The following is a 144,179-nucleotide window of genomic DNA, read 5'->3' as shown; positions in this document are numbered from 1 at the left end:
CAACCTGGAGCTGTGCGGGTCGGTGATTGCTAGCCAGGTGCACAGAATAGTCCGACATATGGAAGTCGTGCCTGCATATCGGCGGGAGTTTGAGAGAGAACCGCATCGGTTCATGGCGACTGTCGTTGGAGTCGTCGAAAGGATCACTCCCAAACCGGGAACCGGCCCTGTCGACGTTGCGTCCACAAATCGGTCCTTTTCAGGACCACCAAAAATTCATAGCTAGAACCCTGTGGTTGCTGCTGCTGTGCCTGCGCCTGAGAGAAAAGGAGGGATCATTCCATGATCAAATAACCCGATAAACACCGATATCCTTACCTGCGCCTGCTGCTCCTTTGCAACGGAACTCCAGAAATTGAACATGTCGTTAACATACTGTTCACTGACAGTCAGGGCAGTGTAGATTATATGTTGCCGATCGAGCTGGTTTTGGTATGGCAGACCGGCTCCCGGTGGAGCTGCGCGCGGCACATAAGTTGGGGCGTACGGTATACATATGTCCGGCTCCAACGCCCGGAGGTGGAGGTAGAGCTGCGCTCGGCACATACGTTGGGGTCGGACCTGTAGATGGCATCCATCCGGGCCATCCAATATTTTGGCTTTGAGGGCCGCAATGAAAATTAAAATTAAACATTTCTTCACAAACTTAACTTCACTTTTCGAAGATATTTCCAAGAATGGCATGAAAGACAGCGTCTCTCCGGGACACCGTTATGTGCACATATACATGATACGTTGCACACATTCAGGACAACGGCGGTACAAAAAACCAATACGTGAGTCTCAGATTTAAATGTATGTGTGCGCCGTAAAAAACTGCTGCGATCGGGAGTACTATAAGGAAAGAGACAGCAAAACAAAAGCACGAAAACCAGTGTTGTGTACTATTACTATTATTACAATTTTATAATTTTTTAAAATTATATGAAAACAATAATAAATTAATAGATAATAAATAAAAATGAAATAACCAAAAATAAAAATACATCGAATTCTTTACATGCCGACGGGGAATCGAACCCCGGTCTCTATTTTAATATTTTTAATAGAAAATATAGGAAAAATATATACATATAAAATAACAGAAAAAATACAAATTTTTACATCACGACAGGGATTTGAACCCAGCGCAACCACCGCCCCGGGAAGGCGCTTAGAGGTGGCAGTACTACCCACTGTACTGCCAAATTTATTACCAAATAGGTAGCTAAAAGTTAAACTTGTAAGAGGGATGAGGGAGTAAAGAAATTGTCAAGAAGAACAGTTAGGAATAGAGAAATTGGTATATATAGAGCTGAAATTTGCAATAATTCGTAACAGTTTGTACTGAGCTTACCGAGCAATAAAATCATGTTTTACTCCTTAATGGTGTCATTCCTGCGCGTAAGCGAGGAAAGGGTAATAAACGCAATCGGCCGTGTCACTCGAGAGGGGCATTCCCATGAAATGGGAGTTGGTGTGGTCAACATGATCTCCAACCTCCAGCATTATGGGAATGCTCCTTTCGTCGTGATTTACGACGAAATACATTTGAAGTGGGACGTGCGTGGCAACAAGTGGAAGGTGCTAGCGATAGCAGCCTTAAACTTGGATGGAATGAATTTCCATTTCCTCCGCCTGAAGCTGGTAATATTCATTAGAATGAATATTTTTTGGTATTCTAATCAATTAACTTATTTGCAGGCCCTCGTATCGCAGGAGGTGTTGGGTAGCCAAGCCATCGACTCCGGTTTGTCCTTCGTCCTCGCCAACATTCGTCGGCGAGGATATGGCCCGAGATTGATGTGCATCATATGCGATGGCTGCCCCGCCAATATACTCGCAAAGACAAACACCGCCCAGGAGTACTCTGTGCTCTAAGATGTCGTTCACCTGCGCAAACTATTCGCGGAGAAGTTTGAGGTGACGGACACGGTGCTGGAGCAGCTCTATCAGCTGAAATTCTCAGCCGAGCACTGGCAGGACACCGTGTATCCACCGGTCCAAACGTACACCTATGATCCCGACAATACCTTACGGACTCGGACTATCACGGAGCTGGCACAGGTTGAACGCCTTGTGGAACGGGTTGTTTCCTACCACGGGACGACACCGTTCACCACCTTGTCCCTGCTGAACAGAACAGCACCAACCTGGAGCTGTGCGGGTCGGTGATTGCTAGCCAGGTGCACAGAATAGTCCGACATATGGAAGTCGTGCCTGCATATCGGCGGGAGTTTGAGAGACAACCGCATCGGTTCATGGCGACTGTCGTTGGAGTCGTCGAAAGGATCACTCCCAAACCGGGAACCGGCCCTGTCGACGTTGCGTCCACAAATCGGTCCTTTTCAGGACCACCAAAAATTCATAGAGATGGAAATATTTTCATTTATTCACTGTGGACCACTTCTTTATCGTCAAAAATGAATTGTATTTGCTCGATTTTGATATTCCGCTTAGTATTACTAGCTAGCTTTGAACCCTAACACTGAACATATGATTTTATGCAATAGTCCAATCAATGTTCTACAAGATTGATCTATTTCAAATACTCCCTTTTATTGGATTCTTTAGAAAATAAGGTTTACACAAATAATGCCGGCTACCAAATTAATTTTGAAAGTGGTAACTACGGACTACGGTAACTAACGGTAACGTTAACGGCAGGAGATACGGACGCCCCCGTCTCTTCCGCCATCAACAACGGCGCCGACGATCCAGACGATCCTGATTATGAAGATATATTATTAAACATTATAATAGACTAGGTATGTATTTATGGTATGGGTATAGGTATGTATTTAAAACTCTCAGGTGCTGGGTGGAGCCGGACTCCACCAAACAAGTATGAATTTCGCGGGAACAGTCTCACCCCACCCCCTCCAATGGACAGAAACCCCCTCCTGTATATAGTGATGGGAGTTGGGTGGCGCCTCCGTATCAGTTGGAGTTTACCTGGCCAACTCCCATCACTAGAAATCGTCTTCTTCGTCTTCAAAATTTACAAATTTTTGAGAAATATGATTTTGAGGACATAATTTTGAGAGAGATGGGGAAGCGACAGATAGTAGCAGACATCGATGTTCTTAGATCCCACTAGGGGGGTTGAAAATTTTCGGCCACACTGGAAATATTCAGAAATGTTGCTAATTTTGGAAATGCGAAAATGTTCAAACAAAAAAATGTTTAGCGAAATAGGTCAAAAAAAAAAGCGAAATAGGATAGTCGTTCAATTGTTCAATTTAGAGATTCCATCGAATATTATTAGCTAGTTTATGAATCAATTTTCTACAAGAGAACATACTTTTAAGACCTTCCTTTAATTGTATTGTGTATAAAACAAGCATTAAATTAAATCCATTAGAATAAATTAAGTACATATATACGATTTGAGAGGGCGTATGGAAGTTTCAATACCCATTGTTCTTAAATGTACCTTTAAAAATTAAATTTAATAGATTGATAGTATAGATGGACAAGAGCAGTGTGAAAAAACGATGAAAAACGAACTTAGCCCACTTGAACCCTGTATATATTCTGTATGTGGTTATGAATTAGCGGACTGTATAATCTTTTAATATATTAAGCTTATTTATTTACATATATTGAGTATTTAAGATTGGCGGTTATGTTACACATGGAAGTTAACGTACCCAATTCTATTGAGCTCTTATATTGTAAACAATCTTTGGCTTTCTAAAACGAAAAAAAATTGATTTCTAAGATGTACAATCTCAATGGCTCCCGCCACAATCCCAATCTTTGACACTCGCCTAAATGGAAAAACAATGTTTGCCCACACCCGGCTTCTCATAAACAACCTCACCCCCGGCTTTCTGCAGATCCTGCACTTTGGGCATTTTACAGTTCTCTCTTTGGATGACGAAATCCAATACTCGGGATGGCGAAATCAATTGAGATGTTTATAGAAAAACTATTCCCGAAAGGGATCGACGATGCAAAGATCAAAAAGTTCAAGTCAGTATTGATCCAGAAGCGACACCGAAAAGTCGAACTAAAAACTAAGATCGCGCAAACCCTTTGTCCGGAATCCTTTGTGACCCTCAACTTCAATCTATATCTGTAAACTTAGAAATTAAATAAAAACTTTTTAAAAACGCAATCCGCTACCGCAGTTATTTAATTGGCGCCCAACGTGGGGCGACGTTGTATAAAAAGCACCGAATAAAAAAGTGTTGCGTCGTGCCGAAACCCGAAGGACAATTAATTAATGGAATAAATCCTTCAATACAAAAACGCGGAGTGACTGTGAGATATTAGATAAGAAAAAGTGAGATAAAAAGGAAACAAACCGGAGCTTAGGGTGTGCAAAAATAAATACAATATACAATACAAATACAAATACAAATACAATATAAAATACAAATAAATACAAAAGCTAATCAAGACAATTCAAAAATACAAAAAAACCAAAAAAACCAAAGTTTTTAAACAAAACCAACCAAACCAAAACACAAAGAAAGTGAAACTATCAGCTAAACCAAAGAAGGAAGACCCCCAGAAGACCCAGTTAAACAAAGAAATTTAAGAAGGAAGACCCGTTCGAAGACCTGTCAGCCAAATCAAGAAGGAAGACCCGTTCGAAGATCTGTCAGCCAAACTAAGAAGGAGGACCCCTACCGGATAGTTCGTGAGCAAAAGTTGTATTAATAAATATATAAGTTCAATTAGGTTATATTAGATTATAAAAACAAACATATAAGAAAAATTTAAGGTGGATCAACTAACTTTAGATTTTGAAAAACTAAAAATGATTAACTCACAAACAAGGACCGATCTCACTGCAGATCTGGTCAAACAATTGATAGAATTTCAAATTTCACAAGTACAGGAGCAAATTGTAAATTTAAAACAACAAATAGAAACTAAATCCGATCAGGTATCAGATTATCAGGGAGAAACAATAGACGAGACAATAAAAGATGACACCACATTAAAGGTAATAGAATCCCTACCAATTTTCAATGGTGGATTAAACCAATACGTAGGATGGAGGGAAGCTGCAGAAACTGCAGTGAAGTTATATAAGAAAGGAAGTAAGCAATATTATATTGCCTTAACAATTTTGAGAAACAAAATAACAGGACCAGCACATGACGCACTGACCAACCACGGGACAGTTTTAAATTTTGATGCCATACTTTCACGACTTGACTTTGTTTACAGTGACAAGAGACCAATTTACATAATAGAACAGGAGTTAAGCGTTCTCCGACAAGGGAACCTTTCAATAATAGATTTCTATAACGAGGTTAACAAGAAAATGACCTTGTTAATAAATAAGACAATAATGACTCACGGAAAGGACAGTGAAATCACGAAAGAATCAAATAAGAAAATTAGAGACAATGCCTTACGCATTTTTGTCACTGGCCTAAACGGCGGCATTGCAGAAATCCTATTTTCATTGAATCCCCCAGATTTACCGAATGCCTTGTCAAAGGTACAGGAATTGCAATCAAATAACATTCGGGCCCAATTTGCCTACCAATTCAGGGGCCCCAGAAATTCAGGGAATAATAACTACAATACATTAAGATTCAACCAACGACAACCAAGGACTAATAGTTCACCATTCGACCAAAAAAAGGATCTTCAGAGGAATAACATGTCATGGGTCAACCCTATTTCTTGGGTAATAGACAACAAAATCAGGCCCCAGAACCAATGGATGTAGACGAATCGATACAAATCAAGAACCGACAGAACAGCAATCAATTCAGGGGAAATAATAATAATAGAAATTATCGGGAGAATACTAACGGTTATTATAGGAGAAATAATAACAATTATAACTAAGCTCAGCATTTTAGGGCAAACGTAGTACCGAACAATCAGTCTAACGAAAATCAGGCGCAGAAACGAAAGCCAAACGAAATGTCGGAACAACCGGCTAATAAAGCAATGCGGATAAATAACATTGAGGAGGACCATTTTTTAGATCAGACCCCGAAGTAGGTCTGCCCTACTTAAAAAGAGTAGATAAAAAAATAAACAGAGAATTAAAAGTTTTGATAGATACGGGAGCAACTTCCTGCTGCGGACACCGCAACTCTACGGTTATACCCGATACTAAGTCAGTATAACTCTCCTCCGGCAGACGCCGCTAATATTAAACGACACGACAAAGAGTGCGTGCGAGAGAGACAGAAAATCAGTCTGAGCGTGACGTCGGGCGCTGCGTAGCCACTGAAAATTGATTTCTTGCTTTTGGCTACAAAAATGATCCGATCTGATCCAGATTCAGCAATCTGATAGATATGGTCATTATCTATGATTCTGCGTTTTTAGTTTTCTCGAATGTGCAATATTGTGGATGCAACAGATTTTCGTCTTTTGTTGGGGCGGAAGGGGGTGGGGCGAAATTCTGAGATATACGTTTTATAGTGAGATCTAACAGAAGTGCGGATACCAAATTTGGTTACTCTAGCCTTAATAGTCTCTGAGATTTGTGGATGCCCCAGATTTTCGTCCTTTGCGGGGGCGGAAGGGGGTGTGGCGAAATTTGAACACGAAACGGTCAAGGTCCGATATCACAGGAGTGTGGATACCAAATTTGGTTGCTCTGGCTCTAATAGGTTCTGAGATCCTTGAACTCATATTTTGCAATTGTCAAAACCGACCATGAAACCTGTGTGTTAGAGAGAGACAGAGCGAGAAAGAATGAAATTGTTTTCTTGATTCTGGCTATAATCATTATTCGATCTGGTTCAGATTTTGCACTGTAGAAGATATGGTCATCCTCACCGATTCTGCGTTTTTGGTTTTGTCGTATCTTTAAAAATGGGACTGCCTCAAATTTTCGTCCTTTGTGGGGGCGGAAGTGGGCGGGGCGAAGTTTTGAAATATTTTTGTAGCAGTGACATATCACAGAAGTCTGGATCCAAAACATCGTTGCTCTAGCTCTTATAGTCTTTGAGCACTAGGCGCTGAAGGGGACGGACGGACGGACGGACGGACGGACGGAGGGACGGACAGACGGACAGACAGACAGGGCTCAATCGACTCGGCTATTGATGCTGATCAAGAATATATATACTTTATGGGGTCGGAAACGATTCCTTCTGGACGTTACACACATCCACTTTTACCACAAATCTGATTTACCCCAATACTCATTTTGAGTATCGGGTATAAAAAGAATTATCAATTTATAAGAAAGTTGCTACAGTGAATGGGTTTTCAATAATTAAATATTTCCATAATATAACTATTTTCAACACAAAACAAGTGTTTTATGAAATAGATGGAATGGAGGCAGGTTTACTAATAGGATTTAACCTATTAAAGAAAATCGGAGCTGTTATTGATACAGGAAAGGGGACTTTAAGTTATAAAGACAATGAGGAGAAACTAATATATGACGAGGTCCTTTCTTTAAACAAATTAATCTTATAGAAGGAAAAACCATCCTTCCGTTGAAGGAATATATAATAAAAAAATATTTTGAAGAAGAAAAAGAAATGAAAAGTGATTCAGTAAAGGTAGAAGGAAGTTTATATAGCTTGGGATCAAAAAATCCTGAGCACGCCGACGAAGAATTATCCGTCAATAGTTGGGGATTCAAATATCCTGAACCCGCCGTCGTTGAATTATCCGACATCCAAAGTTTTAATAGTTTGGGATTAAAATATCCTGAGCACGCCGTCGTTGAATTATCCGACACTAAAAGTTCGAATAGTTTGGGATTAAAGAATCCTGAACACGCCGTCGTTGAATTATCCGACACTAAAAGTTCGAATAGTTTGGGATTAAAGAATCCTGAACACGCCGTCGTTGAATTATCCGACAATGAACGATTTAAAAGTTTGGGATGCAAAAATCCTGAACGCGCCGTCGTAGAAATATCCGACATACAAAGTTATGCAAATTCTGAATTGAAAAAAATGAAATTGTATAACACAATAACCTACAAAGAGGACAATTTAGAAAATCTCAGAGAGAAAATGGTATCTATCATCGAAGAAGACCATGCCAATATAAATTTACAGTTACCGTTCAGAACGGATATAAAAGGAGAGATTAACACTGAACATGATAGACCGGTATATGGCAAGCAGTATCCATACGCTTATTCGGTTAACGATTTCGTTAATAACGAAATAAGTAAAATGTTAGATGAAGGTATAATCAGACCTAGTAAAAGCCCATATAATTCACCGGTAATAGTAGTACCAAAGAAGGGAGTAAATGAGGACGGAACTCCTAAACATAGATTAGTAATAGACTTTAAGAAACTTAATGAAAACACCATACCGGATAGATACCCTATGCAAGATCCTTCAGTAATCCTTGCCAATTTAGGTAAGGCAAAGTATTTCTCGGCCATTGATTTGGAGTCAGGTTTCTATCAGATTTTAATGAGGGAATCAGATATTGAAAAAACATCTTTTTCCATAAATAACGGCAAATATGAATTTCTAAGAATGCCTATGGGATTGACGAACGCTCCCAGAATTTTCCAAAGGGCAATGGACGATATACTTAGAGAACAAGTTGGGAAAACATTTCACGTCTATATGGACGATATAATAATATTTTCAAAAACTATAGAACAACATTATAAAGATCTAATTCATATAATACAGATATTGCAAAACGCTAACATGAAAATTTCCCTAGAAAAGTCTAAATTCTTTCAATTGGAAACAAAATTTCTGGGATACATTGTTTCCCAAAATATCATTAAAACAGATCCAGACAAAATCTCCACAATACAAAACTATCCAATTCCTAAAAATATCAGAGAGCTACGTAGCTTCTTAGGACTAACAGGGTATTACAGAAAATTTGTCCGAAATTATGCTACAATTGCCAAACCATTAACAAAATATCTGAGTGGAGTAAATGGGAAAGTTTCACGAAGGGCATCCAAGAAAACATTAATACAGCTGGATGAACCAGCAATGGGAGCATTTAATATTTTAAAGGACAGTTTAATAGCACATATTGAATTAGTACAACCAGATTACAATAAAAAATTCACATTAACCACAGATGCATCGGACATAGCAATAGGTGCAGTTTTGTCGCAAGATGGGAATCCCATAACATTTATTTCTAAAACTTTAAGTAAAACCGAGCAATTATATGCTACTAATAAAAAGGAATTATTAGCTATTGTATGGGCATTAAAAAATTTGTGAAATTATTTATACGGAGTGAGTGGAATTGAAATACATACAGATCACCAACCTTTGTCCTTTGCAATGTCGCAAAAAAATCCAAATGTTGAAATGAAACGTTGGCATTACTTCATAGAAAGTTTCACACCAAAAATCATTTATAAACCAGGCTCAACTAACGTAGTAGCGGACGCTTTATCTCGGATTAAAATAAATCATATGACAGATAGTGATGTCGACCAGACAGATTCAGAATCAGACATAAATACTCAGCATTCAGCAGAGAGTAGTTTTGAAAACGTCATTCAAGAGACTAGCAAGCCTCTAAACCAATTTAAACAGCAGCTACTATTAGCGCAAGGGAGATTCACAGTTCATGAGTTAGTAAGAGTTTATGAAAATACCCGACATATGATTGAATTTGATACGGTAGACAATCTGCTAATCATTTTAAAAGAATTTATTCAGCCTCACTTAACCACAGGAATACACTGCACTTTAGAAGATTTATACCTTATCCAAAATAAGCTAAAGGAAAACTTCATAAATAAATTTCTCTTCACGAGAAAGTTCCTCCAAGATGTAGTAAATTCAGAAGATAAAGCTATAATTATAGAAGAAACACATTGCAGAGCCCATAGAGGACTAGACGAAAATTACAAACAAATAACTAAGCTGTATTATTGGCCAAACCTGCACAAAAAATTAATAGAATATATATAAAAATGGTGAGATCTGTAACAAAAACAAATATCACAGACACCCTGTAAAAATTCCAATTGGGGATGCTCCCATTCCAGCAAAAGAAGGAGATCAATTACACTTAGACATATACTATGCCCAAAACCTAACATTCATAACTTGTATAGATTCTTATTCCAAATACTTGGTGGTCAAGGAAATTCAAAGTAAATTAAACATTGAAAATAAGGTAATGGAAATTTTGCAACACTTTCCGTTAGCAACATCTTTAATGACTGACAACGAACCAATCTTTACTTCAGCACAATTTAGATCATTCATACAAAGAAGTAACTTAGCTATTTATTATGCTGATCCCAGACACAGCACCTCAAATGGTCAGGTAGAAAGGGTACATTCCACACTAACAGAAATAGCGCGGTGCATCAAGGATGAACTAAATCTAACAGATTATTCAGAAATAATAATAAGGGCGGCACTGAAATATAACCTGACGATACATTCAACGACCAATCAAATGCCATATGACATATTGTATAACAAAATAAAACACAAGCATAATCCAATATTACTTAAGGAAGCTCAGACCAAAATGCTTAAGCTGTTTAACAAAGATAGAAGAGAAAAAGATTATAAAATAGGAGAAGTAGTTTATGAAAAGAAATTCGGGGAAAGAAATAAACTTCAATCCCGATACAAAAAGCAGGTAGTTAAGGAAAATCGACCGAATAAAATTATAATCAACAATAGAAACAGAATTATACATAAAGATAACATCAAATATTAAATATTTTTTTCCAGAAAATGTATGCGAATATACTTATACTGACTTTTGTTATATTGACGACTTCGGAAGTAATTGACTATACGCATAGTGACTATCTATTGCTCAAAGACGACAGAGACGTATACACTTATGAAACATACGCTGAACTTTTCCATATTACTAATTTGAGTTTTTATAGAGAGATAATTGATAAAGAATCCAAATATGTCAACAAATCAATTAATTCAGACGATGAGTGGGAAATATCAATGGACTTAAGTCTATTAAAATTAATGATTTCAGAATTAGTTCCAAAACGGAATGAAAGGGGAATAAATGAATTAGGTACCATTTGGAAATGGATAGCAGGCAGCCCTGATCATGACGACTTTTTGAAAATACAAAATAAAGTAAATGAATTAACTGAAAATAATAATAAACAATTTGTAATAAATTTCAAATTTTTCAAAGAAATTGAAATGCTATCAAATTCATTAAAAAATGTCATCTTCAATGAAGAAACGATACTGAGAAAGCATCGTTTAAAATTAATAACTTTTGACCTACTAAATTTAGTTGATACCATAACCCTCTTAAAAGTAAACATTTTCAATACAAAAATTTTAAATAAAAACGAAATAGAGGACATTTATAAGCATGAAAAACATCCTGTTGAACTGTCTGATCTGCTGGACATTGCAACGGTTAAAATAATTCGAAATGCTGATTTAATAATCATTTACATAAAATATCCTCAAATTAAAGATATTTGCAAGTTTTACCATGCAAGAGCCATCTCACAAAATGATGGAATGTTAGTTATAAGTGAAAAGGTTTGTGAATGTAAGGAGAAATACTATTTAATGAATTATTTTAAAAGTGAAACTTTTAACAATTACGCACAAATAAATTTAAAGAAGACCTGTTTCACCAATTTACTTAATGGCTTTAAAGCCAACTGCACTAAAAAAAGGGAAAAAAACAAAGAAATAGACATCATTCAGGATGGTGCCATATTAGTTTCAGGCAAAAATATCGTAGACAATACTACTTTGTTAGGATCGTATCTCCTTATATTCAACAACACAATTGTAATAAATAATATAACCCACATAAATGATAAGGGTAAAATTCTAAGATATATATCGCATCATAGATATAGCGATTTTGAATTAGTTGATTATATACAATCGAATGATAAGCAATTTTCTTTTGATAATGTTAATATTTTAAATCCCCTTATAACATTAGGTAATACGGCCTTACCATTAACAACATTATTCTTAATCATTTTGGTATTGATAATGTTATTTTACTTCGGCTATAAATTAACCAAATTTGTACTTATTAAATCAATAAGAATACCGTCAGAAGAAATAGTGGAAAGCAACATTCAAATACTGTCAGAAGAAATTAGAGCTCTATCAGAACTTCAAAATGTATCGGGACGAAACATTTAAGAATGGGGGGAGTTAACGTACCCAATTCTATTGAGCTCTTATACGAGTTGTAAACAATCTTTGGCTTTCCAAAACGAAAACAATTTCAATCTTGGGCCTCCGCCTAATTGATTTCTAAGATGTACAATCTCAAGGGCTCCCGCCGCAATCCCAATCTTTGACACTCGCCTAAATGGAAAACCAATGTTTGCCCACACCCGGCTTCTCATAAACAATCTCAATCCCGGCTTTCTGCAGATCCTGCACTTTAGGCATTTTACAGTTCTCTCTTTGGATGACGAAATCCAATACTCGGGATGGCGAAATCAATTGAAATGTTTATAGAAAAACTATTCCCGAAAGGGATCAACGATGCAAAGATCAGAAAGTTCAAGTCAGTCTTGATCCAGAAGCGACACCGCAAAGTCGAGCTAAAAATTAAGATCGCGCAAACCCTTTGCCCGGAATCCTTTGTGACCCTCTACTTAAATCTATATCAGTGAAGTTAGAAGTAAAATAAAAACTTTTTAAAAACACAGTCCGCTACCGCAATTATTTAATTTGCATGTATATTAGTGCCGTCAAGTCATGGGAACATGCTGATGCTGCACTTGGGTCGCTCGAGGCATTCTTGAGTGAATCGTAATACGATCACCCAGAATGTCTGGGACTTTATTGTTACGTAAACACTGAAACAAAGTGTTACAGTGTGTATTCTTTAAGTACCGTCGGTACAGTGGGTATTCGAAATAATGAATACTTTATGTGAATGTGTATATTATATTTAATTTAATATGAGCATACTACATTTCCCTCCTTTTGAAAAATAACGTAATCTAATGAAGTTATTTTATTTTTAGCTTTTACTATATATGTAGTTATGTATTCTTAAAAAGAAAATTTATACATATAGTTAAATATGCGACACTTCAGTTTAAGTTTTAAAAAAGGTTTTATTCTTTCACTTAAACTTAGCGTACATTGGTTAGTTATTTCCCCGACGATGACTGAGGTCTGATGTCTTGAACGGAATTAACTTTGGTTGAATTCTCCGACGGTGTCGCGATTGACGTTTGTCTTGAACAGAACCGAGCTGGCTTCTTAGATGTAGACTATTTATATTATGATGCTCGGTTTGGGATTCGGATTTGGATTCGGAGGCGTTGGCTTCGACTTCGGCTTCGGAGATGGAGTACGTGACTCGATCGATATGTGGGAAAGGCGGCTTTTGATGAAAGGCTTCCGCTGCGTATGAGCGGTGTTGCATTACTTGGGGGTGACTAAGAATAGGGCCTCTGATTGGTCAGCTAGGATGGTGTGATTCTTGAGAATCGATTAGTAATTGATCTCTGAAGAGTGGCGTGATTCTGGTGCGGCTGGATTCTAGTGCGGCTGGATTCTAGTGCGGCATCATTGTTTTATGTTCAACTTCCAGTTTAGGGTGTTTGTTTACATTGCCTGCAATCGGCTACGCGTGGTCCATATATATTCTTGATCAGCATCAATAGCCGAGTCGATTGAGCCCTGTCTGTCTGTCCGTCTGTCCGTCCGTCCGTCCGTCCGTCCGTCCGTCCCCTTCAGCGCCTAGTGCTCAAAGACTATAAGAGCTAGAGCAACGATGTTTTGGATCCAGACTTCTGTGATATGTCACTGTTACAAAAATATTTCAAAACTTCGCCCCGCCCACTTCCGCCCCCACAAAGAACGAAAATCTGTGGCATCCACATTTTTAAAGATACGATAAAACCAAAAACGCAGAATCGGTGAGGATGACCATATCTTCTACAGTGCAAAATCTGAACCAGATCGTATAATGATTATAGCCAGAAGCAAGAAAACAATTTCATTCTTTCTCGCTCTGTCTCTCTCTAACACACAGGTTTCATGGTCGGTTTTGTCAATTGCAAAATATGAGTTCAAGGATCTCAGAACCTATAAGAGCCAGAGCAACCAAATTTGGTATCCACACTCCTGTGATATCGGACCTTGACCGTTTCGTGTCCAAATTTCGCCACACCCCCTTCCGCCCCCGCAAAGGACGAAAATCTGGGGCATCCACAAATCTCAGAGACTAGTAAAGCTAGAGTAACCAAATTTGATATCCGCACTTCTGTTAGATCTCACTATAAAACGTATATCTCAGAATATCGCCTCACCCCCTTCCGCCCCCACAAAAGACGAAAATCTGTTGCATCCACAATATTGCACATTCGAGAAAACCAAAAACGCAGAATCATAGATAATTACCATATCTATCAGATTGCTGAATCTGGATCAGATCGGATCATTTTTGTAGCCAAAAGCAAGAAATCAATTTTCAGTGGCTACGCAGCGCCCGACGTCACGCTCAGACTGATTTTCTGTCTCTCTCGCACGCACTCTTTGTCGTGTGTTTCAATATTAGCGGCGTCTGCCGCAGGAGAGCCAAAATGACTTAGTATCGGGTATAACTGTAGAGTTGCGGTGTCCGCAGCAACTCACAACGTTCCACCTTGTTTTTTTTTTTTTTTAGTCAATTATTAGGGTATTGAACTTGAATTAATATTGATTAAATTTAAAAGTTATTTGAATATAAATGCAGAATAATATATTTTTATGGTTTATATTTATGTATGGCCATACTAAAAATGATTAAGAATTGCAAATCTTTAACCTATCCTTATGGACTTTCTGAGTTTTGTCTTTATTATCGGAGATTATGACGTTATCTCTTTCTCCGATACTTTCTACTCTATATGGTCCTATATATTTAAAATCTAGCTTATGACCTGTTTCATTTTTCAATAGAACTTTATCTCCTACAGCTAAATTTAAATCTTTTAACTTTAAATCATATAGCTGTTTATTTTTAATTTTATGCTCCTCGAGCATAATCCTTGCTCGTTTATATGCTATTTCTAATCTATATTTACTCTCTTTAGAGTAATCATCTATGTTATATAGAGGTGCTATTCTATCTATAGTATTAAATTGAACTGGTAAGTTTGAAGTCTTACCGAAAACTAGCTCATATGGACAAAAATCATGTGCCATAGAGGGGGTTGTATTAAAACAATATACGAAGTATTGCAGCCATACATCCCAATCTGATTTGTCAGCTGAGATGTATGAGCGTATGAACTCGTTAAATGTTCTGTGGCTTCGCTCCACGGTTCCTACAGTCTGGTGGTGATGATGTACAGTAGAAGTTATGTTTTTATACCCGATACTCAAAATGAGTATTGGGGTATATTAGATTTGTGGTAAAAGTGGATGTGTGTAACGTCCAAAAGGAATCGTTTCCGACCCCATAAAGTATATATATTCTTGATCAGCATCAATAGCCGAGTCGATTGAGCCATGTCTGTCTGTCCGTATTTCCGTCTGTCCGTCTGTCCGTCACCTTCAGCGCCTAGTGACTATAAGAGCGAGAGCAACGATGTTTTGGATCCACACTTCTGTGATATGTCACTGCTACAAGAATATTTCAAAACTTTGCCCCGCCCACTTCCGCCCCCACAAAGAACGAAAATCTGTGGCATCCACAATTTCGACGATACGAGAAAACTAAAAACGCAGAATCGTAGAAGATGACTATATCTTCTAGAGTGCGAAATCTGAACCAGATCGTATAATTATTATAGCCAGAATCAAGAAAACAATTTCATTTTTTCTCGCCCTGTCTCTCTCTAACACACACGTAGCATAGCCGGCTTTGCTTAGAGTAAAACATTAGCGCCTAGATCTCAGAGACTATAAAAGCTAGAGCAACCAAATTTGGTATCCACACTCCTAATATATCGGACCGAGACGAGTTTGTTTCAAAATTTCGCCACACCCCCTTCCGCCCCCGCAAAGGATGAAAATCTGGGGATATTCACAAATCTCAGAGACTATTAAGGCTAGAGTAACCAAATTTGGTATCCGCACTGCTGTTAGATCTCACTATAAAACGTTTATCTCAAAATTTCGCCCCACCCCCTTCCGCCCCCACAAAGGACGAAAATCTGTTGCATCCACAATATTGAGGATACGAGAAAACTAAAAACGCAGAATCATAGATAATGATCATATATATCAGATTGCTGAATCTGGATAAGATCAGATCATTTTTATAGCCAAAAGGAACAAATCAATTTGCACTGGCTACGCAGCACCCGACGTCACGCTCAGACTGATTTTCTGTCTCTCTCGCACGCACTCCTTGTCGTGTCGTTTAATATTAGCGGCGTCTGCCGCAGGAGAGCCATACTGACTTAGTATCGGGTATAACTGTAGAGTTGCGGTGTACGCAGCAACTCACAACGTTCCCCCTCGTTTGTTTACCGGCTTGCGTTTCAAGCCTTTGGAAAAACTGACCTAAGTCAAGGGTTCCATTAGTATACAAATCGCTAACATCATATCTTGCAGTGATTTTTTTTCCATGCTTGAAAAAACATAAATTATTATTTACATGCAAGGTCACTACTTTACGTACTTCGTCATTGTTGATTACTTCATATACGTTGGGTTTTGAAGCTTTTGTTAGAGATTGCCTAGCCAATTCTATTTGTTCTTTTCCTTGCGCAGGATTTCTGTCTACTCTGTTGCCTGGTAGTGACTTTCAGGACTTTATTCATTGTTTGTATGTTTTTCAGGTCTGTGATGGTTATTCTTGATAACGCATCTGCTACATGATTGTCTTTACCCTTTAGATACTCGACTGTAAAGTCGTATTCTTCTAATTCGAGCCGCATGCGTGTGAGTTTTGAGCTGGGATTGACCATTGAAAATAGGTATGTTAGTGGTCTGTGATCCGTTTTTACTGTAAAGTGTTTACCATAGACATAGGGTCGAAAATGTGTAATTGCCCAATGAATTGCTGCTAATTCCTGTTCTGTAGTACTTTTGTTACTTTCACCTTTTGTGAATGAACGTGATGCATATGCTAATGGGAGTTGGAGTCCGTTATGGTTTTGAGTTAAAACCGCTCCACATGCTTGCTTACTAGCATCGGTGATTATGCAAAATTCTTTCTGAAAATCTGGGTACTGTAACAGAGTGGGTTCCATAAGTTTATCTTTTAAATATTGGAATGCATTTTGACATTCAGTTGACCACTCAAAGGGGACATTCTTTTTACATAATCTAGTTTTGTGCCGGGAATAGTCGGCGAAGTTTTTAATAAAACGTCTATAATAATTGCAAAATGCAATAAATCGTCTAGCGCTGTCCGCATCATGTGGGACTGGATAGTTTTTGATGACGTCAGTTTTCTTTTATCTGTGCATTTATGACCAAGAAAGGTCACTTCATGCATAAAAAATGAACATTTTTGTGGATGTAATTTTAGGTTGTGTTTCCTACATATTGTGAGGAACCGTGGTTCCCACAGGCCGAATTCGACCAAAGCATAGCCGGATAAAGGCGGTGGGACGGCCGGATAAAGGCTGGGTTCGACGGGACGACGAAGCCTCTCGAGTTCTTGGAGCAGGTCGAGTGGTCCGCCGAGACGTACGGTCTGGATCCGGATCTGATCCCAAGGGCAATGCCGGAGCTGCTAAAAGGGCGGGCGCTGATGTGGTTCGTGGCGAACAATCGACAGTGGAGAACGTGGAAAGAGTTCTCGTCGAGCTTCCAGGCTTACTTTCTGCCGCGGGGATACTTTGAGAAGTTGCTGCAGGAAGTGAGGATGCGGAAACACAAATGGGGCGAGCCATTCAAAGAGTATATGGTAGAGATGCAGACACTAATGCGACCCCTGAAATGTCCCCAAGAGGAGCAGACGGAGCTGATTCGTGAGAATAGCATGCCCGATCTGAGAGCGTATATGAGGCCGCACCGGTGCAAGGACCTCGACACCATGATGGAACTGGCAGACGAGTTCGAGGCGTTGGAGAGAGACCGCCTAGAGTTCCAACGGGAGAATCCAACCGTGAAAGCCCGGGCAGCGAATCCCTTCCACAAGCCAGCCGAGACGACGGCATGTCGGCGATGCAAGGACGGCCCGCTGGACGGAGCAGCACGGGAGGAGAGGGGAGCGCGTGTCATTATGCCGACACCGACCAACGGCAATATCGAGAACGGATATGTCAAGAATCCGGCCCAGGCGTGCCGAAGGTGTGGGAGCGCGGATCATTGGAGCCGGGAGGGCAACGGCCGACCTCTCACCTACTGCTGGAGATGCGGAAAAGTGGGCATCTCGGCATGGCAATGCTGCAGGAAGACGGGAAACGCCCCGCGACCCACGCCGCGGAGGGCCGTGCCAGGGGCGCAAGAAACGGTCCCTCAAGCCTAGTCGGCAGGCTGACCAGCGAGGAGGAACAGTTATCCGCAGTAGTGGAGGTCGCGGGCATGGAGCTGCAAGCCACGGTGGATACAGGAGCTACCAGCAGTTTCGTGAGCCGCGAGCTGGCGGACCGACTAAAGGGTGAAGGCCGGGAGGCGGCGGCAAGGAAAAGGGTGAGGTTGGCGGATGGCCATAGCCAGGAGGTCACGTGCCAGATTGAAACGAAGGTATGCTTTGGGAACAAGGAGATCCCAATGGTGCTACTCGTATTGCCGGGTGTGATTGATGAGTTAGTGTTGGGATGGGATTTTCTCCGCGCGGTCGGGGCAGTGGTGACCTGTGCAGGGCACAGGGTGGTGATCCCTGCCCAAGATCGGGAACGAGGAGACCAGAATGAATCTGATCTCTCAGCTTTATTTTACGTGGCGGTTCCTCAGGGAGGGATTTCAACCACGGCGTCTAATGTTTATTTGCAGCTTAGCCTCGATTAGTGCGATATATATACATATATCACGCCATCACGCACCACCGCTACATACGCAGGAACCTGGTACGATGCGCCAGTTAGCGCCCGTAAAGAGAAGCTATAGCTATGTACATAGCGACTCTTCCGGTACCAATTGAAAGTATCCTGGTCGGGCATACAATCCCCCTTGGTGAGGGGCGAGGTGTATCTAACACGTCTTCCGATCTATGGGTCTCGGCACCCGGTTGAGAGCGCAACTCCACGAGGAGCCTAGCGGCTCTCCCCGCGTAACGTTTGGGTATCAACCACAGCCACCACGATACTCCCACTAGGGGGCCGACCTCAATGTGCAGCCTTGGAACTGCACAACCCGTGGTACCGATCTTAAGGACTCAGCTCGATCCTCCCTTTTAGCCCCGACCGGCCTGGATAGGGAATCCACCCAGCCCGTGCGTCGCTTGCGCGTTCAGCAGCTGCTGTCGCCTGGAGAACGCCAGTCCGGCGAACCCGTCGAGAGTCCGCATTCTCTCCTGAGAAGCCGTCACATCGGAGAAGGTCCAGTCGCCATCCGTGTACTGCACTCCAAGTCCATCGAGGTCTCGCAAGTCTGCATAGAGGGGACAAGCACATAGGAAGTGCTGCCAATCCTCGCGTTCTGCGCCGCATAGACAGGCTTCTTCCATGCAGAAATGCATTGAGCGATCCGTGGCCGTGGGGATAAAAAACATTATCTCCACATATGCTTTGGGAACAAGGAGATCCCAATGGTGTTACTCGTATTGCCGGGGGTGATTGATGAATTGGTTTTAGGATGGGATTTTCTCCGCGCGGTCGGGGCAGTGGTGACCTGTGCAGGGCACAGGGTGGTGATCCCTGCCCAAGATCGGGAACGAGGAGACCAGGAGGAAAGACTGTCCGTGTCGAAGGCCGAATCTGGAGACACGGCTCCGGAGTCCGACAACGAAACGGACACGACCCTAAGAGTGGCCGCCAGAGGGGTGTCAGCGGGCATGAGGCAGAATGAGGGGGCGAGGGAAGAGCCAGTGGAGGAATTCTTAGCCCGAGAGTTAGAGGCATTTTCCAAGATCGAGGGGGTGTCTAATGTGGCGGTGCACACAATCACCATGAGTGACCCGCAACCGATTAAGCAAAGATATTACCCGAAGAACCCCAAAATGCAGGCCGAGATTAACCAGAAAGTGGACGAACTATAAGAAATGAGAGAAATAAGAGCCCCTACAGTTCGCCTATAGTGATGGTAAAGAAGAAAAATGGCAAATGGAGATTGTGCGTGGACTTTCGTCAAGTTAACGCGAGATCAGTAAAGGACGCGTACCCAATGCCCAGGATCGATTACATCCTCGATCAACTGCGGGAAGCGAAATTCATAAGTAGCCTAGATCTGAAGGATGGATATTGGCAGATCCCCCTGGCCGAGAGCAGCCGGCCGATCACGGCGTTCACGGTGCCCGGAAAGGGGCTATACCAATGGAAGGTGATGCCGTTTGGGTTACACTCCGCGTCGGCCTTTCAACGGGCGTTAGACCAAGTGATTGGGCCAGAAATGATGCCGCACGCATTCGCGTACCAGGATGACATAGTGGTCATCGGGCGAACAGAGGAAGAACACCGAAGAAACCTGAAAGAGGTGTTTCGACGGCTGCGCTTGGCGAACCTGCGGCTGAACGCAGACAAGTGCGAGTTCTTTAGAAAGAGCTGCGGTATCTAGGCCACAAGGTGACCGGCGAGGGGATATGTACAGACCCCGAGAAAGTCGCAGCCATAGCCGAATTGAAACCGCCGACAAATGTCAAGGAGCTGAGACAGTACTTGGGAGTGGCCTCATGGTACCGGAGGTTCGTGCCCGACTTCGCCACCCTCGTGCAGCCCCTGTCCGGGCTCCTCAAGAAGAAGACGGAATGGGTCTGGACACAAGAACGGCAAGAAGCGTTCGAGGAGGTGAAAAGACGACTAGTGGCGGACCCCGTGCTGGCGTGCCCCGACTTCTCGAAGAAGTTCATTCTGCAGACAGACGCCAGTGATTACGGGCTGGGTGCGATTCTCACGCAGGAGACGGAAAGGGGCGAACGGGTAATATCATATGCTAGCAGGACGCTGAATGGACCCGAAAGGAACTATTCGGCGACCGAGAAAGAATGTCTGGCCATTGTATGGGCCATCCGCCGGTTGAGGCCATACTTGGAAGGATATCGCTTCAAGGTGGTCACGGACCACATGGCTCTGAAATGGCTAAATAGCATAGAAAGTCCGTCGGGAAGAGTGGCGAGATGGGCATTAGAGCTACAGCAGTACGACTTTGAAGTCGCGTACAGGAAAGGACAGCTCAACGTGGTAGCCGACGCACTCTCCCGACAACCGGTGGAGGAGCGAGGCCGTCAGATAAGAAGTGAGGAAGGAACACAACCAGTAGGCGAGCCGCCCTGCAAGTGGTTAGAGGGCATGGTAGAAAAGATCAGAAAAGAATCCCCGAAGTACCACGACTATGTGGAGAAGGGGGGAAACTTGTACCGGCACATTCCTCACCGGGCAGGGAGCGAAGAAGTCGCCTCGTGGAAGGTATGTGTGCCGAAATATGCCCGAGAAAGGGTTTTAAAGGAAAGCCACGATAGCCCGGAAGCAGGCCACGCCGGCGGAAGCAGAACCGCGGCACGGGTGGCGGCAAGATATTACTGGCCAGGGATGTACAGGGACGTGAGGGCCTACGTGCGGAAGTGCGAACTATGTCTTCGCTTTAAGCCAAGTCAGCTACAAGCGGCAGGAGAAATGTTAACACAGGTGCCGGAAGAACCATGGGCAACGGTATGCGCGGACTTTGTGGGTCCTCTGCCGAGGTCGAAACATGGGAACTCGATGCTGTTGGTGCTGGTGGACCGATTCTCCAAGTGGACCGAGTTGGTGCCGCTGAGGAAGGCCACAGCAGAGGCACTAATAAAGGCCTGTCGAGAGCGCATAATAGCCCGTTTTGGCACGCCCAAAGTCTTCATTACGGACAATGGGGTGCAGTTTGCAAGCAGGGCATTTACAAGATTCCTGGAGCAGCTAGGAGTTCGCCACCAGTTTACGGCGCCATACACGCCGCAAGAGAATCCGACAGAGCGAACGAACAGAACGGCTGCCAAAGGCCCTATATGACGAGGAGACGGTAGACACGGGACAAGGCACAGAGACGCCGGATGAAAATGCGAAGAAATTAAAGGAGCTGTTTCAGTTGGTTCGACGCAACTTGGAAAGGGCCGCCCAGGATCAGGCCAGGCATTACAACCTGAGAAGAAGACCGTGGAGACCCAAAGTGGCAGAGGTCGTGTGGGCCAAACAGCACCACCTTTCCAATGCAGCGGAGGGATTCGCCGCGAAGCTGGCACCAAGGTACGAGGGGCCATACCAGATAGAGGACTTTATATCCCCGGATATCTGCAACCTAAGAAAGGAGGGCGACAGGAAGAAGAGAACGGCACACATACGAGATCTGAAACCCCAACCCGAGGAGCGAGAGACACAGGGGTGAAGGAGAATGGCTGTAATAGGTCGCCCTAAAGGGTCACGCAGGACCAGGAACGGTAGAGTGCCACGCAGGACACTGGGGAAGGGTGCCGCGCAGGACACGCACGAGACTCGTCAGCACGCAGGGTGATGGACTTGTGCACTTAGATTAAAAAAAAAACGAGGTGGAACGTTGTGAGTTGCTGCGGACACCGCAACTCTACAGTTATACCCGATACTAAGTCATTTTGGCTCTCCTGCGGCAGACGCCGCTAATATTGAACCACACGACAAAGAGTGCGTGCGAGAGAGACAGAAAATCAGTCTGAGCGTGACGTCGGGCGCTGCGTAGCCACTGAAAATTGATTTCTTGCTTTTGGCTACAAAAATGATCCGATCTGATCCAGATTCAGCAATCTGATAGATATGGTAATTATCTCTGATTCTGCGTTTTTGGTTTTCTCGAATGTGCAATATTGTGGATGCAACAGATTTTCGTCCTTTGCGGGGGCGGAATGGGGTGTGGCGAAATTTGGACACGAAACGGTCAAGGTCAAGGTACCAAATTTGGTTGCTCTGGCTCTTATAGGTTCTGAGATCCTTGAACTCATATTTTGCAATTGACAAAACCGACCATGAAACCTGTGTGTTAGAGAGAGACAGAGCGAAAAAGAATGAAATTGTTTTCTTGCTTCTGGCTATAATCATTATACGATCTGGTTCAGATTTTGCACTGTAGAAGATATGGTCATCCTCACCGATTTTGCGTTTTTGGTTTTATCGTATCTTTAAAAATGTGGATGCCACAGATTTTCGTTCTTTGTGGGGGCGGAAGTGGGCGGGGCGAAGTTTTGAAATATTTTTGTAGCAGTGACATATCACAGAAGTCTGGATCCAAAACATCGTTGCTCTAGCTTTTATAGTCTTTGAGCACTAGGCGCTGAAAGGGACGGACGGACGGACGGACGGACGGACGGACAGACGGACAGACAGACAGGGCTCAATCGACTCGGCTATTGATGCTGATCAAGAATATATATACTTTATGGGGTCGGAAACGATTCCTTCTGGACGTTACACACATCCACTTTTACCACAAATCTAATATACCCCAATACTCATTTTGAGTATCGGGTATAAAAAAAAGCGAACAGGAAGACTGTGGTTGGAGAAATCTGAAAAAAAAGCGAAAATTATTAAAAAGAAAGGAAAATAAAACGAGAAGAGGAAAAGCTCAGCAAACCTGAACAGGAAACGCGTCACCCAAAGCTGGGAGGCGAATCCAGGGTCGGGGAGGGTAATCTCAGACAGCGGATGACCAGGAAAACCCAGGGGCCAGGCTCACGCCTCAACGCGGACTCACGGGGCAACTACGAGCGTCAGGCCGGAACAACGGGTGCCGCTCATGCGTGGACTACCGGGCGAGGAGTCGGATGATCCTCGGGTCCGAGCCACTGTGTGAGGGAGACACCTGTCAAAAGAGTCCGGCCGGTGGCGCATAGGAGTTGCCCTGGGATGTGAACCCAAGCTTCCAGCTCGGGCGGAGGGTCGGAGGACCCATTGTTCACGAGCGGAATCGCGGCAAGCGGCCCGCATTGAGGGCAGAGGGCGAGCTGGAAAGGGAGAAAGGATGGAGTAAAAGTCATCCGGGTCGGGAGAACTCACCCAGGCCAAGGAGGGTCCGAGCAGCACGGGATGAAGAAGACAGGTCGGCGGTGGCATGTAAGAATAAATAGCAATTTTTATAACGATTAAAAGTAAATAATTAGCAATCCATCAATCCATTAAATAGCAATTAAAATAAACAAGAATAAAGGGCTAAATAAAAGTTGTGAATAAGCAAAAATAAAATGGGGGAATAAAAAGCAAAATAATCATGAACGGGAAGGGGGTGGGTCCATCAAAGATGGAAAAGTTTTATCCATGAGCCAACAGAGAAACGCGGCGAGAACACAACAGTATCCAAAAAAATGGGATAAGGCGAAATCGGATAGAGAGCGGAGAGCGCGACGGCACTCACACAACCAGGGGAAAGATGCCGTTAGAGAGCGCGGCCGGCAGAGAGACGAGGCTGAGGGCCATGAGTACAAACGCAACAACCGTTAGAACCAGGCGGGAGAGACCGAAACACGGAGCACCGGCACCGGTAGAGGGAACGATTGGCAATGCAACGCGTGTATATAGGCGGGTGGAAAACGGAACAGCGAACACTTGAAGGTAATTATCACCAGAAAGAACGCAAGAAAAGCAGCAAGAAAAAAAAATGGAGATGAAACGCGGGCTCAACCACGAGGATGGCAGGAAGAAGATGTATGATATGAGGGCCTTCCTGGAGGAGCAACAGGCTATCGTGGGAGAGGGGGGCTATCGCGCCGGTACTTCTCGTCAGCGACGGGCGTCTCTGCTCTCGCGTAGCGACGAGGAGGATTGGTGCGATGGCTCCCAGTTCCTTCAACTGCTGGCCTCGCCGTTGGTGTCACCGGCGCCATCGGGGCACGACTCGGTGTCGCCGACGGTGTCATCGGATGAGGAGGAGGAGGACGACGACGAGGTCATATGCACCGACGGCCCGCGCGCGCCAACCGCTCAGGAGAAGGCCAGATGGAGACGGCAGCAAAGGGCGGAGCCGGAGACGAGGAATGGAAGGCCGCTGACCCTGCGCGACAAAATCGAGGCGGTGAGGCGGAGGTTTCAGGAGGCGACGCCGGAGGAGAAGCGCCGGATGCACCAAGTGCTGGAGAGGGCGCGGGCGATCAGGCGGCGGAGGGACGAGCGGATGGAGGCGCGGCGGCGACAGGCGGAAAGAGCCGCCAGTACGGAGGAGCACGGCCAAGAGAGCGACGAGGCGCCGCCACCCCCACCATTCCGGGTGGTGCTGCCGCCGATGCAGCCCCGGACCGACGAGGCGGAGACCGAGGGAACGCCGCCCCAGGCCACGGGCAAGCAGGCTACGAACCCAGAGGCCGAGTGGCAGCGGCGGCTGCAGCAGGCCGAGGAGGAGGAAGGCGAGCTGTGGCAACCTACGCCACCGGCCGAGGATGACGAGGGCCCCGAGAGGCGGCAGCCGCAGGCCGAGGAGGAGCAGCACCAGCAGCACCAGCAGCAGCAGCACCAGCACCAGCAGCACCAGCAGCAGCAGCAACAGCAGCACCAGCAGCAGCAGCACCAGCAGCCGCATCACCAGCAGCAGGGGCAGGAGCAGTGGCAGCAGCAACCACAGTGGAGGGGACCGGAGGCGGCCGTAATGGGACCGTATGTATCGCAGGAGGTGCGGACCGCCGTGCGCCAGGGGATGGTGTGGCACCACCAGACCCTGCACATCACGTGGGCCTCGGGGCCCGCCCCGAGCGAAGCCCAGCCAGAGGCCGGCGCCCGGGTGTGGGAGGAGAGTCCACGCGGCAGCAACAACAGGGACCCGCGGAGGAGGGACCCCGGACCCGCCCCCACGACCTCAGTGGCAGCAATGGCGACGGCGGAGGCAGCCGTCGCCGTTTCCGCGGCCCGCGTCTCTGCTTCTGCCGCTGCCTCGGCCGTCGCCGTCTGGGCCGCCGTCGCCGTTTCCGCGGTCTGCGTCCCTGCTGCCGTCGTCGCCTCCACTGCCGTTCGCATCGCCGCCTCCGCCGTCGCCGTGGCTGCCGCTGCTTCGGCCACGCGGACCGTGGGTGTGGCCCGCACCGGAGAGGTCGACGGCGGCCGAGCGCCAGGCTCTGAAGCGGCAGGCCTCCTGCCCGGAGCCCTGTGCAGGACCGAAGCGACCGGCCCTGCAACGGCAGAGCTCGGCACCAGCAGCCACGGTCCACTGGACGGCGATCCCGCGGGAGGAGTGGCCGGCGGCGGTGGTCCGCGCGCAGACCCAGATTCGCCTCGTGGGTAGGAGGGTGAAGAAGCTGGTGAGCGAGCGGGGTACACGGTACCGCATTGCGATGTCGGCCACACGCACGGAGGTGTTCCCCGAGCAAAAGTAAGGAAAAAAAAGGGGAAAGGCAAAAAAAGAGCAAAAGGAAAAAAAAAGAAAAAAATCAAGGGCGAAACACGCGGGAAGAAAATGAATAAAGAGAGACGAAAAAGAGAAAAGTGGAATACTTACTGGGGAGAGATATCGAGTGGATCGCCTAAACGCCCCTACACCTTATCGATAGGCGGGGATTCGGCCCCAGCCAGAAAATTGCAAGGGCTGGCAGCGCCGCCCGAGCAAAGGCGCCAGAGGGCGCCAGGGCGCCCGTGATCCCAGATGCAGTAAGGAGCGCGCGTAAAATGGGGCCGTTTGAATGAGGAAAGCACACTCCGTCGCAAGGTCGCGGAAAACGGGAGTATTCCGCTGCGGGAAGAAAGAGGGGGTGTGAGGAACCGTGGTTCCCACAGGCCGAATTCGACCAAAGCATAGCCGGATAAAGGCGGTGGGACGGCCGGATAAAGGCTGATGGCTGGCTGGATAAGGCGAAGGTCAGCCCAGATACCCACGGATATCCGGGTGCGGCGAAGAGGCCAAGGGCCCCGAGAGGAGAAGTGTCCCGCTCTCGGAGCAAGAGAAACGCGAGAGGCAGAGGAGACGGCGGGATCGGGCCGGCAGCGATCCGACGCATGACCAAATATGGGCATGGGATCACGCCACCGGCCAGGCCCCGTTACGAAGGCCGTGGAAACCAGGAGACGGCGATGGAAAACTACCAACGCCGAGCCGGGGCCCGTCAGAGGCTATAAAAGGAGGCTGCGGCAACGATGCGGGTCTCTTTTTCCGTGGAGAAGTGATCGCGCGCGCACGTTGAAACCCCGCCGAAACGTAAAAGTAATACCCGGTACGGTTCGAAGAAGTGCAGTGAAGTGAATAGCAACAGGAAGACAGGCCCCGCCTGCCCCCAGAGTGAGTCTAAGTTAAGAGGTGATCCACAGTTGCCGGCGGAAGCTAAGAGGGGAGTGTGAGACGTAGAGTGCGGATTTGCGTGGCGGGCCAAAGCAATAGCGGAGGTCAAACTGCCCCAATCAATAGCCTCAACGCTGCCACACCCGACGAGAGCCCACGCGTGGTGGAGATCCATAGATAAGCTGAATTGTAGCATCTAGCCCTAAGTCCTAATATAAGCACGAATAAAGAGAGATTCGATTAAAGAAAAGGAAGGTCTTATCATTTGTCGTTGGTGGCAACAATAAAAATACGTTGCGACGAATCGGCCGACCGCTGAGCGAGCCCAGCAAACTCAAGCGAACCAAGAAGCAGGTCCGTTACAATATCTCAAAAATATCTGTTAAGTTTTTAAGCATATGTTTTTCGGAACAACCCATGACTATTAGATCGTCCATATACAGGAAGGCTTGCGAAGCTTCAAGTCCAGAGAATGCTAGAGTCATCATTCTTTGAAATGAATTCGGCGCTATTTTTAAACCAAATGGTAGTCGCGTGAAGCGATATGAGCCATTGCTCGTTGAAAAAGACGTTATATTTCGCGAACTTTCTTCTAGTTCGATTTGATGAAAACCTGACATTAAGTCAAGGCATGAGAAATACTTTGCTCTACCTAGTTGATCCAAAATGTCATCAATTCAAGGTAGTGGAAATTTGTCGGCCAGGAGTTTTTTGTTTATTTGACGATAGTCAACTACTAATCGCCATTTCTTTTGTTCTGAACCCGGAAGGGCTTTCTTTGGGACAAGTAGAAGTGGGCTGTTGTATTTTGATACGGATGGTTCGACAATATTGTCGTTGATTAATTTTCCTACTTGTTTTTTAATTTCCTCAACTTGGCTATGCGGGCTTCGATAGTTCTTTATATATATAGGTTCGTCATCCCTCAATCTCAATTTCTGTTTACAAAAATTATTTGTTGTGATTGATTCGGTTTCAAGCCCGAATACGTTACTAAAATTGGTGCATAGTTTAGTTAATTGCTTCTTGAATTGTACTGGGAAATGTTTGCTTAATTCAGCTATGACAGTTTTTTCTCGGATTTTTTGAGTTGTTTGAATTACCTTGTAATTCGAAAGTGATTCATATTGTATGTTATTTATATGTACTAATTGGTTGGTTCTGGTTGTATTCAGCAATCGGACAAATGTATTATTTTTTGAAGTTATTGTATTTTCTACATAAATACCAGGTTGAATTTCCTGGTTTGGGATTAATATGGTTTCTATATCGGACGTTAATTCTATTTTTCTGACAACTTGTGATCTTGCTGGTTGAAGAATTGTATTGTTACCAGAACTGTATGTTATTGGAACATAAATTTTAATTTTTATATTATTTGGTCGTATTATTCACCAATCCTCTGAAGGTTTTAAGTCTATTAGGCAGTTTAATTCTTTTATGAAATCAATGCCTATTATTCCATCACACGGAATTGCCAATTTCTGATTAACTAAATGGAAATTGTGTGGAATTATGTACTTATCTGTCTGTAGCTCTATTAGGGCAAGGCCTTGGGATGTTATTATACCTTCCCCTATTCCTTGAATATCTATTTTATTTTTTGTCTGAATGTCGTTAAAGACATCTGAATTTTCTTTTAATAGTGATATATTGGAACCTGTATCTATAAGGAATGTAAGTTGTTTTCCTGTTTTAGAATTGAGGAATGCCACGAATATATTGAGATTGAGGTTGATTGTGTGAACCGCTGGATTTTTTAATTTAGTGTATCTAAAGGATCTTGGGAGTTTCCCGAAGCTGTCTGGGTAATACGAACATTGTTCTGTCGTGTGTTTCCATTGCTATTGTATCTTTGGTTGTTATAGGTTCCACCGTTATTACGGTTATTTCCCCTATAGCCACCACGACCTCTATTGTTATTATAATTATTGTTGTTGTAAATATGGTTGTGGTTGTAACCACGACCATTTCCTCTACCACGATAGTTACCTCGAAAGTTACTACCGCGGTAGACTTGTCCTTGTCTGCTATTCGTTTATTCTTTTCAATAATAAAAAAAATTATTAAAAATTTTCTTTTTCATGAACACACATCTATATACCCTTTCTTTTTTTTATACTCTTTAAAATTGTATCAATATATTTTTTATATATATATATAGTTAAATATAAATATCCGCAACTCGAAATTTAGTTTTTAAAAAAGATTTTATTTTTAGTACTTAATTTTTTTATGTCACAAGATTGGTTGAATTCCCCGACTTAACTTTACGTCTGCTTGTCTCAAACGGAACTGATCTCTCTGCTGCTGGCTAGTTTCCATGAGCCCTTCTCTTGGAACTCCCGAATCTGGCTTCGGGCGTTGCTTTCCTCGGCTGCATCTTCGTGTCGGTGGCGTACGTGCCTGGATCGATATTTGGGGATGCGTCGGCTTTGATGAAAGGCATCCACTGCTGGCGATCGGTGTTGCATTACATGACGGAGCTAGGAATGTGATACTCCTTGGTTTTATGTCTAGCTTTGATTGGTCCTCATGAGTGGCGTGATTCTAAATAATCGATTTTTCGAGAGTGGCGTGATTCTAATGTTGATGAAACAATGTGGTCCATTGTTTATATTATGGGGGGCCCTAGCTTGGTAGAGAAATTCCTAGAGAAATTGGTATATATAGAGCTGAAATTTGCAATAATTCTTACCAGTTGTTACTGAGCTTACCGAGCAATAAAATCATGTTTCACTCCTTAATGGTGTCATTCCTGCGCGTAAGCGAGGAAAGGGTAATAAACGCAATCGGCCGTGTCACTCGAGAGGGGCATTCCCATGAAATGGGAGTTGGTGTGGTCAACATGATCTCCAACCTCCAGCATTATGGGAATGCTCCTTTCGTCGTGATTTACGACGAAATACATTTGAAGTGGGACGTGCGTGGCAACAAGTGGAAGGTGCTAGCGATAGCAGCCTTAAACTTGGATGGAATGAATTTCCATTTCCTCCGCCTGAAGCTGGAGTTTGTCCTTCGTCCTCGCCAACATTCGTCGGCGAGGATATGGCCCGAGATTGATGTGCATCATATGCGATGGCTGCCCCGCCAATATACTCGCAATATACTCGCCGCCCAGGAGTACTCTGTGCTCTGGGATGTCGTTCACCTGCGCAAACTATTCGCGGAGAAGTTCGAGGTGACGGACACGGTGCTGGAGCAGCTCTATCAGCTGAAATTCTCAGCCGAGCCCTGTCAGGACACCGTGTATCCACCGGTCCAAACGTACACCTATGATCCCGACAATACCTTACGGACTCGGACTATCACGGAGCTGGCACAGGTTGAACGCCTTGTGGAACGGGTTGTTTCCTACCACGGGACGACACCGTTCACCACCTTGTCGCTGCTGAACAGAACAGCACCAACCTGGAGCTGTGCGGGTCGGTGATTGCTAGCCAGGTGCACAGAATAGTCCGACATATGGAAGTCGTGCCTGCATATCGGCGGGAGTTTGAGAGACAACCGCATCGGTTCATGGCGACTGTCGTTGGAGTCGTTGAAAGGATCACTCCCAAACCGGGAACCGGCCCTGTCGACGTTGCGTCCACAAATCGGTCCTTTTCAGGACCACCAAAAATTCATAGAGATGGAAATATTTTCATTTATTCACAGTGGACCACTTCTTTATCGTCAAAAATGAATTGTATTTGCTCGATTTTGATATTCCGCTTAGTATTACTAGCTAGCTTTGAACCCTAACACTGAACATATGATTTTATGCAATAGTCCAATCAATGTTCTACAAGATTGATCTATTTCAAATACTCCCTTTTATTGGATTCTTTAGAAAATAAGGTTTAAACAAATAATGCCGGCTACCAAATTAATTTTGAAAGTGGTAACTACGGACTACGGTAACTAACGGTAACGTTAACGGCAGGAGATACGGACGCCCCTGTCTCTTCCGCCATCAACAACGGCGCCGACGATCCAGACGATCCTGATTATGAAGATATATTATTAAACATTATAATAGACTAGGTATGTATTTATGGTATGGGTATAGGTATGTATTTAAAACTCTCAGGTGCTGGGTGGAGCCGGACTCCACCAAACAAGTATGAATTTCGCGAGAACAGTCCACCCCACCCCCTCCAATGGACAGAAACCCCCTCCTGTATATAGTGATGGGAGTTGGGTGGCGCCTCCGTATCAGTTGGAGTTTACCTGGCCAACTCCCATCACTAGAAATCGTCTTCTTCGTCTTCAAAATTTACAAATTTTTGAGAAATATGATTTTGAGGACATAATTTTGAGAGAGAGGGGGAAGCGACAGATAGTAGCAGACATCGATGTTCTTAGATCCCACTAGGGGGGATGAAAATTTTCGGCCACACTGGAAATATTCAGAAATGTTGCTAATTTTGGAAATGCGAAAATGTTTAAACAAAAAAATGTTTAGCGAAATAGGTAAAAAAAAAAAAAGCGAAAGAGGATAGTCGTTCAATTGTTCAATTTAGAGATTCCATCGAATATTATTAGCTAGTTTATGAATCAATTTTCTACAAGAGAACCTACTTTTAAGACTTTCCTTTAATTGTATTGTGTATAAAACAAGCATTAAATTAAATCCATTAGAATAAATTAAGTACATATATACGATTTGAGAGGGCGTATGGAAGTTTCAATACCCATTGTTCTTAAATGTACCTTTAAAAATTAAATTTAATAGATTGATAGTATAGATGGACAAGAGCAGTGTGAAAAAACGATGAAAAACTAACTTAGCCCACTTGAACCCTGTATATATTCTGTATGTGGTTATGAATTAGCGGACTGTATAATCTTTTAATATATTAAGCTTATTTATTTACATATATTGAGTATTTAAGATTGGCGGTTATGTTACACATGTAAGTTAACGTACCCAATTCTATTGAGCTCTTATATTGTAAACAATCTTTGGCTTTCTAAAACGAAAAAAAATTGATTTCTAAGATGTACAATCTGAATGGCTCCCGCCACAATCCCAATCTTTGACACTCGCCTAAATGGAAAAACAATGTTTGCCCACACCCGGCTTCTCATAAACAATCTCACACCCGGCTTTCTGCAGATCCTGCACTTTGGGCATTTTACAGTTCTCTCTTTGGATGACGAAATCCAATACTCGAGATGGCGAAATCAATTGAGATGTTTATAGAAAAACTATTCCCGAAAGGGATCGACGATGCAAAGATCAAAAAGTTCAAGTCAGTCTTGATCCAGAAGCGACACCGAAAAGTCGAACTAAAAACTAAGATCGCGCAAACCCTTTGTCCGGAATCCTTTGTGACCCTCAACTTAAATCTATATCTGTAAACTTAGAAGTTAAATAAAAACTTTTTAAAAACGCAATCCGCTACCGCAGTTATTTAATTGGCGCCCAACGTGGGGCGACGTTGTATAAAAAGCACCGAATAAAAAAAGTGTTGCGTCGTGCCGAAACCCGAAGGACAATTAATTAATGGAATAAATCCTTCAATACAAAAACGCGGAGTGACTGTGAGATATTAGATAAGAAAAAGTGAGATAAAAAGGAAACAAACCGGAGCTTAGGGTGTGCAAAAATAAATACAAAACGAGGGGGAACGTTGTGAGTTGCTGCGGACACCGCAACTCTACGGTTATACCCGATACTAAGTCAGTATGGCTCTCCTCCGGCAGACGCCGCTAATATTAAACGACACGACAAAGAGTGCGTGCGAGAGAGACAGAAAATCAGTCTGAGCGTGACGTCGGGCGCTGCGTAGCCACTGAAAATTGATTTCTTGCTTTTGGCTACAAAAATGATCCGATCTGATCCAGATTCAGCAATCTGATAGATATGGTCATTATCTATGATTCTGCGTTTTTAGTTTTCTCGAATGTGCAATATTGTGGATGCAACAGATTTTCGTCCTTTGTGGGGGCGGAAGGGGGTGGGGCGAAATTTTGAGATACACGTTTTATAGTTAGATCTAACAGGAGTGCGGATACCAAATTTGGTTACTCTAGCCTTAATAGTCTCTGAGATTTTTGAATATCCCCAGATTTTCGTCCTTTGTGGGGGCGGAAGTGGGCGGGGCGAAGTTTTGAAATATTTTTGTAGCAGTGACATATCACAGAAGTCTGGTTCCAAAACATCGTTGCTCTAGCTCTTATAGTCTTTGAGCACTAGGCGCTGAAGGGGACGGACAGACGGACGGACGGACAGACGGACAGACGGACAGACAGACAGGGCTCAATCGACTCGGCTATTGATGCTGATCAAGAATATATATACTTTATGGGGTCGGAAACGATTCCTTCTGGACGTTACACACATCCACTTTTACCACAAATCTAATATACCCCAATACTCATTTTGAGTATCGGGTATAAAAAGCTAATCAAGACAATTTTAATCAAAAGTATAATTCTTTGTAATCTTTCTCTGATCTTACGGGAGTTAACCCTCCGATCTGTTTTATTGGTTCGTGTTTTCTGAATTTAACAATTGTGTTTGGGCTTTCATAAGCCAAAAGCCGTGGAGTGCGGAGCGCTGCCAGTGACGCCGGCAGCGGAGCGGCAGAACTATGTGTTCTTATCTCTTATATGTTAGTATGTATATGTGTGAATATACTCAGCGCTGTTGGCAGCGGGAGCGCGAGGGAAGATATATGTGTGTATGCATGTATATTAGTGCCGTCAAGTCATGGGAACATGCTGATGCTGCACTTGGGTCGCTCGAGGCATTCTTGAGTGAATCGTAATACGATCACCCAGCATGTATGGGACATTATTGTTACGTAAACACTGAAACAAAGTGTTACAGTGTCTATTCTTTAAGTACCGTCGGTACAGTGGGTATTCGAAATAATGAATACTTTATGTGAATGTGTATATTATATTTAATTTAATATGAGCATACTACATTTCCCTCCTTTTGAAAAATAACGTAATCTAATGAAGTTATTTTATTTTTAGCTTTTACTATATATGTAGTTATGTATTCTTAAAAAGAAAATTTATACATATAGTTAAATATGCGACACTTCAGTTTAAGTTTTAAAAAAGGTTTTATTCTTTCACTTAAACTTAGCGTACATTGGTTAGTTATTTCCCCGACGATGACTGAGGTCTGATGTCTTGAACGGAATTAACTTTGGTTGAATTCTCCGACGGTGTCGCGATTGACGTTTGTCTTGAACAGAACCGAGCTGGCTTCTTAGATGTAGACTATTTATATTATGATGCTCGGTTTGGGATTCGGATTTGGATTCGGAGGCGTTGGCTTCGACTTCGGCTTCGGAGATGGAGTACGTGACTCGATCGATATGTGGGAAAGGCGGCTTTTGATGAAAGGCTTCCGCTGCGTATGAGCGGTGTTGCATTACTTGGGGGTGACTAAGAATAGGGCCTCTGATTGGTCAGCTAGGATGGTGTGATTCTTGAGAATCGATTAGTAATTGATCTCTGAAGAGTGGCGTGATTCTGGTGCGGCTGGGTTCTAGTGCGGCTGGATTCTAGTGCGGCATCATTGTTTTATGTTCAACTTCCAGTTTAGGGTGTTTGTTTACATTGCCTGCAATCGGCTACGCGTGGTCCATTTCGAGCGTGAGATTGTTTATGAGGGTTCGAAGCTGAGGGTGTCGCATTGACTATAGTATTGTGGGTGCAGGGTAATAGACATAGACAAGGGTATGCGGAGCATGGACTATAGATATGTCACTATATATATATTATTTTTTTTTTATTTTTTTTTTTTTTTTTAGTCAATTATTAGGGTATTGAACTTAAATTAATATTGATAAAATTTAAAAGTTATTTGAATATAAATGCAGAATAATATATTTTTATGGTTTATATTTATGTATGGCCATACTAAAAATGATTAAGAATTGCAAATCTTTAACCTATCCTTATGGACTTTCTGAGTTTTGTTTTTATTATCGGAGATTATGACGTTATCTCTTTCTCCGATACTTTCTTTTCTGTATGGTCCTATATATTTAAAATCTAGCTTATGACCTGTTTCATTTTTCAATAGAACTTTATCTCCTACAGCTAAATTTAAATCTTTTAACTTTAAATCATATAGCTGTTTATTTTTAATTTTATGCTCCTCGAGCATAATCCTTGCTCGTTTATATGCTATTTCTAATCTATATTTACTCTCTTTAGAGTAATCATCTATGTTATATAGAGGTGCTATTCTATCTATAGTATTAAATTGAACTGGTAAGTTTGAAGTCTTACCGAAAACTAGCTCATATGGACAATAATCATGTGCCATAGAGGGGGTTGTATTAAAACAATATACGAAGTATTGCAGCCATACATCCCAATCTGATTTGTCAGCTGAGATGTATGAGCGTATGAACTCGTTAAATGTTCTGTGGCTTCGCTCCACGGTTCCTACAGTCTGGTGGTGATGATGTGCAGTAGAAGTTATGTTTTTATACCCGATACTCAAAATGAGTATTGGGGTATATTAGATTTGTGGTAAAAGTGGATGTGTGTAACGTCCAAAAGGAATCGTTTCCGACCCCATAAAGTATATATATTCTTGATCAGCATCAATAGCCGAGTCGATTGAGCCATGTCTGTCTGTCCGTATTTCCGTCTGTCCGTCCGTCCGTCTGTCCGTCTGTCCGTCACCTTCAGCGCCTAGTGCTCAAAGACTATAAGAGCGAGAGCAACGATGTTTTGGATCCACACTTCTGTGATATGTCACTGCTACAAGAATATTTCAAAACTTTGCCCCGCCCACTTCCGCCCCCACAAAGGACGAAAATCTGTGGCATCCACAATTTCGACGATACGAGAAAACTAAAAACGCAGAATCGTAGAAGATGACTATATCTTCTAGAGTGCAAAATCTGAACCAGATCGTATAATTATTATAGCCAGAATCAAGAAAACAATTTCATTTTTTCTCGCCCTGTCTCTCTCTAACACACACGTAGCATAGCCGGCTTTGCTTAGAGTAAAACATAAGCGCCTAGATCTCAGAGACTATAAAAACTAGAGCAACCAAATTTGGTATCCACACTCCTAATATATCGGACCGAGACGAGTTTGTTTCAAAATTTCGGCCCACCCCCTTCCGCCCCCACAAAGGACGAAAATCTGTTGCATCCACAATATTGAGGATACGAGAAAACTAAAAACGCAGAATCATAGATAATGATCATATATATCAGATTGCTGAATCTGGATAAGATCAGATCATTTTTATAGCCAAAAGGAACAAATCAATTTGCACTGGCTACGCAGCACCCGACGTCACGCTCAGACTGATTTTCTGTCTCTCTCGCACGCACTCCTTGTCGTGTCGTTTAATATTAGCGGCGTCTGCCGCAGGAGAGCCATACTGACTTAGTATCGGGTATAACTGTAGAGTTGCGGTGTACGCAGCAACTCACAACGTTCCCCCTCGTTTGTTTACCGGCTTGCGTTTCAAGCCTTTGGAAAAACTCACCTAAGTCAAGGGTTCCATTAGTATACAAATCGCTAACATCATATCTTGCAGTGATTTTTTTTCCATGCTTGAAAAAACATAAATTATTATTTACATGCAAGGTCACTACTTTACGTACTTCGTCATTGTTGATTACTTCATATACGTTGGGTTTTGAAGCTTTTGTTAGAGATTGCCTAGCCAATTCTATTTGTTCTTTTCCTTGCGCAGGATTTCTGTAACAGAGTGGGTTCCATAAGTTTATCTTTTAAATATTGGAATGCATTTTGACATTCAGTTGACCACTCAAAGGGGACATTCTTTTTACATAATCTAGTTATGTGCCGGGAATAGTCGGCGAAGTTTTTAATAAAACGTCTATAATAATTGCAAAATGCAATAAATCGTCTAGCGCTGTCCGCATCATGTGGGACTGGATAGTTTTTGATGACGTCAGTCTTCCTTTATCTGTGCATTTATGACCAAGAAAGGTCACTTCGTGCATAAAAAATGAACATTTTTGTGGATGTAATTTTAGGTTGTGTTTCCTACATATCTCAAAAATATCTGTTAAGTTTTTAAGCATATGTTTTTCGGAACAACCCATGACTATTAGATCGTCCATATACAGGAAGGCTTGCGAAGCTTCAAGTCCAGAGAATGCTATAGTCATCATTCTTTGAAATGAATTCGGCGCTATTTTTAAACCAAATGGTAGTCGCGTGAAGCGATATGAGCCATTGCTCGTTGAAAAAGACGTTATATTTCGCGAACTTTCTTCTAGTTCGATTTGATGAAAACCTGACATTAAGTCAAGGCATGAGAAATCCTTTGCTCTACCTAGTTGATCCAAAATGTCATCAATTCTAGGTAGTGGAAATTTGTCGGCCAGGAGTTTTTTGTTTATTTGACGATAGTCAACTACTAATCGCCATTTCTTTTGTTCTGAACCCGGAAGGGCTTTCTTTGGGACAAGTAGAAGTGGGCTGTTGTATTTTGATACGGATGGTTCGACAATATTGTCGTTGATTAATTTTCCTACTTGTTTTTTAATTTCCTCAACTTGGCTATGCGGGCTTCGATAGTTCTTTATATATATAGGTTCGTCATCCCTCAATCTCAATTTCTGTTTATAAAAATTATTTGTTGTGATTGATTCGGTTTCAAGCCCGAATACGTTACTAAAATTGGTGCATAGTTTAGTTAATTGCTTCTTGAATTGTACTGGGAAATGTTTGCTTAATTCAGCTATGACAGTTTTTTCTCGGATTTTTTGAGTTGTTTGAATTACCTTGTAATTCGAAAGTGATTCATATTGTATGTTATTTATATGTACTAATTGGTTGGTTCTGGTTGTATTCAGCAATCAGACAAATGTATTATTTTTTGAAGTTATTGTATTTGCTACATAAATACCAGGTTGAATTTCCTGGTTTGGGATTAATATGGTTTCTATATCGGACGTTAATTCTATTTTTCTGACAACTTGTGATCTTGCTGGTAGAAGAATTGTATTGTTACCAGAACTGTATGTTATTGGAACATAAATTTTAATTTGTATATTATTTGGTCGTATTATTAACCAATCCTCTGAAGGTTTTAAGTCTATTAGGCAGTTTAATTCTTTTATGAAATCAATGCCTATTATTCCATCACACGGAATTGCAAATTTCTGATTAACTAAATGGAATTTGTGTGGAATTATGTACTTATCTGTCTGTAGCTCTATTAGGGCAAGGCCTTGGGATGTTATTATACCTTCCCCTATTCCTTGAATATCTATTTTATTATACCCGATACTCAAAATGAGTATTGGGGTATATTAGATTTGTGGTAAAAGTGGATGTGTGTAACGTCCAGAAGGAATCGTTTCCGACCCCATAAAGTATATATATTCTTGATCAGCATCAATAGCCGAGTCGATTGAGCCATGTCTGTCTGTCCGTCTGTCCGTCCGTCCGTCTGTCCGTCTGTCCGTCTGTCCGTCCCTATTAGCGCCTAGTGCTCAAAGACTATAAGAGCTAGAGCAACGATGTTTTGGATCCAGACTTCTGTAATATGTCACTGCTACAAAAATATTTCAAAACTTCGCCCCGCCCACTTCCGCCCCCACAAAGGACGAAAATCTGTGGCATCTACAATTTTAAAGATATGAGAAAACCAAAAACGCAGAATCGTAGAGAATGATCATATCTTTTAGACTGCAGAATCTGAATTGGATCGTATTATTATTATAGCGAGCATCAAGAAAACAATTTAATTTTTTCTCGCCCTGTCTCTCTCAAACACACACGTAGCATAGGCGGCTTTGCTTAGAGTAAAACATTAGCGCCTAGATCTCAGAGACTACAAAAGCTAGAGCAACCAAATTTGGTATCCACACTCCTAATATATTGGACCGAGACGAGTTTGTTTCAAAATTTCGCCACACCCCCTTCCGCCCCCGCAAAGGACGAAAATCTAGGGATACTCACAAATCTCAAAGACTATTAACGCTAGAGTAACCAAATTTAGTATCCGCGTTCCTGTTAGATCTCACTATAAAACGTTTATCTCAAAATTTCGCCCCACCCCCTTCCGCCCCCACAAAGGACGAAAATCTGTTGCATCCACAATATTGCACATTCGAGAAAACTAAAAACGCAGAATCATAGATAACGACCATATCTATCAGATTGCTGAATCTGGATCAGATCGGATCATTTTTGTAGCCAAAAGCAAGAAATCAATTTACAGTGGCCGCGCAGCGCCCGACGTCACGCTCAGACTGATTTTCTGTCTCTCTCGCACGCACTCTTTGTCGTGTCGTTTAATATTAGCGGCGTCTGCCGAAGGAGAGCCATACTGACTTAGTATCGGGTATAACTGTAGAGTTGCGGTGTCCGCAGCAACTCACAACGTTCCCCCTCGTTTTTTGTTTGAATGTCGTTAAAGACATCTGAATTTTCTTTTAATAGTGATATATTGGAACCTGTATCTATAAGGAATGTAAGTTGTTTTCCTGTTTTAGAATTGAGGAATGCCACGAATATATTGAGATTGAGGTTGATTGTGTGAACCGCTGGATTTTTTAATTTAGTGTATCTAAAGGATCTTGGGAGTTTCCCGAAGCTGTCTGGGTAATACGAACATTGTTCTGTCGTGTGTTTCCATTGCTATTGTATCTTTGGTTGTTATAGGTTCCACCGTTATTACGGTTATTTCCCCTATAGCCACCACGACCTCTATTGTTATTATAATTATTGTTGTTGTAAATATGGTTGTGGTTGTAACCACGACCATTTCCTCTACCACGATAGTTACCTCGAAAGTTACTACCGCGGTAGACTTGTCCTTGTCTGCTATTCGTTTATTCTTTTCAATAATAAAAAAAATTATTAAAAATGTTCTTTTTCATGAACACACATCTATATACCCTTTCTTTTTTTTATACTCTTTAAAATTTTATCAATATATTTTTTATATATATATATAGTTAAATATCCGCAACTCGAAATTTAGTTTTTAAAAAAGATTTTATTTTTAGTCCTTAATTTCTTTATGTCACAAGATTGGTTGAATTCCCCGACTTAACTTTACGTCTGCTTGTCTCAAACGGAACTGATCTCTCTGCTGCTGGCTAGTTTCCATGAGCCCTTCTCTTGGAACTCCCGACTCTGGCTTCGGGCGTTGCTTTCCTCGGCTGCATCTTCGTGTCGGTGGCGTACGTGCCTGGATCGATATTTGGGGATGCGTCGGCTTTGATGAAAGGCATCCACTGCTGGCGATCGGTGTTGCATTACATGACGGAGCTAGGAATGTGATACTCCTTGGTTTTATGTCTAGCTTTGATTGGTCCTCATGAGTGGCGTGATTCTAAATAATCGATTTCTCGAGAGTGGCGTGATTCTAATGTTGATGAAACAATGTGGTCCATTGTTTATATTATGGGGGGCCCTAGCTTGGAGTATGGGAAGAAACAGTTATTGATTCTTGGGTCGGGTCCTGTTACTTGTGTGGATGGGGTGGATGAATTGTACATAAACATAATAAGTATGGGATGTGGGGAATTATGGATATGTCACTCCCCCAACGTTTGTTATTAGCCTGTCCCTAGGCGATTACCCTCGGGTATAGTGACGGGGTGTCAAGTGCGGTGGCTGAGGTTGGTTCCTCTTCTGCTTCTATTATAGGGTTAATACATTTAACCGTGACTCTTTTAGAAGTTTTCTTAAATTTAACAGCTACATAACTTAGTAGTACTAATATAATTATGACAAATGAAATTAGTAGACTTATTTGTAATAGGTTACTATATTTGGTGTATTGCATAATTATTTCATACGACAGTGGTTTTATTTTAGTTATGTTGTTGTTGACATAAACATTCTGGGCAAAATCTAACATTGTGTTTGATATTGTAAATTCATTTAATTGGATTGAACAGTTGTAGATTTTTATAATGGTATTTCCTTCCGCTATGATTTCTTGGTTTACACAATTCTGGTTTAGCGTTGTTTTTGGAAGATTCCATGTGATTAGTATATTGGGTTCAATAAAGTTTATTTGAAAGTTTTGAAAAGTTTTGGAATATGGACATTTAGTGGGAATTTGCATTAAAATTCCTTTTATACAATTTTCATTGGTTTTCAATCTAGTTTCTTTAACAAATACTTCTTCATTTTTTATGTAGTACTTGTCGTATGTCATATCTGTTAACATGTTATTTAATTCGTCTGGATACGGAACGATTTTATAGATTGGTACTTTTGTAATGTCTTTGGGAATATTGGAAATTATTAGAATTTCGTTGGTATCGGATTTTAGCCATGTGGAGGTTTTTATATTTAGTATTTTCTCAGAATTTATTTGTTCCAGGTAGTCTTGTTTTAATAATTTTGGATTAAATATACCGAGCCTAGTTAATTGCATACCTAGTTCTATATCTTCGATATATTCTGTGAAATGTTGTAGATTGAATATCAAAATTTCTATTTGTTGATTCCTATCTTTTTCTTCATTTAGTTTGTTTATAACGTTTATTCCGCTATTAACTGCATCTATTACCAAATTAAGTTCATTCATTTGAATGCTATGGCTGGCTAAATTTTCTATTTTTTGTTCCAAATCGACTTTATCTTCCTGATCTAGTGTTCCAAAGAGATATTTGTAGGCTATTCCTACTATATTGATTAGGCCTCTTTTATTTCTTTTGCTTATTTTTAGCCCTTTCATTTCTCTTTGCAATTTGTCTACTAGATATTTTATTTGGATTATGTCCTGGAATTTAGTGGCTTGCATTAATAAATTTTGGTATAGTTCTTCGGTTTTAGTTACATTAACAGTTAGATAATGGTATTCGTAATTGATAGGTATGTTAATCGATCCAGTTTTGAATATCATATATCCGTTTTGGGATTTTATAGGATTTATTTCTATGTTTTGGCCCTGTGCCATTACGATGGTAATTATGAGGAAGATGAGGATTTTAATTGTGTTGAAGTTCGCCGATTCCATTAACTTCCTCGGTTTCTCTGGAATTATTATATTTGCTTCTATTAGATTTCTTCTTTTTCTTGAATTTTGATTTATAATGAGTTATTTTCCTACCCCTATTCTTTTCTTCATAATGTTTTTCGTCTACCTGTCTAATTTCGCCCGTCCTTTTGAAAGGATTTGTTACCTTAGACTTAACTAGAGGTGATAGTTTATAGCGTGTATCTACTTCATACTCTATGCGGTTTTTATTTAATTGAGTGATTTTATTCACTTTATTTAGTTGGGTGTCATAATCAGGTGAGCCTGCATAAATGAATATATCAGCTGGTGTCCTATTTGTGGTATTATGTTTGGTTTTATGATTATAAGTATAAAGAATTAATTCAAACTTCGTGAATCTATCTTCTGGGTCATCCTCGCTAGATATTATTCTTAATTTTTCATTTACTGTTTTATGAAATCTTTCTACGTCAGATATTCCATTTTTGCTGGAAGTGATCTCTATTTTGACGTTTTCCGCATTCAGCCATGCTTGCAATGCTGTGCACATAAAAGCTGAATCTTTATCGGCTTTGATTTCAATTGGTTTTCCCATCTCGTTAAAAACTTTCATGATGGCTCTTTTTGCTTCTAACCAGTCACGACTTTTTACTTCTACAAGAGTGGCAAACTTCGAGTATACGTCAATACATGATAGGAACTGTTGGTTACCAACCATATAGAAATCTTTGACGTATTTCTCTACGATGTTCAGTATTTCCGGTGTAGTTTCGAATGCCAACTTCGTATTTCTATGCTCTGTTTTGGCAATATTACAAGTAGGACATTCGTTTATGATGTTTTGGATTAGTTTTTGATAATCCGGGTAATAGTATTTTCCCCTAAACCAATTGACGGTTTTCTCTATCCCTGGATGGAGTAAGCCTTTATGATTCTTTAATATGGTTGCTTTAAATTCAGCGTAATTCTGAATATCTAGGAGTTTCGTGCTTGATTTAATAGCTTTGGTTATATTGTTAGAATTAATGATTTCTAATTAGGCTTTTTGGTATGGAGGAAAATCTATTTCGTTATGGAAATATAATGCGCTCTTTTTGGTGCATAGATATTCCTTTATTATATCCTTCGCTAAGGTGTTAGTCATTTCCTTATACGTGATCTTGATGATTAGCTTGTGAAAATAACGAATTGTTTCTACCTTATCTTCATTGCCTTTTATTAGCTCAATTTGCCGATTGTAATAGTTAATTGGTCTTTCCGTGATAGCAATGTGATTTAGATTGTCTTCCTGTGCGCTATGTACAGTTGCACCAACGCTATTGGAAGCTTCTCCAAGGAGATTTTCATTAATCTTTACCCTTGATAAGGCATCAGCTACATGATTTTCTTTGCCTGGTAGATATTTCATTTTAAAATCAAACTCATTCAGTTTTATTTTCCACCTTTGTAATTTCATATTTGGCTCCTTGAGGTTGTTCAACCAAATCAAGGGCTTATGATCGCTTTGTATCTCGAATGTTCTACCGAACAGGTATGAACGGAAATACTTGGTTGCCCATACGATCGCTAATAATTCCTTTTCGATGGCTGAATAGTTTATTTCATGTTCATTTAGGGTTCTGCTAGCGTAGCAGATCGGTTTGTGTTCTTGTAACAAAACCGCTCCCAATGCTATGTTACTAGCGTCGGTTGTTACCGTGAACATTTTGTCAAAGTCTGGGAACGCAAGGATAGGGTCTGAGGTGATGAGTACTTTTAGTCTCTCAAATGCCTCGACGTACTTTTCTTCCTTGGGGTCTATGACAGCTCCTTTCTTTAGTTTGAGTGTTGTGGGTTTTGCTATGTTTGCAAAATTTTAAATAAATTTCCTGTAGTACCCGCACAGACCTAAGAATGACTTTATTTGTTTAGTCGTTTCTGGTATTGGAAATTTGACAATGGCAGAGATTTTGCCTGGATTTGGTACTATTCCTTCAGTAGTGACTACATGACCTAGGAATTCAGTTTCCTTTTTCATGAATTCACATTTATCCATTTGTAGCTTCAAGTTGGCGTCTCTCAACTTTCCAAATACTCTCCTTAGTGACAACAAGTGTTCTTCCAATGAAGTGGAAAATATAATGATGTCATCTAAGTATACAAAGCAATCTTTGAAGATTAACTCTTCTAGCAGATTGTTCATACATCTTTGGAAGGTAGCGGGGCAGTGGTTAGCCCAAAGGGCGTACGAGTGAACTCGTAATGTCCATGCTTAGTGGAGAACGCAGTTTTGGGGATTGAGCTAGGTTCCATGGGTATTTGATGGAAACCTTTTGCTAAATCGATTGTCGTAAAATACTGACATTTACCTAGTTTGTCTAGGATTTCATCCATTCGTGGAGTTGGGAATTTGTCCTTAACTGTTATTTCATTTAGACTTCTATAGTCTACTACCATTCGATATTTTTGCTTTCCTGATGCATCTATCTTCTTCGGAATCATAGATATGGGCGAGCAGTAATTCGACTTTCGAATTATTCCCTGCCTGATCATATCTTTGATTTGCTGGTTTACCTCCTGATCATGTATCTGGGCATATTTGTATGGTCGTCTGTAGACCGGGTCTTCATGTTGAGCTTTGATCTCGTGCTTGATTGTACTTGTGAAAGTCAAATTGTCACCTTCTCTGTACTGCACATCCTTAAACTCATATAAGACCTTCTTTAACTCTTCCCTCTCTTCGTCGTTTAAGTGTTCCAATCTTAATTGATTACATTCCCTTAATTCACTGTCTAGAGCGGAAGCGAAGTATTGATCTGCCTCTGGAGATGGGTCAAGGCACTTCGGTGCGATCTTCTCTTCTTTTGTAGAGGGATCAGTGCACTTCTGTGCAAACTTGCCGGCTTCAATAGCTTCTCCACTCTGAATGATTGGGTACGACCTAGCTCCTAGTGTAACAGTGTCATTTCTGTAATTGATGACGGCTTTACTTGCCATCAAGTATTCTCTTCCTAATAAAATATCATAATTTTCGGAAAAGTTATGTATGTAGAACTTTTGTTCGGACGGACATGTTTTGTTCGCATTCCTCATTATACTCTTAGTTAAACGGACAGGTCCATTGATGGTATGGACCGTAAGGTTATCGTCTTTTATCTCGGAATCTGTATAATTTTCTTTCATGATGTTGATCGATGATCCCGAGCCAGCGATACACCTTAATATTCTTTTATTAATGGTAATGTTTATATAGGGTCCTCCTCGGTTTCTTCCGAGGCGGCTTGATGAAAATTTACGTCCATCTTCGTTTGGCCACTCTGGCTCTCCCTCCCTCTTTTAGTAGGTTGGTTGGGTCCACTCCCACTAGCTTGGTTTTGAGATATTTGCTGATTGAATGGATTCTGAGCCCTACCTTGATTCAAGGAATTTTTGAACTCATTGTATAATCCAGGATTTTGGGAATTTTGATTTTGATTTGTTCGATTAGTCTGACCTGTTCCAGATGAACTCTGAGTTTGATTGTGATAGTTAGTAGTATTATAATTTGGATAATAGTTTCCAACATTCTTTCGATTTGATTGAGACGATTTCGATTGATCTTTATTTGTACCTGAATCTGTTGTACTAGCTTCGTACAATCCTTCTTCTTGTGCTGCCTTCTTAAGATTAGACAATGTGGTAATATCTTTTCTTGCTAAGGTCATGAACATTCTGTCAGGAAGTTTTCGAGTAATGACATCTTTAATTGTGTTGTTCAAAGCGTTTTTATAAATGACATTATTTTCTGGTATGTTTTCTAAGTTTAGCTTATTGTTTATTAATAATGCTTTTATCTCTAATTCTTCTATAAACTTACGAAGACTGCCGTTGAATCTGGTGGTGTATAGTTGTCGTAAGAGTTCTTCATATGGTGTGTGATTTTTGAACTCGTTGATCAGCGCCGTCTTCAGTTCGAGCCACGTGTTGGGTTGTATCATTTGCGATATGCGTTGTGCCTCTCCTGACAGTTGGATCTCGGTCGCTCCAAATAGGATCCTTTGTTGGCGAAGATCTTCAGTTGGATTTAATCCGCATACATATTCGATTCGTTTGATAAATGAGCTTAGCTGTCCAGATGAACCGTCATAGGCAGGTATTTGTCTGATCGACAGCAGTGCCTGGTTCGAGTGGATTTCGCTCAATGATAGTGGTGGTAACGCCATGTTGTTGGTGTTGATTGGGTTTTGTTTTGTTTTCAGTAGTTTTTAACTTTATTTTGGTTCACTTGTAAGTTTTTTGATTTTGTATTTGGTGTTTCACTGTTCTTGGTGGATCACTATCTCCGCTTACTTCAGTTCACTTAATTTTAGTTTTGCAAATCGTATGTGCTCGTAACACATAGGTTCTTTGGCGGATTTCACAATTTTATTAACGATTCCGGGATTACGTGATCACAGTAATTAGAAATTACACAAGCTGACCATTACCGAAATATAGGAGTTAATTTTAAACGAAATCCTACCGACTGCGCCAGTTAAATATCCGCAACTCGAAATTTAGTTTTTAAAAAAGATTTTATTTTTAGTACTTAATTTCTTTATGTCACAAGATTGGTTGAATTCCCCGACTTAACTTTACGTCAGCTTGTCTCAAACGGAACTGATCTCTCTGCTGCTGGCTAGTTTCCATGAGCCCTTCTCTTGGAACTCCCGACTCTGGCTTCGGGCGTTGCTTTCCTCGGCTGCATCTTCGTGTCGGTGGCGTACGTGCCTGGATCGATATTTGGGGATGCGTCGGCTTTGATGAAAGGCATCCACTGCTGGCGATCGGTGTTGCATTACATGACGGCGCTAGGAATGTGATACTCCTTGGTTTTATGTCTAGCTTTGATTGGTCCTCATGAGTGGCGTGATTCTAAATAATCGATTTTTCGAGAGTGGCGTGATTCTAATGTTGATGAAACAATGTGGTCCATTGTTTATATTATGGGGGGCCCTAGCTTGGAGTATGGGAAGAAACAGTTATTGATTCTTGAGTCGGGTCCTGTTACTTGTGTGGATGGGGTGGATGAATTGTACATAAACATAATGTGTATGGGATGTGGGGAATTATGGATATGTCACTATATATATATATTTTGTTTTAATATTTGACCAAAATGAAGGAAGGAAAAAAATGTTAAGGGACATGTGATCGATTTACAGGTTTTTCATTATATAATTCAACATCGATCACATGGTTTTAGTAATAGCCTAACAGAGGTTAGTATTTTCAAGTTGCACTTTAAGGGTGCTTCAACTTGAGTTAGAAAATTATAATTATTGGCAATATGAGGCATGGCATTTCTGCAGCTCATTTTCGTTACTTCGCTCTTTTATTGGCGAAGTTGTTTATTAATTTCCTTGATGCGCTCTTGGCAGCGTTGTCGGTCCTCTTCATTTGTGAAGGTTTTTTTCCAGGTCCCGCTCCAGATGTCGTTGTTGAAGCAGCCGTTTGATCCGGCCGCCCCTCTTTGTTTTCTTCCTTGGCCTTTTTTCGTGTCTTGCCCTGTACTCAGCTATTGTGAGTGGGCGTGGTCCATCGTTTGGATACACTTCTAAGGCCTCTTGTGCGTCCCTTTGCTCGGTAGGAGCAGCGTCGGCGAAGTCTCGTATATTTTCTGCTGCTGGTGTTTTCGTGTTACTGTCCATCGACGGGGCAAGGGGCGGTCCTATGCCACTCGCACTTTTATTATTGGCCCTTGCTGGTCTTCGCACAGGCTGTTTAATTTTCTTGGGTAGTGTATATTTCTGGCCGCATTGTAGTCCTCAAATTGAAGGGTATACATTATAATCCATTGGTTTGGCGAAGCGGCATTTTGGTTATCTGTTGTGGCATTTGGTTTGATTGTCACATTAACTGATTTGTTTCTGCTGTAATTCGGTTTGGTGTATAAATGCAGATATATTTAAAGATATATTCTTGTAATTTTTCTGTTTTTATACCCGATACTCAAAATGAGTATTGGGGTAAAAGTGGATGTGTGTAACGTCCAGAAGGAATCGTTTCCGACCCCATAAAGTATATATATTCTTGATCAGCATCAATAGCCGAGTCGATTGAGCCATGTCTGTCTGTCCGTCTGTCCGTCCGTCCGTCTGTCCGTCTGTCCGTCTGTCCGTCCCTATTAGCGCCTAGTGCTCAAAGACTATAAGAGCTAGAGCAACGATGTTTTGGATCCAGACTTCTGTGATATGTCACTGCTACAAAAATATTTCAAAACTTCGCCCCGCCCACTTCCGCCCCCACAAAGGACGAAAATCTGTGGCATCTACAATTTTAAAGATATGACAAAACCAAAAACGCAGAATCGTAGAGAATGACCATATCTTTTAGACTGCAGAATCTGAATTGGATCGTATTATTATTATAGCCAGCATCAAGAAAACAATTTGATTTTTTCTCGCCCTGTCTCTCTCTAACACACACGTAGCATAGGCGGCTTTGCTTAGAGTAAAACATTAGCGCCTAGATCTCAGAGACTACAAAAGCTAGAGCAACCAAATTTGGTATCCACACTCCTAATATATTGGACCGAGACGAGTTTGTTTCAAAATTTCGCCACACCCCCTTCCGCCCCCGCAAAGGACGAAAATCTGGGGATATTCACAAATCTCAAAGACTATTAACGCTAGAGTAACCAAATTTAGTATCCGCAGTCCTGTTAGATCTCACTATAAAACGTTTATCTCAAAATTTCGCCCCACCCCCTTTCGCCCCCACAAAGGACGAAAATCTGTTGCATCCACAATATTGCACATTCGAGAAAACTAAAAACGCAGAATCATAGATAACGACCATATCTATCAGATTGCTGAATCTGGATCAGATCGGATCATTTTTGTAGTCAAAAGCAAGAAATCAATTTGCAGTGGCCGCGCAACGCCCGACGTCACGCTCAGACTGATTTTCTGTCTCTCTCGCACGCACTCTTTGTCGTGTCGTTTAATATTAGCGGCGTCTGCCGGAGGAGAGCCATACTGACTTAGTATCGGGTATAACTGTAGAGTTGCGGTGTCCGCAGCAACTCACAACGTTCCCCCTCGTTTTTTTTATATTATTTTTTATTATTATTTTTTTTTTTGTCGACCATTTTTTTTAAAATTATTTTTAACACATTTTAGTACTTCTTAGCAATTTTGAGATCGATTTATCGCGTATCTCCTGTCACGGTCGCCATGTAATCAAAAGTATAATTCTTTGTAATCTTTCTCTGATCTTACGGGATTTAACCCTTCGATCTGTTTTATTGGTTCGTGTTTTCTGAATTTAACAATTGTGTTTGGGCTTTCATAAGCCAAAAGCCGCGGAGCTGCGCTGCCAGTGACGCCGGCAGCGAAGCGGCAGAACTATGTGTTCTTATCTCTTATATGTTAGTATGTATATGTGTGAATATGCTCAGCGCTGTTGGCATGTATATTAGTGCCGTCAAGTCATGGGAACATGCTGATGCTGCACTTGGGTCGCTCGAGGCATTCTTGAGTGAATCGTAATACGATCACCCAGAATGTCTGGGACTTTATTGTGTTACAGTGTGTATTCTTTAAGTACCGTCGGTACAGTGGGTATTCGAAATAATGAATACTTTATGTGAATGTGTATATTATATTTAATTTAATATGAGCATACTACACAATTCAAAAATACAAAAAAAAAAAAAAACAAAATCTTTAAACAAAACAAATCAAAACAAAACACAAAGAAAGTGAAACTACCAGCTAAACCAGAGAAGGAAGACCCCCAGAAGACCCAGTTAAACAACAAAGAAATTTACGAAGGAAGACCCGTTCGAAGAATTGTCAGCCAAACAAAGAAGGAAGATCCTAAGAAGGACGACCCCTACCGGATAGTTAGTGAGCGAAAGTTGTAGTACTAAATATATAAGTTCGATTGGTTTAAGCCCAGCGGTGGTGAAGAATATAAAAACAAACATATAAGAAAAATTTAAGGTGGATCAACTAACTTTAGAGTTTGGAAAACTAAAAATGATTAGCTCACAAACAAGGACCGATCTCACTGCAGATCTGGTCAAACAATTGATAGCACTTCAAATTTCACAAGTACAGGAGCAATAGTAAATTTGAAACAACAAATAGAATATAAATCCGATCAGGTATCAGATTATCAGGCAGAAACAGTAGATGAGACAATCAAAGATGACACCACATTTAAAGTAATAGAATCCCTACCAATTTTCAATGGTGGATTAAACCAATACGTAGGATGGAGGGAAGCTGCAGAAACTGCAGTGAAATTATATAAAAAAGGAAGTAACCAATATTATATTGCCTTAACAATTTTAAGAAACAAAATAACAGGACCAGCACATGACGCACTGACCAACCACGGGACAGTTGTAAATTTCGATCCGATACTTTCACGATTTGACTTTGTTTACAGTGGCAAGAGACCAATTTATATAATAGAACAGGAGCTAAGCGTTCTCCGACAAGGGAACCTTTCAATAATAGATTTCTATAACGAGGTTAACAAGAAAATTACCTTGTTAATAAATAAGACAATAATGATTCACGGAAAAGACAGTGAAATCACAAAATAATCAAATAAAACGAGGGGGAACGTTGTGAGTTTCTGCGGACACCGCCACTCTACAGTTATACCCGATACTAAGTCAGTATGGCTCTCCTCCGGCAGACGCCGCTAATATTAAACGACACGACAAAGAGTGCGTGCGAGAGAGACAGAAATTCAGTCTGAGCGTGACGTCGGGCGCTGCGCGGCCACTGCAAATTGATTTCTTGCTTTTGGCTACAAAAATGATCCGATCTGATCCAGATTCAGCAATCTGATAGATATGGTCATTATCTATGATTCTGCGTTTTTAGTTTTCTCGAATCTGCAATATTGTGGATGCAACAGATTTTCGTCCTTTGTGGGGGCGGAAGGGGGTGGGTCGAAATTCTGAGATATACGTTTTATAGTGAGATCTAACAGAAGTGCGGATATCAAATTTGGTTACTCTAGCCTTAATAGTCTCTGAGATTTGTGGATGCCCCAGATTTTCGTCCTTTGCGTGGGCGGACGGGGGTGTGGCGAAATTTGGACACGAAACGGTCAAGGTCCGATATCATAGGAGTGTGGATACCAAATTTGGTTGCTCTGGCTCTTATAGGTTCTGAGATCTAGGCGCTAATGTTTTACTCTAAGCAAAGCCGCCTATGCTACGTGTGTGTTAGAGAGAGGCAGGGCGAGAAAAAATCAAATTGTTTTCTTGATGCTGGCTATAATAATAATACGATCCAATTCAGATTCTGCAGTCTAAAAGATATGGTCATTCTTTACGATTCTCCGTTTTTGGTTTTGTCATATCTTTAAAATTGTAGATGCCACAGATTTTCGTCTTTTGTGGGGGCGGAAGTGGGCGGGGCGAAGTTTTGAAATATTTTTCTAGCAGTGACATATCACAGAAGTCTGGATCCAAAACATCGTTGCTCTAGCTCTTATAGTCTTTGAGCACTAGGCGCTAATAGGGACGGACAGACGGACAGACGGACGGACGGACAGACGGACAGACAGACATGGCTCAATCGACTCGGCTATTGATGCTGATCAAGAATATATATACTTTATGGGGTCGGAAACGATTCCTTCTGGACGTTACACACATCCACTTTAACCACAAATCTAATACACCCCAATACTCATTTTGAGTATCGGGTATAAAAATTAGAGACAATGCCTTACGCATTTTTGTCACTGGCCTAAACGGCGGTATTGCAGAAATCCTATTCTCATTGAATCCTCCAGATTTACCGAATGCCTTGGCAAAGGTACAGGAATTGCAATCAAATAACATACGGGCCCAATTTGCCTACCAATTCAGTGGCCCCAGAAATTCAGTGAAAAATAATTACAATACATTAAGATTCAACCAACGGCAACCAAGGATTAATAGTTCACCATTCGACCAAAAAAGGGATTTTCAAAGGAATAACATGTCATGGGGACAACCCTATTTCTTGGGTAATAGACAACAAAATCAGGCCCCAGAACCAATGGATGTAGACGAATCAATACAAATCCAGAACCGACAGAACAGCACTCAATACAGGGGTAATAATAATAATAATAATAATAGATATTCTCGGGAAAATACTAATGGTTATAATCGTAGAAATAATAACAATTATAACCAAGCTCAGCAATTTCGAGAAAACGTAGTACCGAATAATCAATCTAACGCAAATCAAGCGCAGAAACGAAAACCAAATGAAACGTCGGAACAACCGGCTAATAGGTTAGGTTGACCCGGACGGCCCTCAGAGGGGGCCCCACATAGGCCAGTATGGCCCTTAGTTGTCCGGATAGGGGGGGTGGGGGGGGGGGTATGAACCGTCGCGGCAGTGTTTAGTGGGTTTTGAAGTCCTCGAGGATCGAGGTATTTTTCGCATAGGCCAGTAGTTGCTGTGGCGTCCTCTTGGAGGCATCTTCCAGTGATGCCAGCACTGGGGCGCCCAGGTACTTCCTCCTTGCCCTTAAGAGAGCAGGACAGTTGCAGATGAGATGTTCCAGGGTTTCGGTTGCCCCAGGTTCGTCACATTTCCTACAACTGTCTCTGTTTGTGATGCCTAGCTTTGTTGCATGCGCCGCAGCCAGGCAATGGCCCGTTAATATTCCCACTAATAATCTGCAGTCCTTCCGTGGTAGGTGCAGCAGGTAGTGGCTGAGTTTGTCATTGCGTTCCTTGCACATGATTTTCGAGGTTCTGCAGGCGGTGGTACTCCTCCACCTACATTCGGTTTGTGATCCGGCCTGCTTTTCTAGATCGCTTTGCAGCGTTCTGAGGGAGACAGGCACGTTCTCGGTTCTCGTATTCGCCAGCCCGACGCCTTCCTTAGCTAGTACATCCGCCGTCTCGTTCCCTTCGATGCCCTGGTGGCTGGGAATCCAGTAGATCCGCACTGACTTTGTCGTGCTTAGGGTATCTAGTGCCTCCCTGCTCGCCAAGACATTTCTGGAACTGACTGCGGACGACTGCATGGATCTTATCGCCGCTTGGCTGTCGACGAATAGGTTGACCGCATCGTGTGCTCTTTCAGTGAGAAGAGCGACTTCCGCTGCTTTCCTGATGGCAAAAACCTCTGCCTGGAATATGCTACAATGGTCCGGTAGCTTATATGACAGCCTTATCTCAGGGTCTGTACAGTATAGGCCCGCTCCTACTCCTCCGTCCATCTTGGAGCCGTCCGTATATATATTGAGGTGCTCCGTTTGGTCTCTTCCGATTTTCCAGTCTTCAGGTCCCAAGGATGCAGTTGTTTTTACGTCGAGGCATGTTTGGGGGGTCATGTAATCAGTTGATCTATGCATTCCCCTTCCAATTGAACTATGCCCGTATTCTTGTGGCGACATATTTCCTGAAGCGATTAGTCAGACGGGCGTGGATGTCTAGGGGTTCGATTCCAAGTAGGGCTTCGAGTGCTTTTGTTGGGGTTGACCTCAGCGCCCCTGTAATACAGAGCAAAGCCTGTCGCTGAGTCCTTTCCATAAGCTTATGATACGTTTTCTTTCCAGTAGCTTGCCACCACACTAAGACTCCATACAGCAGAGTTGGTCGCACCACCGAGATGTAAATCCAATGCATCAGAGCCGGAGATAGGCCCCATGTGCTGCTGAGCATCTTCTTGGATGCATAAAGCGCAATGGTGGCCTTCTTCACCCTTTCCAATACATTGGGTTTCCATGCCAGTTTACTATCCAGTACTGTGCCCAGGTATTTGACTTGTGTTTTTGGGGTTAGCCTAGTTTGTTTGATCTTCGGGGGGGTCCATATCGGTACCTTGTACCTCTTGGTAAAGAGGATGAGGTCCGTCTTGTCCGCGTTGATACTGAGTCCTACTTCTTCCGCCCACTCGCGTATCTCCCTGAGTGTTCGTTGCATTAGTGAGCTGAGGGTCGATGGGCAAACACCCGTAATAAGTATGCTTATGTCGTCCGCATAAGCTGTTATTATTGGGGCCTTCCTTTCGTATCTCTTGATGAGGTCGTCGACCACCAGATTCCACAGGAGGGGCGACAGGACTCCACCCTGGGGTGTGCCTCTGTGTGCCTCTTTCACCATGGAAGCGGTGCCCCCCTCTGATTGCACCCGTCTGCAACCTAGGAGGTTCCTTATCCACAGGTTGATTGCTGGGTGTGTATTAGTTGCTACCAGGCAATTTGTTATTGCTTCCGTAGCCACGTTGTTGAATGCTCCGGAGATGTCCACGAATACTCCCAGTGCATACTTTTTATTGTGAAGGGCTTTCTTAATGGTAGCTACTAACGAATGTAGTGCGGTCTCCACCGATTTCCCTTTAGTATAGGCATGCTGGTTGGTTGACATCAGTCCCCCTACCTCATTTCTGATGTGTAAGTCCAGCAGCTTTTCTAGCGTTTTTAATATAAAGGAGGTAAGGCTTATCGGTCTATAGTCCTTGGGACTCGCATGGCTGCACTTTCCTGCCTTTGGGAGGAAGACAACTCTCGAGGTTCTCCATTGGATAGGGATATAGGCAGTACTTATACAAGCTGTGAATATTGCGGAGAGCCATGGGGTAATCGCCTCTTTGGTCACCTGCATCATGGCTGGGAATATCCCGTCAAGTCCTGGTGCTTTTGTGCCCGCAAAGGAGTGGTGCCCAGTGGATTCGCTTGGTGGTTAACAAATCTGTTGGGTGGTGTTGTTCCTCGGTTGCTAGGTCCTGGTGCTCTTTGGCATCAGCGACCTCGGTGCAACCAGGGAAATGTTCCTCCATTAGTGCTGTTAGGGCTTCGTCACTGCCCTCTGTCCACTGTCCGTCATCTAGCTTTAATTGGCTTTGTATGGTAGGCTGCTTAGAGAGCAGCTTCCGTAGCCGTGCGGTTTCTGGTACTTTCTCGATGTTGGAGCAGAAGGTCCTCCACGAGTTCCGTTGTGCTTTACGTATTTCCTTCTTGTAGCTCCTGAGTAGGAGTCTGTATTCCTCATAGACGATCCCTTCGTTCGCTTGTTTGGCGATCTTAAAGAATTCCTTGAGGTTGTCCCTTTGAAGAGAGAGATCCCGGCTCCACCAGAGTGGCTTGGACCTCTTCTTCGTCCTCGAGGGTTTGCACGATGTGTGGTAGGCGTCCAGCAACGCGTTGGATAGGGTCTCTAGAGACTTCTCTATGTCCTCCGCGGATTTCACTGTGCCCGGACTCGCGAGCTTCGAAGTAACTGTCTTTTTAAACTTTTCCCAGTTTGTATTCCGGGGGTTTCTATAGACTATTACCTTCGAAGAATGTTTGAAGTCGCACTTAAACTGAATGTACTTGTGATCTGAGAAGGAGGGTCTTTCAAGGACCCTCCAGCTAGATACCGTAGTACTGTTTCCCGTTGCTAGTGTTAGGTCTAGCACGTTGGATGAAGTCGGACCCACGAAGGTGTGCTCCTCCCCGACGTTTGCTATATATAGATTAGTATAAAGTATAAAGTCTAAGAGTGACTCACCTCTATCATTGATGTCGGTGCTTCCCCACACATTGTGGTGGGCATTGGCATCCGTCCCGATGACGAGTTGATAGTTTTTGGTGCCGGCTTCTGTCACCAGGCTCCTGAGTTCGTCGGGTGGTGCGGGTCTGTCGTGAGCCATGTAGCAGGAAGCCACCAGAAGGCGCTTTTCCTCGCTTTCCAGCATCACAACCGTCAGGTCATCCGTGCTGTAATGAGACATAAGGTAAGCATGGATTCCCTTTCGTACGAGTACGACGGTTCTGTTCCTGCTTACCGATGTTGCGTAGAACAGTTTGTGATTTGAGGACTTTAGTCCGGCCACTGAATTGCCTGTCGCAATCCAGGGCTCCTGGACTAGAGCTATGTCGGCGAGCCCTTGCTCCATGGCGATGAGGAGCTCCGCCGACGCTACCTTGCTTTTATGCAAGTTTAGCTGCAGCACACTCAGCATGGGTGGCTGGCTCACTTGCATCCGACGGGTTGACTACTAACGTCAGGTCACCGTCTTCCTCGTCTTCGTCCTCAAGCGCAAGACCCTGGGCGGCCTCCACGATGGACTCGAGACCTAAGTCCTTTTCCACCTCGCCTACCTGCAGGGTATGCGCGTCCTTGTCCTCAGGGTGGCGCTTTTTGAGGCGCAGGTAGACGCTACCCATGCCCCACGCCATCTTCCCGAACTTGGGATACAGCAGATCCTCTGCCTCCTTGTTTATTTGGAGGATCACACATTGGCCCCCCTCGTTGGGTAGTGGGCTACCAATGTGTAGGATCCTCCAATCGGTCGTTGGCACGTCCGCGTTTTGCCGCTGAAGGAGCTTCAGCGCTCGGTCTCCCTGGATTGTGATGGGGAAGAGTACCTTCGCCTTAGGCTTGGACGGGATAAGCTCCCGGTCCACAACCTCCAGCTTGGCCCCCTCCCACATCGCCTCCAGTTGGCAGACCGTACGCGTCAGCCACCTTAGGGTTGGATCGTCGTTGCACTTTAGGATCTTAACCCCATTTAGCCACCCAGCACCATCGAACGTGGGCATAGGGGCCGCGGGGTCTTCTTCCATGTGTGCAAACAGTGCGTCGACGAGACGCGCGTGCACAAGCTTCCACTGTGCCGCTGACATCTTGCCGTTTTCCTCGCTCCGGTCGATGAGTGCCACGATCAAATGTCGTTTGGTCACATCGCTGACCTTCGCGTTCGATTTCGATGGCTTCTTGGCCACTTTCGGTGGAGGGGCTGCACTCTTGGGCCCGCGTTGCCGCTTGCTCGCCGGAGTGTCTTTAATGGCACTCTCAGTCGAGCGTTGCCTCTTGGTGGCCATCATCTCCTCCACCTTATTGGCATATTCGCCATTCGACGCCCTCATCTGTGGCATCTGGGCGTAATGTAGTCGGCCCTCCTCTACTCGCTGCTCGGCCCAGGCTAGCTTGACCTTCTCCTCCTGGGAGATGTCTACTTTACCTTGCAGCCGGCTTTTGATATTGAGGGCCGCTTTGTATTGTGCTTTGGCCTTCATCCCCTCCTTGGAACGCTTCAGCCCTTCCCTACGCAGGGAGCTGGTGCCTGGTTCCGGTGAGCGGAGAAGGCTCTCTTCCTCCGTCCTGCTCATAGAGAGCACGCTCTCCAGATCCGTGTCTGTGTCGACTACGGCATCTGTGCGGCTCAACTTGCAGGCTGCGGAGTGAGTTGTTTTTGTTGTTGTTGTTGTGGCAGTAGCTTTACAACTGACTTGGCCTGCTCCCCCCAAGTCTAAGGTGTGACCGCTGGCGACACGCAGAGAGGATTGCTCATCCCCGTGCCCGCCGGTGGTAGCAGTCACGCTTCCCACCGACGTTTGGGTTGACATCCCAACCCGTGCTTTCTCCTTCTTCGCCTCCATATTTGGCCCAAGGGTCCATACTGGTTAATATTTTTCGGGGGGACCACCCCCTAGCGTTTTAGGCCTGACCGCCAGGCACCTCTAGCCATGGCCCTGGTTCGGTTCCCCCGACTTTGAATCGGGAAGACGCCGGACCATAGCCTTAGCTAGACACTGCATTACCCCGGACAGAGCAAGCGACAGTGCATTACCCTTGTCCCGGGTAATGCAGTGTCCATTGCCCAGCCGGCACCCTCGTGGAGGGTTCAGCTAGAGGATTTTCGCCAGCCAACCGGCTAATAAAGCAATGCGGATAAATAACATTGAAGAGGACCATTTTTTTGATCAGCCCCCGAAGTAGGTCTGCCCTACCTAAAAAGAGTAGATAAAAAATTAAACTGTAAACTTTTAATAGCACGGTTTTATTATATGTTCTTCTTTCTTGATCGTCGTATTCGAATGAATGTGTGTTGGCATATCGATACTTGTCGAGGACAAGTATCGATATATCGAGTACATTGGTATTTCTTATAATACTATCGATGAGTAAATCTTAAACTAATATTCAAATCTTATAAACTAATATTCATATTTTACATTCGGGCAACCTGACTACAGATCGCCCACGATCTACACACTAAGGCATACAGTTGGTTAAACATTTCTTATTCGGTATTGTCTTACTTAACATACTATTTCATCGATTAACAACATGAGACCATGGTTTTATCCTTACACTCTACCCAGGGTTTAAGCCTTGCTGGTTCTAGTATACTTCGGAATGGCATTTGCGTCAACTGACAGTCCTCAATGTCGACAACCTCATAACGATCATTATCCAATACTCTATTGATCCTGTACGGTCCTCGATACTTTGGTGCGAACTTCTTATTGATCCCCGGTGTTGTGTCCACATGCCGGACTGCTACATAGGCACCAGGTTCATACTTTAATGGGGCTCTATGTTTATGGGCATACATCTTCTCATTTCTTTTCTGCGACAACCGTATGTTCTCACTTGCTATTTCTCTTATAGTTTCCAACTCTCTAAGTTCTGACGCTAACTTCTCCTCTAGGTATTCGGTTAATTCATCTACAACGGGTCCTTTCTGGGGTATTCCAAATTACAATGTGCTAGGTGTCTTTTTCGTACCTTGCTCATCAACCTATACCAATCGGCTTGCTCAAGGGGCTCTGACAGTTTTCCTAACATAGGAGTAAGAACACGATTCACCCGCTCCACTTGGCCATTCGCCTGCGGTGCACCTGTAGCTCCTGCAGAAAACTAGAGAACTCTAACGAGGTGAAACAGGTCCCACGATCTGATATTATCCTAGTAGGGCGACTATAGAAATCAAAATATTTACTTAAGGCATCCTTCGCTTCCCGCGTGCTGGTACTATTAACCGGGAACAATTTGACAAACTTAGTGAATGCATCTATTACCACAAGGAGGTGTTTTCGCTTAGATCTAATACTCGGCAACGGACCCAAATGATCAACATGTAGGGTATGAAAAGGAACACACGACTTTGGGATACTATGGAGCGTTCTGTTAGGCATCCAGTGTAGTATACACGGTAGACAGTTTCTGATGAACCTTGCCACTTTACTTCTCATTGACGGAAACCAGTAGGTCCTCAAAAGGTCACTCACGCACTTCTCTGCGGCCAGATGTCCTAGTTTTTCGTGTGACCGCCTTATCAACTGCTCTTCCATACACATTGGTACATAGAAACATAGTTTGTTTTCACAACTCCTCTTGTAAACAATACCATCTATCATTTCAAAATCTACTTCAATTCCATCCTCTAGCATTTTTCGAATCCTAACTACTTCCTTGTCTCGCATCTGTTCTGTTTGCAATATCAAATCAACATCTTCTGGCGTTGCACCTACTACCCCAACTATCAATGATTTTAGTAATCTTTCCTCCTGAAACTCTAACTTGTCCCTCTCTACTGTATCCTCAACACATTTTTTCTCTTTATCTGAATTCCTACTACTAATGTACTTTACTCCCCCCACCACATCGTTAACGCTTCCTCTACATTGGCTCAAATCTCTAATTTCAATCTTCCATCCATCCTTTTCCCTATATTCACTATTCTCTATGTTATCTCTACAATCACCACCAAGGTTCTCTCTATCATCAGACTTCCACCTATTTCCCAATCTACTTCCTACTGCACTTGATTCTCCACACTGAATCGCAGGGTTCTGTACGGTTCTACTACGCTCTCTATTGATATTTAATTCTCTACACTTAATCACAGGGTTCTCTACGGTACCTCTATGCTCACTACCAGTGTTGACTCTACTTACACTATTCCTTGTATATTGCTTTCTACTCTCATCTTTTTCTAAATTAGACTTTTCTAAACCGTATTTGACTCTATAACCATCCTCTAACATATTCGTCACTTGATCTTGTCTGCTCAGCGCATCAACGTGCGCCATACTGGCCCCAGGTCTGTGCATAAAGGAGTAATCATAGTTCTCTAACTCTAGGGACCACCGTGCTATCTTAGGACTAATTGACTTTCTGGTTAACGTCTGTACTAACGAATTACAATCCGTTATTATTTTGAAGGACCTATGCTCCAAATATGCTCTAAAACGCCTCAATGCATAAATTATAGCCAATGTCTCTAGTTCGAAACTATGATAACGTGATTCTCTTTCTGTTGTTTTGCCGGAATAATAGGACACAGGGTGCATCTTCCCATCTTCCCATTAAGAGTTTCAAACGTCTTCACCTGTTCTCTATTCATGGGAAACGGACCACCTTCTTTTAACAACTGCACCAAGGGCTTAGCTGTCGTCGCAAATGACAACATGAAATGTCGAAAATACGAAAAGAATCCGAAGCATGAGTGCAGTGCTTTTACATTTTGAGGGACTGGGTATTTTTTCAAGGCCTCAATATGGGAATCACTAGGAACTATTCCCTTTTGATTAACTTTATACCCCAGGAAATCGATGTTTCGATTGACAAACCTATACTTTTTTAGATTTATCTCTAAATTTTGCTCGCTAAACCGAATGCATAGTCTTTTTAATATATCCATGTGTTCTTCAACTGTTTTAGTCGCTACTAATATATCATCCATGTACACTACAATGCTTTTGTTCCTAATAAAGTCTCTCAAGAGCTCCGAAATAAATCTTTGAAAAATAGCGGATCCATTTTTTAACCCAAAGGACATTCTCAAGTACTCATACTGTCCTTGCGGTGTCACAAACGATGTATACGGAACTGATTTTTCTTCTACGCCTATTTGATGATACCCACTTTTCAAATCTGTAATGGAAAAACAGCACTTGTTTTCTAAAAACTCAAGACAGTCCTCAATAAGGGGCAATGGGAAATTATCTTTAACAATTCGTTCGTTCAGACCACGGTAATCGACACACATTCGAAGTTCTCCTGATTTTTTTTTTACTAGGACCAACGGGGAAGCATAAGGAGACTCACTATGACGGATTACTTTCTTTTCTAACAGATCATCTACTATTTCAGCTACTTTCTCTCTCTCATGGTAGGATAAACGACGCGGAGTACAATGAAATGGTGTTGTTTCTGTTACACGAATCTGCATCTGATACTTTGGTGGTGCTTTAAAGTCAAATTCTTTGTGTAAATAGTATGTCTTAATAACTTCCCTACACTTTTCCGCAAGAGTGGGGCCAAATTCGAAACCTACGTTAATATGTTCCTCTTCATCAATCTCTCCCGACGCACAAAAGTTACTGAATTCGTCGCCTTGATTCATATTCTCGAGGACCATTTTGTCATTCCTTGAGTTTTCTTGTGTCTGATTTTTAAATGGATTAGAACGTTTGATTAGCTCGCTTCTTTCTGATTGATTACCATCTAACTTATCATATAGTCTTATGTTAATATTATTTTTACGTTCGGTGAATAAAGACGCGCAGGTTAAACTAATAGCTTTTTGCTTTAACGAACTTAATGATGTGTGTTGCTTCGCATTGATATTTTTCTTATGAACTAATTTTACTTCAATAACTTTAAGGGCATCGCGTCCCAACAATACCGGCAAAGGCAGCATGTTATCATCTACGATGTTTAATAAAACGATATATTTCTTTGTGCAAAATTCAATATGGCACTTATATTTTCCCCATATGGGAATTGGTTGTCCTCCTAGTCCATAGTATTTCCTAACTTCATTATAGGCTTCAACTATAGCCGACTTCGGTATCAAAGACTTATGAATAAAACTTACAGGGCTACCTGTATCAAATAGACTAAAAATACTGGACGCCTCTTTGTTCACCAAACTGAAGTCATAAAGTGATTAACTGGACAGCCGCTAAATCGTCGTTGTTTTTTTCTCCTGGTCGCTCCTCATCTTGAACTGCAGCTACCCTAGTGGCCATCTTTCGTTTCGGGCACTGCGAATATAGGTGGCTGGTACTCCAACAGTTAAAACATGCCCCATCCGGACTTTTTGGCTGACTGAAACCCTTCATAACGTGCCTAAATTGCCGACAGTTGTAGCAACGCATTGCGCCACCACCTTGCTGCTGCCCAACTGCCATACTCACATTTAGTTTTCCCTTTGTCATACCTTCGCTACGAATTGCTACGACGCCAGGAGCTCTTCTGACCTTATCATAGGTGACCATCTTGTCACGCAACTCGTTGAGTGTGCTGCAATATAGCATGGATGCTGCCATGCCCGTCTTGTCCTGCAGTCCCTCTACGATGAATTTGATCACATCGCTCGTGGCCATGTCTGCTTGCGACGCTATGCTGCACATTGCGACGAAATATTGCAATGCGCTTTCATTATTTGCAATTTTCCGTGCCTCCAGTCGCTTTCCAATGTCCCACGCTGTCACTTTCTGCTCAAAGACGTTGAGCAATTCTGCTCGCACCAATTGCCAAGTCAAAGGCGCCACATGGTCGATGTACGCCTTCGCCGATCCGCCTAGCAGCCGCTTCGCTAATATCCAGCATTTGGACTCGGATACACCATGGAAATTCATAATGTCCTCAAAGTTACTTATCCAACTGGTTACAGCCTGGTCGTCATCTCCAGAAAATGGACGCATCAACGCCTCAATGTGTGTCAAGTCGATGCAATCTCTCGGCGTTTTCAACTCCATAGCCTCTTTCTCCGTTTTCGATATGCTTAATTTGAGATCAGCTAAGCGCTTGCGAGAAACGTACAATTGTTCCAACTGCTGCAAACGGCGCGATTCTTCTTCGTATTCATCTGATCGCATGGTCAATTTCGAACAAGCGTTGTCTTGTCGCGGCATGAATGCTTCTCGAGCCTTCTGCACATTTTCACCATATTCTTCTGGCGCCGCTTTTACTGCGTGTTGTGCACTACGGTTGTCTCTATCTATCTCGCGCTCAACCGGGACTGCAAAAATGTCTGCCTGCATAGTCTCGTCTGCGCTTGGCGCCGTATTTCCTAGCTCATGCGTGTCTTCCATGATTTTTTTTACTGCTGTACGTAATTGGTGTATGTTGGCATCTTGATCAAAATATACGTTTTGCCTACGCAATATGTCGCTAAGTTCACTTTTGGTTTTCGCTCTTATGTCTGCATAGTTCATCACAGAGTTTTTTTTTGGTCAAACCCCACACCTGATATGTAAACTTTTAATAGCACGGTTTTATTATGTTCTTCTTTCTTGATCGTCGTATTCGAATGAATGTGTGTTGGCATATCGATACTTGTCGAGGACAAGTATCGATATATCGAGTACATTGGTATTTCTTATAATACTATCGATGAGTAAACCTTAAACTAATATTCGAATCTTATAAACTAATATTCATATCTTACAAAACAAAGAAGCAACTTCCTGTTATATAAAAAAGGGAATTTACGAAAATAAAAAAGAATTATTGTTCAAAGTGACCGCCACGATAATTAGATATTGATCTCTAACAACACTGCGCATGTGCCCTGCTGCATATCGATGTTCTCATATCGATGTTCTCATATCGATATTCTTCTTTCGGCGTCTGTCTCTTGCGTATGTTACTCGGAAGCACATATAATTCTGTATACTGATCTTCTGCTGTCTTACAAATAAAATAACTTTAACAGGTTATGGGCCCAGACACCAATTCACCCAGAAACAGTATAAAACAGAAACAGTGAGAACCAATAAACATTGTTTGGTGCTTAGTGAAAAGCAGTGCTAAAAAAATGGCATAGACTCATTAGTGTATGTGTGTACATAGAAAGGCAAAAGAACAAGTTGAACAAATTCAACGGAGATTCGCATTATGTTTTTTTGATTAGAATTTTGCAGCGAATCGGACCGTTGCCGTGGTTTAAAGTCCAAAATAAAGCAGTCCCAACGGATCAAGAAACACAAAAGCGAACGGAGACTCAAGTGTGTATACCAAAAAGTGCGTATGCCAAGCCGCACAAAACCGCGAGTGTGTTTACCCAAAAGTGTGTATGCCAAGGCATAGAAAATTGCGAGTGTAAATAGCAACTCGGAGGGATACTTAAAAGAAAACGAAAAAACAAAAGAAAGACACGGACAACAGTATTGTCGTCGTAGTTGCTTTGTGCATGAGACGATCGACAGTTACACATTTTGCACTGTGGGAAAATAAGTATCAAAAATGAGTGGAAATATGAATTTCAATATTGAGAAACTGGACGAAAACAATTATAGCACATGTGAAGTTTTGATGAGAAGTGTTCTCATACAAAATGATTTGTGGCCAATCTTCAGTGGTAAAATTGAGCTTAGTGAAAGTGCAACAAATGAGCAACGTGCAGCTTTTGAACTAAAGGATCAAAAGGCGTTGGCGTCAATTTTACTGTGTGTTAAATCGACCCAACTAAACAATATTAAAAATTGTGTATCGTCGTCACAGGCATGGCAAAAGCTAAATAAAATTCACAGGCCAAGCGGACCAGCAATGGTAGTGCTTTTAATTAAACAATTGTTGACGTTAAAAATGTCGGATGGTATAAGCGCACAGGAATATTTGCGGAAATTCCAGGTGGTACACGAGGCTTTAGCAGAGGTCAACATAAAGGTTGATGAAAAGATCTTATCAGTTGTGTTGCTAAATGGTTTGCCTAAATCGTATGAAAGTTTTGTTGTTGCGATTGAGACGCGAGATGATTTGCCGAGCTTGAGCATGCTAAAAATAAAAATTTCTGAAGAAGCGAATAGGCAGGAAGACAGCATTAGCAAGGAAATTACAAGTAGCGCGGAACTACACGTCAGTTATGACAACAACAATTTTAAGAAAAACTTTAAGAAGGGAAAAAAGTGTTTTAAGTGAGGAAAGGAAGGGCATTTTAAATCGGAATGCCGTTCTAAAGCAAGCAGGAAGGAGCAAACAAAAAGGGCGCAAACAGTAAAAGCGGGGAAAGATTGGGTACAATGCTTTGCGTAACCGAATATGCCAAAGTGGAACCAGAAAAATATGTATCAATCCTAAGTTTAGCTAAGCCAAATGACCAGATGTTAAATGCATGGTGCATAGACAGTGGCGCAACGGCGCATCTATGTTGTGACAAGGAACGCTTTGTGTCGTTCACGGAAGATAATCAAAAAGTATTTTTAGCCGGCGGTAAATCACTTATTGCTGAAGGGCATGGAACTGTTCAAGTAAAGTTCGGTGATAGATCCGTTACGCTGGAAAAGGTTATCTTGGTACCAGATTTGCAGTACAATTTTATATCGGTCACAAAACTATTAAAACATGGAAAAAAAGTTGTGTTTGAGAAAAATCAAGCGATGATTTTTGAAAACGGAAAAATAGTTATAAAGGCACATCTGGAAAATGGATTGTTTATGTTTCAGGACAATCAGGAGAAGTGTATGAACATTGTAAATGTTGAGGCATATGCATTCAAATGGCACAATATATTCGGCCACGTACATTTTGACGCATTAAAGGAAATGGTTAACAAGGAGATGGTAATAGGTCTCAAGGGCATATACAAGCCAAAACAAGTGTGTGCAACATGCGCAAAAAGTAAAATTTGCGTGCAACCATTTCAATCGAGCACAGACAGGTCAAAGGGCGTTCTAGACTTAATACATACTGATGTATGCGCTCCAATGCAAAAGCAGTCAATGGGAGGCAATCGATATTTCGCCACATTTATTGATGATTGTTCAAGATATGTATCAGTAAGTTTCCTAAAAACCAAAGATCAGGTTTTCGAGGCTTTTAAAGAATTTAAAAGTCAAGTTGAGTGCCAAACTGGGAGAAAAGTCAAGGTTTTACGAAGCGACAATGGCCGAGAATACATATCAAACGTTTTTGATAATTACCTAAACCAAAATGGAATAAAGCGAAACTTAACAGTGCCATATACACCTCAACAAAACGGAGTTGCAGAAAGGGCCAACAGAACATTGGTAGAAATGGCAAGAAGTATGCTGCTGCATGCTGGGTTAAGTGAATGCTATTGGGCAGAAGCGATTCGAACTGCCACGTATTTGCGAAATAGAGTGGCAAGCAGCTGCTTGAGCGGGGTGACAGTTTTTGAAATATGGACAGGTAGAAAGCCAGTGGTATCGCATTTAAGAGTTTTTGGCTCAGTGGCGATAGCTCTAGATAAAACAAAGAAATCAAAGTTCGCACAGAAAGGCTTAGAGTATATAATGGTGGGCTACTCGGATACAGCCAAAGCATACCGTTTGGTCAGTAAAGAAACCAGGAAACTCGTAGAGAGTAGGGATGTCATTTTTGTAGAACCTGAAGGGGGCAAACTAGATGCATCATGTTCCAATGACATGGCATCAATTGACGTTCAACAAAACCAGGACTCTGAACCCGAAATGGATAGCGACCAATTTAAAGATCCAGAAAATGAGCCAGAAAATCAGGAGGAGATTAGGTCTAGTAATGACATTCTTGTTATTCCAGAACCAATAAGACGGGCAAACCAGGACGACCAAGGAAGCAGTATCATATGCTCAATGCGATACTGGCAGCAGACGTACAAGTTCCACAAAACTACGCACAAGCTGAACGGTCTACTGAAGGCGAGATATGGAAAGCATCAATGAAGGACGAGTACGAATCTCTCGTGAAGAACGGCACGTGGTCGCTTACTAAATTGCCTAGCGGGAAAAAGTCCGGATGCAGATGGGTTAACGCAGCTAAGTCCAATCCGGATGGAAGCGTGAACAGGCTCAAATCACGTCTGGTGGCGAAAGGTTGTAGCCAACGCTACGGGATCGACTACAAGGAAACATTTGCACCAGTTGTACGCCACGCAACTATCAGGTTGATAATTGCACTTGCAGTCGAACATGGTCTCCACCTACATCAAATGGATGTTGTCACGGCGTATCTCAACGGCGAATTGGAAGATGAGGTTTTTATGAGACAACCTGAGGGCTTCATCAGCGAAGTTCACCCAAATCACGTTTTGAGGCTTCACAAAAGTATATATGGCCTAAAACAATCAGGAAGAGTGTGGAACTCTACGTTGGATGCAACGCTGAGACGCATTGTTTTTATACCGACTGTCAACGAACCCTGTCTGTATTGTAAGCCAGGTAAAAATATGTGTCTAATAGATGTCTACGTAGATGACATTATTTTGGCGTGTAAGGACCTAGATGATATATCTGATATCAAGATAAAGATCGCAGCAGAATTTGATGTGGTTGACATCAGGCCTATGCAATACTTTTTAGGTATTGAGGTGAAACGTGAAGGCAGTACGGGTGCGATTTCAATCAGCCAACGGAAGTATATTAGAGAGTTGCTCGAACAGTACAATTTGAAAGATTGTCGACAGACGTCCAAGTTAACGTACCCAATTCTATTGAGCTCTTATACGAGTTGTAAACAATCTTTGGCTTTCCAAAACGAAAACAATTTCAATCTTGGGCCTCCGCCTAATTGATTTCTAAGATGTACAATCGCAAGGGCTCCCGCCGCAATCCCAATCTTTGACACTCGCCTAAATGGAAAACCAATGTTTGCCCACACCCGGCTTCTCATAAACAATCTCACTCCTGGCTTTCTGCAGATCCTGCACTTTAGGCATTTTACAGTTCTCTCTTTGGATGACGAAATCTAATACTCGGGATGGCGAAATCAATTGAAATGTTTATAGAAAAACTATTCCCGAAAGGGATCAACGATGCAAAGATCAGAAAGTTCAAGTCAGTCTTGATCCAGAAGCGACACCGCAAAGTCGAGCTAAAAATTAAGATCGCGCAAACCCTTTGTGCGGAATCCTTTGTGGGTCACAAATCTATACTACTTAAATCTATATCAGTGAAGTTAGAAGTAAAATAAAAACTTTTTAAAAACACAATCCGCTACCGCAGTTATTTATTTGGCGCCCAACGTGGGGCGACGTTGTATAAAAAGCACCGAATATTAAAAGTGTTGCGTCGTGCCGAAACCCGAAGGACAATTAATTAATGGAATAAATCCTTCAGATATAAAAACGCGGAGTGACTGTGAGATATAAGATAAGAAAAAGTGAGATAAAAAGGAAACAAAACGGAGCTTAGGGTGTGCAAAAATAAATACAATATACAATACATATACAAATACAAATACAATACAAAATACAAATAAATACAAAAGCTAATCAAGACAATTCAAAAATACAAAAAAAACCAAAAAAACCAAAGTTTTGAAACAAAAACAACCAAACCAAAACACAAAGAAAGTGAAACTATCAGCTAAACCAAAGAAGGAAGACCCCCAGAAGACCCAGTTAAACAAAGAAATTTAAGAAGGAAGACCCGTTCGAAGACCTGTCAGCCAAATCAAGAAGGAAGACCCGTTCGAAGATCTGTCAGCCAAACTAAGAAGAACGACCCCTACCGGATAGTTCGTGAGCAAAAGTTGTATTAATAAATATATAAGTTCAATTAGGTTATATTAGATTATAAAAACAAACATATAAGAAAAATTTAAGGTGGATCAACTAACTTTAGATTTTGAAAAACTAAAAATGATTAACTCACAAACAAGGACCGATCTCACTGCAGATCTGGTCAAACAATTGATAGCACTTCAAATTTCACAAGTACAGGAGCAAATTGTAAATTTAAAACAACAAATAGAAACTAAATCCGATCAGGTATCAGATTATCAGGCAGAAACAATAGACGAGACAATAAAAGATGACACCACATTAAAGGTAATAGAATCCCTACCAATTTTCAATGGTGGATTAAACCAATACGTAGGATGGAGGGAAGCTGCAGAAACTGCAGTGAAGTTATATAAGAAAGGAAGTAAGCAATATTATATTGCCTTAACAATTTTGAGAAACAAAATAACAGGACCAGCACATGACGCACTGACCAACCACGGGACAGTTTTAAATTTTGATGCCATACTTTCACGACTTGACTTTGTTTACAGTGACAAGAGACCAATTTACATAATAGAACAGGAGTTAAGCGTTCTCCGACAAGGGAACCTTTCAATAATAGATTTCTATAACGAGGTTAACAAAAAAATGACCTTGTTAATAAATAAGACAATAATGACTCACGGAAAGGACAGTGAAATCACGAAAGAATCAAATAAGAAAATTAGAGACAATGCCTTACGCATTTTTGTCACTGGCCTAAACGGCGGCATTGCAGAAATCCTATTTTCATTGAATCCCCCAGATTTACCGAATGCCTTGGCAAAGGTACAGGAATTGCAATCAAATAACATTCGGGCCCTATTTGCCTACCAATTCAGTGGCCCCAGAAATTCAGGGAATAATAACTTCAATACATTAAGATTCAACCAACGACAACCAAGGACTAATAGTTCACCATTCGACCAAAAAAGGGATCTTCAGAGGAATAACATGTAATGGGGACAACCCTATTTCTTGGGTAATAGACAACAAAATCAGGCCCCAGAACCAATGGATGTAGACGAATCGATACAAATCAAGAACCGACAGAACAGCAATCAATTCAGGGGAAATAATAATAATAGAAATTATCGGGAGAATACTAACGGTTATTATAGGAGAAATAATAACAATTATAACCAAGCTCAGCATTTTAGGGCAAACGTAGTACCGAATAATCAGTCTAACGAAAATCAGGCGCAGAAACGAAAGCCAAACGAAGTGTCGGAACAACCGGCTAATAAAGCAATGCGGATAAATAACATTGAGGAGGACCATTTTTTAGATCAGCCCCCGAAGTAGGTCTGCCCTACTTAAAAAGAGAAGATAAAAAAATAAACAGAGAATTAAAAGTTTTGATAGATACGGGAGCAACTTCCTGTTATATAAAAAAGGGAATTTACGAAAATAAAAAAGAATTATCAATTTATAAGAAAGTTGCTACAGTGAATGGGTTTTCAATAATTAAATATTTCCATAATATAACTATTTTCAACACAAAACAAGTGTTTTATGAAATAGATGGAATGGAGGCAGATTTACTAATAGGATTTAACCTATTAAAGGAAATTTGGAGCTGTTATTGATACAGGAAAGGGGACTTTAAGTTATAAAGACAAAGAGGAGAAGCTAATATATGACGAGGTCCTTTCTTTAAACAAATTAACCTTTATAGAAGGAAAAACCATCCTTCCGTTGAAGGAATATATAATAAAAAAATATTTTGAAGAAGAAAAAGAAATGAAAAGTGATTCAGTAAAGGTAGAAGGAAGTTTATATAGCTTGGGATCAAAAAATCCTGAGCACGCCGACGAAGAATTATCCGTCAATAGTTTGGGATTCAAATATCCTGAACCCGCCGTCGTTGAATTATCCGACATCCAAAGTTTTAATAGTTTGGGATTAAAATATCCTGAACCCGCCGTCGTTGAATTATCCGACATCCAAAGTTCGAATAGTTTGGGATTAAAGAATCCTGAACACGCCGTCGTTGAATTATCCGACACTAAAAGTTCGAATAGTTTGGCATTAAAGAATCCTGAACACGCCGTCGTTGAATTATCCGACAATGAACGATTTAAAAGATTGGATGCAAAAATCCTGAACGCGCCGTCGTAGAAATATCCGACATACAAAGTTATGCAAATTCTGAATTGAAAAAAATGAAATTGTATAACACTATAACCTACAAAGAGGACAATTTAGAAAATCTCAGAGAGAAAATGGTATCTATCATCGAAGAAGACCATGCAAATATAAATTTACAGTTACCGTTCAGAACGGATATAAAAGGAGAGATTAACACTGAACATGATAGACCGGTATATGGCAAGCAGTATCCATACGCTTATTCGGTTAACGATTTCGTTAATAACGAAATAAGTAAAATGTTAGATGAAGGTATAATCAGACCTAGTAAAAGCCCATATAATTCACCGGTAATAGTAGTACCAAAGAAGGGAGTAAATGAGGACGGAACTCCTAAACATAGATTAGTAATAGACTTTAAGAAACTTAATGAAAACACCATACCGGATAGATACCCTATGCAAGATCCTTCAGTAATCCTTGCCAATTTAGGTAAGGCAAAGTATTTCTCGGCCATTGATTTGGAGTCAGGTTTCTATCAGATTTTAATGAGGGAATCAGATATTGAAAAAACATCTTTTTCCATAAATAACGGCAAATATGAATTTCTAAGAATGCCTATGGGATTGACGAACGCTCCCAGAATTTTCCAAAGGGCAATGGACGATATACTTAGAGAACAAGTTGGGAAAACTTGTCACGTCTATATGGACGATATAATAATATTTTCAAAAACTATAGAACAACATTATAAAGATCTAATTTATATAATACAGATATTGCAAAACGCTAATATGAAAATTTCCCTAGAAAAGTCTAAATTCTTTCAATTGGAAACCAAATTTCTGGGATACATTGTTTCCCAAAATATCATTAAAACAGATCCAGACAAAATCTCCACAATACAAAACTATCCAATTCCTAAAAATATCAGAGAGCTACGTAGCTTCTTAGGACTAACAGGGTATTACAGAAAATTTGTCCGAAATTATGCTACAATTGCCAAACCATTAACAAAATATCTGAGTGGAGTAAATGGGAAAGTTTCACGAAGCGCATCCGAGAAAACATTAATACAGCTGGATGAACCAGCCAGCAATGGGAGCATTTAATAATTTAAAGGACAGTTTAATAGCACATATTGAATTAGTACAACCAGATTACAATAAAAAATTCACATTAACCACAGATGCATCGGACATAGCAATAGGTGCAGTTTTGTCGCATGATGGGAATCCCATAACATTTATTTCTAAAACTTTAAGTAAAACCGAGCAATTATATGCTACTAATAAAAAGGAATTATTAGCTATTGTATGGGCATTAAAAAATTTGCGAAATTATTTATACGGAGTGAGTGGAATTGAAATACATACAGATCACCAACCTTTGTCCTTTGCAATGTCGCAAAAAAATCCAAATGTTGAAATGAAACGTTGGTATTACTTCATAGAAAGTTTCACACCAAAAATCATTTATAAGCCAGGCTCAACTAACGTAGTAGCTGACGCTTTATCTCGGATTAAAATAAATCATATGACAGATAGTGATGTCGACCAGACAGAATCAGAATCAGACATAAATACTCAGCATTCAGCAGAGAGTAGTTTTGAAAACGTCATTCAAGAGACTAGAAAGCCTCTAAACCAATTTAAACAGCAGCTACTATTAGCGCAAGGGAGATTCACAGTTCATGAGTTAGTAAGAGTTTATGAAAATACCCGACATATTATTGAATTTGATACGGTAGACAATCTGCTAATCATTTTAAAAGAATTTATTCAGCCTCACTTAACCACAGGAATACACTGCACTTTAGAAGATTTATACCTTATCCAAAATAAGCTAAAGGAAAACTTCATAAATAAATTTCTCTTCACGAGAAAGTTCCTCCAAGATGTAGTAAATTCAGAAGATAAAGCTATAATTATAGAAGAAACACATTGCAGAGCCCATAGAGGACTAGACGAAAATTACAAACAAATAACTAAGCTGTATTATTGGCCAAACCTGCACAAAAAATTAAAAGAATATATAAAAAATTGTGAGATCTGTAACAAAAACAAACATCACAGACACCCTGTAAAAATTCCAATTGGGGAAGCTCCCATTCCAGCAAAAGAAGGAGATCAATTACACTTAGACATATACTATGCCCAAAACCTAACATTCATAACTTGTATAGATTCTTATTCCAAATACTTGGTGGTCAAGGAAATTCAAAGTAAATTAAATATTGAAAATAAGGTAATGGAAATTTTGCAATACTTTCCGTTAGCAACATCTTTAATGACTGACAACTAACCAAGCTTTACTTCATCACAATTTAGATCATTCATACAAAGAAGTAACTTAACTATTTATTATGCTGATCCCAGACACAGCACCTCAAATGGTCAGGTAGAAAGGGTACATTCCACACTAACAGAAATAGCGCGGTGCACCAAGGATTAACTAAATCTAACAGATTATTCAGAAATAATAATAAGGGCGGCACTGAAATATAACCTGACGATACATTCAACGACCAATCAAATGCCATATGACATATTGTATAACAAAATAGAACACAAGCATAATCCAATATTACTTAAGGAAGCTCAGACCAAAATGCTTAAGCTACATAAAAAAGATAGAAGAGAAAAAGATTATAAAATAGGAGAAGTAGTTTATGAAAAGAAATTCGGGGAAAGAAATAAACTTCAATCCCGATACAAAAAGCAGGTAGTTAAGGAAAATCGACCGAATAAAATTATAATCAACAATAGAAACAGAATTATACATAAAGATAACATCAAATATTAAATATTTTTTTTCCAGAAAATGTATGCGAATATACTAATACTGACTTTTGTTATATTTGTAATAAATTCCAAATTTTTCAAAGAAATTGAATTGCTATCAAATTCATTAAAAAATGTCATCTTCAATGAAGAAACGATACTGAGAAAGCATCGTTTAAAATTAATAACTTTTGACCTACTAAATTTAGTTGATACCATAACCCTCTAAAAGGTAAACATTTTCAATACAAAAATTTTAAATAAAAACGAAATAGAGGACATTTATAAGCATGAAAAACGTCCTGTTGAACTGTCTGATCTGCTGGACATTGCAACGGTTAAAATAATTCGAAATGCTGATTTAATAATCATTTACATAAAATATCATCAAATTAAAGATATTTGCAAGTTTTACCATGCAAGAGCCATCTCACATAATGATGGAATGTTAGTTATAAGTGAAAAAGTTTGTGAATGTAAGGAGAAATACTATTTAATGAATAATTTTAAAGTGAAACTTTTAACAATTACGCGCAAATAAATTTAAAGAAGACCTGTTTCACCAATTTACTTAATGGCTTTAAAGCCAACTGCACTAAAAAAAGGGAAAAAAACAAAGAAATAGACATCATTCAGGATGGTGCCATATTAGTTTCAGGCAAAAATATCGTAGACAATACTACTTTGTTAGGATCGTATCTCCTTATATTCAACAACACAATTGTAATAAATAATATAACCCACATAAATGATAAGGGTAAAATTCTAAGATGTATATCGCATCATAGATATAGCGATTTTGAATTAGTTGATTATATACAATCGAATGATAAGCAATTTTCTTTTGATAATGTTAATATTTTAAATCCCCTTATAACATTAGGTAATACGGCCTTACCATTAACAACATTATTCTTAATCATTTTGATATTGATAATGTTATTTTACTTCGGCTATAAATTAACCAAATTTGTACTTATTAAATCAATAAGAATACCGTCAGAAGAAATAGTGGAAAGCAACATTCAAATACTTTCAAAAGAAATTAGAGCTCTATCAGAACTTCAAAATGTATCGGGACGAAACATTTAAGAATGGGGGAGTTAACGTACCCAATTCTATTGAGCTCTTATACGAGTTGTAAACAATCTTTGGCTTTCCAAAACGAAAACAATTTCAATCTTGGGCCTCCGCCTAAGTGATTTCTAAGATGTACAATCTCAATGGCTCCCGCCACAATCCCAATCTTTGACACTCGCCTAAATGGAAAACCAATGTTTGCACACACCCGGCTTCTCATAAACAATCTCACACCCGGCTTTCTGCAGATCCTGCACTTTAGGCATTTTACACTTCTCTCTTTGGATGACGAAATCCAACACTTTTGCCCACACCCGGCTTCTCATAAACAATCGCACACCCGGCTTTCTGCAGATCCTGCACTTTAGGCATTTTACAGTTCTCTCTTAGGATGACGAAATCCAATACTCGGGATGGCGAAATCAATTGAAATGTTTATAGAAAAACTTTTCCCGAAAGGGATCAACGATGCAAAGATCAGAAAGTTCAAGTCAGTCTTGATCCAGAAGCGACACCGCAAAGTCGAGCTAAAAATTAAGATCGCGCAAACCCTTTGTCCGGAATCCTTTGTGACCCTCTACTTAAATCTATATCAGTGAAGTTAGAAGTAAAATAAAAACTTTTTAAAAACACAATCCGCTACCGCAGTTATTTATTTTCTTGAAGCTGGTTACCAGGTGGCATGCAACAAAGAGGACTGCCGCAGGGTCGACATCACATCGTTCCAAAAGCTAATTGGAGAGTTATCTTATCTTGCTGTTATGACTCGTCCGGACATTGCGCATTCGGTGAACAAATTAGCACAACGTAACAAGGATCCTCATTCCGAGCATGAAGCGGCAGCCAAGCACATCCTTCGATATTTGGCAAAAACTATCGACTGGGAGATATGCTACACAAAGCAAGGAAAGGCAATTGAGTGTTTTGTTGATGCAGATTGGGCAAGTGATATGACGAACCGAAAGTCATTCACTGGCTATGTATGCATGTTGGCAGGAGGAGCGGTTTCTTGGGAGTCAAGAAAGCAATCGACGGTTGCCCTTAGTTCCACGGAGGCAGAGTACATAGCCTTATCATCTGCAGCAAAAGAGGCGATATACTTTCACAGCCTACTGATTGACTTGAAGCTGATGTCCAAGGAGTCAGCTATTCAGATGTACGGCGACAACATTGGAGCACAGCAGCTTGCTAGAAACCCCATTTTTCATGCACGTACAAAGCACATCGACGTCAAGATACATCATATTCGAGAGGTTCTCAAGAGAGGTGAAGACAACATTGCGTATCTGCCAACCGATGAGATGATAGCAGATGTCCTCACAAAGAACTTAGCCAAGGTAAAGCACCATAAATTTGTATTCGCATTTGGTTTAAAAGATCGTTTATAAGTGCTTGACATGTTTTTGAATATTATTTAAGTATATTTAAAGTTTGTAAACATGCGTTGTGTTGAGGAGGAGTGTTCAAAGTGACCGCCACGATAATTAGATATTGATCTCTAACAACACTGCGCATGTGCCCTGCTGCATATCGATGTTCTCATATCGATGTTCTCATATCGATATTCTTCTTTCGGCGTCTGTCTCTTGCGTATGTTACTCGGAAGCACATATAATTCTGTATACTGATCTTCTGCTGTCTTACAAATAAAATAACTTTAACAATTATCAATTTATAAGAAAGTTGCTACAGTAAATGGGTTTTCGATAATTAAATATTTCCATAATATAACTATTTTTAACACAAAACAAGTGTTTTACGAAATAGATGGAATGGAGGCTGAATAAATTAATTGAATCTGTTGATGTAGATTCACTTGATTCTGGTGATTGTCAATATGACAATCGTATGCTGAAAATGTTATGTATGTATGCTACCGGTTCATGTACCAGTAACAAATGGTCGCCGCAATCGGTACTTGAACAAATTGGGCTTCGGAGATGTGAATACGTCAGAGTTTTCTTTCGTACTGATTTTATTTGGTAAAATGCAAGGTTTATATACAATTTCTATGAGTATGATTGTTTACTTAGGATCTTAGGTATGTTTAATTAGCTCTGAGTATCATATTGCTAGGGAAATGTGTTATCTCTATTTAGGACTAAGCAATTACTACAAATCCAACAGTGGAATATTCCAAGGGTCATATTTATGACGGTCACAATGGTTATCATGCAGATGGTGTGTGATTTGACCACATGCAGGTCATCCAGAATGTGTTTTATGATAGTGCCGTAAATATCTTAACAGTGTATGTACACAAATGCATGCAGCTGTCCGTTGTATATTTATTTAGGTCAGTAGTGCATGTCACATATTTATATTTAGAGCATATTATCGTTTATTTCTTTAGGTGGCTGGGAAATCTTAACCTATTTATGGTTAGCTATTTGTCTAGGTCTAATCGTACAATTTTGTACTTTTCGTTGAAATCGTACATCCTCCCGGCCGTTGAACATAGTATGCTCAACCATCATCAATATTGATTGTGAACGGATGCCTTGGTGCGTTTTCTTCACTAGCTAATGAGCTAAGTGTATGTCTCTGCTGAGAAGGGATTCTTGTTGTGTACCACCTTTTAACCAGATGAATCATTACAATGATCATGATGAAGAGCAGTGCAATGTAGATGGCAATATGATGATGATCAATGGTTTCAAGATTGTGGGGTAACTTGAAACTTTTAGGTGGTAGCAGATTCGTTTCTATTTGATACAGCTCCTCGTAGTTCAGTTTTTCATTGTTCCTTGAAACCTTCTTTGTAGAACGTTCAGTTGATGTTTCGTTGAGATCACTATCTCCAAACCGAGCGTATGATAACTGCAGAGTAGTTTCCAATGTGCTCTGACTTGTGACAGTCATTAGCGAATTCCGAATGATGCATCCAGGTTCGGCGATCAATATTCCTGAGTGTTGTAGCTTAATATCCGAAATGCCATCTGCACATACCGCTGATAGCTTTAATGATGACTTTGTTGCAAAAATCCATCGATTTTTTTTATGCATGCTCAACCATAAAAATGATTTTTTTGTGTTGACTAGGTGACATGAAGAGTCCGTTTTGTTGTGAAACATTTGTAATTCACAACTTGTTTCGGCTGAGAACATTGTTTGTTTATTATAGCAAACAAAGTCATTGTTTGCTCTTTGATGACAGTTTTTGAATTCAGTCTCTGATAGTTCAACGAATTCGTCTTGGTGACTATTGATTGCCATATATGGTGTTTTTATTTCAAACATGCTTATCCCATTTTTATTTGGCACCGGAATCGCTGTCAATTTGTATATTTCCAGTTCGTTTACTGAGACTAATGGAAATGTAACCTTGATAATTGCATGATCCTCTATTATAGTGCCTTCTGCTTTCATCATCTGGTACACCATGAGCATATTGTCGGGAGTTACTGGAAGTGCTTGTCCTGGCCTTAAATGATCCCGTATCTGCTCCAGTTGTTCCTTAAGTTGTCGGGGGGATATTAGCATAGGGCTAATTGTATTGTGTCGGATATCTGTCAAGACATTGATGATCTCTGCTTGCATTCGTTGAAGATTTGCAGATAATAGAGTCAACTGAGTAGACAACGTAGTGTACCATTGAAAGGCGCTAAAATGATCAGCCCTTCCCTTTGACTCGGTGATGAAATCCTCAATTCGACTTAATCGTTTGGAATTTGAGATTTCATCCCGTTTTATCACATTGATTGTAGAGTCAATCAATGATGTTTGATTTTTAAGCAAGGTTAATAGGTGATCTTCGTTATCCTTAACCTTTGCTATAGTTTCCGACATTTCTCGGGCATATGTTGAATCTAATACGCCAAATAGACTGCTTGCGATGTTTCCAATGATGTCCAGCGGTGCCCTTTGCCTCCGTGTTCTTGCTATTAGTGTATTTTCAGCTTGCAGGTCCTCTTCTATATGTTTGAAGTGCTGATACATACTGGTGCATGCGTCTACTAGTTGAAGTTGTGTGCATAGATGTCCAATTTTTGTAGTCCCCATGGTGAATGTGTTCATATCTTTCCAATAGGGCTTTAAATTGTAATAGACAATGATGGTCCAATCAGATGTCGCATGTTGGCTGGTTCCTACTCTTTCAAAGTATATACCCGGTTTTGATCCAAACTGGGTTATGTTGATTGACTGTGCCATCGCTAACGGTACCAGCAACAACATTACAAACATTGTCATGGTTAACGACAATTTATTCGGCTGTGTCCTTTTCCTAGGCTGTCTGTCCTCGGATGATTCTTCGTTTTCTGATGGATCATCTATCGGATGTTTATGTGTGGGTTCCTCTTCGTTGAATAGTGGAGCTACATGTTGGATCTCTCGTTTGAAAATCCCCTTTGCCGTTTTTACTTCCACCACTCGTACAAAATTGTCCTTGCCATGAAACAATCGAATGATTCTTCCTAGTGGCCATTGTAATACTGGTGTATTGTCTTCCTTTAGTATTACTAATGTTCCTTCCTTAATGTTAGCCGAAGACTTCCTCCACTTTTGACGCTGTTGCAACTGCTGAAGATATTCATTGGACCATTATGTCCAGAATGAGTGCTTCAACTTTGACACTGCTTGCCATCGATTTCCTAGCGTCTTTGGCTGCTGGGATGGCTCACTGTCAGCTTGTGCGGTTAACGGCTCTCCTATCAGGAAATGCCCTGGCGTTAGTGCTGTTACGTCGTTTGGGTTGTCAGATATCGGTGTTAATGGTCGAGAGTTTAGTATGGTCTCTATTTCGACTATAACCGTTTCTAACTCCTCATAAGTTAGATTTGCCGTCGTCACATTTTTTACGGGGGGATGTTTGGCAGATTTTACTGCAGCTTCCCATAAGCCGCCGAAGTGTGGTGCGCGAGGAGGTATAAATTTAAACTGTACCCCTTTGTTGTTGCACTCTTGTACAATATGTTCTTTTGCCTTTTCCGAGAATATGGCTTCTTCTAATTCTTGAAGTTTGTTCCTGGCTCCTACGAAATTCGTAGCATTGTCGCAATGGAGCACTTGACATTTTCCTCGACGAGAGATGAACCGCCGAAGTGCCGCTAAAAATGCTTCTGTGGTGAGATCACTGACAAGCTCCAGATGTACTGGATTTTGAATGGTCCACAGTAGTCAACACCAGAATTGAGGAATGGCCGTGCTTGGGTGACTCGAAGAGGTGGCAGATTTCCCATGATTTGTTCTAGTAGCTTAGGCTTGGCTCTAGTGCATGTTTTTTCCTTTGAGTATCCAGTACTGTTGTCGTGATGCTGTCAGCAATGCCTGGGGGCCGCAATGCATGTTTTCCTTGTGTATCTTACCAAGGATCAACTTCACAATTGGATCGTTGTAGGGCACGATTTCAACGAAAGTACAAAATTGTACGATTAGACCTAGACAAATAGCTAACCATAAATAGGTTAAGATTTCCCAGCCACCTAAAGAAATAAACGATAATATGCTCTAAATATAAATATGTGACATGCACTACTGACCTAAATAAATATACAACGGACAGCTGCATGCATTTGTGTACATACACTGTTAAGATATTTACGGCACTATCATAAAACACATTCTGGATGACCTGCATGTGGTCAAATCACACACCATCTGCATGACCGTCATAAATATGACCCTTGGAATATTCCACTGTTGGATTTGTAGTAATTGCTTAGTCCTAAATAGAGATAACACATTTCCCTAGCAATATGATACTCAGAGCTAATTAAACATACCTAAGATCCTAAGTAAACAATCATACTCATAGAAATTGTATATAAACCTTGCATTTTAACAAATAAAATCAGTACGAAAGAAAACTCTGACGTATTCACATCTCCGAAGCCCAATTTGTTCAAGTACCGATTGCGGCGACCATTTGTTACTGGTACATGAACCGGTAGCATACATACATAACATTTTCAGCATACGATTGTCATATTGACAATCACCAGAATCAAGTGAATCTACATCAACAGATTCAATTAATTTATTCATTTGGTGACCCCGACGTGATGAATTGACATTCACCACAAAATCAAGTGAATCTACCTCAACAGATTCATTTGATTTACTCATTTGGTGACCCCCGACTTTTGGACACTTAACCGTTCATCTGGATTTTGTTCCCGATTTGGAACTTGGATTTAGTTGGAAAATCCTACATAATTGGTCAACTTGGCGACCAATTTACATACATACAACAACACTCACAGTTGTGATTTAAAACCTTCGGTGAAGGAAAACGTAATTGGAGTTATTTGGATCTAACTCAACCATCACAGTCAACTTGGCGACTAAGGTTGAATTGGAAATAAGAATTCCAGTGTCATAAATCTTTATTGAGATACTTTGACCATCTTCGTGGTTGTGAGTAGAGGCACAACCAGTCATAGTGACAAACAAATTACCTCCATCGGGTCAAAGTATTAAAATAAATAAAATAAAATGGCATCATCAAGCATTAATGTTATGCTAGACAGGCAGCTTGCCACAGGCGAAGAGATTCAGAGCCTGGTACGAAATTATAAAAAGGATTCTGCTGAAAGGAAGCAGAAACCAGAATATTTTAAATCCCGCATTGAGAACATATCAAAGCTCTGGGACGCATTTTCAATGGAGGAATGTAATATCAAAAAAATAACTCAAAACTCAAAAATTGAGCACAGTTATTTCTCTAACGAATATTTCAAACACACAAAAGAGTTGGTCGTCAGATATAAAGACGAATTTACAAAGCAGTTAGCTGCACTAGAAATGGATATAGATACAGGATCCATTACATCTATGGAGAGTGAGCCTGAAATAGAGCCCATGATCCGAGAACAAAAGGTGCTGCTTGAAAGTCTAGAGCGCATCATGAACAGAATGACGAATGAGACGCGAAAGGACTTCAAACCAATAATAATCAAATATTGGGATGAGATTAGAGCGATCCATATTCAAATTTATAAAAAATGCATTGATCCTGTGAAAATGGGATATAACATTAACAATTACATTGCAGCTGAAGATGCAGTATTAACAGTCCAAACAATGACTGAAGCAGACGCTGTTCAACAAATTATCGCTGCTCCACATTTGCATAATACATTACCCCTGCCTAAGGTTGCTATCCCTAAATTTGATGGTGACTACTTAAAATGGCAACAATTTCATGACATTTTTAAGCAAATGATTCATGAAGCATCGGTACCCGTCATTCAGAAGATGTGGTATTTAAAAACCAATGTTACGGGAGAAGCGGAAAATTTAATACGCCATCTTTCGCTAACAGAAAATAATTACACAACGGCATGGGACATGCTTCAAGAGCGTTTCAGCAACAAAAGAGTGCTTAGTAACGCATTAATTCAAAAATTATTGGATCAACCAAGCACTTCCAATGATGCAAAGTCCATTAAGGCTTTGCACGATAATGTAAAGGAAACATTATCAGCACTCAATAACATAAATATAGAGACAGCTGGATGGGATCCGATTCTTCTATGTATTTTGACAAAAAAGTTAGATCGTCAGACTCACACTTTGTATGAACAATCCATACAAAGTACAAAGAAATTACAGCCTTTGAGCGAATTAATGAAATTTCTCGAACAAAGGTTCCTTACCTTGGAAGCCATTGGATGGGAAAAAACAAGGAAACCCATCACATGTGCCTCAGCAGGAACTGAAAGTCAGTATGTCTGCTATTTTTGTGAAAAGCCAAATCACGCTATTTACAAATGCACGCAGTTTTTAAAAAAAACTGTCGCAGAGAGGTTAAATTGGGTTCAAAAGAACCAACTTTGCGTCAAGTGTTTCAAACGCGATCACCCTGCAAAGAATTGCCAAAGAAGAGATTGTGTTAAGTGCAATAAAGGACACAACACTCTACTACATTTGGAAATCAAGTCTGAAGCCAAAACTACGGCATCAGCAAATAGTAGTCAAAACACTTATGTATTACTAGCTACTGCTCTTGTTACAATAAAAGGCAACAATGGACAAATGGGTGAATTTAGAGCCCTACTTGATTCAGGCTCTCAAGTCAATGTGATTTCTGAAAGAGCATTGAAAATATTAGATCTGAAAGTCACAAAATCAGAACTACAAATAAATGGAATTGGCGGACGAACACAAACGTCAAAAGCAAGAGTCAATGTTATGCTTACTTCACAAGATAACAAGTTTAATACAAGACTAGAAGCAATAGTATTGACACACATAGTGGCAGATCAACCAGCACAGTCAATTGATACGTCTCGTTGGAAGCTTCCGAAAAATATCACTTTAGCGGATCCCAACTTTGACAAGACTGGAAGAATAGACATTCTATTGGGAGCAGAACATTACTTCGAAATCATGCAAGACAAGCATGTATCAATTGGAAAAGGATTGCCCAGGCTACAAGAAACGAAACTAGGCTGGATAGTGGCTGGCAAGCTAAGACAGGAGTCAATGAGCCAAAGCACGTATGCAGTTTTGACTGAGGAGGACAAGGTGGATCAGCAAATCTCCAAGTTTTGGGAATTGGATTCATTCCCGAGCAACACACCATGCTTATCCCCTCTAGAGAAGCGATGTGAGCAATATTTTTCTCAAAATATTCAGATGGCATGTGACAAGAAATTCATTGTCAGACTTCCATTTTTGGAAGATGCTTCTTCCCTAGGGGAGAGCCGTGTTTTGGCTACACGTCGACTTTTTTGCCTGGAAAAACGACTGTCACGAGATCCGGAAACCAAGGCAAGCTATGTGCAATTCATGAAAGAATATGAGGCACTTGGGCATATGAAGGAAATGCACACTAAGGAAATAGCACGATCACGTTATTTTATTCCACATCACTGTGTGATGAAACCTGACAGCTCTACAACAAAATTGAGAGTTGTCTTTGATGCTTCTGCTGTTACGTCGTCCGGCAAATCACTCAACGATTTGATGCATAAAGGTCCGACTGTGCAAAGTTCGATATTTTCAATATTGCTTCGATTCCGGATGCACAAATATGTATTTACGGCAGACATCGAAAAAATGTATCGTCAGATCTGGGTCAATCCTGAGGACCAGTACTATCAAACAATTGTATGGCGAAATGATCCATCAGAAGATCTGAGATATTACAGACTCAAAACTGTAACATACGGAACTAAGGCAGCTCCATATTTAGCCACAAAATGCCTACAATATCTTGCTCAAAAGGGAAAGAGAGAATACCCGGCTGGAGCTGATGCACTAGAAAAGGATTTCTATGTGGATGATTGCTTAACAGGAGCAGATTCCATACCAGAGGCCCTCCAGAAACAGAAGGAACTTAACCAACTCCTACAAAATTCTGGATTTAAGCTGAGAAAATGGTGCACAAACAACGTGCACATACTACAGAACATTCCGAAGGAAGACATGATTCCAAATGTACAACTGGAGGATACCACTTATGAAGACTGCAGCGTGAAGACCCTGGGAATAACGTGGATGCCTAAATCCGACCATTTCTGTGGAAAAACGGAGATTGCCACTAAGGAAACAATATCCAGAAGAGATGTCGTATCCGAAATTCTTAGGATCTTCGATCCGCTTGGATTGTTTTCACCTGTTGTGATGAAAGCAAAAATCTTTATGCAGCATCTCACAAAGGAAGGTTTTGAGTACAAAGAAGCGCTTCCAGTTCATCTCCAGGAGGAATGGAAAAGGTACAGGGAGGAGTTAAAATTATTAAACTCCATACAAGTACCACGTCATATATTCCAAGGACAAATTCCGATATCATCAGAGATACATACCTTTGTTGACGCATCGGATAAAGCATTTGGAGCTGCAGTATACATCCGAGCAATACATAAGGATAAGCGGGCAACGATTCAATTGCTATGTGCCAAATCACATTTAGCGCCCATCAATGCATTAACATTACCCCGTTTGGAACTAAAAGCGGCGGTGTTAGGTGCTCAATTGACAGCAAAAGTAAAGGAAGAGTTATCAATGGAAGATGCATCAACCTTCTTTTGGTCTGACTCAAGGATCGTATTATCATGGATTAACTGCTCGTCATCCATCCGAGACAAATTCGTAGCTACAAGAATAGCTACGATTCAAGAATTGACGATACAAAGACGGTGGAGGCATGTCTCATCCGAAAATAATGCAGCAGATGTACTCTCCAGAGGAATGACGGCGACGAAGTTCATAAAACATAGCATGTGGTTTTATGGACCACTAGTTTTACACGGCCCAACATCTACATGGCCACCACCATTTGTGGCTACAAAAGATGAGTTGATCAGTGCAAATCCCCAAAAGATTGGTCAGTCATCAATTATGACTATCACTCAGGAGGATGACCTAATCTACAAAATAAAGCACAACAACTCATACAACAAGCTATTGAGAATAGTAGCTTACATGATGCGTTTTCGAGGAAAGAAAACGCACACAAGCAAGACTGTCCAAGTCAATGAGATGAAAGAAGCTCAAAAAATTGTCATTCGTTACATACAACAGAATGACTTCAAAGAAGACATACGTCATTTAACAAAACATAAGGAAACACAAAAGGGAAGTTCGATTAACTCTCTAACACCATTCATGGATCAGGAGGGAATCTTACGAGTAGGTGGTCGACTGGAAGCGGCAAACATTTCATTTGACGCCAAACACCCAATGCTCCTGCCCTACAACGATCCAATTGTGAAGTTGATCCTTGGTAAGATACACAAGGAAAACATGCATTGCGGCCCCAGGCATTGCTGACAGCATCACGACAACAGTACTGGATACTCAAAGGAAAAAACATGGCCAGAAGTATTGTGCAGAACTGCGTGAAATGCACTAGAGCCAAGCCTAAGCTACTAGAACAAATCATGGGAAATCTGCCACCTCTTCGAGTCACCCAAGCACGGCCATTCCTCAATTCTGGTGTTGACTACTGTGGACCATTCAAAATCCACTATAAAATTCGAGGAAAGAAGCCTAATACAGCGTACATAGCTATATTTTGTTGTTTCGCGACTAAAGCAGTACATCTGGAGCTTGTCAGTGATCTCACCACAGAAGCATTTTTAGCGGCACTTCGGCGGTTCATCTCTCGTCGAGGAAAATGTCAAGTGCTCCATTGCGACAATGCTACGAATTTCGTAGGAGCCAGGAACAAACTTCAAGAATTAGAAGAAGCCATATTCTCGGAAAAGGCAAAAGAACATATTGTACAAGAGTGCAACAACAAAGGGGTACAGTTTAAATTTATACCTCCTCGCGCACCACACTTCGGCGGCTTATGGGAAGCTGCAGTAAAATCTGCCAAACATCTCCTCTTAAAAAATGTGACGACGGCAAATCTAACTTATGAGGAGTTAGAAACGTTTATAGTCGAAGTAGAGGCCATACTAAACTCTCGACCATTAACACCGATATCTGACAACCCAAACGACGTAACAGCACTAACGCCAGGGCATTTCCTGATAGGAGAGCCGTTAACCGCACAAGCTGACAGTGAGCCATCCCAGCAGCCAAAGACGCTAGGAAATCGATGGCAAGCAGTGTCAAAGTTGAAGCACTCATTCTGGACACAATGGTCCAATGAATATCTTCAGCAGTTGCAACAGCGTCAAAAGTGGAGGAAGTCTTCGGCTAACATTAAGGAAGGAACATTAGTAATACTAAAGGAAGACAATACACCAGTATTACAATGGCCACTAGGAAGAATCATTCGATTGTTTCATGGCAAGGACAATTTTGTACTTTCGTTGAAATCGTACAGAGGCAGATTTACTAATAGGATTTAACCTATTAAAGAAAATCGGAGCTGTTATTGATACAGGAAAGGGGACTTTAAGTTATAAAGACAATGAAGAGAAACTTATATATGATGAGGTTCTTTCTTTAAACAAATTAACCTTTATAGAAGGAAAAACCATCCTTCCATTGAAGGAATTTATAATAAAAAAATATTTTGAAGAAGAAAAAGAAATGAAAAGTGATTCAGTAAAGGTAGAAGGAAGTTTATATAGCTTGGGATCAAAAAATCCTGAGCACGCCGACGAAGAATTCTCCGTCAATAGTTTGGGATTCAAATATCCTGAACCCGCCGTCGTTGAATTATCCGACATCCAAAGTTTTAATAGTTTGGGATTCAAATATCCTGAACTCGCCGTCGTTGAATTATCCGACATCCAAAGTTTTAATAGTTTGGGATTAAAATATCCTGAGCACGCCGTCGTTGAATTATCCGACACTAAAAGTTTGAATAGTTTGGGATTAAAGAATCCTGAACACGCCGTCGTTGAGTTATCCGACATACAAAGTTATGCAAATTCTGAATTGAAAAAAATGAAATTGTATAACACAATAACTTACAAAGAAGACAATTTAGAAAACCTCAGAGAGAAAATGGTATCTATCATCGAAGAAGACCATGCCAAAATAGATTTACAGTTACCGTTCAGAACGGATATAAAAGGAGAGATTAACACTGAACATGATAGACCGGTATATGACAAACAGTATCCATACGCTTATTCGGTTAACGATTTCGTTAATAACGAAATAAGTAAAATGTTAGATGAAGGTATAATCAGACCTAGTAAAAGCCCATATAATTCACCGGTAATAGTAGTACCAAAGAAGGGAGTAAATGAGGACGGAACTCCAAAACATAGATTAGTAATAGACTTTAAGAAACTTAATGAAAACACCATACCGGATAGATACCCTATGCAAGATCCTTCAGTAATCCTTGCCAATTTAGGTAAGGCAAAGTATTTCTCGGCCATTGTTTAGAGTCAGGTTTCTATCAGATTTTAATGAGAGAATCAGATATTGAAAAAACATCTTTTTCCATAAATAACGGTAAATATGAATTTCTGAGAATGCCTATGGGATTGACGAACGCTCCCAGAATTTTCCAAAGGGCAATGGACGATATACTTAGAGAACAAGTTGGGAAAACTTGTCACGTCTATATGGACGATATAATAATATTTTCAAAAACTATAGAACAACATTATAAAGATCTAATTCATATAATACAGATATTGCAAAACGCTAACATGAAAATTTCCCTAGAAAAGTCTAAATTCTTTCAATTGGAAACCAAATTTCTGGGATACATTGTTTCCCAAAATATCATTAAAACAGATCCAGACAAAATCTCCACAATACAAAACTATCCAATTCCTAAAAATATCAGAGAGCTACGTAGCTTCTTAGGACTAACAGGGTATTACAGAAAATTTGTCCGAAATTATGCTACAATTGCCAAACCATTAACAAAATATCTGAGTGGAGTAAATGGGAAAGTTTCACGAAGCGCATCCAAGAAAACATTAATACAGCTGGATGAACCAGCCAGCAATGGGAGCATTTAATAATTTAAAGGACAGTTTAATAGCACATATTGAATTAGTACAACCAGATTACAATAAAAAATTCACATTAACCACAGATGCATGGACATAGCAATAGGTGCAGTTTTGTCACAAGATGGGAATCCCATAACATTTATTTCTAAAACTTTAAGTAAAACCGAGCAATTATATGCTACTAATAAAAAGGAATTATTAGCTATTGTATGGGCATTAAAAAATTTGCGAAATTATTTATACGGAGTGAGTGGAATTGAAATACATACAGATCACCAACCTTTGTCCTTTGCAATGTCGCAAAAAAATCCAAATGTTGAAATGAAACGTTGGTATTACTTCATAGAAAGTTTCACACCAAAAATCATTTATAAGCCAGGCTCAACTAACGTAGTAGCTGACGCTTTATCTCGGATTAAAATAAATCATATGACAGATAGTGATGTCGACCAGACAGAATCAGAATTAGACATAAATACTCAGCATTCAGCAGAGAGTAGTTTTGAAAACGTCATTCAAGAGACTAGCAAGCCTCTAAACCAATTTAAACAGCAGCTACTATTAGCGCAAGGGAGATTCACAGTTCATGAGTTAGTAAGAGTTTATGAAAATACCCGACATATTATTGAATTTAATACGGTAGACAATCTGCTAATCATTTTAAAAGAATTTATTCAGCCTCACTTAACCACAGGAATACACTGCACTTTTGAAGATTTATACCTTATCCAAAATAAGCTAAAGGAAAACTTCATAAATAAATTTCTCTTCACGAGAAAGTTTCTCCAAGATGTAGTAAATTCAGAAGATAAAGCTATAATTATAGAAGAAACACATTGCAGAGCCCATAGAGGACTAGACGAAAATTACAAACAAATAACTAAGCTGTATTATTGGCCAAACCTGCACAAAAAATTAAAAGAATATATAAAAAATTGTGAGATCTGTAACAAAAACAAATATCACAGACACCCTGTAAAAATTCCAATTGGGGAAGCTCCCATTCCAGCAAAAGAAGGAGACAAATTACACTTAGACATATACTATGCCCAAAACCTAACATTCATAACTTGTATAGATTCTTATTCCAAATACTTGGTGGTCAAGGAAATTCAAAGTAAATTAAACATTGAAAATAAGGTAATGGAAATTTTGCAACACTTTCCGTTAGCAACATCTTTAATGACTGACAACGAACCAAGCTTTACTTCAGCACAATTTAGATCATTCATACAAAGAAGTAACTTAACTATTTATTATGCTGATCCCAGACACAGCACCTCAAAATGTCAGGTAGAAAGGGTACATTCCACACTAACAGAAATAGCGAGGGGCACCAAGGATGAACTAAATCTAACAGCTTATTCAGAAATAATAATAAGGGCGGCACTGAAATATAACCTGACGATACATTCAACGACCAATCAAATGCCATATGACATATTGTATAACAAAATAGAGCACAAGCATAATCCAATATTACTTAAGGAAGCTCAGACCAAAATGCTTAAGCTACATAACAAAGATAGAAGAGAAAAAGATTATAAAATAGGAGAAGTAGTTTATGAAAAGAAATTCGGGGAAAGAAATAAACTTCAATCCCGATACAAAAAGCAGGTAGTTAAGGAAAATCGATCGAATAAAATTATAATCAACAATAGAAACAGAATTATACATAAAGATAACATCAAATATTAAATATTTTTTTTCCAGAAAATGTATGCGAATATACTAATACTGACTTTTGTTATATTGACGACTTCGGAAGTAATTGACTACACGCATAGTGACTATCTATTGCTCAAAGACGACAGAGACGTTTACACTTATGAAACATACGCTGAACTTTTCCATATTACTAATTTGAGTTTTTATAGAGAGATAATTGATAAAGAATCCAAATATGTCAACAAATCAATTAATTCAGACGATGAGTGGGAAATATCAATGGACTTAAATCTATTAATATTAATGATTTCAGAATTAGTTCCAAAACGGAATGAAAGGGGAATAAATGAATTAGGTACCATTTGGAAATGGATAGCAGGCAGCCCTGATCATGACGACTTTTTGAAAATACAAAATAAAGTAAATGAATTAACTGAAAATAATAATAAACAATTTGTAATAAATTCCAAATTTTTCAAAGAAATTGAATTGCTATCAAATTCATTAAAAAATGTCATCTTCAAACGATACTGAGAAAGCATCGTTTAAAATTAATAACTTTTGACCTACTAAATTTAGTTGATACCATAACCCTCTTAAAAGTAAACATTTTCAATACAAAAATTTTAAATAAAAACGAAATAGAGGACATTTATAAGCATGAAAAACATCCTGTTGAACTGTCTGATCTGCTGGACATTGCAACGGTTAAAATAATTCGAAATGCTGATTTAATAATCATTTCCATAAAATATCATCAAATTAAAGATATTTGCAAGTTTTACCATGCAAGAGCCATCTCACATAATGATGGAATGTTAGTTATAAGTGAAAAAGTTTGTGAATGTAAGGAGAAATACTATTTAATGAATAATTTTAAAGTGAAACTTTTAACAATTACGCACAAATAAATTTAAAGAAGACCTGTTTCACCAATTTACTTAATGGCTTTAAAGCCAACTGCACTAAAAAAAGGGAAAAAAACAAAGAAATAGACATCATTCAGGATGGTGCCATATTAGTTTCAGGCAAAAATATCGTAGACAATACTACTTTGTTAGGATCGTATCTCCTTATATTCAACAACACAATTGTAATAAATAATATAACCCACATAAATGATAAGGGTAAAATTCTAAAATGTATATCGCATCATAGATATAGCGATTTTGAATTAGTTGATTATATACAATCGAATGATAAGCAATTTTCTTTTGATAATGTTAATATTTTAAATCCCCTTATAACATTAGGTAATACGGCCTTACCATTAACAACATTATTCTTAATCATTTTGATATTGATAATGTTATTTTACTTCGGCTATAAATTAACCAAATTTGTACTTATTAAATCAATAAGAATACCGTCAGAAGAAATAGTGGAAAGCAACATTCAAATACTTTCAAAAGAAATTAGAGCTCTATCAGAACTTCAAAATGTATCGGGACGAAACATTTAAGAATGGGGGGAGTTAACGTACCCAATTCTATTGAGCTCTTATACGAGTTGTAAACAATCTTTGGCTTTCCAAAACGAAAACAATTTCAATCTTGGGCCTCCGCCTAAGTGATTTCTAAGATGTACAATCTCAATGGCTCCCGCCACAATCCCAATCTTTGACACTCGCCTAAATGGAAAACCAATGTTTGCACACACCCGGCTTCTCATAAACAATCTCACACCCGGCTTTCTGCAGATCCTGCACTTTAGGCATTTTACAGTTCTCTCTTTGGATGACGAAATCCAACACTTTTGCCCACTCCCGGCTTCTCATAAACAATCGCACACCCGGCTTTCTGCAGATCCTGCACTTTAGGCATTTTACAGTTCTCTCTTTGGATGACGAAATCCAATATTCGGGATGGCGAAATCAATTGAAATGTTTATAGAAAAACTTTTCCCGAAAGGGATCAACGATGCAAAGATCAGAAAGTTCAAGTCAGTCTTGATCCAGAAGCGACACCGCAAAGTCGAGCTAAAAATTAAGATCGCGCAAACCCTTTGTCCGGAATCCTTTGTGACCCTCTACTTAAATCTATATCAGTGAAGTTAGAAGTAAAATAAAAACTTTTTAAAAACACAATCCGCTACCGCAGTTATTTATTTTCTTGAAGTTGGTTACCAGGTGGCATGCAACAAAGAGGACTGCCGCAGGGTCGACATCACATCGTTCCAAAAGCTAATTGGAGAGTTATCTTATCTTGCTGTTATGACTCGTCCGGACATTGCGCATTCGGTGAACAAATTAGCACAACGTAACAAGGATCCTCATTCCGAGCATGAAGCGGCAGCCAAGCACATCCTTCGATATTTGGCAAAAACTATCGACTGGGAGATATGCTACACAAAGCAAGGAAAGGCAATTGAGTGTTTTGTTGATGCAGATTGGGCAAGTGATATGACGAACCGAAAGTCATTCACTGGCTATGTATGCATGTTGGCAGGAGGAGCGGTTTCTTGGGAGTCAAGAAAGCAATCGACGGTTGCCCTCAGTTCCACGGAGGCAGAGTACATAGCCTTATCATCTGCAGCAAAAGAGGCGATATACTTTCGCAGCCTACTGATTGACTTGAAGCTGATGTCCAAGGAGTCAGCTATTCAGATGTACGGCGACAACATTGGAGCACAGCAGCTTGCTAGAAACCCCATTTTTCATGCACGTACAAAGCACATCGACGTCAAGATACATCATATTCGAGAGGTTCTCAAGAGAGGTGAAGTCAACATTGCGTATCTGCCAACCGATGAGATGATAGCAGATGTCCTCACAAAGAACATAGCCAAGGTTAAGCACCATAAATTTGTATTCGCATTTGGTTTAAAAGATCGTTTATAAGTGCTTGACATGTTTTTGAATATTAGTTAAGTATATTTAAAGTTTGTAAACATGCGTTGTGTTGAGGAGGAGTGTTCAAAGTGACCGCCACGATAATTAGATATTGATCTCTAACAACACTGCGCATGTGCCCTGCTGCATATCGATGTTCTCATATCGATGTTCTCATATCGATATTCTTCTTTCGGCGTCTGTCTCTTGCGTATGTTACTCGGAAGCACATATAATTCTGTATACTGATCTTCTGCTGTCTTACAAATAAAATAACTTTAACAATTATCAATTTATAAGAAAGTTGCTACAGTAAATGGGTTTTCGATAATTAAATATTTCCATAATATAACTATTTTTAACACAAAACAAGTGTTTTACGAAATAGATGGAATGGAGGCAGATTTACTAATAGGATTTAACCTATTAAAGAAAATCGGAGCTGTTATTGATACAGGAAAGGGGACTTTAAGTTATAAAGACAATGAAGAGAAATTTATATATGATGAGGTTCTTTCTTTAAACAAATTAACCTTTATAGAAGGAAAAACCATCCTTCCATTGAAGGAATTTATAATAAAAAAATATTTTGAAGAAGAAAAAGAAATGAAAAGTGATTCAGTAAAGGTAGAAGGAAGTTTATATAGCTTGGGATCAAAAAATCCTGAGCACGCCGACGAAGAATTATCCGTCAATAGTTTGGGATTCAAATATCCTGAACCCGCCGGCGTTGAATTATCCGACATCCAAAGTTTTAATAGTTTGGGATTCAAATATCCTGAACTCGCCGTCGTTGAATTATCCGACATCCAAAGTTTTAATAGTTTGGGATTAAAATATCCTGAGCACGCCGTCGTTGAATTATCCGACACTAAAAGTTTGAATAGTTTGGGATTAAAGAATCCTGAACACGCCGTCGTTGAATTATCCGACATACAAAGTTATGCAAATTCTGAATTGAAAAAAATGAAATTGTATAACACAATAACTTACAAAGAAGACAATTTAGAAAACCTCAGAGAGAAAATGGTATCTATCATCGAAGAAGACCATGCCAAAATAGATTTACAGTTACCGTTCAGAACGGATATAAAAGGAGAGATTAACACTGAACATGATAGACCGGTATATGACAAACAGTATCCATACGCTTATTCGGTTAACGATTTCGTTAATAACGAAATAAGTAAAATGTTAGATGAAGGTATAATCAGACCTAGTAAAAGCCCATATAATTCACCGGTAATAGTAGTACCAAAGAAGGGAGTAAATGAGGACGGAACTCCAAAACATAGATTAGTAATAGACTTTAAGAAACTTAATGAAAACACCATACCGGATAGATACCCTATGCAAGTTCAGTAATCCTTGCCAATTTAGGTAAGGCAAAGTATTTCTCGGCCATTGTTTAGAGTCAGGTTTCTATCAGATTTTAATGAGAGAATCAGATATTGAAAAAACATCTTTTTCCATAAATAACGGTAAATATGAATTTCTGAGAATGACTATGGGATTGACGAACGCTCCCAGAATTTTCCAAAGGGCAATGGACGATATACTTAGAGAACAAGTTGGGAAAACTTGTCACGTCTATATGGACGATATAATAATATTTTCAAAAACTATAGAACAACATTATAAAGATCTAATTCATATAATACAGATATTGCAAAACGCTAACATAAAAATTTCGCTAGAAAAGTCTAAATTCTTTCAATTGGAAACCAAATTTCTGGGATACATTGTTTCCCAAAATATCATTAAAACAGATCCAGACAAAATCTCCACAATACAAAACTATCCAATTCCTAAAAATATCAGAGAGCTACGTAGCTTCTTAGGACTAACAGGGTATTACAGAAAATTTGTCCGAAATTATGCTACAATTGCCAAACCATTAACAAAATATCTGAGTGGAGTAAATGGGAAAGTTTCACGAAGGGCATTCAAGAAAACATTAATACAGCTGGATGAACCAGCAATGGGAGCATTTAATAATTTAAAGGACAGTTTAATAGCACATATTGAATTAGTACAACCAGATTACAATAAAAAATTCACATTAACCACAGATGCATCGGACATAGCAATAGGTGCAGTTTTGTCACAAGATGGGAATCCCATAACATTTATTTCTAAAACTTTAAGTAAAACCGAGCAATTATATGCTACTAATAAAAAGAAATTATTAGTTATTGTATGGGCATTAAAAAATTTGCGAAATTATTTATACGGAGTGAGTGGAATTGAAATACATACAGATCACCAACTTTTGTCCTTTGCAATGTCGCAAAAAAATCCAAATGTTGAAATGAAACGTTGGTATTACTTCATAGAAAGTTTCACACCAAAAATCATTTATAAGCCAGGCTCAACTAACGTAGTAGCTGACGCTTTATCTCGGATTAAAATAAATCATATGACAGATAGTGATATCGACCAGACAGAATCAGAATCAGACATAAATACTCAGCATTCAGCAGAGAGTAGTTTTGAAAACGTCATTCAAGAGACTCTAAACCAATTTAAACAGCAGCTACTATTAGCGCAAGGGAGATTCACAGTTCATGAGTTAGTAAGAGTTTATGAAAATACCCGACATATTATTGAATTTAATACGGTAGACAATCTGCTAATCATTTTAAAAGAATTTATTCAGCCTCACTTAACCACAGGAATACACTGCACTTTTGAAGATTTATACCTTATCCAAAATAAGCTAAAGGAAAACTTCATAAATAAATTTCTCTTCACGAGAAAGTTTCTCCAAGATGTAGTAAATTCAGAAGATAAAGCTATAATTATAGAAGAAACACATTGCAGAGCCCATAGAGGACTAGAACGAAAATTACAAACAAATAACTAAGCTGTATTATTGGCCAAACCTGCACAAAAAATTAAAAGAATATATAAAAAATTGTGAGATCTGTAACAAAAACAAATATCACAGACACCCTGTAAAAATTCCAATTGGGGAAGCTCCCATTCCAGCAAAAGAAGGAGATCAATTACACTTAGACATATACTATGCCCAAAACCTAACATTCATAACTTGTATAGATTCTTATTCCAAATACTTGGTGGTCAAGGAAATTCAAAGTAAATTAAATATTGAAAATAAGGTAATGGAAATTTTGCAACACTTTCCGTTAGCAACATCTTTAATGACTGACAACGAACCAAGCTTTACTTCAGCACAATTTAGATCATTCATACAAAGAAGTAACTTAACTATTTATTATGCTGATCCCAGACACAGCACCTCAAATGGTCAGGTAGAAAGGGTACATTCCACACTAACAGAAATAGCGCGGTGCACCAAGGATGAACTAAATCTAACAGATTATTCAGAAATAATAATAAGGGCGGCACTGAAATATAACCTGACGATACATTCAACGACCAATCAAATGCCATATGACATATTGTATAACAAAATAGAACACAAGCATAATCCAATATTACTTAAGGAAGCTCAGACCAAAATGCTTAAGCTACATAACAAAGATAGAAGAGAAAAAGATTATAAAATAGGAGAAGTAGTTTATGAAAAGAAATTCGGGGAAAGAAATAAACTTCAATCCCGATACAAAAAGCAGGTAGTTAAGGAAAATCAACAGAATAAAATTATAATCAACAATAGAAACAGAATAATACATAAAGATAACATCAAATATTAAATATTTTTTTTCCAGAAAATGTATGCGAATATACTAATACTGACTTTTGTTATATTGAAGACTTCGGAAGTAATTGACTATACGCATAGTGACTATCTATTGCTCAAAGACGACAGAGACGTTTACACTTATGAAACATACGCTGAACTTTTCCATATTACTAATTTGAGTTTTTATAGAGAGATAATTGATAAAGAATCCAAATATGTCAACAAATCAATTAATTCAGACGATGAGTGGGAAATATCAATGGACTTAAGTCTATTAATATTAATGATTTCAGAATTAGTTCCAAAACGGAATGAAAGGGGAATAAATGAATTAGGTACCATTTGGAAATGGATAGCAGGCAGCCCTGATCATGACGACTTTTTGAAAATACAAAATAAAGTAAATGAATTAACTGAAAATAATAATAAACAATTTGTAATAAATTCCAAATTTTTCAAAGAAATTGAATTGCTATCAAATTCATTAAAAAATGTCATCTTCAATGAAGAAACGATACTGAGAAAGCATCGTTTAAAATTAATAACTTTTGACCTACTAAATTTAGTTGATACCATAACCCTCTTAAAAGTAAACATTTTCAATACAAAAATTTTAAATAAAAACGAAATAGAGGACATTTATAAGCATGAAAAACATCCTGTTGAACTGTCTGATCTGCTGGACATTGCAACGGTTAAAATAATTCGAAATGCAGATTTAATAATCATTTCCATAAAATATCATCAAATTAAAGATATTTGCAAGTTTTACCATGCAAGAGCCATCTCACATAATGATGGAATGTTAGTTATAAGTGAAAAAGTTTGTGAATGTAAGGAGAAATACTATTTAATGAATAATTTTAAAGTGAAACTTTTAACAATTACGCACAAATAAATTTAAAGAAGACCTGTTTCACCAATTTACTTAATGGCTTTAAAGCCAACTGCACTAAAAAAAGGGAAAAAAACAAAGAAATAGACATCATTCAGGATGGTGCCATATTAGTTTCAGGCAAAAATATCGTAGACAATACTACTTTGTTAGGATCGTATCTCCTTATATTCAACAACACAATTGTAATAAATAATATAACCCACATAAATGATAAGGGTAAAATTCTAAGATGTATATCGCATCATAGATATAGCGATTTTGAATTAGTTGATTATATACAATCGAATGATAAGCAATTTTCTTTTGATAATGTTAATATTTTAAATCCCCTTATAACATTAGGTAATACGGCCTTACCATTAACAACATTATTCTTAATCATTTTGATATTGATAATGTTATTTTACTTCGGCTATAAATTACCCAAATTTCCCCTTATTAAATCAATAAGAATACCGTCAGAAGAAATAGTGGAAAGCAACATTCAAATACTTTCAAAAGAAATTAGAGCTCTATCAGAACTTCAAAATGTATCGGGACGAAACATTTAAGAATGGGGGAGTTAACGTACCCAATTCTATTGAGCTCTTATACGAGTTGTAAACAATCTTTTGCTTTCCAAAACGAAAACAATTTCAATCTTGGGCCTCCGCCTAAGTGATTTCTAAGATGTACAATCTCAATGGCTCCCGCCACAATCCCAATCTTTGACACTCGCCTAAATGGAAAACCAATGTTTGCACACACCCGGCTTCTCATAAACAATCTCACACCCGGCTTTCTGCAGATCCTGCACTTTAGGCATTTTACAGTTCTCTCTTTGGATGACGAAATCCAACACTTTTGCCCACACCCGGCTTCTCATAAACAATCGCACACCCGGCTTTCTGCAGATCCTGCACTTTAGGCATTTTACAGTTCTCTCTTTGGATGACGAAATCCAATACTCGGGATGGCGAAATCAATTAAAATGTTTATAGAAAAACTTTTCCCGAAAGGGATCAACGATGCAAAGATCAGAAAGTTCAAGTCAGTCTTGATCCAGAAGCGACACCGCAAAGTCGAGCTAAAAATTAAGATCGCGCAAACCCTTTGTCCGGAATCCTTTGTGACCCTCTACTTAAATCTATATCAGTGAAGTTAGAAGTAAAATAAAGACTTTTTAAAAACACAATCCGCTACCGCAGTTATTTATTTTCCACGCCTCTTGAAGCTGGTTACCAGGTGGCACGCAACAAAGAGGACTGCCGCAGGGTCGACATCACATCGTTCCAAAAGCTAATTGGAGAGTTATCTTATCTTGCTGTTATGACTCGTCCGGACATTGCGCATTCGGTGAACAAATTAGCACAACGTAACAAGGATCCTCATTCCGAGCATGAAGCGGCAGCCAAGCACATCCTTCGATATTTGGCAAAAACTATCGACTGGGAGATATGCTACACAAAGCAAGGAAAGGCAATTGAGGGTTTTGTTGATGCAGATTGGGCAAGTGATATGACGAACCGAAAGTCATTCACTGGCTATGTATGCATGTTGGCAGGAGGAGCGGTTTCTTGGGAGTCAAGAAAGCAATCGACGGTTGCCCTCAGTTCCACGGAGGCAGAGTACATAGCCTTATCATCTGCAGCAAAAGAGGCGATATACTTTCGCAGCCTACTGATTGACTTGAAGCTGATGTCCAAGGAGTCAGCTATTCAGATGTACGGCGACAACATTGGAGCACAGCAGCTTGCTAGAAACCCCATTTTTCATGCACGTACAAAGCACATCGACGTCAAGATACATCATATTCGAGAGGTTCTCAAGAGAGGTGAAGTCAACATTGCGTATCTGCCAACCTATGAGATGATAGCAGATGTCCTCACAAAGAACTTAGCCTAGGTTAAGCACCATAAATTTGTATTCGCATTTGGTTTAAAAGATCGTTTATAAGTGCTTAACATGTTTTTGAATATTAGTTAAGTATATTTAAAGTTTGTAAACATGCGTTGTGTTGAGGAGGAGTGTTCAAAGTGACCGCCACGATAATTAGATATTGATCTCTAACAACACTGCGCATGTGCCCTGCTGCATATCGATGTTCTCATATCGATGTTCTCATATCGATATTCTTCTTTCGGCGTCTGTCTCTTGCGTATGTTACTCGGAAGCTCATATAATTCTGTATACTGATCTCCTGCTGTCTTACAAATAAAATAACTTTAACAATTATCAATTTATAAGAAAGTTGCTACAGTAAATGGGTTTTCGATAATTAAATATTTCCATAATATAACTATTTTTAACACAAAACAAGTGTTTTACGAAATAGATGGAATGGAGGCAGATTTACTAATAGGATTTAACCTATTAAAGAAAATCGGAGCTGTTATTGATACAGGAAAGGGGACTTTAAGTTATAAAGACAATGAAGAGAAACTTATATATGATGAGGTTCTTTCTTTAAACCATTTAACCTTTATAGAAGGAAAAACCATCCTTCCATTGAAGGAATTTATAATAAGAAATATTTTGAAGAAGAAAAAGAAATGAAAAGTGATTCAGTAAAGGTAGAAGGAAGTTTATATAGCTTGGGATCAAAAAATCCTGAGCACGCCGACGAAGAATTATCCGTCAATAGTTTGGGATTCAAATATCCTGAACCCGCCGTCGTTGAATTATCCGACATCCAAAGTTTTAATAGTTTGGGATTCAAATATCCTGAACTCGCCGTCGTTGAATTATCCGACATCCAAAGTTTTAATAGTTTGGGATTAAAATATCCTGAGCACGCCGTCGTTGAATTATCCGACACTAAAAGTTTGAATAGTTTGGGATTAAAGAATCCTGAACACGCCGTCGTTGAATTATCCGACAATGAACGATTTAAAAGTTTGGGATGCAAAAATCCTGAACGCGCCGTCGTAGAAATATCCGACATACAAAGTTATGCAAATTCTGAATTGAAAAAAATGAAATTGTATAACACAATAACTTACAAAGAAGACAATTTAGAAAACCTCAGAGAGAAAATGGTATCTATCATCGAAGAAGACCATGCCAAAATAGATTTACAGTTACCGTTCAGAACGGATATAAAAGGAGAGATTAACACTGAACATGATAGACCGGTATATGACAAACAGTATCCATACGCTTATTCGGTTAACGATTTCGTTAATAACGAAATAAGTAAAATGTTAGATGAAGGTATAATCAGACCTAGTAAAAGCCCATATAACTCACCGGTAATAGTAGTACCAAAGAAGGGAGTAAATGAGGACGGAACTCCAAAACATAGATTAGTAATAGACTTTAAGAAACTTAATGAAAACACCATACCGGATAGATACCCTATGCAAGATCCTTCAGTAATCCTTGCCAATTTAGGTAAGGCAAAGTATTTCTCGGCCATTGTTTAGAGTCAGGTTTCTATCAGATTTTAATGAGAGAATCAGATATTGAAAAAACATCTTTTTCCATAAATAACGGTAAATATGAATTTCTGAGAATGCCTATGGGATTGACGAACGCTCCCAGAATTTTCCAAAGGGCAATGGACGATATACTTAGAGAACAAGTTGGGAAAACTTGTCACGTCTATATGGACGATATAATAATATTTTCAAAAACTATAGAACAACATTATAAAGATCTAATTCATATAATACAGATATTGCAAAACGCTAACATGAAAATTTCCCTAGAAAAGTCTAAATTCTTCCAATTGGAAACCAAATTTCTGGGATACATTGTTTCCCAAAATATCATTAAAACAGATCCAGACAAAATCTCCACAATACAAAACTATCCAATTCCTAAAAATATCAGAGAGCTACGTAGCTTCTTAGGACTAACAGGGAATTACAGAAAATTTGTCCGAAATTATGCTACAATTGCCAAACCATTACCAAAATATCTGAGTGGAGTAAATGGGAAAGTTTCACGAAGGGCATTCAAGAAAACATTAATACAGCTGGATGAACCAGCAATGGGAGCATTTAATAATTTAAAGGACAGTTTAATAGCACATATTGAATTAGTACAACCAGATTACAATAAAAAATTCACATTAACCACAGATGCATCGGACATAGCAATAGGTGCAGTTTTGTCACAAGATGGGAATCCCATAACATTTATTTCTAAAACTTTAAGTAAAACCGAGCAATTATATGCTACTAATAAAAAGGAATTATTAGCTATTGTATGGGCATTAAAAAATTTGCGAAATTATTTATACGGAGTGAGTGGAATTGAAATACATACAGATCACCAACTTTTGTCCTTTGCAATGTCGCAAAAAAATCCAAATGTTGAAATGAAACGTTGGTATTACTTCATAGAAAGTTTCACACCAAAAATCATTTATAAGCCAGGCTCAACTAACGTAGTAGCTGACGCTTTATCTCGGATTAAAATAAATCATATGACAGATAGTGATGTCGACCAGACAGAATCAGAATCAGACATAAATACTCAGCATTCAGCAGAGAGTAGTTTTGAAAACGTCATTCAAGAGACTAGCAAGCCTCTAAACCAATTTAAACAGCAGCTACTATTAGCGCAAGGGAGATTCACAGTTCATGAGTTAGTAAGAGTTTATGAAAATACCCGACATATTATTGAATTTAATACGGTAGACAATCTGCTAATCATTTTAAAAGAATTTATTCAGCCTCACTTAACCACAGGAATACACTGCACTTTAGAAGATTTATACCTTATCCAAAATAAGCTAAAGGAAAACTTCATAAATAAATTTCTGTTCACGAGAAAGTTCCTCCAAGATGTAGTAAATTCAGAAGATAAAGCTATAATTATAGAAGAAACACATTGCAGAGCCCATAGAGGACTAGACGAAAATTACAAACAAATAACTAAGTTGTATTATTGGCCAAACCTACACAAAAAATTAAAAGAATATATAAAAAATTGTGAGATCTGTAACAAAAACAAATATCACAGACACCCTGTAAAAATTCCAATTGGGGAAGCTCCCATTCCAGCAAAAGAAGGAGATCAATTACACTTAGACATATACTATGCCCAAAACCTAACATTCATATCTTGTTTAGATTCTTATTCCAAATACTTGGTGGTCAAGGAAATCCAAAGTAAATTAAACATTGAAAATAAGGTAATGGAAATTTTGCAACACTTTCCGTTAGCAACATCATTAATGACTGACAACGAACCAAGCTTTACTTCAGCACAATTTAGATCATTCATACAAAGAAGTAACTTAAATATTTATTATGCTGATCCCAGACACAGTACCTCAAATGGTCAGGTAGAAAGGGTACATTCTACACTAACAGAAATAGCGCGGTGCATCAAGGATGAACTAAATCTAACAGATTATTCAGAAATAATAATAAGGGCGGCACTGAAATATAACCTGACGATACATTCAACTACCAATCAAATGCCATATGACATATTGTATAACAAAATAGAGCACAAGCATAATCCAATATTACTTAAGGAAGCTCAGACCAAAATGCTTAAGCTACATAACAAAGATAGAAGAGAAAAAGATTATAAAATAGGAGAAGTAGTTTATGAAAAGAAATTCGGGGAAAGAAATAAACTTCAATCCCGATACAAAAAGCAGGTAGTTAAGGAAAATCGATCGAATAAAATTATAATCAACAAAAGAAACAGAATTATACATAAAGATAACATCAAATATTAAATATTTTTTTTCCAGAAAATGTATGCGAATATACTAATACTGACTTTTGTTATATTGACGACTTCGGAAGTAATTGACTATACGCATAGTGACTATCTATTGCTCAAAGACGACAGAGACGTTTACACTTATGAAACATACGCTGAACTTTTCCATATTACTAATTTGAGTTTTTATATAGAGAGATAATTGATAAAGAATCCAAATATGTCAACAAATCAATTAATTCAGACGATGAGTGGGAAATATCAATGGACTTAAATCTATTAATATTAATGATTTCAGAATTAGTTCCAAAACGGAATGAAAGGGGAATAAATGAATTAGGTACCATTTGGAAATGGATAGCAGGCAGCCCTGATCATGACGACTTTTTGAAAATACAAAATAAAGTAAATGAATTAACTGAAAATAATAATAAACAATTTGTAATAAATTCCAAATTTTTCAAAGAAATTGAATTGCTATCAAATTCATTAAAAAATGTCATCTTCAATGAAGAAACGATACTGAGAAAGCATCGTTTAAAATTAATAACTTTTGACCTACTAAATTTAGTTGATACCATAACCCTCTTAAAAGTAAACATTTTCAATACAAAAATTTTAAATAAAAACGAAATAGAGGACATTTATAAGCATGAAAAACATCCTGTTGAACTGTCTGATCTGCTGGACATTGCAACGGTTAAAATAATTCGAAATGCTGATTTAATAATCATTTCCATAAAATATCATCAAATTAAAGATATTTGCAAGTTTTACCATGCAAGAGCCATCTCACATCATGATGGAATGTTAGTTATAAGTGAAAAAGTTTGTGAATGTAAGGAGAAATACTATTTAATGAATAATTTTAAAGTGAAACTTTTAACAATTACGCGCAAATAAATTTAAAGAAGACCTGTTTCACCAATTTACTTAATGGCTTTAAAGCCAACTGCACTAAAAAAAGGGAAAAAAACAAAGAAATAGACATCATTCAGGATGGTGCCATATTAGTTTCAGGCAAAAATATCGTAGACAATACTACTTTGTTAGGATCGTATCTCCTTATATTCAACAACACAATTGTAATAAATAATATAACCCACATAAATGATAAGGGTAAAATTCTAAAATACATATCGCATCATAGATATAGCGATTTTGAATTAGTTGATTTTGTACAATCGAATGATAAACAATTTTCTATTGATAATGTTAATATTTTAAATCCCCTTATAACATTAGGTAATACGGCCTTACCACTAACAACATTATTTTTAATCATTTTGTTATACCCGATACTCAAAATGAGTATTGGGGTATATTAGATTTGTGGTAAAAGTGGATGTGTGTAACGTCCAGAAGGAATCGTTTCCGACCCCATAAAGTATATATATTCTTGATCAGCATCAATAGCCGAGTCGATTGAGCCATGTCTGTCTGTCCGTCTGTCCGTCCTCTTCAGCGCCTAGTGCTCAAAGACTATAAGAGCTAGAGCAACGCTGTTTTGAACCCAGACTTCTGTGATATGTCACTGCTACAAAAATATTTCAAAACTTCGCCCCGCCCACTTCCGCCCCCACAAAGGACGAAAATCTGTGGCATCCACAATTTTAAAGATATGAGAAAACCAAAAACGCAGAATCGTAAAGAATGACCATATCTTTTAGACTGCAGAATTTGAATTGGATCGTATTATTATTTTAGCCAGCATCAAGAAAACAATTTCATTTTTTCTCGCCCTGTCTCTCTCTAACACACACGTAGCATAGGCGGCTTTGCTTAGAGTAAAACATTAGCGCCTAGATCTCAGAGACTACAAAAGCTAGAGCAACCAAATTTGGTATCCACACTCCTAATATATCGGACCGAGACAAGTTTGTTTCAAAATTTCGCCACACCCCCTTCCGCCCCCGCAAAGGACGAAAATCTGGGGATATTCAAAACTCTCAGAGACTATTAAGGCTAGAGTAACCAAATTTGGTATCCGCACTCCTGTTAGATCTAACTATAAAACGTGTATCTAAAAATTTCGCCCCACCCCCTTCCGCCCCCACAAAGGACGAAAATCTGTTGCATCCACAATATTGCACATTCGAGAAAACTAAAAACGCAGAATCATAGATAATGACCATATCTATCAGATTGCTGAATCTGGATCAGATCAGATCATTTTTATAGCCAATAGGAACAAATCAATTTGCAGTGGCTACGCAGCGCCCGACGTCACGCTCAGACTGATTTAATATTAGCGGCGTCTGCCGGAGGAGAGCCATACTGACTTAGTATCGGGTATAACTGTAGAGTTGCGGTGTCCGCAGCAACTCACGACGTTCCCCCTCGTTGATATTGATAATGTTATTTTACTTCGGCTATAAATTAACCAAATTTGTACTTAATAAATCAATAAGAATACCGACAGAAGAAATAGTGGAAAGCAGCATTCAAATACTATCAGAAGAAATTAAAAAGCTCTATCAGAACTTCAAAATGTATCAGGACGAAACATTTAAGAATGGGGGGAGTTAACGTACCCAATTCTATTGAGCTCCTATATTGTAAACAATCTTTGGGCCTCCGCCTAATTGATTTCTAAGATGTACAATCTCAATGGCTCCCGCCACAATCCCAATCTTTGACACTCGCCTAAATGGAAAAACAATGTTTGCCCACACCCGGCTTCTCATAAACAATCTCACACCCGGCTTTCTGCAGATCCTGCACTTTGGGCATTTTACAGTTCTCTCTTTGGATGACGAAATCCAATACTCGGGATGGCGAAATCAATTGAGATGTTTAGAGAAAAACTATACCCGAAAGGGATCGACGATGCAAAGATCAAAAAGTTCAAGTCAGTCTTGATCCAGAAGCGACACCGAAAAGTCGAACTAAAAACTAAGATCGCGCAAACCCTTTGTCCGGAATCCTTTGTGACCCTCAACTTAAATCTATATCTGTAAACTTAGAAGTTAAATAACAACTTTTTAAAAACGCAATCCGCTACCGCAGGTAATTAATTTGTATATGAATAGCGGGGGTTGTCTATGATGCGGCGGTGAAAGCTAAAAGTAAAACTTGTAATATAGTTTTACAAGAGGGATGAAGGAGTAAAGAAATTGTCAAGAAGAACAGTTAGGAATAGAGAAATTGGTATATATAGAGCTGAAATTTGCAAGAATTCTTATCAGTTGCTACTGAGATTACCGAGCAGTAACATCATGTTTCACTCCTTAATGGTTCCATTCCTGCGCTTAAGCGAGGAAAGGGTAATAAATGCAATCGCCCGTGTCACTCGAGAGGGGCATTTCCATGAAATGGGAGTTGGTGTGGTCAACTTGATCTCCAACCTCCAGCATTATGGGAATGTTCCTTTCGTCGTGATTTACGACGAAATACATCTGAAGTGGGACGTGCGTGGCAACAAGTGGAAGGTGCTAGCGATAGCAGCCTTCAACTTGGATGGAAGGAATTTCCATTTCCTCCGCCTGAAGCTGGTAATATTCATTAGAATGAATATTTTTATACCCGATACTCAAAATGAGTATTGGGGTATATTAGATGTGTGGATGTGGATGTGTGTAACGTCCAGAAGGAATCGTTTCCGACCCCATAAAGTACATATATTCTTGATCAGCATCAATAGCCGAGTCGATTGAGCCATGTCTGTCTGTCCGTCTGTCCGTCCCCTTCAGCGCCTAGTGCTCAAAGACTATAAGAGCTAGAGCAACGACATTATATATCCAGACTTCTGTGATATGTCACTGCTACAAGAATATTTCAAAACTTTGCCCCGCCCACTTCAACCCCCACAAAGAGCGAAAATCTGTGGCATTATTATAATTATTATAGCCAGAATCAAGAAAACATTTTCATTCTTTCTCGCTCTGTCTCTCTCTAACACACAGGTTTCATGGTCGGTTTTGCCAATTGCAAAATATTAGTTCAAGGATCTCAGAACCTATAAGAGCCAGAGCAACCAAATTTGGTATCCACACTCCTGTGATATCGGACCTTGACCATTTTGTGTCAAAATTTCGCCACACCCCCTTCCGCCCCTGCAAAGGACGAAAATCTGAGGCATCCACAAATCTCAAAGACTATTAAGGCTAGAGTAACCAAATTTGGTACACACACTCCTTTAAGATGTCACTATAAAACGTATATCTCAAAATTTTTGCCCCACCCCCTTCCGCCCCCACAAAGAACGAAAATCTGTTGCATCCACAATATTGCAGATTCGAGAAAACTGAAAACACAGAATCATAGATAATGACCATATCTATCAGAGTGCTGAATCTGGATTAGATCAGATCATTTTTATAGCCAAAAGGAACAAATCAATCTAAACAGGCTACGCAGCGCCCGACGTCACGCTCAGACTGATTTTCTGTCTCTCTCGCACGCACTCTTTGTCGTGTCGTTTAATATTAGCGGCGTCTGCCGGAGGAGAGCCATACTGACTTAGTATCGGGTATAACTGTAGAGTTGCGGTCTCCGCAGCAACTCACAACGTTCCCCCTCGTTTAGTATAAAATCACGCATACGTCACGTGGTTCGATGTAAATGCTGAGTGCTTTACATTTGATGCAAATTTGAAATGGTTTCATGAATATGGAATTTATAATTCATTTATGGGGGCGCCTACGGCATAGCTCAAAGTGTTCTCTGTATAAGGCACAAGCCCCTAAATTGGTGCGTCTGATAACCCATATATGTAAGGCCTTCTCAATTGGTTTCCACCCAAAAAATGGGGTAAACATAGAACTGAACAATGAATACCTTTGAGGAAATACCAAAAGGAATGAATAATTTCAAAGTGATCGGTTACTCATATTTATGTTACTGTATTTACTTTTTCTTTAATCTCTAATTGTTCATACAAAGGGCAGACTTGTTCCGAAGAACGAATGATATTTTCAGTTGAAGATAAATCCATTCAGAGGAGGGTTATGTTATATCTGGGATAATTGTGGTTGCCATTGGTAACGGCACACATATTGCCTTGCACCCAGCCTCATGACTGGCCCACTCATGGCCCCCTCCCCCCTTTACCTCCTACATACCGCCCCGTGGTTCCGTAACAGCGTGATTTCTCGGGCGAATGAGGCAATGAACCGCTGCAGCTTATTTGCCCGCTAGCACAAACCACATGCGCAAGATACAATCCACAGAGAGAAGCGGGTAAATACTGCATGTGCCCCAAAGGGCCGCTCCAATGGAGACGAAATGGAAAAGACTATGTAAATGTTAAGTAAACGTAATTAAAAATGCATGAAAATGCTCGGGAAAATCCACAAGCAGCAACAACAAAGCAGGGAATGTGTCAACAGCGATAACAGAATGCAGAACGAAACCGAAACTGAAACCAAAGCGAGCAAAAGCCAAGAATTTCCCGAGAAAACAAACCGACAATTTAAACAAAATAAAAGCCCTAGATACTAGATTCATAAAAGGAATGCCAGTCGCTCCAAAACCTGTAGCTTTTTTATGATGGGAGAGCGGAGACACAGTGCCATTTCTCTCTGTTTCTATTACTTTTAGAATGGTATCTGAAATATGTTCGCGCTGTATCGATACCAGATTTATCTGCTATTAAATCAATCCCTTCTCTGCCACAAAGCAACAACAACACAGCCTCTACAGTTTCCGTATTCCAGCTAGATACATACGAGTATATGCCAGTGTACAGATTTATTTATCCATTTTTTCCATTTATCGAAATGGAAACTGAGTCAACTGCTTCAACTTGAGTTAGAAAACGAGGTGGAACGTTGTGAGTTGCTGCGGACACCGCAACTCTACAGTTATACCCGATACTAAGTCAGTATGGCTCTCCTGCGGCAGACGCCGCTAATATTGAACCACACGACAAAGAGTGCGTGCGAGAGAGACAGAAAATCAGTCTGAGCGTCGGGCGCTGCGTAGCCACTGAAAATTGATTTATTGCTTTTGGCTACAAAAATGATCCGATCTGATCCAGATTCAGCAATCTGATAGATATGGTCATTATCTATGATTCTGCGTTTTTAGTTTTCTCGAATGTGCAATATTGTGGATGCAACAGATTTTCGTCTTTTGTGGGGGCGGAAGAGGGGGGGCGAAATTCTGAGATATACGTTTTATAGTAAGATCTAACAGAAGTGCGGATACCAAATTTGGTTACTCTAGCCTTAATAGTCTCTGAGATTTATGGATGCCCCAGATTTTCGTCCTTTGCGGGGGCGGAAGGGGGTGTGGCGAAATTTGGACACGAAACGGTCAAGGTCCGATATCACAGGAGTGTGGATACCAAATTTGGTTGCTCTGGCTCTTATAGGTTCTGAGATCCTTGAACTCATATTTTGCAATTGACAAAACCGACCATGAAACCTGTGTGTTAGAGTGAGACAGAGCGAGAAAGAAATTGTTTTCTTGATTCTGGCTATAATCATTATACGATCTGGTTCAGATTTTGCACTGTTGAATATATGGTCAGCCTCACCGATTCTGCGTTTTTGGTTTTATCGTATCTTTAAAAATGTGGATGCCACAGATTTTCGTCCTTTGTGGGGGCGGAAGTGGGCGGGGCCAGGTTTTGAAATATTTTTGTAGCAGTGACATATCACAGAAGTCTGGATCCAAAACATCGTTGCTCTAGCTCTTATAGTCTTTGAGCACTAGGCGCTGAAGGGGACGGACGGACGGACGGACGGACAGACGGACAGACAGACAGGGCTCAATCGACTCGGCTATTGATGCTGATCAAGAATATATATACTTTATGGGGTCGGAAACGATTCCTTCTGGACGTTACACACATCCACTTTTACCACAAATCTAATATACCCCAATACTCATTTTGAGTATCGGGTATAATTATAATTAGTTACATTAACAGTTAGATAATGGTATTCGTAATTGATAGGTATGTTAATCGATCCAGTTTTGAATATCATATATCCGTTTTGGGATTTTATAGGATTTATTTCTATGTTTTGGCCCTGTGCCATTACGATGGTAATTATGAGGAAGATGAGGATTTTAATTGTGTTGAAGTTCGCCGATTCCATTAACTTCCTCGGTTTCTCTGGAATTATTATATTTGTTTCTATTAGATTTCTTCTTTTTCTTGAATTTTGATTTATAATGAGTTATTTTCCTACCCCTATTCTTTTCTTCATAATGTTTTTCGTCTACCTGTCTAATTTCGCCCGTCCTTTTGAAAGGATTTGTTACCTTAGACTTAACTAGAGGTGATAGTTTATAGCGTGTATCTACTTCATACTCTATGCGGTTTTTATTTAATTGAGTGATTTTATTCACTTTATTTAGTTGGGTGTCATAATCAGGTGAGCCTGCATAAATGAATATATCAGCTGGTGTCCTATTTGTGGTATTATGTTTGGTTTTATGATTATAAGTATAAAGAATTAATTCAAACTTCGTGAATCTATCTTCTGGGTCATCCTCGCTAGATATTATTCTTAATTTTTCATTTACTGTTTTATGAAATCTTTCTACGTCAGATATTCCATTTTTGCTGGAAGTGATCTCTATTTTGACGTTTTCCGCATTCAGCCATGCTTGCAATGCTGTGCACATAAAAGCTGAATCTTTATCGGCTTTGATTTCAATTGGTTTTCCCATCTCGTTAAAAACTTTCATGATGGCTCTTTTTGCTTTTAACCAGTCACGACTTTTTACTTCTACAAGAGTGGCAAACTTCGAGTATACGTCAATACATGATAGGAACTGTTGGTTACCAACCATATAGAAATCTTTGACGTATTTCTCTACGATGTTCAGTATTTCCGGTGTAGTTTCGAATGCCAACTTCGTATTTCTATGCTCTGTTTTGGCAATATTACAAGTAGGACATTCGTTTATGATGTTTTGGATTAGTTTTTGATAATCCGGGTAATAGTATTTTCCCCTAAACCAATTGACGGTTTTCTCTATCCCTGGATGGAGTAAGCCTTTATGATTCTTTAATATGGTTGCTTTAAATTCAGCGTAATTCTGAATATCTAGGAGTTTCGTGCTTGATTTAATGGCTTTGGTTATATTGTTAGAATTAATGATTTCTAATTAGTCTTTTTGGTATGGAGGAAAATCTATTTCGTTATGGAAATATAATGCGCTCTTTTTGGTGCATAGATATTCCTTTATTATATCCTTCGCTAAGGTGTTAGTCATTTCCTTATACGTGATCTTGATGATTAGCTTGTGAAAATAACGAATTGTTTCTACCTTATCTTCATTGCCTTTTATTAGCTCAATTTGCCGATTGTAATAGTTAATTGGTCTTTCCGTGATAGCAATGTGATTTAGATTGTCTTCCTGTGCGCTATGTACAGTTGCACCAACGCTATTGGAAGCTTCTCCAAGGAGATTTTCATTAATCTTTACCCTTGATAAGGCATCAGCTACATGATTTTCTTTGCCTGGTAGATATTTCATTTTAAAATCAAACTCATTCAGTTTTATTTTCCACCTTTGTAATTTCATATTTGGCTCCTTGAGGTTGTTCAACCAAATCAAGGGCTTATGATCGCTTTGTATCTCGAATGTTCTACCGAACAGGTATGAACGGAAATACTTGGTTGCCCATACGATCGCTAATAATTCCTTTTCGATGGCTGAATAGTTTATTTCATGTTCATTTAGGGTTCTGCTAGCGTAGCAGATCGGTTTGTGTTCTTGTAACAAAACCGCTCCCAATGCTATGTTACTAGCGTCGGTTGTTACCGTGAACATTTTGTCAAAGTCTGGGAACGCAAGGATAGGGTCTGAGGTGATGAGTACTTTTAGTCTCTCAAATGCCTCGACGTACTTTTCTTCCTTGGGGTCTATGACAGCTCCTTTCTTTAGTTTGTGTGTCATGGGTTTTGCTATGTTTGCAAAATTAGAAATGAATTTCCTGTAGTACCCGCACAGACCTAAGAATGACTTTATTTGTTTAGTCGTTTCTGGTATTGGAAATTTGACAATGGCAGAGATTTTGCCTGGATTTGGTACTATTCCTTCAGTAGTGACTACATGACCTAGGAATTCAGTTTCCTTTTTCATGAATTCACATTTATCCATTTGTAGCTTCAAGTTGGCGTCTCTCAACTTTCCAAATACTCTCCTTAGTGACAACAAGTGTTCTTCCAATGAAGTGGAAAATATAATGATGTCATCTAAGTATACAAAGCAATCTTTGAAGATTAACTCTTCTAGCAGATTGTTCATACATCTTTGGAAGGTAGCGGGGCAGTGGTTAGCCCAAAGGGCGTACGAGTGAACTCGTAATGTCCATGCTTAGTGGAGAACGCAGTTTTGGGGATTGAGCTAGGTTCCATGGGTATTTCATGGAAACCTTTTGCTAAATCGATTGTCGTAAAATACTGACATTTACATAGTTTGTCTAGGATTTCATCCATTCGTGGAGTTGGGAATTTGTCCTTAACTGTTATTTCATTTAGACTTCTATAGTCTACTACCATTCGATATTTTTGCTTTCCTGAAGCATCTATCTTCTTCGGAATCATAGATATGGGCGAGCAGTAATTCGACTTTCGAATTATTCCCTGCCTGATCATATCTTTGATTTGCTGGTTTACCTCCTGATCATGTATCTGGGCATATTTGTATGGTCGTCTGTAGACCGGGTCTTCATGTTGAGTTTTGATCTCGTGCTTGATTGTACTTGTGAAAGTCAAATTGTCACCTTCTCTGTACTGCACATCCTTAAACTCATATAAGACCTTCTTTAACTCTTCCCTCTCTTCGTCGTTTAAGTGTTCCAATCTTAATTGATTACATTCCCTTAATTCACTGTCTAGAGCGGAAGCGAAGTATTGATCTGCCTCTGGAGATGGGTCAAGGCACTTCGGTGCGATCTTCTCTTCTTTTGTAGAGGGATCAGTGCACTTCTGTGCAAACTTGACGGCTTCAATAGCTTCTCCACTCTGAATGATTGGGTACGACCTATCTCCTAGTGTAACAGTGTCATTTCTGTAATTGATGACGGCTTTACTTGCCATCAAGTATTCTCTTCCTAATAAAATATCATAATTTTCGGAAAAGTTATGTATGTAGAACTTTTGTTCGGACGGACATGTTTTGTTCGCATTCCTCATTATACTCTTAGTTAAACGGACAGGTCCATTGATGGTATGGACCGTAAGGTTATCGTCTTTTATCTCGGAATCTGTATAATTTTCTTTCATGATGTTGATCGATGATCCCGAGTCAGCGATACACCTTAATATTCTTTTATTAATGGTAATGTTTATATAGGGTCCTCCTCGGTTTCTTCCGAGGCGGCTTGATGAAAATTTACGTCCATCTTATTTTGGCCACTCTGGCTCTCCCTCCCTCTTTTAGTAGGTTGGTTGGGTCCACTCCCACTAGCTTGGTTTTGAGATATTTGCTGATTGAATGGATTCTGAGCCCTACCTTGATTCAAGGAATTTTTGATCTCATTGTATAATCCAGGATTTTGGGAATTTTGATTTTGATTTGTTCGATTAGTCTGACCTGTTCCAGATGAACTCTGAGTTTGATTGTGATAGTTAGTAGTATTATAATTTGGATAATAGTTTCCAACATTCTTTCGATTTGATTGAGACGATTTCGATTGATCTTTATTTGTACCTGAATCGATTGTACTAGCTTCGTACAATCCTTCTCCTTGTGCTGCCTTCTTAAGATTAGACAATATGGTAATATCTTTTCTTGCTAAGGTCATGAACATTCTGTCAGGAAGTTTTCGAGTAATGACATCTTTAATTGTGTTGTTCAAAGCGTTTTTATAAATGACATTATTTTCTGGTATGTTTTCTAAGTTTAGCTTATTGTTTATTAATAATGCTTTTATCTCTAATTCTTCTATAAACTTACGAAGACTGCCGTTGAATCTGGTGGTGTATAGTTGTCGTAAGAGTTCTTCATATGGTGTGTGATTTTTGAACTCGTTGATCAGCGCCGTCTTCAGTTCGAGCCACGTGTTGGGTTGTATCATTTGCGATATGCGTTGTGCCTCTCCTGACAGTTGGATCTCGGTCGCTCCAAATAGGATCCTTTGTTGACGAAGATCTTCAGTTGGATTTAATCCGCATACATATTCGATTCGTTTGATAAATGAGCTTAGCTGTCCAGATGAACCGTCATAGGCAGGTATTTGTCTGATCGACAGCAGTGCCTGGTTCGAGTGGATTTCGCTCAATGATAGTGGTGGTAACGCCATGTTGTTGGTGTTGATTGGGTTTTGTTTTGTTTTCAGTAGTTTTTAACTTTATTTTGGTTCACTTGTAAGTTTTTTGATTTTGTATTTGGTGTTTCACTGTTCTTGGTGGATCACTATCTCCGCTTACTTCAGTTCACTTAATTTTAGTTTTGCAAATCGTATGTGCTCGTAACACATAGGTTCTTTGGCGGATTTCACAATTTTATTAACGATTCCGGGATTACGTGATCACAGTAATTAGAAATTACACAAGCTGACCATTACCGAAATATAGGAGTTAATTTTAAACGAAATCCTACCGACTGCGCCAGTTAAATATCCGCAACTCGAAATTTAGTTTTTAAAAAAGATTTTATTTTTAGTACTTAATTTCTTTATGTCACAAGATTGGTTGAATTCCCCGACTTAACTTTACGTCAGCTTGTCTCAAACGGAACTGATCTCTCTGCTGCTGGCTAGTTTCCATGAGCCCTTCTCTTGGAACTCCCGACTCTGGCTTCGGGCGTTGCTTTCCTCGGCTGCATCTTCGTGTCGGTGGCGTACGTGCCTGGATCGATATTTGGGGATGCGTCGGCTTTGATGAAAGGCATCCACTGCTGGCGATCGGTGTTGCATTACATGACGGCGCTAGGAATGTGATACTCCTTGGTTTTATGTCTAGCTTTGATTGGTCCTCATGAGTGGCGTGATTCTAAATAATCGATTTTTCGAGAGTGGCGTGATTCTAATGTTGATGAAACAATGTGGTCCATTGTTTATATTATGGGGGGCCCTAGCTTGGAGTATGGGAAGAAACAGTTATTGATTCTTGAGTCGGGTCCTGTTACTTGTGTGGATGGGGTGGATGAATTGTACATAAACATAATGTGTATGGGATGTGGGGAATTATGGATATGTCACTATATATATATATTTTGTTTTAATATTTGACCAAAATGAAGGAAGGAAAAAAATGTTAAGGGACATGTGATCGATTTACAGGTTTTTCATTATATAATTCAACATCGATCACATGGTTTTAGTAATAGCCTAACAGAGGTTAGTATTTTCAAGTTGCACTTTAAGGGTGCTTCAACTTGAGTTAGAAAATTATAATTATTGGCAATATGAGGCATGGCATTTCTGCAGCTCATTTTCGTTACTTCGCTCTTTTATTGGCGAAGTTGTTTATTAATTTCCTTGATGCGCTCTTGGCAGCGTTGTCGGTCCTCTTCATTTGTGAAGGTTTTTTTCCAGGTCCCGCTCCAGATGTCGTTGTTGAAGCAGCCGTTTGATCCGGCCGCCACTCTTTGTTTTCTTCCTTGGCCTTTTTTCGTGTCTTGCCCTGTACTCAGCTATTGTGAGTGGGCGTGGTCCATCGTTTGGATACACTTCTAAGGCCTCTTGTGCGTCCCTTTGCTCGGTAGGAGCAGCGTCGGCGAAGTCTCGTATATTTTCTGCTGCTGGTGTTTTCGTGTTACTGTCCATCGACGGTGCAAGGGGCGGTCCTATGCCACTCGCACTTTTATTATTGGCCCTTGCTGGTCTTCGCACAGGCTGTTTAATTTTCTTGGGTAGTGTATATTTCTGGCCGCATTGTAGTCCTCAAATTGAAGGGTATACATTATAATCCATTGGTTTGGCGAAGCGGCATTTTGGTTATCTGTTGTGGCATTTGGTTTGATTGTCACATTAACTGATTTGTTTCTGCTGTAATTCGGTTTGGTGTATAAATGCAGATATATTTAAAGATATATTCTTGTCATTTTTATATATTTTTTTTTATATTTAGTTATTATTTTTATAACTTTTATTATTATTATTTTTTATACCCGATACTCAAAATGAGTATTGGGGTATATTAGATTTGTGGTAAAAGTGGATGTGTGTAACGTCCAGAAGGAATCGTTTCCGACCCCATAAAGTATATATATTCTTGATCAGCATCAATAGCCGAGTCGATTGAGCCCTGTCTGTCTGTCCGTCCGTCCGTCTGTCCGTCCCCTTCAGCGCCTAGTGCTCAAAGACTATAAGAGCTAGAGCAACGATGTGTTGGATCCAGACTTCTGTGATATGTCACTGCTACAAAAATATTTCAAAACTTCGCCCCGCCCACTTCCGCCCCCACAAAGGACGAAAAACTGTGGCATCCACAATTTTAAAGATATGAGAAAACCAAAAACGTAGAGTTGTAGAAGATGACCATATCTTTAAGACTGCGGAATCTGAATTGGATCGTATTATTATTATAGCCAGCATCAAGAAAACAATTTCATTTTTTCTCGCCCTGTCCCTCTCTAACACACACGTAGCATAGGCGGCTTTGCTTAGAGTAAAACATTAGCGCCTAGATCTCAGAGACTACAAAAGCTAGAGCAACCAAATTTGGTATCCACACTCCTAATATATCGGACCGAGACGAGTTTGTTTCAAAATTTCGCCACACCCCCTTCCGCCCCCGCAAAGGACGAAAATCTGGGGATATTCAAAAATCTCAGAGACTATTAAGGCTAGAGTAACCAAATTTGGTATCCGCACTCCTGTTAGATCTTACTATAAAACGTGTATCTCAAAATTTCGCCCCACCCCCTTCCGCCCACACAAAGGACGAAAATCTGTTGCATCCACAATATTGCACATTCAAGAAAACTAAAAACGCAGAATCATAGATAATGACCATATCTATCAGATTGCTGAATCTGGATCAGATCAGATCATGTTTATAGCCAATAGGAACAAATCAATTTGCAGTGGCTACGCTGCGCCCGACGTCACGCTCAGACTGATTTTCTGTCTCTCTCGCACGCACTCTTTGTCGTGTCGTTTAATATTAGCGGCGTCTGCCGAAGGAGAGCCATACTGACTTAGTATCGGGTATAACCGTAGAGTTGCGGTGTCCGCAGCAACTCACAACGTTCCCCCTCGTTTTTTTTTTTGTCGACCATTTTTTTTAAAATTATTTTTAACACATTTTAGTATTACTTAGCAATTTTGAGATCGATTTATCGCGTTTCTCCTGTCACGGTCGCCATGTAATCAAAAGTATAATTCTTTGTAATCTTTCTCTGATCTTACGGGAGTTAACCCTTCGATCTGTTTTATTGGTTCGTGTTTTCTGAATTTAACAATTGTGTTTGGGCTTTCATAAGCCAAAAGCCGTGGAGTGCGGAGCGCTGCCAGTGACGCCGGCAGCGGAGCGGCAGAACTATGTGTTCTTATCTCTTATATGTTAGTATATATATGTGTGAATATGCTCAGCGCTGTTGGCAGCGAGAGCGCGAGGGAAGATATATGTGTGTATGCATGTATATTAGTGCCATCAAGTCATGGGAACATGCTGACGCTGCACTTGGGTCGCTCGAGGCATTCTTGAGTGAATCGTAATACGATCACCCAGAATGTCTGGGACTTTATTGTTACGTAAACACTGAAACAAAGTGTTACAGTGTGTATTCTTTAAGTACCGTAGGTACAGTGGGTATTCGAAATAATGAATACTTTATGTGAATGTGTATATTATATTTAATTTAATATGAGCATACTACACAATTCAAAAATACAAAAAAAAAAAACAAAATCTTTAAACAAAACAAATCAAAACAAAACACAAAGAAAGTGAAACTACCAGCTAATCCAGAGAAGGAAGACCCCCAGAAGACCCAGTTAAACAACAAAGAAATTTACGAAGGAAGACCCGTTCGAAGAATTGTCAGCCGAACAAAGAAGGAAGAGCCTAAGAAGGACGACTCCTACCGGATAGTTAGTGAGCGAAAGTTGTAGTACTAAATATATAAGTTCGATTAGGTTTAAGCCCAGCGGTGGTCAAGAATATAAAAACAAACATATAAGAAAAATTTAAGGTGGATCAACTAACTTTAGAGTTTGGAAAACTAACGAGGGGGAACGTTGTGAGTTGCTGCGGACACCGCAAATCTACAGTTATACCCGATACTTAGTCAGTATGGCTCTCCTCCGGCAGACGCAGCTAATATTAAACGACACGACAAAGAGTGCGTGCGAGAGAGACAGAAAATCAGTCTGAGCGTGACGTCGGGCGCTGCGTAGCCAGTGCAAATTGATTTGTTCCTTTTGGGTATAAAAATGATCCGATCTGATCCAGATTCAGCAGTCTGATAGATATGGTCATTATCTATGATTCTGCGTTTTTAGTTTTCTTGAATCTGCAATATTGTGGATGCAACAGATTTTCGTCCTTTGTGGGGGCGGAAGGGGGTGGGGCGAAATTCTGAGATATACGTTTAATAGTGAGATCTAACAGAAGTGCGGATACCAAATTTGGTTACTCTAGCCTTAATAGTCTTTGAGATTTGTGGATGCCCCAGATTTTCGTCCTTTGCGTGGGCGAAAGGGGGTGTGGCGAAAATAGGACACAAAACGGTCAAGGTCCGATATCACAGGAATGTGGATACCAAATTTGGTTGCTCTGGCTCTTATAGGTTCTGAGATCCTTGAACTCATATTTTGCAATTGGCAAAGCCGACCATGAAACCTGTGTGTTAGAGAGAGACAGAGCGAGAAAGAATGAAATTGTTTTCTTGATTCTAGCTATAATAATTATACGATCTGGCTGAGATATTACATTCTAAAACATATAGTCATCCTCTACGATTCTGCGTTTTTGGTTTTATCGTATCTTTAAAAATGTGGATGCCACAGATTTTCGTCCTTTGTGTGGGCGGAAGTGGGCGGGGCGAAGTTTTGAAATATTTTTGTAGCAGTGACATATCACAGAGGTCTGGATCCAAAACATCGTTGCTCTAGCTCTTATAGTCTTTGAGCACTAGGCGCTGAAGGGGACGGACAGACGGACAGACGGACGGACGGACAGACGGACAGACGGACAGACAGACATGGCTCAATCGACTCGGCTATTGATGCTGATCAAGAATATATATACTTTATGGGGTCGGAAACGATTCCTTCTGGACGTTACACACATCCACTTTTACCACAAATCTAATATACCCCAATACTCATTTTGAGTATCGGGTATAACGAGGGGGAACGTTGTGAGTTGCTGCGGACACCGCAACTCTACGGTTATACCCGATACTATGGTCTCCTCCGGCAGACGCCGCTAATATTAAACGACACGACAAAGAGTGCGTGCGAGAGAGACAGAAAATCAGTCTGAGCGTGACGTCGGGCGCTGCGTAGCCACTGCAAATTGATTTGTTCCTATTGGCTATAGAAATGATCTGATCTGATCCAGATTCAGCAATCTGATAGATATGGTCATTATCTATGCTTCTGCGTTTTTAGTTTTCTCGAATGTGCAATATTGTGGATGCAACAGATTTTCGTCCTTTGTGTGGGCGGAAGGGGGTGGGGCGAAATTTTGAGATACACGTTTTATAGTAAGATCTCTAGGCGCTAATGTTTTACTCTAAGCAAAGCCGACTATGCTACGTGTGTGTTAGAGAGAGACAGGGCGAGAAAAAATGAAATTGTTTTCTTGATGCTGGCTATAATAATAATACGATCCAATTCAGATTCTGCAGTCTAAAAGATATGGTCATTCTCTACGATTCTGCGTTTTTGGTTTTCGTGTATTTTTAAAATTGTGGATGCCACAGATTTTCGTCCTTTGTGGGGGCGGAAGTGGGCGGGGCAAAGTTTTGAAATATTCTTGTAGCAGTGACATATCACAGAAGTCTGGATACAAAACATCGTTGCTCTCGCTCTTATAGTCTTTGAGCACTAGGCGCTGAAGGGGACGGACAGACGGACAGACGGACGGATGGACAGACGGACATACAGACATGGCCCAATCGACTCGGCTATTGATGCTGATCAAGAATATATATACTCTATGGGGTCGGAAACGATTCCTTCTGGACGTTACACACATCCACTTTTACCACAAATCTAATATACCCCAATACTCATTTTGAGTATCGGGTATAAAAAATTAGAGACAATGGCTTACGCATTTTTGTCACTGGCCTAAACGACGGTATTGCAGAATTCCTATTCTCATTGAATCCTCCAGATTTACCGAATGCCTTGGCAAAGGTACAGGAATTGCAATCAAATAACATACGGGCCCAATTTGCCTACCAATTCAGTGGCCCCAGAAATTTAGTGAAAAACGAGGTGGAACGTTGTGAGTTGCTGCGGACACCGCAACTCTACAGTTATACCCGATACTAAGTCAGTATGGCTCTCCTGCGGCAGACGCCGCTAATATTGAACCACACGACAAAGAGTGCGTGCGAGAGAGACAGAAAATCAGTCTGAGCGTGACGTCGGGCGCTGCGTAGCCACTGAAAATTGATTTCTTGCTTTTGGCTACAAAAATGATCCGATCTGATCCAGATTCAGCAATCTGATAGATATGGTCATTATCTATGATTCTGTGTTTTTAGTTTTCTCGAATGTGCAATATTGTGGATGCAACAGATTTTCGTCTTTTGTGGGGGCCGAAGGGGGTGGGGCGAAATTCTGAGATATACGTTTTATAGTGAGATCTAACAGAAGTGCGGATACCAAATTTGGTTACTCTAGCCTTAATAGTCTCTGAGATTTGTGGATGCCCCAGACTTTCGTCCTTTGCGGGGGCGGAAGGGGGTGTGGCGAAATTTGGACACGAAACGGTCAAGGTCCGATATCACAGGAGTGTGGATACCAAATTTGGTTGCTCTGGCTCTTATAGGTTCTGAGATCCTTGAACTCATATTTTGCAATTGACAAAACCGACCATGAAACCTGTGTGTTAGAGAGAGACAGAGCGAGAAAGAATGAAATTGTTTTCTTGATTCTGGCTATAATCATTATACGATCTGGTTCAGATTTTGCACTGTAGAAGATATAGTCATCCTCACCGATTCTGCGTTTTTGGTTTTATCGTATCTTTAAAAATGTGGATGCCACAGACTTTCGTCCTTTGTGGGGGCGGAAGTGGGCGGGGCGAAGTTTTGAAATATTTTTGTAGCAGTGACATATCACAGAAGTCTGGATCCAAAACATCGTTGCTCTAGCTCTTATAGTCTTTGAGCACTAGGCGCTGAAGGGGACGGACGGACGGACGGACGGACGGACGGACGGACGGACGGACGGACAGACGGACAGACAGACAGGGCTCAATCGACTCGGCTATTGATGCTGATCAAGAATATATATACTTTATGGGGTCGGAAACGATTCCTTCTGGACGTTACACACATCCACTTTTACCACAAATCTAATATACCCCAATACTCATTTTGAGTATCGGGTATAACGAGGGGGAACGTTGTGAGTTGCTGCGGACACCGCAACTCTACGGTTATACCCGATACTATGGTCTCCTCCGGCAGACGCCGCTAATATTAAACGACACGACAAAGAGTGCGTGCGAGAGAGACAGAAAATCAGTCTGAGCGTGACGTCGGGCGCTGCGTAGCCACTGCAAATTGATTTGTTCCTATTGGCTATAGAAATGATCTGATCTGATCCAGATTCAGCAATCTGATAGATATGGTCATTATCTATGCTTCTGCGTTTTTAGTTTTCTCGAATGTGCAATATTGTGGATGCAACAGATTTTCGTCCTTTGTGTGGGCGGAAGGGGGGGGGGCGAAATTTTGAGATACACGTTTTATAGTAAGATCTAACAGGAGTGCGGATACCAAATTTGGTTACTCTAGCCTTAATAGTCTCTGAGATTTTTGAATATCTCCAGATTTTCGTCCTTTGCGGGGGCGGAAGGGGGTGTGGCGAAATTTTGAAACAAACTCGTCTCGGTCCGATATATTAGGAGTGTGGATACCAAATTTGGTTGCTCTAGCTTTAATAGTCTCTGAGATCTAGGCGCTAATGTTTTACTCTAAGCAAAGCCGACTATGCTACGTGTGTGTTAGAGAGAGACAGGGCGAGAAAAAATGAAATTGTTTTCTTGATGCTGGCTATAATAATAATACGATCCAATTCAGATTCTGCAGTCTAAAAGATATGGTCATTCTCTACGATTCTGCGTTTTTGGTTTTCGTGTATTTTTAAAATTGGGGATGCCACAGATTTTCGTCCTTTGTGGGGGCGGAAGTGGGCGGGGCAAAGTTTTGAAATATTCTTGTAGCAGTGACATATCACAGAAGTCTGGATACAAAACATCGTTGCTCTCGCTCTTATAGTCTTTGAGCACTAGGCGCTGAAGGGGACGGACAGACGGACAGACGGACGGATGGACAGACGGACATACAGACATGGCCCAATCGACTCGGCTATTGATGCTGATCAAGAATATATATACTCTATGGGGTCGGAAACGATTCCTTCTGGACGTTACACACATCCACTTTTACCACAAATCTAATATACCCCAATACTCATTTTGAGTATCGGGTATAAAAAATTAGAGACAATGGCTTACGCATTTTTGTCACTGGCCTAAACGACGGTATTGCAGAATTCCTATTCTCATTGAATCCTCCAGATTTACCGAATGCCTTGGCAAAGGTACAGGAATTGCAATCAAATAACATACGGGCCCAATTTGCCTACCAATTCAGTGGCCCCAGAAATTTAGTGAAAAACGAGGTGGAACGTTGTGAGTTGCTGCGGACACCGCAACTCTACAGTTATACCCGATACTAAGTCAGTATGGCTCTCCTGCGGCAGACGCCGCTAATATTGAACCACACGACAAAGAGTGCGTGCGAGAGAGACAGAAAATCAGTCTGAGCGTGACGTCGGGCGCTGCGTAGCCACTGCAAATTGATTTGTTCCTATTGGCTATAGAAATGATCTGATCTGATCCAGATTCAGCAATCTGATAGATATGGTCATTATCTATGATTCTGCGTTTTTAGTTTTCTCGAATGTGCAATATTGTGGATGCAACAGATTTTCGTCTTTTGTGGGGGCGGAAGGGGGTGGGGCGAAATTTTGAGATACACGTTTTATAGTTAGATCTAACAGGAGTGCGGATACCAAATTTGGTTACTCTAGCCTTAATAGTCTCTGAGATTTTTGAATATCTCCAGATTTTCGTCCTTTGCGGGGGCGGAAGGGGGTGTGGCGAAATTTTGAAACAAACTCGTCTCGGTCCGATATATTAGGAGTGTGGATACCAAATTTGGTTGCTCTAGCTTTTGTAGTCTCTGAGATCCAGGCGCTAATGTTTTACTCTAAGCAAAGCCGCCTATGCTACGTGTGTGTTAGAGAGAGACAGGGCGAGAAAAAATGAAATTGTTTTCTTGATGCTGGCTATAATAATAATACGATCCAATTCAGATGCTGCAGTCTTAAAGATATGGTCATTCTCTACAATTCTACGTTTTTGGTTTTCTCATATCTTTAAAATTGTGGATGCCACAGACTTTCGTCCTTTGTGGGGGCGGAAGTGGGCGGGGCGAAGTTTTGAAATATTTTTGTAGCAGTGACATATCACAGAAGTCTGGATCCAAAACATCGTTGCTCCAGCTCTTATAGTCTTTGAGCACTAGGCGCTGAAGGGGACGGACAGACGGACGGACGGACAGACGGACAGACGGACAGACAGACAGACAGACAGTTAGGGCCCAATCGACTCGGCTATTGATGCTGATCAAGAATATATATACTTTATGGGGTCGGAAACGATTCCTTTTGGACGTTACACACATCCACTTTTACCACAAATCTAATATACCCCAATACTCATTTTGAGTATCGGGTATAAATATTAAGGAAATGCTTTCCAATTTTATAGAAAATGTATGCGAATTATACTTATACTGACTTTTGTTATATTGACGGCTTCGGAAGTAATTGACTATACGCATAGTGACTATCTATTGCTCAAAGACGACAGAGACGTTTACACTTATGAAACATACGCCGAACTTTTCCATATTACTAATTTGAGTTTTTATAGAGAGATAATTGATATAGAATCCAAATATGTCAACAAATCAATTAATTCAGACGATGAGTGGGAAATATCAATGGACTTAAGTCTAATAAAATTAATGATTTCAGAATTAGTTCCAAAACGGAATGAAAGGGGAATTAATGAATTCGGTACCATTTGGAAATGGATAGCAGGCAGCCCTGATCATGACGACTTTTTGAAAATACAAAATAAAGTAAATGAATTAACTGAAAATAATAATAAATGTTAAAGTTATTTTATTTGTAAGACAGCAGAAGATTAGTATACAGAATTATATGTGCTTCCGAGTAACATACGCAAGAGACAGACGCCGAAAGAAGAATATCGATATGAGAACATCGATATGCAGCAGGGCACATGCGCAGTGTTGTTAGAGATCAATATCTAATTATCGTGGCGGTCACTTTGAACACTCCTCCTCAACACAACGCATGTTTACAAACTTTAAATATACTTAACTAATATTCAATAACATGTCAAGCACTTATAAACGATCTTTTAAACCAAATGCGAATACAAATTTATTGTGCTTAACCTTGGCTAAGTTCTTTGTGAGGACATCTGCTATCATCTCATCGGTTGGCAGATACGCAATGTTGACTTCACCTCTCTTGAGAACCTCTCGAATATGATGTATCTTGACGTCGATGTGCTTTGTACGTGCATGAAACATGGGGTTTCTAGCAAGCTGCTGTGCTCCAATGTTGTCGCCGTACATCTGAATAGCTGACTTCTTGGACATCAGCTTCAAGTCAATCAGTAGGCTGCGAAAGTATATCGCCTCTTTTGCTGCAGATGATAAGGCTATGTACTCTGCCTCCGTGGAAGAAACCGCTCCTCCTGCCAACATGCATACATAGCCAGTGAATGACTTTCGGTTCGTCATATCACTTGCCCAATCTGCATCAACAAAACACTCAATTGCCTTTCCTTGCTTTGTGTAGCATATCTCCCAGTCGATAGTTTTTGCCAAATATCGAAGGATGTGCTTGGCTGCCGCTTCATGCTCGGAATGAGGATCCTTGTTACGTTGTGCTAATTTTTTCACCGAATGCGCAATGTCCGGACGAGTCATAACAGCAAGATAAGATAACTCTCCAATTAGCTTTCGGAACTTCGCTGATGAAGCCCACAGGTTGTCTCATAAAAACCTCATCTTCCAATTCGCCGTTGAGATACGCCGTGACAACATCCATTTGATGTAGGTGGAGACCATGTTCGACTGAAAGTGCAATTATCAACCTGATAGTTGCGTGGCGTACAACTGGTGCAAATGTTTCCTTGTAGTCGATCCCGTAGCGTTGGCTACAACCTTTCGCCACCAGACGTGATTTAAGCCTGTTCACGCTTCCATCCGGATTGGACTTAGCTGCGTTAACCCATCTGCATCCAATGGACTTTTTCCCGCTAGGCAATTTAGTAAGCGACCACGTGCCGTTCTTCACGAGAGATTCGTACTCGTCCTTCATTGATGCTTTCCATATCTCGCCTTCAGTAGACCGTTCAGCTTGAGCGTAGTTTTGTGGAACTTGTACGTCTGCTGCCAGTATCGCATTGAGCATATGATACTGCTTCCTTGGTCGTCCTGGTTTGCCCGTCCGTACTACGGTTGGGCGTCCTGGTCCTCTTATTGGTTCTGGAATACAAGAATGTCATTACTAGACCTAATCTCCTCCTGATTTTCTGGCTCATTTTCTGGATCTTTAAATTGCTCGCTATCCATTTCGGGCTCAGAGTCCTGGTTTTGTTGAACCTCAATTGATGCCATGTCATTGGAACATGATGCATCTAGTTTGCCCCCTTCAGGTTCTACAAAAATGACATCCCTACTCTCTACGAGTTTCCTGGTTTCTTTACTGACCAAACGGTATGCTTTGGCTGTATCCGAGTAGCCCACCATTATATACTCTAAGCCTTTCTGTGCGAACTTTGATTTCTTTGTTTTATCTAGAGCTATCGCTACTGAGCCAAAAACTCTTAAATGCGATACCACTGGCTTTCTACCTGTCCGTATTTCAAAAGGTGTCACCCCGCTCATGCAGCTGCTTGCCACTCTATTTCGCAAATCCGTGGCAGTTCGAATCGCTTCTGCCCAATAGCATTCACTTAACCCAGAATGCAGCAGCATACTTCTTGCCATTTCTACCAATGTTCTGTTGGCCCTTTCTGCAACTCCGTTTTGTTGAGGTGTATATGGCACTGTTAAGTTTCGCTTTATTCCATTTTGGTTTAGGTAATTATCAAAAACGTTTGATATGTATTCTCGGCCATTGTCGCTTCGTAAAACCTTGACTTTTCTCCCAGTTTGGCACTCAACTTGACTTTTAAATTCTTTAGTTCAAAAGCTGCACGTTGCTCATTTGTTGCACTTTCACTAAGCTCAATTTTACCACTGAAGATTGGCCACAAATCATTTTGTATGAGAACACTTCTCATCAAAACTTCCCATGTGCTATAATTGTTTTCGTCCAGTTTCTCAATATTGAAATTCATATTTCCACTCATTTTTGATACTTATTGTCCCACAGTGCAAAATTTGTAACTGTCGATCGTCTCATGCACAAAGCAACTACGACGACAATACTGTTGTCCGTGTCTTTCTTTTGTTTTTTCGTTTTCTTTTAAGTATCCCTCCGAGTTGCTATTTACACACACACACTCGGGATTTTCTAAGGCTTGGTATACACACTTTTGGGTATACACACTCGCGGTTTTGTGCGGCTTGGCATACGCACTTTTTGGTATACACACTTGAGTCTCCGTTCGCTTTTGTGTTTCTTGATCCGTTGGGACTGCTTTATTTTGGACTTTAAACCACGGCAACGGTCCGATTCGCTGCAAAAATCTAATCAAAAAAACACAATGCGAATTTGTTCAACTTGTTCTTTTGCACATACACTAATGAGTCTATGCCATTTTTTTAGCACTGCTTTTCACTAAGCACCAAACAATGTTTATTGTTTCTCACTGTTTCTATTTTATACTGTTTCTGGGTGAATTGGTGTCTGGGCCCATAACCTGTTAAAGTTATTTTATTTGTAAGACAGCAGAAGATTAGTATACAGAATTATATGTGCTTCCGAGTAACATACGCAAGAGACAGACGCCGAAAGAAGAATATCGATATGAGAACATCGATATGCAGCAGGGCACATGCGCAGGGTTGTTAGAGATCAATATCTAATTATCGTGGCGGTCACTTTGAACAATAAACGAGGGGGAACGTTGTGAGTTGCTGCGGACACCGCAACTCTACGGTTATACCCGATACTATGGTCTCCTCCGGCAGACGCCGCTAATATTAAACGACACGACAAAGAGTGCGTGCGAGAGAGACAGAAAATCAGAAAATGGCTATAAAAATGATCTGATCTGATCCAGATTCAGCAATCTGATAGACATGGTCGTTATCTATGATTCTGCGTTTTTAGTTTTCTCGAATGTGCAATATTGTGGATGCAACAGATTTTCGTCCTTTGTGTGGGCGGAAGGGGGTGGGGCGAAATTTGGACACAAAACGGTCAAGGTCCGATATGACAGGAGTGTGGATACCAAATTTGGTTACTCTAGCCTTAATAGTCTCTGAGATTTGTGGATGCCCCAGATTTTCGTCCTTTGCGGGGGCGGAAGGGGGTGTGGCGAAATTTGGACACGAAAAGGTCAAGGTCCGATATCACAGGAGTGTGGATACCAAATTTGGTTGCTCTGGCTCTTATAGGTTCTGACTTCCTTGACCCCATCTTTTGCAATTGGCAAAGCCGACCATGAAACCTGTGTGTTAGAGAGAGACAGAGCGAGAAAGAATGAAATTGTTTTCTTGATTCTGGCTATAATAATTATACGATCTGGTTGAGATTTTACACACTAGAACATATAGTCATCCTCTATGATTCTGCGTTTTGGTTTTATCGTATCTTTAAAAATGTGGATGCCACAGATTTTCGTCCTGATGGAATATAGAGATGGAAATATTTTCATTTATTCTCAGTGGACCACTTCTTTATCGTCAAAAATGAATTGTATTTGCTCGATTTTGATATTCCGCTTAGTTTTACTAGCTAGCTTTGAACTCTTACACTGAACATATGATGTTATGCATTAATCCAATCAATGTTCTACAAGATTGATCTATTTCAAATATTGGATTTTATTGGATTCTTTAGAAAATAAGGTTTAAACAAATTGTTCGGAGCAGAACCCAGCCGATTAGCTGCTTGCCAAATAGCACCTAATTCTTGGCCCTCAGCCGCTTATTTTGTTTGTTACTTATGTCTATGTCACTCATTTGTTTGTTAAAGCTTTGCGCGTGCTTGCCCTGCTAAACGCTCTCTGCCAGCTCGCTCTTCGCTATCTCCGCTTTGCGTCTGCCTACCGACGTCAGCCGAGCGAAGCTGCGCTTACCGATCGGAGCGGCAATGTAAAGGGCAGGCAAGCCACACTTGCAACTTGGATGTCACGATTAAAGAAGGATTAAAGAACATATCGTAATTTTATTTCTGCGCCGAGTTTTATTTAATTCGAAATAATTAGTCGGCCGATTGGGGATAAAAAACATTATATCCACATAAAATTTGGTGACCCCGACGTGATATCTGAGTTGCAGTGTCAATTAATAATCATTCGCAATCGACATTCGTTAGCCTTAGCAAATTTTCGGCGGTTAAGCACAATTCGGTGCTAATACATACTTACATACACGCATTGCTGGCTATTAATTTCTCTGTCGCGACAATTCGGTCAGTGCAGTGCGGTAGGCAGTGCAGCGAACTCACTAATACACACAAGCGGAGTACAAAGCGGAATCGGACAGCTCGCACAGCCGCACAGCTAAAGGCATTAGCTGTAATCCCTTTGCTTGCGGTTCCCACGTTTATACGTGCTGAGTGACTCTTTTAAAACCTCAACATGGCAGCACCTGAGCCTACCAATGTCGCGAACGCAGCAATGCCGAGTGATGTAGATTTCTACAAGCACAAGGCCGAGTCCATCGCGCGCCAACTAAAGGCCATGGATCGCATTCTCGCCAAGGAAGAGCTTGCCGAGTTAGATGAGGCAGAACTTCAAGCTCGCTTAGAGCAAATCGAGCGAATGAATGCGGATTTCGATGCCGCTGAAACGAGCCTTGAAAGGCTGGATTTCCTGCAGTTAGCCCATGATGCCCGGCTGGACTTTTGGAATGTTTATGTCAAGGTTAGGTCCAGGCTGTCGCGGGAGTTGATGGCTGCTCGCACGGCAAATGTTGCCAACTCAACGGCTCGGCATACTCTCGAGGGGAATTCGTCGTTGTTCGCCTATAACAGTATAGGCCGTTCTCGAATGCCCGAGTTGCAGCTTCCGCGATTCGGTGGGAACTACATGGATTGGCCAGAATTCCACTCGAGGTTCTCGACAATGGTGCACAAAGACCATCGTATACCAATCATCGAAAAATTCCAATATCTTCGTGGATGTCTAGATGGTGCTGCGCTGGATACGATTCGTTCCTTGGAACTTTCTGAGGAGAATTACGACAAGGCGTTGAGTTTACTAATGTTGCGATTCGATAATAAACTGTTACATTTTCAGGCACATGTCAAGGCTATTTTCGGGCTGCAAGGGGTGGAGAAGGGCTCGGCTATCGGCTTGCGCGCGATCAGCGACAAAATCAATTCGCACTTGCGTGCACTTCAGACCTTGGCGACCCCGCAGGAGATATCCGATGGGTTGCTGATCTTCATCATAGGCACGAAATTGGACCACAAAACAAAGGAGAAATGGGAAGAGAACTTGCCGACGTCAGGATTGCCTCGGTGGTCAAACATGGCCTCATTCTTGGAAGCAAGATGTCGGATGCTGGAAAATTTGGGATCGACTATGGTAACAATTCCTAGCCAGCAGGTGGGAGAAGACAAACCTGTCACCCTTATCACCTCCAGTAACGACCATCCTAACCCCATATTTAACCATTGCAATTCCTCCGAGCATTACATATCTAGATGTCAGGAATTCCTGAATCTCTCTGCGTTTGAACGATACAAAGAAGCAAAGAAGAGCCGCTTGTGTTTGAACTGCCTCAACAAAGGCCATGAATTGCAGAGGTGCAGGTCAGGACTTTGCAGGCATTGCCAGGCCAAACATCACACGCTACTCCACATTCCATCGGGAACTGGTGCTTCATCTTCCTCTTCACCGGCCTAGGAATCGATCCAGCAAGAGGCCGCGACTGTGCTTCTAGCAAGCGGGTGTTCTAGCCCTCCCCCTCGATCCAGAAATCTCAGCCTAGCCAGAACGTGTTGCTACCTACTGCCCTCGTCCATGTAACAGATCGTTATGGAGCACTTATCCCATGTCGTGCCATTTTGGATTGTGCATCACAGGCAAACTTTGTAACATCTAGACTTGCTGATCAGTTGCAGTTGGATCATCGCTCGTCTTATGTTCACATCTCTGGAATCGGAGATTCCATTCTACCTTCGAGCAAGTCTGTACATATAGTTGTACAATCCCAGGACGCAAGCTATCGAGCTTCCTTCGCTGCAATTGTCACCAACTCAATTACGAAAATGCAGCCTAACTTCGGCGTAGACGCAAAGGATTGGCCAATGCCGAATAATCTAAAACTAGCTGATCCTAATTTCTCCAAGCCCCAACGTATCGATCTGTTGATAGGTTCTGGTTTGTTCTTCGATTTAATGTGCGTCGGACAGATTCGACTATAAGCCCAATTGCCAACATTGCAGGAGACAAAACTTGGTTGGATAGTATCAGGAAGCATTGATAGCTCGGAGAATAAACGTGCAGCTTTAGCCGCTTTTGAAAATTCCTCGTGCATCTCTATTGACGATTTTCGACCCACAACGCTGGAGTACCAAAACTTAGAGCAGCAATGCAGGAAGCAGCTGCTCGAGTGCCAGGTGCAAGTGGAAAAACTGCGATCGGAGAATCAGGAACTGCAGCGCGAACTTTTCAATATATTAAAAACCTACATATCCACGCCAAATGAAATTCAACTTTCAACAGTTTCTACATTGCCAAATTTCCTGCCATTCTATGCAATTACAGAGGTTCCCGATGATCAAGACGTAATCACGACAAGCCGCCTTCGTAAAGAAGCGTCGATTGCTGCGTTCGACGATCATCCCAGCGTAGCCGCCAGCTGCGCCCAAGCAAGCATCTTCAAGAGGTCCGTTGGAAAAATAGCGGTTCTGCCCCTTCAGGATGGATCTGTTGAAAGCCTTTGCCTTCCAACGGGGGGTGAATGTTCGGAGCAGAACCCAGCCGATTAGCTGCTTGCCAAATAGCCCCTAATTCTTGGCCCCAGCCGCTTATTTTGTTTGTTACTTATGTCTATGTCACTCATTTGTTTGTTAAAGCTTTGCGCGTGCTTGCCCTGCTAAACGCTCTCTGCCAGCTCGCTCTTCGCTATCTCCGCTTTGCGTCTGCCTACCGACGTCAGCCGAGCGAAGCTGCGCTTACCGATCGGAGCGGCAATGTAAAGGGCAGGCAAGCCACACTTGCAATTTGGATGTCACGCATTAAAGAATATCGTAATTTTATTTCTGCGCCGAGTTTTATTTAATTCGAAATAATTAGTCGGCCGATTGGGGATAAAAAACATTATCTCCACACAAATAATGCCGACTACCAAATTAATTTTGAAAGTGGTAACAACGGACTACGGTAACTAACGGTAACGTTAACGGCAGGAGATACGGACGCCCCTGTCTCTTCCGGCATCAACAACGGCGCCGGCGATCCAGACGATCCATATTATGAAGATATATTATTAAACATTATAATAGACTAGGTATGTATTTATGGTATGGGTATATGTATGTATTTAAAACTCTCAGGTGCTGGGTGGAGCCGGACTCCACCAAACAAGTATGAATTTCGCGAGAGCAGTCTCACCCCACCCCCTCCCATGGACAGAAACCCCCTCCTGTATATAGTGATGGGAGTTGGGTGGCGCCTCCGTATCAGTTGGAGTTTACCTAGCCAACTCCCATCACTAGAAATCGTCTTCTTCGTCTTCAAAATTTACAAATTTTTGAGAAATATAATTTTGAGGACATGATTTTGAGAGAGATGGGGAAGCGACAGATAGTAGCAGACATCGATGTTCTTAGATCCCACTAGGGGGGTTGAAAATTTTCGGCCACACTGGAAATATTCAGAAATGTTGCTAATTTTGGAAATGCGAAAATGTTCAAACAAAAAAAGGTTTAGCGAAATAGGTCAAAACAAAAAAGCGAAAGAGGATGGTCGTTCAATTGTTCAATTTAGAGATTCCATCGAATATTATTAGCTAGTTTATGAATCAATTTTCTACAAGAGAACCTACTTTTAAGACCTCCCTTTAATTGTATTGTGTATAAAACAAGCATTAAATTAAATCCATTAGAATTAGAATAAATTAAGTACATATATACGATTTGAGAGGGCGTATGGAAGTTTCAATACCCAGTGTTCTTAAATGTACCTTTAACGAGGTGGAACGTTGTGAGTTGCTGCGGACACCGCAATTCTACAGTTATACCCGATACTAAGTCAGTATGGCTCTCTGCAGCAGACGCCGCTAATATTGAACGACACGACAAAAAGTGCGTGCGAGAGAGACAGAAAATCAGTCTGAGCGTGACGTCGGGCGCTGCGTAGCCACTGCAAATTGATTTCTTGCTTTTGGCTACAAAAATGATCCGATCTGATCCAGATTCAGCAGTCTGATAGATATGGTCATTATCTATGATTCTGCGTTTTTAGTTTTCTTGAATCTGCAATATTGTGGATGCAACAGATTTTCGTCCTTTGTGGGGGCGGAAGGGGGTGGGGCGAAATTCTGAGATATACGTTTAATAGTGAGATCTAACAGAAGTGCGGATACCAAATTTGGTTACTCTAGCCTTAATAGTCTCTGAGATTTGTGGATGCCCCAGATTTTCGTCCTTTGCGTGGGCGGAAGGGGGTGTGGCGAAATTTGGACACGAAAAGGTCAAGGTCCGATATCACAGGAGTGTGGATACCAAATTTGGTTGCTCTGGCTCTTATAGGTTCTGAGATCCTTGAACTCATATTTTGCAATTGGCAAAACCGACCACGAAACCTGTGTGTTAGAGAGAGACAGAGCGAGAAAGAATGAAATTGTTTTCTTGATTCTGGCTATAATAATTATACGATCTGGTTCAGATTTTGCACTCTAGAAGATATAGTCATCTTCTACGATTCTGCTTTTTTGGCTTCTCGTATCGTCGAAATTGTGGATGCCACAGATTTTCGCCCTTTGTGGGGGTGGAAGTGGGCGGGGCAAAGTTTTGAAATATTCTTGTAGGAGTGACATATCACAGAAGTCTGGATCCAAAACATCGTTGCTCTAGCTCTTATAGTCTTTGAGCACTAGGCGCTGAAGGGGACGGACAGACGGACAGACGGACGGAGGGACAGACGGACAGACAGACAGGGCTCAATCGACTCGGCTATTGATGCTGATCAAGAATATATATACTTTATGGGGTCGGAAACGATTCCTTCTGGACGTTACACACATTCACTTTTACCACAAATCTAATATACCCCAATACTCATTTTGAGTATCGGGTATAAAAATTAAATTTAATAGATTGATAGTATAGATGGACAAGAGCAGTGTGAAACGAGGGGGAACGTTGTGAGTTGCTGCGGACACCGCAACTCTACAGTTATGCCTGATACTAAGTCAGTATGGCTCTCCTCCGGCAGACGCCGCTAATATTAAACGACACGACAAAGAGCGCGTGCGAGAGAGACAGAAAATCAGTCTGAGCGTGACGTCGGGCGCTGCGTAGCCACTGCAAATTGATTTCTTGCTTTTGGATTTTTGGATCAGATTCAGCAATCTGATAGATATGGTCGTTATTTATGATTCTGCATTTTTAAATTTCTCGAATCTGCAATATTGTGGATGAAACAGATTTTCGTCCTTTGTGGGGGCGGAAGGGGGTGGGGCGAAATTTTGAGATATACGTTTTATAGTGAGATCTAACAGAAGTGCGGATACCAAATTTGGTTACTCTAGCCTTAATAGTCTCTGAGATTTGTGGATGCCCCAGATTTTCGTCCTTTGCGGGGGCGGAAGGGGGTGTGGCGAAATTTGGACACGAAACGGTCAAGGTCCGATATCACAGGAGTGTGGATACCAAAGCGATAGCAGCCTTCAACTTGGATGGAAGGAATTTCCATTTCCTCCGCCTGAAGCTGGTAATATTCATAATAATGAATATTTTTTGGTATTCTAATCAATTTAGTTATTTGCAGGCCCACGTATCGCAGGAGGTGTTGGGTAGCCATGCCATCGACTCCGGTTTGTCCTTCGTCCTCGACAACATTCGTCGACGAGGATATGGCCCGAGATTGATGTGCATCATATGCGATGGCTGCCCCGCCAATATACTTGCAAAGACGAACGCCGTCCAGGAGTACTCTGTGCTCTGGGATGTCGTTCACCTGCGCAAACTATTCGCGGAGAAGTTCGAGGAGACGGACACGGTGCTGGAGCAGCTGTACTGTACTACCTGACCTTCACAGCCGAGCACTGGCAGTACACCGTGTATCCACCGGTCCCGACGTACACCTATGATCCCGACAATACCTTACGGACTCGGACTATCACGGAGCTGGCACAGGTTGAACGCCTTGTTGAACGGGTTGTTTCCTACCCGGGGACGACACCGTTCACCACCTTGTCCCTGCTGAACAGAACAGCACCAACCTGGAGCTGTGCGGGTCGGTGATTGCTAGCCAGGTGCACAGAATAGTCCGACATATGGAAGTCGTGCCTGCATATCGGCGGGAGTTTGACAGAGAACCGTATCGGTTCATGGCGACTGTCGTTGGAGTCGTCGAAAGGATTACTCCCAAACCGGGAACCGGCCCTGTCGACGTTGGATGACGTTGCCATGCGTCAACAAATCGGTCCTTTTCAGGACCACCAAAAATTCATAGAGATGGAAATATTTTCATTTATTCTCAGTGAACCACTTCTTTATCGTCAAAAATTAAGTGTATTTGCTCGATTTTGACATTCCGCTTAGTATTACTAGCTAGCCTTGAACTCTAACACTGAACATATGATGTTATGCAATAGTCCAATCAAGGTTCTACAAGATTGATCTATTTCAAATATTGGATTTTATTAAATTCTTTAGAAAATAAGGTTTAAACAAATAAAGCCGACTACCAAATTAATTTTGAAAGTGGTAACAACGGACTACGGTAACTAACGGTAACGTTAACGGCAGGAGATACGGACGCCCCTGTCTCTTCCGGCATCAACAACGGCGCCGGCGATCCAGACGATCCATATTATGAAGATATATTATTAAACATTATAATAGACTAGGTATGTATTTATGGTATGGGTATATGTATGTATTTAAAACTCTCAGGTGCTGGGTGGAGCCGGACTCCACCAAACAAGTATGAATTGCGCGAGAGCAGTCTCACCCCACCCCCTCCCATGGACAGAAACCCCCTCCTGTATATAGTGATGGGAGTTGGGTGGCGCCTCCGTATCAGTTGGAGTTTACCTGGCCAACTCCCATCACTAGAAATCGTCTTCTTCGTGTTCAAAATTTACAAATTTTTGAGAAATATAATTTTGAGGACATGATTTTGAGAGAGATGGGGAAGCGACAGATAGTAGCAGACATCGATGTTCTTAGATCCCACTAGGGGGGTTGAAAATTTTCGGCCACACTGGAAATATTCAGAAATGTTGCTAATTTTGGAAATGCGAAAATGTTCAAACAAAAAAAGGTTTAGCGAAATAGGTCAAAACAAAAAAGCGAAAGAGGATAGTCGTTCAATTGTTCAATTTAGAGATTCCATCGAATATTATTAGCTGGTTTATGAATCAATTTTCTACAAGAGAACCTACTTTTAAGACCTCCCTTTAATTGTATTGTGTATAAAACAAGCATTAAATTAAATCCATTAGAATAAATTAAGTACATATATACGATTTGAGAGGGCGTATGGAAGTTTCAATACCCATTGTTCTTAAATGTACCTTTAAAAATTAAGTTTAATAGATTGATAGTATAGATGGACAAGAGCAGTGTGAAAAAACGATGAAAAACTAACTTATGTGTCTCACTTGAACCCTGTATATATTCTGTATGCGGTTATGAATTAGCGGACTGTATAATCTTTTAATATATTAAGCTTATTTATTAACATATATTGAGTATTTAAGATTGGCGGTTATGTTACACATGTATATGAATAGCGGGGGTTGTCTATGATGCGGCGGTGAAAGCTAAAAGTAAAACTTGTAATATAGTTTTACAAGAGGGATGAAGGAGTAAAGAAATTGTCAAGAAGAACAGTTAGGAATAGAGAAATCGGTGTATATAAAGCTAAAATTTGCAAGAATTCTTACCAGTTGCTACTGAGATTGCCGCGCAGTAACATCATTTTTCACTCCTTAATGCTTCCATTCCTGCGCGTAAGCGAGGAAAGGGTAATAAATGCAATCTGCAGTGTCACTCGAGAGGGGCATTCCCATGAAATGGGAGTTGGTGTGGTCAACTTGATCTCCAACCTCCAGCATTATGGGAATGTTCCTTTCGTCGTGATTTACGACGAAATACATTTGAAGTGGGACGTGCGTGGCAACAAGTGGAAGGTGCTAGCGATAGCAGCCTTCAACTTGGATGGAAGGAATTTCCATTTCCTCCGCCTGAAGCTGGTAATATTCATTAGAATGAATATTTTTTGGTATTCTAATCAATTAACTTATTTGCAGGCCCTCGTTTCGCAGGAGGTGTTGAGTAGCCATGCCATCGACTCCGGTTTGTCCTTCGTCCTCGACAACATTCGTCGGCGAGGATATGGCCCGAGATTGATGTGCATCATATGCGATGGCTGCCCCGCTAATATACTTGCAAAGACGAACGCCGCCCAGGAGTACTCTGTGCTCTGGGATGTCGTTCACCTGCGCAAACTATTCGCGGAGAAGTTCGAGGTGACGGACACGGTGCTGGAGCAGCTGTACTGTACTACCTACCCTTCACAGCCGAGCACTGGCAGGACACCGTGTATCCACCGGTCCCGACGTACACCTATGATCCCGACAATACCTTACGGACTCGGACTATCACGGAGCTGGCACAGGTTGAACGCCTTGTTGAACGGGTTGTTTCCTACCCGGGGACGACACCGTTCACCACCTTGTCCCTGCTGAACAGCACCAACCTGGAGCTGTGCGGGTCGGTGATTGCTAGCCAGGTGCACAGAATAGTCCGACATATGGAAGTCGTGCCTGCATATCGGCGGGAGTTTGACAGAGAACCGTATCGGTTCATGGCGACTGTCGTTGGAGTCGTCGAAAGGATTACTCCCAAACCGGGAACCGGCCCTGTCGACGTTGGATGACGTTGCCATGCGTCAACAAATCGGTCCTTTTCAGGACCACCAAAAATTCATAGAGATGGAAATATTTTCATTTATTTTCAGTGGACCACTTCTTTATCGTCAAAAATGAATTGTATTTGCTCGATTTTGAAATTCCGCTTAGTATTACTAGCTAGCTTTGAACTCTAACACTGAACATATGATGTTATGCAATAGTCCAATCAATGTTCTACAAGATTGATCTATTTCAAATACTCCCTTTTATTGGATTCTTTAGAAAATAAGGTTTAAACAAATAATGCCGACTACCAAATTAATTTTGAAAGTGGTAACAACGGACTACGGTAACTAACGGTAACGTTAACGGCAGGAGATACGGACGCCCCTGTCTCTTCCGCCATCAACAACGGCGCCGACGATCCAGACGATCTTGATTATGAAGATATATTATTAAACATTATAATAGACTATGTATGTATTTATGGTATGGGTATATGTATGTATTTAAAACTCTCAGGTGCTGGGTGGAGCCGGACTCCACCAAACAAGTATGAATTTCGCGAGAGCAGTCTCACCCCACCCCCTCCCATGGACAGAAACCCCCTCCTGTATATAGTGATGGGAGCTGGGTGGCGCCTCCGTATCAGTTGGAGTTTACCTGGCCAACTCCCATCACTAGAAATCGTCTTCTTCGTCTTCAAAATTTACAAATTTTTGAGAAATATAATTTTGAGGACATGATTTTGAGAGAGATGGGGAAGCGACAGATAGTAGCAGACATCGATGTTCTTAGATCCCACTAGGGGGGTTGAAAATTTTCGGCTACACTGGAAATATTCAGAAATGTTGCTAATTTTGGAAATGCGAAAATTTTCATACAAAACGAGGGGGAACGTTGTGAGTTGCTGCGGACACCGCAACTCTACAGTTATACCCGATACTTAGTCAGTATGGCTCTCCTCCGGCAGACGCCACTAATATTAAACGACACGACAAAGAGTGCGTGCGAGAGAGACAGAAAATCAGTCTGAGCGTGACGTCGGGCGCTGCGTAGCCAGTGCAAATTGATTTGTTCCTTTTGGGTATAAAAATGATCCGATCTGATCCAGATTCAGCAGTCTGATAGATATGGTCATTATCTATGATTCTGCGTTTTTAGTTTTCTCGAATCTGCAATATTGTGGATGCAACAGATTTTCGTCCTTTGTGGGGGCGGAAGGAGGTGAGGCGAAATTCTGAGATATACGTTTCATAGTGAGATTTAACAGAAGTGTGGATACCAAATTTGGTAACTCTAGCCTTAATAGTCTCTGAAATTTGTGGATGCCCCAGATTTTCGTCCTTTGCGTGGGCGGAAGGGGGTGTGGCGAAATTCGGACACGAAACGGTCAAGGTCCGATATCACAGGAGTGTGGATACCAAATTTGGTTGCTCTGGCTCTTATAGGTTCTGAGATCCTTGAACTCATATTTTGCAATTGGCAAAGCCGACCCTGAAACCTGTGTGTTAGAGAGAGACAGAGCGAGAAAGAATGAAATTGTTTTCTTGATTCTGGCTACATTAATTATACGATCTGGTTGAGATTTTACACTCTAGAACATATAGTCATCTTCTACGATTCTGCGTTTTTGGTTTTATCGTGTCTTTAAAAATGTGGTTGCCACAGATTTTCGTCCTTTGTGGGGGCGGAAGTGGGCGGGGCGAAGGTTTGAAATATTTTTGTTGCAGGGACATATCACAGAAGTCTGGATCCAAAACATCGTTGCTCTAGCTCTTATAGTCTTTGAGCACTAGGCGCTGAAGGGGACGGACAGACGGACGGACGGACAGACGGACAGACAGACATGGCTCAATCGACTCGGCTATTGATGCTGATCAAGAATATATATACTTTATGAGGTCGGAAACGATTCCTTCTGGACGTTACACACATCCTTTTTTACCACAAATCTAATATACCCCAATATTCATTTTGAGTATCGGGTATAAAAAGGTTTAGCGAAATAGGTCAAAACAAAAAAGCGAAAGAGAATAGTCGTTCAATTGTTCAATTTAGAGATTCCATCGAATATTATTAGCTAGTTTATGAATCAATTTTCTACAAGAGAACCTACTTCTAAGACCTCCCTTTAATTGTATTGTGTATAAAACAAGCATTAAATTAAATCCATTAGAATAAATTAAGTACATATATACGATTTGAGAGGGCGTATGGAAGTTTCAATACCCATTGTTCTTAAATGTACCTTAAACGAGGGGGAACGTTGTGAGTTGCTGCGGACACCGCAACTCTACAGTTATACCCGATACTAAGTCAGTATGGCTCTCCTCCGGCAGACGCCGCTAATATTAAACGACACGACAAAGAGTGCATGCGAGAGAGACAGAAAATCAGTCTGAGCGTGACGTCGGGCGCTGCGCGGCCACTGCAAATTGATTTGTTCCTTTTGGGTATAAAAATGATCCGATCTGATCCAGATTCAGCAGTCTGATAGATATGGTCATTATCTATGATTCTGCGTTTTTAGTTTTCTCGAATCTGCAATATTGTGGATGCAACAGATTTTCGTCCTTTGTGGGGGCGGAAGGAGGTGAGGCGAAATTCTGAGATACACTCATCTAACAGAAGTGTGGATACCAAATTTGGTTACTCTAGCCTTAATAGTCTCTGAGATTTGTGGATGCCCCAGATTTTCGTCCTTTGCGTGGGCGGAAGGGGGTGTGGCGAAATTCGGACACGAAACGGTCAAGGTCCGATATCACAGGAGTGCTGATAACAAATTTGGTTGCTCTGGCTCTTATAGGCTCTGAGATCCTTGAACTCATATTTTGCAATTGGCAAAACCGACCACGAAACCTGTGTGTTAGAGAGAGACAGAGCGAGAAAGAATGAAATTGTTTTCTTGATTCTGGCTATAATAATTATACGATCTGGTTCAGATTTTGCACTCTAGAAGATATAGTCATCCTCTACGATTCTGCGGTTTTAGTTTTCTCGTATCGTCGAAATTGTGGATGCCACAGATTTTCGCCCTTTGTGGGGGCGGAAGTGGGCGGGCCGAAGTTTTGAAATATTTTTGTAGCAGTGACATATCACAGAAGTCTGGATTCAAAACATCGTTGCTCTAGCTCTTATAGTCTTTGAGAACTACGCGCTGAAGGGGACGGACAGACGGACGGACGGACGGACGGACAGACGGACAGACGGACGGACGGACAGACGGACAGACAGACACGGCTCAATCGACTCGGCTATTGATGCTGATCAAGAATATAAATACTTTATGGGGTCGGAAACGATTCCTTCTGGACGTTATACACATCCACTTTTACCACAAATCTAATATACCCCAATACTCATTTTGAGTATCGGGTATAAAAATTAAATTTAATAGATTGATAGTATAGATGGACAAGAGCAGTGTGAAAAAACGATGAAAAACTAACTTAGCCCATTTGAACCCTGTATATATTCTGTATGTGGTTATGAATTAGCGGACTGTATAATCTTTTAATATATTAAGCTTATTTATTTACATATATTGAGTATTTAAAATTGGCGGTTATGTTACACATGTATATGAATAGCGGGGGTTGTCTATGATGCGGCGGTGAAAGCTAAAAGTAAAACTTGTAATATAGTTTTACAAGAGGGATGAAGGAGTAAAGAAATTGTCAAGAAGAACAGTTAGGAATAGAGAAATTGGTATATATAGAGCTGAAATTTGCAAGAATTCTTACCAGTTGCTACTGAGATTACCGCGCAGTAACATCCTGTTTCACTCCTTAATGGTTCCATTCCTGCGCGTAAGCGAGGAAAGGGTAATAAATGCAATCGGCAGTGTCACTCGAGACGGGCATTCCCATGAAATGGGAGTTGGTGTGGTCAACTTGATCTCCAACCTCCAGCATTATGGGAATGTTCCTTTCGTCGTGATTTACGACGAAATACATTTGAAGTGGGACGTGCGTGGCAACAAGTGGAAGGTGCTAGCGATAGCAGCCTTCAACTTGGATGGAAGGAATTTCCATTTCCTCCGCCTGAATCTGGTAATATTCATTAGAATGAATATTTTTTGGTATTCTAATCAATTAACTTATTTGCAGGCCCTCGAATCGCAGGAGGTGTTGAGTAGCCATGCCATCGACTCCGGTTTGTCCTTCGTCCTCGACAACATTCGTCGGCGAGGATATGGCCCGAGATTGATGTGCATCATATGCGATGGCTGCCCCGCCAATATACTTGCAAAGACGAACGCCGCCCAGGAGTACTCTGTGCTCTGGGATGTCGTTCACCTGCGCAAACTATTCGCGGAGAAGTTCGAGGTGACGGACATGGTGCTGGAGCAGCTGTACTGTACTACCTACCATTCACAGCCGAGCACTGGCAGGACACCGTGTATCCACCGGTCCCGACGTACTCCTATGATCCCGACAATACCTTACGGACTCGGACTATCACGGAGCTGGCACAGGTTGAACGCCTTGTTGAACGGGTTGTTTCCTACCCGGGGACGACACCGTTCACCACCTTGTCCCTGCTGAACAGCACCAACATGGAGCTGTGCGGGTCGGTGATTGCTAGCCAGGTGCACAGAATAGTCCGACATATGGAAGTCGTGCCTGCATATCGGCGGGAGTTTGACAGAGAACCGTATCGGTTCATGTCGACTGTCGTTGGAGTCGTCGAAAGGATTACTCCCAAACCGGGAACCGGCCCTGTCGACGTTGGATGACGTTGCCATGCGTCAACAAATCGGTCCTTTTCAGGACCACCAAAAATTCATAGAGATGGAAATATTTTCATTTATTTTCAGTGGACCACTTCTTTATCGTCAAAAATGAATTGTATTTGCTCGATTTTGAAATTCCGCTTAGTATTACTAGCTAGCTTTGAACTCTAACACTGAACATATGATGTTATGCAATAGTCCAATCAATGTTCTACAAGATTGATCTATTTCAAATACTCCCTTTTATTGGATTCTTTAGAAAATAAGGTTTAAACAAATAATGCCGACTACCAAATTAATTTTGAAAGTGGTAACAACGTACTACGGTAACTAACGGTAACGTTAACGGCAGGAGATACGGACGCCCCTGTCTCTTCCGCCATCAACAACGGCGCCGACGATCCAGACGATCTTGATTATGAAGATATATTATTAAACATTATAATAGACTATGTATGTATTTATGGTATGGGTATATGTATGTATTTAAAACTCTCAGGTGCTGGGTGGAGCCGGACTCCACCAAACAAGTATGAATTTCGCGAGAGCAGTCTCACCCCACCCCCTCCCATGGACAGAAACCACCTCCTGTATATAGTGATGGGAGCTGGGTGGCGCCTCCGTATCAGTTGGAGTTTACCTGGCCAAGTCCCATCACTAGAAATCGTCTTCTTCGTCTTGAAAATTTACAAATTTTTGAGAAATATAATTTTGAGGACATGATTTTGAGAGAGATGGGGAAGCGACAGATAGTAGCAGACATCGATGTTCTTAGATCCCACTAGGGGGGTTGAAAATTTTCGGCTACACTGGAAATATTCAGAAATGTTGCTAATTTTGGAAATGCGAAAATTTTCAAACAAAACGAGGGGGAACGTTGTGAGTTGCTGCGGACACCGCAACTCTACAGTTATACCCGATACTTAGTCAGTATGGCTCTCCTCCGGCAGACGCCGCTAATATTAAACGACACGACAAAGAGTGCGTGCGAGAGAGACAGAAAATCAGTCTGAGCGTGACGTCGGGCGCTGCGTAGCCAGTGAAAATTGATTTGTTCCTTTTGGGTATAAAAATGATCCGATCTGATCCAGATTCAGCAGTCTGATAGATATGGTCATTATCTATGATTCTGCGTTTTTAGTTTTCTCGAATCTGCAATATTGTGGATGCAACAGATTTTCGTCCTTTGTGGGGGCGGAAGGAGGTGAGGCGAAATTCTGAGATATACGTTTCATAGTGAGATTTAACAGAAGTGTGGATACCAAATTTGGTAACTCTAGCCTTAATAGTCTCTGAAATTTGTGGATGCCCCAGATTTTCGTCCTTTGCGTGGGCGGAAGGGGGTGTGGCGAAATTCGGACACGAAACGGTCAAGGTCCGATATCACAGGAGTGTGGATACCAAATTTGGTTGCTCTGGCTCTTATAGGTTCTGAGATCCTTGAACTCATATTTTGCAATTGGCAAAGCCGACCATGAAACCTGTGTGTTAGAGAGAGACAGAGCGAGAAAGAATGAAATTGTTTTCTTGATTCTGGCTACATTAATTATACGATCTGCGTTTTTGGTTTTATCGTGTCTTTAAAAATGTGGTTGCCACAGATTTTCGTCCTTTGTGGGGGCGGAAGTGGGCGGGGCGAAGTTTTGAAATATTTTTGTAGCAGTGACATATCACAGAAGTCTGGATCCAAAACATCGTTGCTCTAGCTCTTATAGTCTTTGAGCACTAGGCGCTGAAGGGGACGGACAGACGGACAGACAGACATGGCTCAATCGACTCGGCTATTGATGCTGATCAAGAATATATATACTTTATGAGGTCGGAAACGATTCCTTCTGGACGTTACACACATCCTTTTTTACCACAAATCTAATATACCCCAATACTCATTTTGAGTATCGGGTATAAAAAGGTTTAGCGAAATAGGTCAAAACAAAAAAGCGAAAGAGAATAGTCGTTCAATTGTTCAATTTAGAGATTCCATCGAATATTATTAGCTAGTTGATGAATCAATTTTCTACAAGAGAACCTACTTCTAAGACCTCCCTTTAATTGTATTGTGTATAAAACAAGCATTAAATTAAATCCATTAGAATAAATTAAGTACATATATACGATTTGAGAGGGCGTATGGAAGTTTCAATACCCATTGTTCTTAAATGTACCTTAAACGAGGGGGAACGTTGTGAGTTGCTGCGGACACCGCAACTCTACAGTTATACCCGATACTAAGTCAGTATGGCTCTCCTCCGGCAGACGCCGCTAATATTAAACGACACGACAAAGAGTGCATGCGAGAGAGACAGAAAATCAGTCTGAGCGTGACGTCGGGCGCTGCGCGGCCACTGCAAATTGATTTGTTCCTTTTGGGTATAAAAATGATCCGATCTGATCCAGATTCAGCAGTCTGATAGATATGGTCATTATCTATGATTCTGCGTTTTTAGTTTTCTCGAATCTGCAATATTGTGGATGCAACAGATTTTCGTCCTTTGTGGGGCGGAAGGAGGTGAGGCGAAATTCTGAGATACACTCATCTAACAGAAGTGTGGATACCAAATTTGGTTACTCTAGCCTTAATAGTCTCTGAGATTTGTGGATGCCCCAGATTTTCGTCCTTTGCGTGGGCGGAAGGGGGTGTGGCGAAATTCGGACACGAAACGGTCAAGGTCCGATATCACAGGAGTGCTGATACCAAATTTGGTTGCTCTGGCTCTTATAGGCTCTGAGATCCTTGAACTCATATTTTGCAATTGGCAAAACCGACCACGAAACCTGTGTGTTA

At 40.7% G+C, this 144,179-nt stretch overlaps 1 long non-coding RNA gene across 1 annotated transcript; it reads right to left on the bottom strand.

Annotated features, from left to right (window-relative positions):
- Window positions 1–23,392: 23,392 nt before the first annotated feature.
- On the bottom strand, window positions 23,393–23,952 carry LOC117191895. The gene is made up of 3 exons (XR_004474106.1): window positions 23,912–23,952; window positions 23,490–23,859; window positions 23,393–23,421 (listed from the first exon to the last, which is right to left on the bottom strand). It is a non-coding gene; the product is annotated as an uncharacterized LOC117191895 (long non-coding RNA).
- Between the last annotated feature and the right edge of the window lie 120,227 nt (window positions 23,953–144,179).

The sequence above is a fragment of the Drosophila miranda genome (genome assembly GCF_003369915.1).
Source record: "Drosophila miranda strain MSH22 chromosome Y unlocalized genomic scaffold, D.miranda_PacBio2.1 Contig_Y1_pilon, whole genome shotgun sequence".
Taxonomy (NCBI): Eukaryota; Metazoa; Arthropoda; class Insecta; order Diptera; family Drosophilidae; genus Drosophila; species Drosophila miranda.
Note: the sequence above shows the minus strand (reverse complement) of the source record. Positions and strands in the feature narration are given on the sequence as shown.